The sequence below is a fragment of the Nelumbo lutea genome, chromosome 1 (assembly GCF_056320005.1).
Source record: "Nelumbo lutea isolate HS-2025 chromosome 1, American lotus-T2T, whole genome shotgun sequence".
NCBI classification, from domain to species: Eukaryota; Viridiplantae; Streptophyta; class Magnoliopsida; order Proteales; family Nelumbonaceae; genus Nelumbo; species Nelumbo lutea.
The window spans coordinates 199,656,181-199,800,359 of record NC_142684.1 but is presented as its reverse complement, the minus strand read 5'-3'; the positions used below and the strand labels follow the sequence as shown (position 1 = coordinate 199,800,359).

The following is a 144,179-nucleotide window of genomic DNA, read 5'->3' as shown; positions in this document are numbered from 1 at the left end:
TTCAGTATGTTGTTTTATAAAATGAGAGGCAAATTTGATAAATATTGGGGAAATCCGGAGAAGATGAATATAATGATTTTTTTTTTCAGTTGTGCTTGATCCATGGTACAAAATGGAGTAAGTGGAGTTTGTGGTTAAAGAAATGTATGAAGCTCCTTTGGCTTGGACGATTTGTAAGAAAGGTGAAAGAGGTGATTTACACTTTGTTTAATGAGTACAAGAATGATAATTCATCTACAAACAAGCAAACAAGTGACAAAATTCAATGTTCAAGTATGGTGGATGATGGAGAACCACCACAAAAGGTGAGAACACAAGATCGTTACAAGAGGATCAAGTCTACAAAGGATGGTGGGAATAGCAAATCAGAGTTGGATAAGTATTTGTTTGGAAGTGAAGAGGATGATAATGATTCTTTTGATATCTTAGGTTGGTGGAAATCAATGCCCCTAGGTTTCCTACACTTTCACAAATAGCATGTGATGTGTTAGCAATTTTTGTTTCTATGGTTGCTTCTGAATCGGCATTCAGCATGGTTGCGGAGGCTCTCATTTGTTCTCAAAATTACCTTTAAAATTCTTATTTGCCTAACTATGAAGAGAGTGTGGATGAACTTGAAGAGCTTGAGAAAGGTAAATGGATTTATTGCTTTTTTATTATTTTAATATTTATAATATTTAAAATGTGCATTGTGAACGTCGGGAAAATGCCTTCGCCGACTGTTCCGACTGTTCACTTCATGGCTCAAGTTATGGAGTCACCACCCATCAGACATAGCTAACTAGCAGTGATGGAGCTCTCGGATTTGCTTTCAATAAAAAAAAAAATCTCAAAATAAATAGTGACTCCACATCACTCCGCTAAGGCAACGCTCATCTGGGTAAGTTGAGAGGGAGGGAGGGAAGGGGTTAGGCATCCCTCTTTCCTGTTAATGTGAATACCGAAATCCCTTCTTTGTAATTAAATTTTTTATTTGATTTTGCTTCTAATACAAAGAAATACAACAGGTCAGTGGATTGGGAATCCGTATTTTCTAGCAAATTGGAAGAGTATGATTGAAAATGCATCTTCCCCTCCTTCAGACCAACCCCTTTTAGACATAGGAATTTGAGTAAAAGGGTAAGAATCCCGACCTCATTTCTATCAGAGTCCCCACCTTCGGACACGACTAGTAAGTCTAAGGAGCAGAAAGAGTGACATAACCTCCTCCAAATGCTAGATAAGACCCAAAACAACCAAAATCCAATTATAGCGAAACTAAGTCGACAGCAAGAAGGAGAGGTAGAGAAAACAAATGTTACACTATCAATCATTGTTAATCAACCAGCAAAAAACGACCCTAAAAAATACACAAATAAAAAAAAAGGGGGGGAGGTAGAAGATTTACCTCTTGTGGCCTTTACAAGTATCAACAACGTTGATATTCGCAGATGGGTTTGAAGTACTCGAGTGAACGATATGGAACTCTTTGGTCGGCATTTCAATAGATGACAGTAGCAGAGGGAGCAGGTCGATGATAGAGAAGTGGTAGGTTGAAGATTTAATGGCTGAGGTGTGATGGATCGACGACAAAGAAGTGGTAGGCTGAAGATTTAATGGCAAAGGTGTGATGGATCGATGGTAACGTAGGTTGAAGCTCACCAGACAATGGATGATAGCACAATTAAGGAGATGAGGATTGTGGGTGTTGCCTTGAGCCACCGCTCTTCTCACTCTCTCTCAGTTTTTCCTCCCTCTCTTTCATGGTTCTCTCTATCGCTTTTCTCTGTTTTCTTCTCTCACTCAAACTCCCTTTCATTGCCTCACCTACTCAACTCGAGGGTTTTCACATACCCTCGAGATGCTCTTCCCCTCCACCCCCCCTTTTCTTAGAACAATCGTCCCTTATTTATAGGGAGAGGGAAGGGTGGCTTTTGCAAAACCCTAAAAAAAAGGATTTGAAAGGTCGGGGTTTAGATGAATAGGGAGGTTTCGTAACTTGGGGTCTGAAGGGTAACTTTGGAATTTTGGTAAGAAGGGCAATTTGGTAATTCTAAGGGATTTTGGGGCTTCTTAGCAATTTGGGGCAAAAAGGGGTAATTAGGTAATCTTGAGGGGGTTCAGTGATTTAGGGGTTTGAAGGGAAATGTTTATAGGAGTATTTTGATAATTTGATGAGTGAAGGGCATTTTGGTAATTTTGGCTTTGAAGAGTATTTTGGGAATTTGGTATGAGGGGTATTTGGGAATTTGGAAAAAGGAGTAATTTGGGAATATATCCAAAGGATAATTTGGGGTAATCTGGTCAAGAGTATTTTGGTAATTTTGGGGATTTTGGAAGGAGGGGAATTTTGGTAATTTTGGTCTAGAGTAATTTGGGAATTGGTCAAATGAGTAGTTCGGGTAATTTTGGTTAAGGGTATTTTGGGAATTCTTGGGAATTTTGGAAGGAAATGTATTTTGGTAATTTTGGAAGGAAGGGTATTAAGTCAAAGGATATTCTGGGAATTGGTCAAAGAGGTTTTTGTATATTCTGGGTCGATTGGCGAGGTTTTTGTAGATTCTGGGAATTGGTCAAAGAGGTTTTTGTATATTCTAGAAAAGGTTTTATACTAATAATCTAGAGCCCATAACGGAATCTAGGTGTGATCAAGGGGCAAATAGGGTCTATTTTGGATGAAACCTCTCTAGGTAGGGATTTTGGGTAATTTGAGGTGATTAGTAAGGTTAGATTGAGCCAACTGGGCCCAGATTGGGCAGATTTGTAATCCGGTCAATCTTGGACCTTAAAATGGAATCTTGGTGCAATTGAAGGAAAAATGGAGGCATTTTGCGCTAAGATTTCACAGGTGGGTGTTTTGGTAGGTACTGAGTCTAATGGCTATGTTTGATCTAATGGTTGAGGTTTAAGTGGAAGTCGATCGAGGCCACTGGATAGGTATCAAGCAAGTTTGACAGTAAATCTAAGGGATCTCAAGGGAAAGTTGAGATTTTGGATGTTTCAAAGGGATCAAAAGGGTCTGTCGGGCGTTTGGGGCAAATTAGAGGTTTAGGCGGCAGACCGAGCAGAAATCGGGTGCTAATAGATGCCCCTCTTTGTTATGAGGTAGAAAACTACGAAACAACAAAGACCAAAAAAAGCACACAAAGTTTTTTGCGAAGGGTAAGTTTGGAAGAGGGGCAAGATGAGGATGGAAGATTAAGATGAAACGGAGTTTCCGTGCAGCATCGCTTCATCCTATTCATGCCAGTTTTATTATTGGCAAAGTAGCTTTTCCTAGGTATCAAGAATCTTCAGAATCTAGGTTCCTTTGCCATAAAAGAAGACAATAAAACAACTGATAATATGAAAACTATTCACTTTGGAAAAAAGAAACCCCCCCTAAGTATCAAAAACCTTGAAGAATCAGGGCAAGTTTGCTATATAGGAAGGCATTAAAAGCCAAACAAAACAAAATACTTAAGTTTATCGCAAAGCGCAATCACAAAATAAGCACATATATTATTCAGAAAGCATTTTAAAATACTTGGCAAAATAATTCGAAAACTTGACCGATGTCCTATGGTTGATATAGCATAACTGCTCTTTTGATAAGCGAAAAACACCCTTCCATGTAATAGCAGCCTACGCTCGAAAGCTCGACAAAACACTCGGAAAATCCGATGAGAGTGCAAAGTGTTGTGCTTTCAAGTGCGTGGTAGTGTCATGTATAATTAGTGCACGATTAATATGATATCTTCAATTATTACTTTCCTTTGCTCTCCTTAGCGGATGATGGGGAATTTCAACACAATAACAAAATCATCAAAGGTTATGAGATTGCTGGACATGCTACCATGTGCCTAGAAATGAAGGACCTTCGACCAAAGAGGGGTCCATAACTTCTATTCAAGTAGTTTATGTACCTGCGAACGATTTGACTGACCCTGCTCCTGCCACGACATTTGCACATTTAGATGCTACTACCGTACTATCAAGAGGATTAGCTGACAAAGGTATCTATCCAGCAGTAGATCCTTTAGATTCAACGTCAACTATGCTCCAACCTCAGATCGTTGGTGAGGAACATTATGAAACTGCGCAAAGAGTAAAGCAAACTTTACAACGTTACAAAGAACTTCAGGACATTATAGCTATCCTTGGGTGTCATCAAGATTATTTGAAAGAAATGATGATTGATCGTGAAATTCACATGATTATGAGACTTTATTTTTATTTTATTATCCTGGTCGAACCCAAGCACCACTACCTGGGCTGCCTACGTACCCCTCATTAGAGATCAAACCGAGCATAGTTCGGTTATTTACAACTTCAAATATAATAAGCAAGAGGGAAAAAGGAACACAAAAAAACAAATGATCAAAATTTGCGATATACCGCTAAGGCTAAAAGATTCTACTATCGATGAGATTTTGTATTGCAAGCCGGAGAGGAACACACTAGTCAGTAGGATGTCCAAGCATCTGATGATAATCACAGAATTTATTCAATTTGAACCCTTAAAGGAGCGGCTTTGGAACGTAGACTTCTCTTACATCTGGTTTTGGCTGAAGTGGAACCAAATATCATTCTTACACCATCTGAGGAAGTAACTGAGAAAGTGGCATCAGGAGTGGAGTAAATTTCCTCTTAACCCGTCTATCTTATTGGAAAGGAAAGACAGGACGCTTATGACTTGAAGGTCTGACCTGTTGACAAGCAACTTATACTTCATTCACTTCCTGAGATGGTGGAGGGCCTATAGTCAGACCATGGTTTATTGATCGAAAGTCATGCTCAATTCTCTTCCCGATAGTAACTATGCCCTTAAAATCCTAATATTTCATGAATGTAGAGAAAGGTGGCTCTAAGATTCTTAGAAACAATTTGATCTTCCAAAGGAATGGAAGTCTTCAACTGAGCAACAATGGATCTCCATCAATGCGCATATTCTGCAAAACCTTATTCGAGTGTCTTTCGCATGCCTTCTAATGTTTCTCTTGTTGGAGCCAAATCTATGCCATAATCAAACCTCTCCAGAAAAATTGTAGCCACCTTATTCAAAGTTTTCTTCTTATCTACCTCAAACGATGCGAACCATGCTAGTGCTTCACCCTCCAAACTCCATTGGAAAAGTTGAGCAAGGACTCTCTCATCTATCCCAAGCTGAAACGTCTCTCCATAGTATGTGCTCAAATGTACCCCTAAGATAATTGCTTCCATTATACTTCTCCAAGTTTAGGATTTTAACACCTTTTGGCAATTCTAACATCGGGTATAAGCACAACTCACTGAAATCCAATGCAGGAGAAGACTGAATGTGCCTTAACTCCTCTAAATCTTTCTTCAACTTGGCTACATCTTTACAGATGGGAACTCAATGCCAATGATGTGCTTGCTAAATGCTCATGTTGATCACCTATCTCAATGTATGATTCTTCGGGATTCTGTGATCTCAACCACATGATGTGCTTCGAATTCTTCTTGGTACTAGATGCCATGATCCTGAGGTAACTTCTCTGGTTCAAAAATGGCGGTTGGAATTTCCATCTTTAATTTTTTATTAGGTTTTTCTCTTTTTGCTTTATTTGCTTTTTCTGGTTTTTATTAAAACTGGATAACTAAAAGGAATGAGAAAATTGTTAAGGGCTATGTAGTGGGAGGTTTTACCTAAGGCAACTAAGATGGGATATGCATAATGCAAAATGTATGTGAAACCATGCAATGCCAATTAAACATCGAGAAAACAATGATAAAACTGGCCTACCCCTAGTTCAAAATCGAATGGGGTGAACACCCAGGCAGATGAAGAAATATGCATGTGGCTAGGAGTGGGTTGGCCACCTATGAGGAGGGCAGGCTGCTATGAGCTGGCTATCTACTCACTAAACTCAAGGGTAGTTATGGGAGGGTGAGAGCTAAGGAACCGAGTTGATAGGTGAACTTATTAGATTCTAATCAGGGGTATCTAGTGAGGGCAATTTAGGAAGATAACTTGAGCTTGCCAGATGGTTGGAAAAGCTGCTAAATGCTGCTATAGTTAACTAGGCTGAATCATTGCAAAATGCAATGGGATGCAAACAAAGTGGACCTTTGTCGTGAAAACATAAAAGAAGAAACCATTTTGAAATACACCGAAATTGAGGAAAAACTCGATTCAGATTTATTTGGGTTATCACAAGCTTAAGAAAAAGATTCTCACCCTAGGGAATTTAAGAGGGTAAACAAAAAGATTCTTTATTATTGTCGTTTACTTTTTATTGTTTTATTATTTTTCCCTTTTTATCATTTTTTTCTTCCTTTTTATTTTATTATTTTCTCATCTTTCTTGTTTTCTTTTGATATATATTTTTTTCCATATTTTTTATGATCCTTTCTCATGGTTTTTATCGACCATTATTTTATTTATTTTTAATTCCCACTAGTTTAAAAGACATTAGATTTCTCGAAGAATTTCTTCTATTTCTCTGCTCTCTTTTTTTTTTGTATTTTTCTTTTTTATTACTTTTTGAATTATGATTCCTCTTGCCTTATTTCTTACGTTAATTCCAATTTTTCCTTTCTGTTTTTTTATCTTTCCCTCTTGTATTTCATGCTTTTCTCTCGCTTTTTTCTTTTGAATCCCCCATTTTTTAAACTTTTCACTTGTTGGTATTTTGTATTTTCTCCTTTTTTTTGTTTTTTGGATTTTTTTCTTTTTCTTTTTTTACTTTTTCCTTTTTTATGGATTTTATATCCCTTTTTGGTTGTATTTTCTGGATTTTAATCTTTCCCATTTTAGTTTGGATTTTTTTTCTTATTTTTTTATTTATTTTTTTTGGATTTTCCTTATTTTTGTATTTTTGCATGCTTTTTATTTTGGTTTTTCTCCTTTTTTTTGAATTTTGGATTTTCTCTTTTTTTTAGATTTCTGGATTTCCCAATTTTATAATTTTCTATTTTTTGTAGTTTTCATCTTTTTTTGGCTTTTCTCTTTTCTCTTTTTTTTTTATTTTTGGATTTTCTCCTTTTTGTATTTTGTATTTTTTTCTTTTTTTTTATTTACGCTTTTTTTTAACTCCTAATAGGGCCCTTTAAGATTGAATATGCAACAAATGATGCACATGGGTTTGGGGTGTGATATCTAAATCATAGTTAAAAGGCCACCAGTCTTCAAACCTCCACCCATATGCGCCTCTTAGGTTAGTGACTAGCTGAGAGCTTTCCACCGGCCTCATCGGGTGCCTTGCTCCGATGGCTCAAAGTGTACCGGACTCTCTCCTAATAGGACAATAGGTTCTAAAATATCTACATATGTAATGCAATGTGCAAATGCTCAATGTTTTAATTTAGAAGATAAAAACGAAATAAGCAATCACACAAGAAGTATGATAGTGATAATATAAAGCTAAAGCACAGGCAGTATGATAGTGATAATTTGATCTCACATCAACTAAGAAATATAAAAGCCAATCTAAATATAATGCACGTGCTAATCAAAACAGAATTTTTAAGCTTTTTCCCTCCAAACTTCAGCAAGAACCCACTTATTCTTAAACAAGGACCCTATTTAACTACTACTTTTCTTCATTATTACATTTTTTATTTGTTTATTTATGAGAACCCAACAATTTTGCTATATTGACAAATCTACCCTTCTCAAAGATCCCCAAACTTGCATCAACAATCACTAACTTGCTAAACTCAGGAAGACATGTCCTTAAATGACTCGCTTGTCCCCAAGTGGGTTGAATCTCACAGAAATACATAGACTAACCACCATGCTTCAAGGTTTGGTCCACACCGCTCTGAGAAGGAAATATAACTCTTTTATTTCTAAAGGCATCCTAGGAGCTATCCCTGGCCCCCTACTACGTTACACGACAGTCAGTCCTGGTCTCCTTACGGTCCCAACCTGTACTGGCTTAAATTCCCAACTTCAAGCTTTCACCCTTCCTAAAGCAACGTCAACTAGACTGTTAAAACATTCATCTATCTACGCCTAAGCAGCTCTTGTGAAGATGGGCTTGACCAAAAATATGTTTTACACCGACCACCCTCGGTCACTCTTTCTTATTAACTAGCTGAATCCCTTAACAGTTAATGCCTTCGAATACAGGTTCAGCAGCAAAACGAGAGATCCAACTGAGACCTACAGACACCCGTTGAAATTTCAGCTTAACTTTGACTTAGAGCTCCTAAGCGGTGTTCTAAGACCCACCCAAGATAGCTGGTGATGCTGCTAAAACAAAACATTCGAATCTGGACACAAGAGCTCCTAAGAATTAAAAACCATTATTTTGAATAGGTGTTTAGTCCTGAGAACAGTGGGCGCTTAAAGGTTACAATTTATTCCAACATCTTTAAGAAAGGAACCAAGGGAGTGGGGGAGCAGAAAAATTAAAAGGAGAGAACAAAAGGTAAACACTTAAGGCATATATGCATGAACAAGGATATTTACAGGCAAGATCTACCACAAAAAGGCATATATAACAATTGCTCAAAGATTATCCTGCATATAGCATTCATCTACTGATATGGCAAACCAAATTTCTGGTCTCAATCAAAGATAACCCATAGACGATAAATTGAAACCAGATGGGAGGTCAGAATCAATATGGGCCTATTCCAAACATGTTGATTCAGAATATGAAAATGAATTCATTACCCAACATGAGATCTAAATGTGACAACACAAATTATTGAGAAATCCAAATCAAACTCTTCTTCTGTACCACTTGAAAACCAAGATTGGGCAATGGATTAAACTTCAAAATCAGAATTTTACTTTTGGAAAGCTAATTGCAAAGCAAGCAAAGTTTTGAAAGACTAAGATCATTCTTCTATAAACAAAAATTGCTTTAACTAACGAGAAGCTTCTAATCATATAGAGATTTCATTATTTGAAAAGATAAAGCAAGCTAAAAGGGAGATTTCGAAAAAAGAAGTATAAGCCACTTCCTCTTGTTTGGTCAAATCAAAAGGGCAAATAGGAAGGACCACATAACTTGCATACTCATTCAAAATATGACCAAGCGATCTATATCCACTGGCGGCAATATTGATCAGACACGGTCATGGTATTAAATGACCACTTGGCCTACACTTTGAATGGAAAACACAACCAAGACACACAGATTGACAACAATCACTGTGATCAGCAAGGCAAGTAACCACAGGGAGAACTCAAGAGATGGGCTCAAGCTAGCCTCTCGATCTAAAGTAGGAATGGATTTAAACAAATAGCTCTACCCCAATCAAGGCTCGATTCAAAAAGATTTATAGAAATGCACACTAAAGGTTGAATTCCAGTTAAGTCCAGATTTGATTTTGGAACCATTATCAAGAAATATGTGGATCTCAGTCTGAATTGAACCAAAAGATAGTCTTAACCTATGTCCTAACTTGAATATTGTAAAGGAGAATAAAAGGAAATTGATGGTGCATGATCTGGATGCTCCTAGCTGTAGGGCAGCTCAGATGCTTGTTGCTAAGTAGGTCGCTCGAACTATAAAGAAAGGGAGGTATCAAAGAACCCGAAGTGGCTAACCCGACGAGGTCGCTCCGATGCTTAAGTCAGTAATAGTATATGCAAGCAGAGAGTTTGAGAAAAAGGAGAGCTAGAATGCACTAAATTGCACGTACCTTTTCATGTCATTGGGGTTGGTGCATTTATATAAGCTTTGTTTGGTATGGGCTTCACGCACCACATCCGAGATTTCCAGGAGGTCGCCTAACCGGTCCGAGATCCCTGGAGGTAACCACCTCGCACGTTGGCCATCCTCTAGAACACTCAGTACGTGGGCCAACTTTTGAGAAACTTGAGAGGGTCGGGATGTGCATACCAAATTTGCTAGCGAGCACAACTCGTAGGTCGCCTCTTGGACCTCAGTCAGGTCCGTAAGCCCTCAAGGGAGGTCGCTACTCGCGTCAAGGTCACATCGGCCAGTGATGAGGTGCTACAGGTCAGCCCTAGACGAGGTACTCCTAGCCAGCCTAAGTTGTGGTTGAACTCGCTAGGTTAGCAGTAAAACCTGGTCGCCAGGTCGGGGTGAAGATGAACTACGATCTAGGACTCCAAATCATCTCCTAAGTGTCGTCCAGCTGTTTCAAGATGCCATGTGTCACAATGTCATTAGAGGGCCAAATCCTCCCTCATCAATTGCCCTCCACTCCCATACTGAAAGTAGCTCGGCGAAAGGAGTAGATTGCTCATTTTGCCCCGAAATGACTGATTCGATAAGCTTGTAGTCTAATCATTGCTCCAATTTGCTTCTCAGGTCGGAAGAGTCCAAGTGTTTGCAGCCTTACACAAGACCTCGCCGTCTTGATTATCGGGGCACGAGAGCGAATTTATCCGCTCGAGGAGAGGTGGAGCAGGTACCCCGAGGACATCTACCTTATTAGGGATGGAACCGTCAAGGGGTTCTATAATCCGACCATTACCTCAAGAGCGAAGTTTATCATGCCATCCTCAAGAGGGGATTCTATGTGACTGTTTTATCAGGTCGCTCCACCTAGGTAGACTTCGACGTAGCATCCTTCAAGCTGGTTCTCAAAAGAGTACCAACGAGTTCAATGTGGAGCCTGAAACCGAGGTGGAGGTCTATTGTGAAGAGATCAACTAAGTTTGTGTCTATCATGGTGCTGAAAGCGAACTAGTCTTTCCTTTGTTCTCTTTCTCATGCTAAATGCGAATAGTTTTTTATTTTGCCCATGCAAAAGAAACCACTAGGTCTTATATGTTGTTGAGGTCTTTTATCAGCTTGGCACCTTAGCCCTTAGGCTCTGTGAGCAATTCGTGGTCCACTCTCCTTATCCTTGATTTTTTCCATGCAAAAGAGTCGACTAGGTTGTAGCACATCTATGACGAAGAGGCGACTGGGACTTAGCACGCCTATGCTGAAGAGGTGACTAGGACTTATCTGCCCATGCCAAAAAAGCGACTACGTCTTGTATTGTGCTGAGGTCCTTTGTCAGCTCGACACCATAGTCCTTAGGCTCAAGGAGTGACTTATAGTCCTCTCTCCTTATCCTTGGTCTCACCCATGCCGAAAAAGCGACTGGGTCTCATGTGGTGCCAAGGTCTTTTATCAGCTCGACACTTTAGCCCTTAAGTTCTGGAAGTGACTCGCAGTCCACTCTCCTTATCCTTATTTAGCTTACGTGCGGCCTGACCTTTCCGCCTAAGCGAGTGGTCATTCTGTAGTAACTTCTCATATGGTTGCTTCTACGTCATCCCATGGGATTATCTTCTTGGATGAGTACTTGCAAGACCACAGCGTACATGTTCTGCCCCCCCCCCCTTGCAAGGGCATAATGTTGTTATCGGTGTGAGTCAGAAGTTTGGGGCCACGGCTACGCTGCATCAAGCTCGTAATGATGCCAGTCATCCACTCCTACGAGAAGCCATAGGGAGCTCGACATCCGGGGGCAGATCTACTAACTGTAAGTCACTGACTTGCTCGAGAACCTTGAGCGGCTCGAACCGCAAGGGTGTTCGCATAGTTCGTAGGCCGCTAACTCCCGCGGAAGCCACGAAGGGTTCAATCTGTAGGGGAGACCTCGCGAAGAGGACTGGTGAGTCTTATCCGGGCTAAAATAAAGTCGGCAGAGCTGCTTAGTCTGTTGGTTATCAACTTCCTATAGGAACCATGACTAGCTCGACCTGGGGGGACAACCTTACTCTGAGGTGCTTGTCACTAGACTGCTGGTTGTTAAGGTCGTTTTGTTCTTGCCTATTCTGCATCGACATGCATACATCAAGCTGCTCCCATGCTCACATCTAGAAATTCATGCTTCATCTCATGGAACTACCACGCTTTGATCCCGACGAGAACTGTTGATGGCTCTACTGTGGGGAGAAGGGCATTCACATGCAGTAGCGGGGCATTTATCTGGGGCAATGGGGATGTTGAGTTCGGCCTGAACTTGTTTGATTGTCACAAATAGACCTATTCATGAGCCGGGTGGCCCGACGGGCTGGCCCGACCCCCGGATGGGCATGAACAGGCTTTTTGGCCTGCAAGCTTAACCTTGAGCCAAAAAGCCCATCCCGCATAAAATTTGAGCCGGTCTCGAGCTTTGCCAAAATAGTCCGGCCCGAGGCCAACCCAGCCCGACCTATAGTTAAACCCAAGTAAAAACCCTATGTGATGTCCATTTGAATAATTTTTTTTATTTAAGAAGGTTGTTGATTCACTTGTAGGCCCATTGTTCATTTAAATAGGGGAAAAAACATCTGAATTAAAATAGGTAATGTCCATTTGAATAGAGAAAAATTCGAATTTCTTTTATTAGGTCGGGCTTCAGGCTCGGGCTCGGGCTTTAGGCTTTTTATCAGAGTCGGGCTCGAGCCCAAATTGTAGGCCTGTTGGTCGGGCCGACTCGGGCTCGGGCCTAACATTTTTCTATTAATAAAGAGTAAAAGTCCGATCCGAACCCAGCCCGGCCCATGAACAAACCTAGTCATAAGGGAGTTCTCTAGGTTCATCATAGATGTTTTTGCCCCCTAGTAATCGGTATTCGTGTTGGGTGTTGAAGCTCCTCAAAAGTTCCTTTGAGTTCATAAAAATGAAAATTAAAAAGTGAGAACCTTAATTTTTAAAAGGTGAGATCTTTAGTTTTTTAGAAGATGAGGACTTAGCTTTCAGAAGGAGAGAACTTAGCTTCTTGTAGTGTTTTCCACTGATGGCGCCAATTGATGGTGCACGATCTAGATGCTCCTACCTGTAGGGCAGCTCGGACACCTGTTGCCAAGTAGGTCACTCGAACTGCATAAAAAGGAAGTATCAAAGAACATGGAGTGGCTAACCCGGCGAGATCGCTCCGATGCTTAAGTCAATAATAGTATATGCGAGCTGAGAGTTTGAGAACAATGAGAGATAGAATGCACTAAATCGCGTGTACCTTTTCGTGTCATTGGGGTTGGTGACTTTATATAGGCTTTGTTCAGCGTGGGCTTCACGCACCGCATCCAAGATTTCTAGGAGGTTGCCTAACCGGTCCAAGATCCCTGGAGGTAACAGCCACGCACGTTGGCCATCCTCTGGAACACTCAGTACGTGGGAGGTTGCATACCAAATTTGTCAAAGAGCACAACTCGCAGGCCGCTTCCTGGACCTCAGTCAGGTCGACAAGCCCTAGAGGGAGGTCACTCCTTGCGTCAAGGTCACATCAGCCAGTGACGAGGTGCTACAAGTCAGCCCTAGATGAGGTGCTCCTAGCCGGCCTAAGTTGTGGTTGAAGTCACTAGGTTGGTGGTAAAGGCAAGTCGCTAGGTCAGGGCAAAGATGAACTACGATCTCGGACTCCAAATCATCGCCTAAGTGGCGTCTGAGTGTTGTCCAACTGTTTTGAGATGCCATGTGTCACAATGTCATTGGAGGGCCAAATCCGCCCTAATCAGAAATCATTCCCATGAATTCAAATTATTCATGTGCATGGTGTCACCAAGCTTTGCACAGATTCAACCTGGATATTCGATTTCATAGTCCATTGACCCAAGAAAAAGGGGTCTCCATTGAATATCGCAGTATGGAGATACCATTACCACAGATCCACCATTAGCCAAGCCATGGGCTCTTATTTGAACGTCATCAATGTGCTAGACAGGAGACCAAAAGTCGCTCCATTCAAAAACCAAACTCATAATACTAATGATGCGTCATTTAGCATCCAATACGAAAAAATTTTAACATGAAATCGAACTTTCTTCCAAAATTCAAACCTACCAAATGAAGTAGTACTACCAGTTGATTTGAATCTATACAAGAAGTGATTGACACAGGACATTAAGGAATGATTTCATGGAAATTCGTTCTCATTGCACAAGTGGGATGTTATTATTGTCTACTGTAAATCTAACACAGCAAACGACACCCAGTCTAGCACAAAATGTTGAGCAAATCCATCATAATTACCAGCATTTCAACCATGCAAACATGTAGCACCAGTGCTTATTTATTTATTTAATCATTCCTTTTTTTCTGAAACATACTCTCTACTGATCTAAACTAAGCACACCATTTAACACAATAAACAACATAGCTGCTCATTTAGATGCATGCTGTTTTCCTTAAAGAAACTCCATCAAAACTCAATCTAATAAAAGAAAACAATAATCCAATTGCATCAAAACTCAAACCCTACCTAGTTCAATCCAGAATTGATAGCCAAATGAAATTAAGAACTTAGAGGAAACAAACAAAGCTGCTACAATTTTTTTTATTTTGTAAAACCAGATAATAAGAAGCTACTAAAAGCTTAAAAACTTGCAAATACTAAAATGTTGCTTAAGAATCAAAACCGGTTGCTACAAGTGGAACTGATATGGGAAATGATGTTCACACTTGATGAAGGAAGATTTGCCCCGACCTCACAGTTATGCGACACGTGGCAAAAGCAACAGCTCGGCACAAAAGCAAGCCTAAGGCGCGAACACCAAGGGGAGAAACCAACGGACCGAATTCCCTACTAGGGGCCCGAACTCACCTTTGGCCCTAAACCAGAAAGTAATCCGAACTGGCCTGCCTTGCAACGGTTCGGGACATACCTCGCCGAACTGGCCTACCTTGTAACAGTTCGTGATACACCTCGCCGAACTGGCCTGCCTTGTAACAGTTCGGGATATATCTCGCCGAACTGGCCAGCCTTGTAACATCTCGGGATACCCCTCGCCGAACTGACATGCCCTATACATACCTCCAAACTCAAGACTTCGCCTCGCTCACCACTCCACATCACCTTCAGGGCACCAAAACCAAACAAACCGTACTATGCCTGACACTGAGGAAGTCCGTACCCGAGGGCGCCGCACCTGACTGACTTGGGATCTGACGCTTGACGGCCGCACTCTAAACGGCCACCTACCACCGCCACCTGACACCGCCATCTCCAGTTAGAGAGACGGTTAGGCAGTGACGGTTCTGTCCCAACAGAAAGGACGACGGCCGAGTTGACAGACGCAAGGGTAATCATACCCGACCTGACAAGGGCCTCGGAGCGAGTGCGCGAAGTGATTATAAGAGCCCCCTACCCCCAACAAACAAGGTATGTGAACTTTGCGCCATCTGGTCTACATTTTACCTTTGAGAGATTACTGACTTGAGCTTCGGAGTTATCACACCGGGTTCCCCTCGGAGTTCTCTCATCTTTCCCGTATCAGGCCCCCCGACGCTCCACTGGATTGCGCTCCATCAACACTGTTCTCAAATTCTCCGGTGGAGTCGCCATTCTGTAAACATCTGGAAAATGCCTTGTCAACTGTTCTGATTATTCACTTCACGGCTGAAGTTATAGAGTCGCCACCCATCAGACATAGCTAACTGGGAGTGATGGGGCTCCCGAATTTGCTTTCGGTAAAAAAAAAAATCTCAGAATAAATAGTGACTCCATACCACTCCGCTGAGGCAAGGCTCATCTGGGTAGTTGAGAGGGAGAGAGGGAAGGGATTAGGCACCCCTCTCTCCTGTTAATGTGAATACCGAAATCCCTTCTTTGTAATTAATTTTTTTATTTGATTTTGCTTCTAAAACAAAGAAATACAACAAGTCAGTGGATTGGGAATCCGTATTTCCTAGCAAATTGGAAGGGTATGATTGAAGTCGCATCTTTCCCTCCTTCAGACCAACCCCTTATGGATGCACGGACCTGAGTAAAAGGGTGAGAATCCCCACCCCTTTTCTATCAGAATCCCCACCTTCGAACTCGGTTGGTAAGTCTAAGGAGCGAAGAGAGTGAAATAACCTCCTTCTCCAAATGCTGGATAAGACCCAAAACAATCGAAATCCAACTACAACAAAACTGACTAAGTCGAAAGCAAGAAAGAGACATAGAGAAAACAAATGCTACACTACCAGTCTTTGTTATTCAACCAGTAGAAACGACCTTAAAATATACACAAATAAAAAGGGGGGGAGGTAGAAGATTTTCCTCTTGTGGCCTTTACAAGTATCAACGATGTTGATATTCGCAAATGGGTTTGAAGTACTTGAGTGAAGGATATGGAACTCTTTGGTCGGCAGTTCGATAGACGATAGTAGTAGTGGGAGCAGGTCGATGGTAGAGAAGTGGTAGGTTGAAGATTTAACGGCAGAGGTGTGATGGATCAACGGTAGAAAAGTGGCAAGTTGAAGATTTAATGGCAGAGATGTGATGGGTCGACGGTAGCGCAGGTTGAAGCTCATCGAACGATCGGTAATAGCACAGTTAAGGAGACGAGGACTGTGGGTGTTGCCCTGAGCCACCGCTCTTCGAACACTCTTTCTCGGTTCTCTCTCTCTGTCATTTTTCTCTCCGTTTTATTCTCTCACTTAAACTCCCTTTCACTGTCTCACATACTCAACTCGGGGGTTTTCCCATACACTCGAGGTGCTCTTCCCCTCCACCCCCTTTTCTTAGAACGAGTACCCCTTAATTATGGGAAGAGGAAATGATGGCTTTTGCAAAACCCTAAAAATAGGATTTGAAAGGTTGGGGTTTAGAGGAATAGGGAGGTTTCATAACTTGGGGTTCGAAGGGTAACTTTATAATTTTGGTAAGAAAGGGCAATTTGGTAATTTTGAGGGCTTTTGGGGTTTCCTAACAATTTGGGGCAAAAAGGGGTAATAGGGTAATTTTGAGGGGGTTTGGTGATTTAAGGGTTTGAAGGGGAAGGTTTATGGGGGTATTTGGATAATTCAAGGAATAAAGGGTATTTTGGTAATTTTGGATTTGAAGAGTATTTTGAGAATTTGGTATGAGGGGTATTTGGGAATTTGGGGAAAAAAGGGTATTTTTTGAATTTGGAAAAATGGGTAATTTGGTAATTGATCGAAAGGGGTTAATTTAGGGTAATCTGGTTAAGGATACTTTGGTAATTTTGGAAGGAGGAGCATGTTGGTAATTTTGGTCTAGAGTAATTTGGGAATTGGTCAAAGGAGTAGTTTGGGTAATTTTGGACAAGGGTATTTTGGGAATTTAGGGGAATTTTGTAAGAAAAGGTATTTTGGTAATTTTGAAATGAGGGGGTATTAAGTCAGAGGGTATTTTAGGAATTGGTCAAAGAGGTTTTTGTACATTCTTGGTCGATTGGTGGGGTCAAATTGGCTCAACTGAGCCTAGATGGGGCAGTTCTAGAAAAGGTTTGATACTACTAATGTAGACCTCAGAATGGAATCTAGGTGCGATCAATGGGCAAATAGGGTTTGTTTTGGATGAAACCTCTCTATGTAGGGCTTTTGGGTAGTTTGAGGTGATTAGTAAGGTTAGATTGAGCCAACTGGGCCTGGATCGGGCAGATTTGTAATTCGATCAATCTTGGGCCTTGAAATGAAATCTTGGTGAGATTGAAGGGTAAACGGAGATATTTTGGGCTGAGATTTCACAGGTGGGTGTTTTGGAAGGTAGAGGGTCTAATGGTTGTGTCTGATCTAATGGTTTAGGTGTAAGTGGAAGTCAATCGGGGCCATCGGATAGGTATCGAGTAGGTTTGATGATAGATCTAAGGGATCTCGAGGGAAAGTTGGGGTTTTAGGTGTTTCAGAGGGATCGAAAGGGTCTAATCGGGTGTTTGGTGCAAATTAGAGGTCTAAGCGGTGGAGCAAGCAAAAATCGAGTGCTAACATACATGTTGTTATAACTTTGCAATATTCTTTACAAATTTAGAGAGCATTCAATTGGAGACCTCTGTTAATGATGTTTAGGGGTAGGATTGACCATTAACAAGTTTGGTATGTTTTGTAATTACTATTTACTAGTTTAGTGAATATGTAATTGATATTTTTTTATTGTTTATTAATAAAATGCTGAGTATAGATATTATTTTGAATATTTCAGCTCTTTCCATTAAATATTTGGCTTTGGAGTTGGAGCATTCATTTATCATGTTCAGCTTGGTAGACTTGTTGATTGGGTGTTTTGCTTATCTTGATTTCAGTTTAGTGGATAGCACTATTTTTTTTCTTTTGATTTGAGAAAGGGATTGAATGGCTTTGAACTTTAAGATGTAAAGAACTTTACATTTGCAAGATTTAATTATTTTGACATAACATCTTCATTTCATAAATGAAAAGTTTGAATAGTGTTGGGTAGTAGGTTCAGATTGTTTTGAAGATTAAACATCAAATAGATTATTGGATATATTATGACTAGACCTGTTCATGGATCGGGTCGGGCTCGAGCGGGGCTTTCACTTGTCACTAATGAAAATATACTAGGCCCGAGCCCGAGCCCGAGCCCAGCCCGTCCAACGGGCCTATAACTTGGGCCCGAGCCCAGCTCTGCTAAAAGCCCGAAACCCGAGCCCGAACCCGAAGCCCGACCTAATTGAAAAAAAAAACAATTTTCCCTATTCAAATTAGAATTAAAAATTCAGATAGTATTTTAGGTGGAGATTGAACTGGCAATGGCGGTAGCAATAGGAAAAGGCAAGAGTAGAAGATGGCATCAGTCTAACTGTAGTTGTCTTCTCTCTTGTATTAGTAATCTGATTGGGTGAACTGGGGTTCGCCATTCTCCTCTATTTATAGCCTTAAAGAGAGGTTTTCCTAATCCCATTAGAAGTTTCCTAATCCAAACCATGTATTTGGATATGGACTCTGGATAATCCACTATCTTATCTGCATATAAAGATCAACCCTCCTAATCTGATTAGGAGTTTCCTGATTCAAATCTCTATTTGGATCTTTACACTCTGAGTGGATAGGGACAATCCCTTATCCTATCTACTAATCTAAATCCCAGAGCTGCCCCTCTTTATTTAATCATATTAAACTAGTTCGAATTGGGTATCCTTTTATGGTGTGGCGTGGGACCCAAATTGCTGCCCAATTGAGTATCCTTGTATGGCATGGGACCCAAACATTGATCTACACATTAGCCACATGGGTTTAGCCCAGCCTCTGTTACAAGGCCTAGCCGAATTCACTATAAATGACAGTGAACCCTAGATCCCATCACCATGGGCTCTTAATGGGCCCAACATTTACACTAAATGGTCCCTGGGTCAAGCACCTTATAAAAACCCAAGGACTGTGGGCAGATGCAAGATTAGCCCATCAGGTATTATCCTCAATGGCTTTACACTTAACCTCTCAGCCCATAATGATCAAACACTACCCGACAAGAGATGACATCTCCATTGGCTGCAAGGAACAGTGTTGCACTCTCTACTCACATGGATCCTGGGAATTAAAACATTTTGAAAACATATATATATATATATATATATATATATATATATATATATATATATATATATATATATATATATTTTTGCAAAACAAATTTCAACGATTGAAATTGGTTGCCAGCAGCTTTGGTTTCCATCAGAGAGAGTGCATCCCCGATCATTCACTTTTTTTGACAAAGGGGCTGATCCTGTTACTATGATCACCCACTCAGATGAATTCTTGGACTGTCCCAACATACCCAGGTTTTGACCCCCTATAAGGATCTCACTGATTGGCATATCAAAGACAACCCAATCCGATACCTAGTGTAGTATCATAATCGAGTCTAGGGGTCAGGAGTAACATTTCAGTTTTGCCCATCTATTTCCAAGGTCCAAGGCAATACTGGAATTCTGGTCTAATTCAGGGTTTCAAGAAAACCCACACTACATGTACCCCGGGTCTCACTCTGGCAGTTGAGACAAGCCACCCCTACCAACTTGGCGCCACATCAATGTCAGCCTTGGTAGGATAAATCTCCCCAGATCTATCCAACGACTGTGAAGATTCTAAATTAACACGAGTCTCATACATGTCCAGTTTAAGGGTATTACACAGAAACTCACCATAATAACATGAATCAAATATGTACTTTATTCATTTACATTAAATGCCATAAGGTACATTATTCTGATTGGAGCTAAGGGCATACACTGTCTAAAAACTCCCACTTGCACTTAGGTCCAATCTGGTATAAGCCGAAGTCCCATGCTTTCCACGTGTTTCTCAAACACTTTCTGTGCCAGTGGCTTAGTCAATGGGTCTGCTACATTCTCCGCTTTAGTCAAGCCCAAGTCATAGATGTCGAGCCCAGTTTGTCCATGAGAAATATATGTCGAGCCCAAGCCATTGCTTTAGTCAACAAATTTGCTAGTTGGAGCCCGAAGAAGACATGAGGAAGAGATATGATACCCTTAAGAAGAAGATCGTGGAAAAAGTGGCAATAAACTTCTGTGTTTGGTGCAATCATGGAAGACGGGGTTGGAAGAAATTTTAATTGCACTGACATTGTATGCATAGAAATGAACAACTTTAATGGATACATACTAGCTAGTAGTGGACGATCGAGTGTTAGGGCATCCGGCCCAATCAGCATCTGCATATGCCACAAGGTTAATAGAGGATGAGGAAGAGAAGAATATCCCATGTGATAGGGTGCCTTGCACATATCTAATGATTCGATGAACTGCAAATAAATGAGGTTGTCTTGGGGAAGACACAAATTGGATCACTATTTGAACTACATAAGATATATCTGGCCGAATCATGGTGAGATATATTAATCTACCCACTAGTTGATGATAGAGGGTAGGATCTTCAAGAAGAGAACCATCACCTTTGTTGAGTTCCACATTCAATTCTAGTGGGGTATCCATAATCTTAAAGTCACTAAGATTTGCTAGTTTAACGAGATCAGCCACATACTTTTGTTGGTCAATAAAGTAGCCTCAAGAGTTTTTGCTCACTTTAAGTCCCAAGAAATATGTCAAAGGCCCCAAGCCCTTCATCTTAAAGGATTCACCGAGTAACTGTTATAGCCTAGCAATTCCTTTTGTATCATCCCCTGTAATGAGAATATCATCGACATAGAGGAGTAATATCGTTACTCCCTGCTTCCGCCTTAAGATGAATAAAGAATAATAAGAAGAACTCAGTATTAAGCCAGCATCGATGATGATAGATCTGAACTTCTCAAACCAAGACCTAGGAGCTTGCTTCAAGCCATAAAATGACTCCTTCAAACGACAAGTTGCGAGTTTGTACAATATCTAAGAGGGGCTTCATATAGACTGCTTCTTTCAACTCCCCATGGAGAAAAGCATTATTGACATCCATCTCATGGATTGTCCATTGTTTGGTTGCAAATACAACCATCAGAAGTCGTACAGTGGTCATCTTAGCTACAAGAGCAAAGGTCTCCTCATAGTCTATCTCATATTCCTTTTTGTAGCCTTGTGCAACCAACGTAGCTTTGTATTTGTCTAGGCTTCCATCAGATTTTTGTTTCACAGAGCAGACCCATCAACTTCCTATGAGAGATGTCTCAGGTGCAGCTTTGACCAAGTCCCAGGTGTCATTCTCAAGAAGGGCTCGAATTTCAAAATCCATGGCATATTTTCAGTGTGGTTCTACTACAGTGTGCTAGTAAGATTTGGAAATGTCTATAGTAGATAAAACTAGGTGTGTTCACATTAAATGTCAAACTGACCAAACCAGCCCGACCCAACCCGAGTTGGTAAGTTTTTTAAAACCACCGATTGATTTCGGTTTATATGAGAAAATAAACCAACAACTCGATTCGGTTTTGTATGAAAACCAAAACCAAACTGAACCGATCCTATATGTTTGAGTAATTATTAATTAGTCCCTACCATATATGTTAAATGTTAATATATTTTATTTGTGCTTTGTTTGAACTTTGAAAAAAATGGTTATTTATGATAAAAAATAAAAGCGTAAAACAAATACAAATATAATACAATTGTACAATATTTAATTCAATTGTGTATATATTTAAATATATATTGACAAAAAATCAGTTTTGCATAAAAACTAATTGATTTAAATATATATTTTGATTTTCTATAAAAATTAAAAAGAAATAAACTTAAATATAAATAGATATTTTAGTTTAAAATATATATAAAAACTGAGTAAACCGATAAACCAACCCTTTATGTTTGGGTCGGTTTTGCTTTAGGGTCAGTTGGTTTAAATTTAGTCAATAAGTAAACCGACTAGGTCAAGTCGGTTAAAGAAAATGACTCAAACCAACCCAACCGACCCGTGATGCCTAGATAAAATAGTAGAAATGGAGTTATGGCTTGGTGAAAACCCATAACAGTTAGGTGGGCAAGAATTTCTAGAGAAATTGCGTAAAGTTGGAGTAGTAGGTTCAAGGGGAAGGTCAGGTACACTTATTGAGACAACTGGAGTGACCGGATCAACAATTGGTGACGGAGTAGAGAGGGGCATTGAGACTGAAGAAGGTTGTTGCTTCCTAAAGTAGGTTTGAAGTTGTTGCGGATATGACAAAGAAATATTTGCGGTACTTGTAAATTCAAAACTATGCAACAAAGAAATGGAAGGAGCCAAGAATTTTACAATATGTTAAAAAAAAACACATTTTCAAGAAAACCTACATTACGAGAGATTCTAATATGGCGAACTGAAGGATCATAGCAAAGGAACCCTTTATATTTAGAACTATACCCCATAAAGACACACAAAGTTGCTTGTGTAATTAATTTTATGCTTTCATGGGGTGGAAGGTGGACAAAACAAGCATAACCAAAAAACTTGAGCATGGATAGGTCTGGGGGTTTGTGAAAGAGAGATTGAAAATAATAAGAATTATTCAAAACAGATGATGGAAGACGATTTACGAGATACACAGTAGTGTTGGCTGCCTCCACCCAAAACCAAAAGGGTACATGGGAATCCTGTAGAAGTGTTCTGACTACACTCAAGATATACCCATTATTCCTTTCTGCTACTTCATTTTGTTAAGGAGTGTTTGGATATGATTTTTTTGGTTAAATTCCATGTTGTTTTAAATGATTTTAGAAATCCCCATCAATATACTCTCCCCTTGAATCCGATCTTAGCACACATATTTGAGCATCAAATTAGATAGTAATATAGGTGTGAAAGTGTATAAATACAGTGCACACTTCATATTTCTTTTGAAAAAAATAAACCCAAGTGAAACAGGTGCAATTATCAATAAAAGGTTACAAAGTAATTATATTCCAGCTGTGAGATGACCAAACATCACTATGTATTAAATAAAATGGAATTATTGCATGCTCAAAGTGAGAAGGAAATGGTAAAATATGACTCTTACATAAACCACAAGTGATGTAATATTTATTCATATTTTTAAAGGAAACAGTAGAAGCAGGTAAACTACCAGAAGCAAATAACTGATCAAGTTTCTTAGAAAATTGATGGCCTAGGTATTTATGCCACAAATGCCAATCATTATTATAATTAAAAAATTCAAAGGTAGAAGTAATAGAAAGAAAACATGAAGTAGAAGCAAGTGTAGTCTTATTTTTCTCAAATTCTAAAGCAAATAGTCTTCCCTACCTATGCCCCTTCCCCTTTACCTCCCTAGTTTGTCGGTCATGTATCAAACAACCATTAGAAGTGAATGAATCATTGTTACCTTCTTCTACAAGTTGGCCAACAGAAGTCAAATTGGTGGTAAGTTTAGGTACAAATAAACTTTTGGATAAATGAAACGAAGAAGACTTAGAAGTAGATAAATACAAATCATTACAGCCAAGTATATCCAGTTTTTCACCATTTGTAGTGATAATGTATTTATTGGGAAGATGGGGTTTGGGATACTGACCGAGAGTGGTCTTTGTCGTATGGTTAGAGGCTCCTAAGTCAATATACTAGAAATGGTTTGGTGAAGGGCAATAGGTTGGTGATTTACCAGACAGACCAATAGCAGAAAAGGCTGAAGAGATGACTGAGGAAATGAGCCATCGAATCCGTTCTTCATACATGCAGCCAGAGGTGTAGTTTTGGCCATCCATAGAAGCAATAGAGGAGGAGGCATATGAACCATCTACAACAGTCTGATAGGCCTTGTAGCTTTCTTTTTTCTGATTTGACCCATTACCTTTTTGAAGTCGGGTAGGACATTCAACAATAATATGGCCGACCTATTTGCAATATGTGCATATGTTATTTTTCTTACAACGGTAAACAACGTGCCCATACTCTTTACATTCATACCATTGTACCTTAGAGAAGTCCTTCTTCCCTTTTGGTTTAGTTGCTAGGTTGACAATATCAATGTTGGAATCTTTCGTTCCATCCAATATAGTCTGTGTAGTCAATCTGGTTTCTACTCTCAAAATCTCTCCAATGATGGTATCTAAGTAAAAAAGTGTTTTTCAACTCAGGATTTTAGATCTGACAACTTCAAACTCAGTACTTAGGTGTATTGGAAAATGCATAATTTTTCTCTTGTCAAAGTGTTCATTCATGTGCTTCACATAATAGTTAGAAGGATCATTTTCCATGTAAAATAACTCATATTTTGTCCAAAGATTGATAATTCTGATATAATATTTGTGGACCGTTTTATCCCCTTGATAATATGAGAAGATGTCAACCTCTATCTAATATTGTCTAGAGGTGTTTGATCGCTGATAAGCTTTCTCGAGATATTGGTCATAGGTTGTCATGTACCCTCTCATGGGAATAGCAATATCAATTTCGATTGAACCTAGAATCCATGACACAATTTTTGTGTTGTCAATCTTCGACTAATTTAGTCGCTTAACATTGGAGTCGTCGAGCTTAGATACAGAGCCATCCAAATATCCCTAAAGACCCTTAGTTTCAACATGGAATTGAAAGTTAAACTTCCATAATGCATAGTTCGTACCATTGAACTTAATAAGAAGAACCTCCATCCTTTCTAATGCCATTGGGAGACAAAAGAGCGGTTACACACACTTCCAAAAAATCAATAAGACTCAAACGAGAGGAAGAAAAGGAGAATACCTTTCAGTCGATGTCCAAAAAAGGTAACTATAATGTTATGCCGAACTAAAAGGAAGAAGATGGTAAGGGTAAAATTGGGTTTTAAAAAAGTATACATCACATGTATACGAGTTTTGATAGAATATTAACGAATACTAATGGTAAATGTAGAGTTAGTCAATTGTTAGAAATAGTAGGGGTAGAATTAATCAATTTCCTATACCTTAGGGGTAGTTTAAAAAATTTGCCCTATTTTATATATAAAAAAACATAGGCCCAATAGGGGGGTGCTCACGGTTCGGTTAACCAAAACATGGGGTTTTTTGTGTAACTGAATCGGTACTACCGGTTTTTGGAAAATCGGTAACCGAAACCGAATCGAAACCAATCGGTTAACTAGTTGATCACTTTGGATTATAAATATACATATAAAATATTATATTTTAAATAATAAATAATATATCATATATTATAATATTTATATATAATGCATATTTATTAATTTATAATATATAAAAAATATATATAATATACATAAATATGTAAAAATATATGTATACCGATCGGTTTGGTTAACCGTCGATTTTCTATATTAGTTAACCGAAATTGGACCGATACCTTTGGCTTTTTAAAAACACCGAACTGAAACTAAATTGACTAGTTTGGTTAACCGATTTTTCAATTCGGTTTTGGTCGATTTTTTTTTTTGCTCACTTCAATTTTGCTCACCCCTTGCTCAATTAAGCTTGGCCTACTCGATCCCGGGCTTAGGTTTTAGGCCTAAAACCTAGGCTAAGCTGAGCTTGGGGGCTTGGGGCCTAGGCTATCATTCTTACCATAAGTGCAAAAGCCCGGCTCGGGAGTGCAAATCAACCCCCCACAACATTTCACATACTTCCCTATCGTATATTGGGAATGCAAACGCAAATATGTACACTACGTATTTACCCATTTTTTTTATGAATACAAACATGGTTTACATTTTAAAATGTTTTTGCATTCATCGTGTTTGATTGATAGTTCAAAGGTGTGGGCCCATAAATGCTCCAATGCTTCAACTTTGATTAAATATTTAATTATCAAAAGAATACAAAATTGTATCTAAGAAATAGGTACAATAATACTCTTTTTTTAGAGTACAAAAGTGTCAAAAAATGTAATTTTACGTTGATAATCATTATATTTTTACATTTCAAACAAACGCTAGCAAACACAAATCGAAGTGGATAAATGCCTCGATTCGGCATTTGTATCGCAAACAAATGGAGCAGTTATTAGGTGCTGGTCTGTCACGCGGGTAGTTTTACATACGAAGAAACCGTGCGGCGTCAAGAGCAAGCAACATGCCTTCTGTGTCAGACCGTGACAGGTGGGTCCAGGCTACGTAGTGTTTTTATCTCTACTAACCTTTGCGCTTATATACGATCATTTCCCTCTCTGGCTAGGTAAGGTCGTGGTCGTGCAGTCGTGTGCCGCCAGTCTCGCGTCTCCATCTGACCATCACTGTAGCTTCTTTCCTTTGTTGCTTATACCTATAAAGAGGTGCTTCCAGCTTCCCCCGTTCCGGTTCGACATTTTATCTGAAACCCTAGCTCGTTATCGCGGAAAAACAAACATTTAAATCACCAGGTAATGCTATGAGCCCTAACAGTTTCAAAGGTTTAATACAAAGATTCTGCTAGATTTCTGTCTATCTTGATTACTTTAAGGGATCTCAAAAGCTCTTGTAGGACGTTCAATCATCACTAACCGAATAACCCTGAAATAAAAGTTCTAATATGCCTTATCTCATCCATTCTCCTGTCGCTAATCTTTTTTTTCTACTATTATTTCTCTTCTCTTGTGAATCAGTTCTTGTATTGCATTCTTACAAGCATAAAGAATTGGTTCATTCAATGGACGGAGTTTCAACTGCGCCGGCTGAATCAACATTATCTTGTGCTCGATGTGGCAAGCCTGCTCATCTTCAGTATGCAATTATTTGCCTCTTGAACGGCTGCAATTTTTTCCTTTGTTATGATCAACAATAGAATGGAAGAATAGTTAGCTTCCACCACCTGAATTAACTTAGGAGATGGGATTGTAATTCCTCGCCGAACTTGGAGTAGCACTGCGTTTTGTCTGATTTCCACATCATTTTTTTTTTTTTTTTTTTTTTTTGTGGTTTACTTCTATTACGCCTCCCATGTTATGGAGAAGTCCATATAGGTTTTTGTAATGTTAATGCAACAGCCAACCAGCTAACCAACCGACCGAACAAAATGTTGATATAGGATTACGTGATATATGTTTTCAGCAAATATCTTAATAAGTGTGGGAGGGGGGGGGATTAAATATGGATATTTTCTTGCGCTCCTGACTGGCTAAACTGGGGCATGTTGATATGTTAGTTGGTACTTGACTTCTTGCTAAATCTGTACCTCTAGATAACAGTTACACATAAGCCAGTTTCTATCACTTCAATCTGATTATGGTCTACTATTTCATAGCCATATTTTTTTTTCTTTTTTTGATAGGTTTCATAGCCATGATTATTGTATACATTGAAAGATAAAAGCTAGGGAAAAGGATTCCTTATGTAACTGGTTATTTGTAAAATTCAGATTATTTTACTCTAGTAACTGGTTATTCCAGTAACAGCATTCATGACTTTTTGTTGAAATGGAAAAGTCTCAGTGTGAACATGTATAGTAAACCGAATGAAGATCCTAACATAACTCTCATCATAAGTACATAAATTAATTAACCTTAAAAGCAAACAAGTCACCTATTGCCTATCTCAATCTGCTCCTGTTGCATGTTGCAAGCGAATTCCTCTATTGTGTTTACTGATCTTTTAACCCCTTTGAATGCGGTGTTTATTCTAAATGCCACAAGCTACCTTAAAATGAAGGAGCTTCAATGGGCTTGCATCCCTACCCCACATCAACTTAATCTAATCTCCCTCTCCAATTGGCCCTGAGTATATTACCAGCAAGGCACTGAGGCAGCAACATCTCCTATATGATCTCAGAAGGCCTTTCCTGATATTCTGGAGAACAATATTCTATAATAATGTTGTATGCTTTGTTTAAGTTTTTTCTCAATATTTCATCCCAAAGCTATGCTTCTTGGAGTAATTTATGGCATACACAATATGCTTCTTGGAATAAGTTATGACATTATTTTTTTAAGTATGCACTACAATGTGGTGCATACTATCACTTTAGATATGCCAGTGTCATTTAGATTGCTCCTTGTGTTTTCAAAAACTTCTGGATGAAGTTCCAGGTTGACTCACTGCTTCACCACTTGCTTGTCTTTATTTGTTAGTATATTGTAATTTTGATTTGCCATTTTCACAATTTTCATGTATGCAGGTGTCCCAAGTGTGTGGAGTTGAAGCTTCCTCGTGAAGGTGCTGCTTTCTGGTTTGTAACTAATTTTGGCTTTATCTATATTGAACCATTTTTGCCATTGTTTAAATTCTTATAATTTTGAATACATTAAAATGCATTGATTCCACAGAAATCATGGAAATTGCAAGAAAATATATTATGTATATATACTAAATATGCATATTTAGAGGCTAATTTTATGTCGCTGAATTGTGATGAACAAATTTCTGTAGCGAGACAATATGTTCAGAGCTGGGTGTCTCATGTTTCTTGCCTCCTCTTCCTTTTTGGCTAACACCCTCAGTCTGTGTCCATCCTGCATGCTTCTTTTTACGGCATATAAATATTTATGTATAAATGCATGCTGTGTTTGGATTTCTATTATTGATAAAAGTGATTAAAAAATCAAGGTATTTTTTAGCTTAGTAGGGGAAAAAGGTGGAAGAGGGTGCATTTTGAACATGGTAGGTTTGAGATACGATGTCATAGTCACTACCGTTATTGTAGTCATTGTCCAGACCTCATCTAATTGTGCGCAAATAATGATTTTTTCAAGTTCATAACAAATGATTATCTTAGAAGAGGCTGAAATACACAAAAATGGCTGGAAGAGAGAAAAAGTTAGGTTGAAGGATAAATTGACACCAGAAAATAAAACCTCAGTCTGGATAATCTCTCTGAACTCAGAATTGGCAAGATGTCTATTAGCTGGTTAATATCCCTAGGCACACAACAGATGAAACTGTCATCACTGATCCCAAAAAGTGACACTTTTCGAGTTGTTTTCATCTAAAATTCACAAACTCAAGAGTCTATTATAGCAAATATGCCACTGAAAGATGAAGACACTGTGTTGAGGTTGTGAATCACAGATCTCGTAAGGAGGCTTACACTTCCTTGTGCTTGGAAGGCTTGTGCCTCTTATGTTCTGAACTATGCCTCATGCCTCTGCATTATAAAACATTGGGTCAGACTTTCCCAATTCTTACACACTACAAGCACTCTAGACCTGCACCCAAACCTTTGTAACATTCAATGCAAAGCGATGGTTAACCCATTTATTATCAGCCACAATGCTAGCAATTCATTGTTGTTTGTTTAATAGATTATGTCACGGGATTGTGAATGCATATATGGAAATTGTGTGAACAAATCTCTTTCTCTTTTTCCATTTTTTCTTGTGCCCATATATGTATGTGTTTGGTGGTTCATATAAGATGGCTTCAATTTATTTGGGATGTAGGATCCAATTTTACTCCTCTACTGATTTCATGTCACTTGGCAGCACTCAGGATTGTTTCAAGGAGTCTTGGAGTTCTCATAAGTCTGTGCACTTGAAAGCAAAATTGTCTGCACTAGGGACAGGAACTCCAGATGAGCAAATTTCATCTGCACTTAGTGAGGGCTGGCTTTATTGCTTAAAGAAAGGACAGGCTCAAACATCAAAACTTCCTCATTTTGACTGGACAGGGTATTTCTCGAGGATTTCTTTGTCTTTTTTCCTACAAGGCTCCAAGTCTCCATACAGTGAGAAACTGTACAGACTAAACCCAAAACTCAGGCCATCAGAAACCACAGAATCCCTGTTTACCCCTGAAGCGCGTTCTCCTCTCAGATGAAAAGTTAGATGTTTTGGTTCTTGAACAAACTATTGGCCACAGCCCAACAACATATTATCCTCACCATTTTTCTTTTCGTATGATTCTGTAGCTATGGCCTATCGTAGAATTGTAGTTACAGGTGATTTGGATCTGAAAATGTATCTTGCTCTTGGTGATCCCTTTCTTAGTAATGTGACCCAAGAATCTACTTGACTTCAACAGCTTATCTAGGTCTGCTTCTTGTTTGTTACACATTCAAATGAGACTATTTTATTCTACTTCTCTCTGACCTTTTCTTTCTTTGATTATGATACTGTAGCTGAAGACATTCTCCTTTCATGGTGTTTTGGCAGTTAAAGTTGCATCTTTTTCATTCACAGGGCACTAAGGCCATATCCTATCTCAAGCAGACGTATTGTTCCTGAGCACATTGACAAGCCTGACTGGGCAACTGATGTAAGTTTGTGTGTGTAAGATACTATTTTTTTTTTTTGATTTCCTTTGAAGGGCTACACAACGGGGGGTGCAGATGGGATTCGATCCCAAGTCCCCCCTATGACCAGCAGGAGACCTTTCTAACCAGCTAGTTGGCACCTCGATTAAAGATACTGATTGTAGACCATGTTGATAAGTTTGTTTGACATGAATTTTATGTTATGGCTGTCAATGAATCTGATTGGCTTGTTAGCTCAATCTGTTAATCCTTTTTTTTTTGAGAAGTGAAATATCATTAAAGTAGAAAACATGTACAACAAGAAGATGTACACAGGGATTTACAGCACACTGCCAAAGCAACCCTGTACCCTCTGAGCCTGATTTACAAAAAGATTATCATAATCAAAAAGAGAACCGAAATTTATATCCCAGAAAGCCAACAAAAAAATTTGCCCATATTTTCTGGAAAATTGAATCTTAAGAGCTTCTTTTAAGCTTGAAGGTTTTTGCATTTCTCTCCTGTCAGATGCACTAAAAAACTGCTTCCCTAGCCCCTGGTCCACCTCTATCAATCCCTACTCTAGCCCTTGCTCCCTAAATCTAATCTGTCATTCCCTTTCCACGTCTGGGACTATTTTATAGGTTTGATGGTGTTGCCCTCGGCCATGTATTACTCATTTATTTCTTTTATGGTGTATGTGGTATTGTTTTTGTTCTTCTCTTTTCAGGTTTATATTTTACTTGATCATTTTAAGTAATTATTTCAGTTGATATAAACCTAAATGTCATTTTTTTTACAAAGAGTCTTCTTTTAAGTTGACATCCTTGGCTATTGAAGATTCTAGACCTCATATATCTCGTCCTCTTCCTTGTTCTGCAAACCTGTGCCTCATCTTAACAGAATCAATTCATTAGGGTTTGTTCCTCTTAGATCTACTTTTGATAGGATAAAACTATCTTTGATCCTTCTGTGATCCAACCCATTGACAGCCTACATATAGAGCAATACAGTTGCATTATCATGTTAAATTATGCCTTTTTGGATTGTTGTATTCAGTCATGAATATATAGATGCTAATGTTGGAAAGCAAGCAATTGATATCTGTCTATGTTGCTTGCTTTTTGCTTCTCTCTCTCTCTCTCTCTCCCTCTACTTATAACTTCCTATATGTTTACCTATTTCTTTTGGCAGGGAATCCCTAAAATTGAGCCCAATAGTGATCTTCAGATCCAACCCATTGACAGCCTACATATAGAGCAATACAGTTGCATTATCATGTTAAATTATGCCTTTTTGGATTGTTGTATTCAGTCATGAATATATAGATGCTAATGTTGGAAAGCAAGCAATTGATATCTGTCTATGTTGCTTGCTTTTTGCTTCTCTCTCTCTCTCTCTCTCCCTCTACTTATAACTTCCTATATGTTTACCTATTTCTTTTGGCAGGGAATCCCTAAAATTGAGCCCAATAGTGATCTTCAGCATGTTGTGGAGGTAAGTTCAGTCTGATTAATAAGATGTTTGGATATGATGAAGTTGGACATTTTCTGGAAGAAACATAACTTTTCTTTGTGTTGGCATGGTTTTTTGAAGGTCAAAACTCCAGAGCAGATTGAGAGAATGAGAGAAACTTGTCGAGTAAGTTCTTGGTGCATAGAACTTCTTTCATTCAGAACTTTTTTTCTCATCTTGACTATCCACTAAAAATGTATAATTATCTTTTTTGGGTGGTTCTGTGGGCATAACACATCTTTGATAAAAGGGGCACACTCCTCATTATAAGCCAAAGAGGACTTATTTTAAAAGACAAAGAATACACATGCATAAGCTTTTATCATTAGAAATGGGGGTCTCTCATCTTTTCAAGGGTATGTGCCAAATCATCCCCTCCCCCTCTGCTAGTGTAAATTGCAAATGCATATGGATACAGGCACTGTCCATCTATATGAGAGCATTTTAAAAGATCTGTTTAGAGCAGAGGTTATTTGGACCCATTCCTCTAGAAACTATAGACACCTTATAAACTAGACAACAATGACATTTCTAGTTAGCAATTAAAATAACCCCACCATGGAACAGCTGCATGAAAGAACAGCATGAATTGAGCAAGTGCACAACCCCTTCTGTATCTTCAGAAATATGACTATTTCTTACCAGCAGTATACTCAAAACGGATATAACCAGTGTTCTGAGAACCGGACCGGGCATAGAACCGGAGAGGGGAGAGGTTCATGGGTCAGAGGTTCAAGCAGGGTTGAACTGTGATGGCGTGGCATATACATATATATACTAGGGGTCATATAAATATTATATATATATATATTACATTATACAACTTCTAATATACTTTAATATGGTGTATTGATGGCAAGTTTCTTAATTTTTAAAGCAAATGATTAGAGTTCAAGTCTCTTAACTTACATGTTCTTTAAATACATGTGTAATAAAGTAATATGTACAATAAAGAGTCATTAATTGACACAAGTTAATAGGCGGATTAATGGTAATTAAGCAATACATGAAAATAAGAGGTCTGGATAAATGGTAATTAAGCAATATATGAAAATAAGAGGTCATAGGTTCAAATCTTGTTAAGCACATTTTAGACTTTCTATTAGTTAAGGACCTAGGCAGTTTCATGAAACCGGGACCGGTTCACCGGTTTTCCAGTTAAACTGGCTGGTCAGCTGGTTTTCATTGGTTTTTAACCAAAGCGGTTATTGGGGTATGACCGAACCGGCCAAGTTCCCGGGTCATTGTTCAACCTGTCCGATCCGGTTGTCTAAACACTGGATATAACAGATTGCAAGACAGCAAGAGGTAGCCATATATGCAAAGTTTCCCCTCCCATTGCTATTGCATCAAAGTGACTAGACATAATCCTCGAATGTGCCATAGAGCATATATTAAGATAGGTGATAGAAATGCCATTAGTTCTTGTCTGAGTTGTGATGGAGCTGATGTATCAACAGATATGCATATGTCATGCACGTATGTATGCAGAACTATGCTCAATAAAGCACTGCCCTCACTTAGTCACTCTGCAGCAATCCTGTTTTACTATTGAACTTTATAAAGGGCCCTTTACTGTTTGAACAGTTTTTCTCCTACTACTTAGCTAACTTAAAGAATTTTGTCAAGAGAAATATCCTTGTAGGAATGCTGGCTTTTGCTGGGATCCATGATCCCGGAATAAACTTATTTGAGAAAAGATTCTTTGGTTGACATAATTTAAAGGAAATAGAAAAAAACTGGATCAACCGATAATTAATCACCGGTCCTTTTTTTGAACAGGTAAAGTATAATTCATTGATAAAAGATGCTGTGCATGAGAGAATGTACCAAAAGAAACTTTATGCCCCCGAAAAAAGTCTATACAAAAAAGAAGAAGAAAGTATAACATTTTTAAATACAGGATGTAAAGAAAGCCAACTCCTCAAATCCTCGATAGCCCTGTTAATCACTACTGATTCTGGTGAAGAAGTCTGCTTGAAAATCCTCAAATTTCTTTTTGACCATATGGCCCACAGTACTGCCAGTGGGACTGCCGACCAGCAGACTTTCCCCTTCCTTGACAAGCCCGAAATGCCCCAGATCTTGCAATGGGTTCCTAGCTGAGAGGGGGCTACACCAATGCAGATTAATAGCCCTTAAAAGTGGCTCCACACTGTTGAGCTGAAACTACAGTTTAGGAACAAATGGCTAGCTGACTCATCCTCCCTGTTGCAGAGCACAAATAACCTGTCAGGGAGAAGTTATTATGTACTGATTCACTTCATTACCATTAGGGTTAGGTCTTTCAACAGAGCCCGAAAGTTTGATACCTGATCTGACATTTTATTCGATTATTTCAGATTCTGATGGTTAACTTAATTGGATTGGACACAGATTTGGCCTGATTTAATTTTATAATATACATATTATATAACCATAGGCACACACACCTACATATCTATATATATTTTTAGTATATATGATTATATAAAGTTTATAATTAATAAATTTGGTATTTTATACGTATATAGAGTAGGATGCAACAGAATATATCATCATGATCATCTAATCCTTATCCCAATCATATGGGGTTTGTTGGCTACATGAATCCTGTAAATTTAATAATAATAGGAGTGCAGATCAGGGTACATTTAATATTGAAGATTAAGAGATAATTTAATGCGATCTCTTCCATTACCTTGGTTGATTAATTCATAACAACGGAGAAATTTAGGAGGATGTTGTCCATATAATTAGTTGTGGGAAACGTGGAGGGACACATCCAGAGTCTTATGTGATAGGCAAATACCATATGGTTAAAAGGAGAGTTCCATAAAACAGTTGTATGGTCATTTATCAAAAATAAATAAATAAATAAATAAATAAAACAGTCGTATGGCCAGCTATGTTGTAAGACTGTAGAGTATGGTGTAGGGCAGTCAAGAAACAATATGCCCAAAAAAAATCAGTGGCAGAAATGTGTATTCTGCAATGGATAATGGGAAAGCTAGAAAGAATAGGGTCAGAAATGAAGTCATTTGAAGGAACTTAGCAGTAGCTCCAATAAGTGTTTTTTTGGTAATGAACCCAAAAATGCTTATCTGAGACTTTTAGGACATTTTAGAGATTCAAACTTGTCATGTATATGCTTGCCTTTTGATTTAGGGTGTTATCTTGACACCTGAACAGCTTGTATTTGTCTTTGTTTTATTAAAATTTTACTTTTACTCTTCAAAAAAGGTGCTCATTCCTAATAAGCAGCATTCATGAGTGTTTGGTGAAAAAGCACTTATTTCAAACAAGGGGTAGTGTAAATTATTCATAGAAAACAGGGGTGGTATAAATTTGAGCTTCTTGAATAAGTACTTATTTTCAGGAATAAGCACTTATTTGGGCTTATTAACTAAATGCTGCTTATTTGTGTGATCCTGACAGACTTGGCCCAAAATAAGTGCTTATAAGCACTTAAAAACAAGCACTCCCAAACATAGTCTAAGATGGTTTGGTCTTGTACATAGAAGACCGTCTACAACACTCGTAACTCTGTAAGGAGCGATCTCTTGCAACTTGCAAGTTGAAGGGACTAGAAGGGTATGGGTTGAAGTAGTAAGCAATGATTTTAACTACACCGGTATGAGCTATTCTTACACCATTGGTCCCAAGCCTGGACAAAAGTGGAGGGTTGTACCAGGTTGGCATCAGGCATTAAAACGTTTGCCAAACTCTTAGGGTCATGGTTCTTTAATTGTCTTTTTATGCTCATGGAACTAAATAAAGCAGAATGGTGAAACAGGATCCATGTAGCTGACCCTGGATAGCTGGGACTAGGCTTTAGATGATGATGCTAATGAGCACCAAAATACAATTCAAGATTTATGACCATAAGACAATTCAAGATTTATTTTATATGTATGAATTAAGAGTGGTTGACCCTTTAACATTTGAATTAGTTTCTTTATTTTAAAAATGATGAAGTAGGCTTGGATTAAATCCAAATTTCATCTGAAATTTGATAGCATTTAACTTCAATCTGGGGCCCCTAGATCTGATCAGATTGGATTCAAGTTGTGAATAATTGGATCAGATTTGGATATGACTGAATGTGATTCTAATCTGGCCAGATTACCACCCTAGTTAGAGTTGCACATTGTGATGTAGGACAGATAGGTGCTATGGGAGCTAGGTGGACTGAGAGCATAGAGGAATGACTCAAGGAAATAAGTTGCAGCTTTAGGAGAGTTTATCCAAAAAGTTTAACATGCTAAGTTTGGCAACCAATCAATTTCTTTGCTAACATTAATTTGTTAAAATAAAAAAAGTGGGTCTAAGAATGGAATTTGCCTATGAAATTCTCTATGCGGATTTGGAATGAAGGACTACCAAGAAAATACCCCTATAATAGTAAATTCAAGAAATATCAAATAAATTCTAAAAAGTTAAGAAATATTCTAGCATTCTGTGCTTTGCTGGACTTCCTTTGAACCAAAACCATCTTTCTCCTTGTCTTGACACTTCTAGTGATTTATCAGGCTTGTGGGAATTTACAGATTGATTATTGAAAGGGATTCGAAGGGATGGCTGGAAAAAGGAGAGGGGGTTGACTTGGCAACTAAGGAATGATTACTGAATATTTTTGTGGCTGTCAAAAGACATGAACATCCAAGTATATTGGGTTAGAAGATCTGCAAACGGCATGCCAGACAATTTGGCTAAGCAAGATGTTCAAAGACAGGTTATGTATTGGGCACAATTGTAATATGGGTTGGGTGGCTTGCCTTGTATTCGGCATGCTTGTGGTTCTCAACTTCTTGTGGTTGCTGAAATAAAAGGCTTGTGGGAATTATAATGTGTTTCATGAGGAAAATCTAATTTGTCCACAAACTGTTTTTATTCATCGGTAATTTGTCCATAAATTTTGCTAGTCACTTATTTGATCCTGTCCTCTTTCTCTGTTTTTCTTCTTTTGCTCTTCATGGTCCACATCAAATTTGAGGATGGTCTTATGTATTGAGATCATCTAGATGTTGGTGTATTATATTAGAGTTGAATACCTTCTCCCAAGTAGTGGTAAAGCTGAATTTTGATAGGTTTTCCTTCGGAAACCTGGGGCCATCAAACTTTCAGGGATCACAAAGTAGATTTTTCCCCCAATTAGCATATTGAAGTTGGTGAGGGTATAATTCATAATGACTACTGGACCAGCTAAGGCAGAGCTTCTGGGTGACTGACACATTTGTTTGATGGATAGTTTTTGCCTGGGGAAGGGTGTAGATCAGCAGAGAGGGCTGACTGAGTTGTATTGGGTACACCTGGTCATCTGCTTCATTTCTTGGTTTTCTCCTATGTGAGGCTTTGTGAGCTTGAATTGCTCATCCTAGGGAAGTTAGATGTTTCTACTTATCTACTCTTTTGCATTAGTAGAGTTTATATAATTCTATTATTGATCCCATAAATATTCTTGTGCTCCTGTACTGATCCAATAAGATGCATGTAGTTGGTCATGATTCTCTCATCCCTGACCTTTTTTTACAATTATTATTTTCAGATTGCTCGGGAAGTTTTAGATGCAGCTGCACGTGCTATTCGGCCTGGTATAACAACTGATGAAATTGACAAAGTGGTTCATGATGCAACAATTGCTGCAGGTAAGTCATCTTCATTTAATAGTGAGTATTATTTTGCTAAATGCATTTGGCCATGTCTCTATTTTTTTCTTATTTACCGAAAAAGCTACTATTTCTTTTTTTTTTATCAAGAACACCAGCTTCATTAAATTAAAAGGAAAAGAGGGAATATGGATACAAAAGGGGAGATAAAATATCTTAGCTCCCCAAAAACGGAAAACAAAGGGAGCGCAAAGAGAAAAGATTAAAAACTAGCCCAAAAAACAGACTCCCTATTCACTCCTTGCTTGGCCAACCCATCCGCAAATGAGTTGGCACTCCTCTTCTCCCAGCTGTACTGAATCTCAATGTCCCTACTCAGCCATAAGAACTGTTTTTTTTTTTCATTGTTAAAGTTCTACAAACCACTATCCTCTGTCTTCAACCAACTAACCACCACCTTCGAATCACCTTCCAGGATCAAACAACTGATATTTAATTCCTTTGCTCTTCGAATTCCTTCAAGCGTTGCAAGGATCTAAGCCCTAAGAGAGTCACATTCTCCAATAGGGCTAGAGAATAAAGCAATAACAATCCCTTCCTCATTCTTGAAGACTCCTCCTATCCCAGAGGGCCCTGGACTCTTTACACTGCTTTCATCAAAATTCAGCTTTATAAAGCCCGAGGGGGGAGGGGACCAAAACAGATAAAGAGTCCTCTTGCATCTAGCATTGGAAGCATTCTCTTTCCAGTTTCTTAGCAAGTCATCCACAGGAAAATTTGAAAACAACTCCAAAGATTTTAGCCAGTGGACAACCCTTAAAAGGATTCAATCTAACAATTATTCCAATGCTCTTTCCTTGTCGGAAAAAATGTGAGTTTCTTTCTTCCCACAATGACCAGTATACTGCTGCCCCAATACACCTCCACATAGTCTTCCCTCGCTTCCTAGGCCAATTGAAAAAAGGAAAAAACAAACCTTGGACAGTCTCCGGAGGATACCAAGAACACCCAAAACGGGAGAAAACCCACTCCCAAACAGTTTTAGCAGCCTTACAAGAGACCATGAGGTGGTAGCCAGATTCCCCATAAGCTTTACAAAGAGCACATCTATTAGGAAGTAGACAATGGTTGGGTCTCTTTTTCTGAAGTATGTCTAAAGTGTTGATTCTTTCTAAGAAAATTTCCCAACAATAAAAACCAACCCGAGGAGGAATACGCATGCTCCAAATTTCCTTAACCGGAAGGGACAACCCAAAGGGGATGGGAGGCCGAGTTAAGGTTTCAAAGAATGAAGCACAAGAAAAGGTACCAGAGCTAGAAGGGGTCCAAAATCTGGTGTCTTCCTTAGTAGGGTTTAGGAAGACAATCTCAAGGGAGGCTAGCAAAGTTACCAAGCTATCCATGTCTGTATCCCTAATTGCCATACGCAGGCCTAGGTTCCATCCAAAGCCAGAAGTGGAGGCTGAAGGGACCAAGAAAGAAGATATGGGTTCATTTTTCAAGTCTAATAGAGCATACGAGGAAGGAAACTGGTCCTTTCAGAGGAGAATCCTCGACCCAAAGTTGTTTTCAGAATTTTATTCGGTTATCAGAGTTTAGATCATACCTGATCCAAGAGGAGAAAATTGGAAGCAGATTGTGAATGGATTTCCAAGGAGAAGTAGCTGAAGCCCTTGCAAAGATTCCAGGATCCCAGCCATTGTCTTCCAGCCCATGAATGCTAGCCACAATCTTAGTCCACAATTTATTCCTTTCCAATGAAAACCTCCACAACCACTTCCCTAGTAGAGCCATATTCCTTTTCTTGAAATTACCAATCCCAAGACCTCCTATTTTTTTACACCTAGTGACCACCTCCCAACTCACCCTATGATCTCTATTCTCCTCTTCAGGCTCCCACAGAAAGTTCCTTATTAATTTTTCCAAAAGATTGGAAACCTTTGAGGGGATCTTAAACACTAACAAATAATAGACAGGTAGGTTAGCTAGGGTAGACCTAATGAGAGCGACTCTCCCACCTAAAGAAAGATAATTTCTCTCTCAGGCCGCCAATCTCTTCTCAAACCTCTCCACTACCGGAGCCCAAAAGCTAACACTCTTAGGATTATCTCCTAAAGGGAGGCCCAAGAGTGTATTGCACAACCTAGCTCACCTGCAAATTCTCTTAGGTCCCTTTTTCATTCACATTCACTCCCGCCACACAACTCTTATCAAAGTTCACCTTGAGGTTAGATATCTGCTCAAAGAGTTGTATTGTCAACTTTAGATTCCGGATCCAATTGAAGTTCCCTCCTTTACAGAATAGGATAGTATCATCTGCAAACTGTAGAAGTGTTAAGGGAACCTCCTTCCTTCCTATTCTCCACTCTCTTATCAAATTCCTCGAGTCTGCTCTATGGATCAATCTCCCAAGCACATCAACAATCAGGGTGAAAAGAAAAGGGGAAAGAGGATCTCCTTGTCTTAGACCTCTCAACGCAGGAAAGAAGTCAACCACAATCCCATTCACCAGGATAGAATAATGACAAGTCCTAACACAACCCTAAATCCACTTACACCACCTGTCTCCAAAACCAAAACTCCTCAACACCCCCATCAAGAAAGACCAATCAACAAAGTCATAAGCCTTCTCCAAATCCAATTTGCAAACCACTCCCTTCTTCTTTGACTTCCTAAAGCTCTCCAAGCTCTCATTTGCAATGAGAATCTGATCGATGATCTGTCTTCCCTCCACAAAAGCACCTTGGTTGGGTGCAATAATAGAGGGAAGCACCTTCTTTATTCTTAGAGACAACACCTTTGCAATGATTTTGTACAAGCTGGTCACTAGACTAATAGGTCTAAAATCCTTTGGTTGTGATGCATCTTTCTTCTTTGGGACTAAAGCAATGAAAGTTGAGTTCAAGCCCGGATTTATTAAATCCCTCCTGTGGAACTCTTCAAAATCTAATCTAAGATCATTCTCCAAAATATCCCAATAGTCCTGGTAAAAGGCCATTGTGAACCCATCTGGACTCGAAGCTTTTTTCTTATCCATTGAGAATACTGCTTCCTTTACCTCCTCCATATCAAAACTTTTTTTTAACCACTCTTTCTTCTCTGCACTTAGAGTCGGCCAATCCAATTCCTCCAACCACACTCTCCCATTCATAGGCCTTCTAAAAATAGATTTGAAGTGGTTTGCTAGAGCCTCTGCAATTTCTGCCGGGTGAGACAACACTGCTCCATCAACTTCCAAATTAGAGATGAAATTCTTCTTTCTCCCATTTTCCACTGAATGGAAAAACCTTGTGTTTCTGTCTCCCTCCTTTAGCCACTTACACCTGGATTTTTGCCTCCAACTGATTTCCTCCTTACCTCCATCTGCCTCCTCAAAACCCATCTCAACTTCCTTTCTTCTTCTCCAGAGGAACCTCTCTCTTCCTTCAGGTCCAAATCCTCGATTTGCTCCACCAGAACTTGTTTTCTCTCTTCTAATCTTCCAAACCCCAACCTATTCCACTCCTTTATCTGTGATTTTAAGTATTGATGTTTCTTGTGGAACCTCATTCCCTCCCAATCAACTACCGGATTAGCTTGCTCCCACCACTCTTTGATCTTCTCAATGAAACCCGAATGAGTCAACCACATGTTTTCAAACCTGAAAGGGGTAGGCCCAACTCCTCTTATTTCCTCATTGACCAACACTATAGGCCAATGGTCTGAAGTAAGTCTTGGGAGAGCCCTAGAAGTAATATTGCCCCAATGTTCCTCCCAATCTGTTGAGAACAAAAATCTGTCAAACTTAGAGCAAATTGACCTTGATTGAAGGTTGGACCAAGTGAAGGTATTATTTAGGAAATGAAGTTCTTTAAGTTCAAAAGAGTCCACAAATTGGTTGAACTTCCTCATACTTGTTGTCACTCTCTGTCTGGGGTTGTTGGTTTCCTTTGTAAATGTCACTACATTAAAATCCCCTCCCACACACCAAGGTCCATCCCAGAAGCCTCTAATGTCACTCAATTCTTCCCATAATTTCTCCCTCTGCCTATAGTCATTGGGGCCATACACATTTGTTAGTACCCATTCATACTCATCGTTCACTTGTCTGGACTTTAGGGAGGCGGAATGATTTCCAATTAGCTCCTCCACACCTATGAGTAAATTTTCTTTCGACAAGGTCACAATCCCTCCTGAGGAACCCTGCGAGGGAGCAGCCACCCACTTTATACCCCTAGAACTCCACACACTCCTTGCCCATCTGCAATCAAAATCCATTCTTTTGGGCTCTTGAAGCATTACCACATCTGGATTAAACTTCTTAATTACCTTTTTAATTGTCGCTCTCTTCCTAATGCTGCCCAACCCCCTCACATTCCAACTTAGGATTCTCATTGAAAACTCTTAGCCTTAACACTAACTCCTCCAAGATCTATTTAGACCCTTTTCTACTATCCCCTTTCACTTCAAACTTCTTGTCCCCCTCAATATCTCTTTTTAATCTCTCCACTTCACTCAACTTTCTATTCTTCATTTTGCTGTCCTCTTTTTTTTGCATGTAGGCTTTTAAATCATTCGGGTTCTTCAGCTTGCACCCCAACTTTTTCACAAACTCTGCAACTGATTCTTCCCCACTAGTTTCCTCTTTTTCTAAAGTTGCACTCTCCTCACTCCTAGGAAACTTCTCGTTCCTTCTCACATTACCTCCAACAACAACCCTTTCTGTCCCCTCCATGCTCCCTCTCTGCATTTCCTTCCTCTCCACTTCACCCAAAAGGCTGTCTATGATTTCCCATATTTTCTCTCTGCAAGTTTTCTCACCCACTTCCCCCCTTGTAGACGCACTGTGGCTTTCAGACCAAGGGCTTCCGACTCTTGGTTGGGAAGAGAATCTGGAACAAGGGACGTAGAGCGCTCATCAGTAGCCAAAACCGAATTGACAGAGTTGAGGGATTTACTCGAGGCAGAGATGTGAGGAGAGAGCATAGGCGAAGGAGTGGTAGTCACTTTCTTTTTTGAGAAATTAGAGCACTCTGTCTCCCCGAGTTGGGGGAAGAAAATCCCTGTCGCTGTATCAACACAAAGACCCCTTTCTGTACCCAAGTATGTAACTCTCTGTGAGGTACCCTTGTTCATCTCTGAGAAGACCCGAGCGACCTCCTTTTTGGCCTCTTGCAAGGCGCTAGAACTAGGGAAGGGCTCAACCAAATTTGGGTTAAGATCATTCACCCGCTCCTCCCCCTCCTCTTTTTCCTCCCCCACCGAATCCCCTACAAACAAACAATCTAGGCTGAAAGAATCCCTGTTCTGTTCTTTAGATAGAGCTTCGTCTGCGGCACTGCCTAAACTCCCACAGGATTCTGATCTTTCATCATAGTTAGAATCTGAGCCGTAGCTTATCCAACCTTGGTCAACCTCTTCCTTCTCTTCTGTTCTAACTCTCAAATAGCGCGGGTTAGGGCGATCAGGAACGTTGTGTTTTTGCGCGTCGCCGGCTGGCCGTTGGACCCAACACAGAGGACGGCATCCTTCTGCCTTTCTCGCCATCTGAGCCCCTCCACAGTTGAGAGGGTGGGACCTAGACGATGATAGATGAATGTTGCCATCTATCATTGCCCATGCTTGCCCCCACCCCACATGATGACTTAAGTTGTTACGTGGGCACGATGCCTGCCCCGCCCCACGTGAAGGATCACCCATTGACCCGTCCGGCCCAACCTTAAAGCCGGTTCAGACAATGACTTTGAGCACACCCGAACCTTACCCCTTTTAGCCACGTCAACATAGGACGGGCCACCCTCCTTAAACAACCCAACTTCAAAAAAATTTGAATTTGAAGCTTTAATAGGAAAGCTTCGAGACTTGGGGCACCCCTGCAACTGTTCCTCTTCCTCTGTAGTTTGCCCACATGCACCAGGCTTTCCCGCCAGCCCCTGAAGGCTACGTGTACACCAACCTGCAAACTCGTCAGCTCCTTCAACCTCTGTTCGTCTTCCCTAGAGCGAGGCTTCATCTTCTGAAGCTAACCAGACCTTGTACCAGGCATCTTCTGAGAGAACTTCGAAGGCACACGACAAGTACTCCGGCTTGATCCCAACAACCTTAAGTTCCACAACTCTGAAGTTTCTTAAGTTAACCTCCAACAGAACTCCACCCAACGCTTTGACAAATTTCCTTAGTATTTGATCATTCCAAAGGTTGAAAGGAATACCGAGAAGTTTGATCAAGAAGTTGCCGACTCTAGATTCAACTTCGTTGCAAAGTGGAGCCCTGTTCTGGACCTGAATCAAACTTCCCTCTACAAGGAATGTACTGAAATTCAGTTTCTTATCGCCGGTATCTAATAAAGCTTTCTTTTCAGCAAAAGGCAACAACACTACATCTTCATCTAAGCCCAACCTCTTTGCAACTACTTCTAAAACCTTCGTCCAATCTTCTATCACCTTATCTGCCACTAGGACCATCCTCTTCTCCCAGCTCCCACACTCCCTTCTTCCAATGCTACTCGTCGGAGGACAGTCGAGCTAGACACCAAAACTTCAGGGTAATGCTTAAAGTAGGGCACCTAATTACAAAGGACAGAAGGATTACAATCCTTCAAGCCAGGGACTTCTTCCACTCTCCCTTCGACCTCCAGAAGAAAAGCCTGAAGATTAAAAGCGAAGGAAGCCCACCCTCTCCGCTTTTGGCCTTCCGGAATACACAACACTTGCCTTTTGTTATTACCAAAGAGTTCGGTAACCATTATAAACCACCCGTTTCCATTCCTCTTTAGCACAGTTTCGAACCTCTTACTCTCACAGGTCAACAAGCTTCTCCAACCTTCCCGTAAAGAATTAACAGTTCCATCTACAAAACCTTTCAACCATACACATGCCTCCTCCGGTAGGAGAAGCGTCGCCCTGCTCCCTTCTCTGGTTTTCAAGTGAACCTTCCCCTTTGTCCTCTGCTCGAACAGGAAAGATATGGCTTCAATGATCAACTCCAGTCTCCATTTCCCTGCCAGCTTGAACTTCCTCTCCTCTCCCATGGTTTTTGGCAAAACCTCTTAGGTTGCACTTACATTGTCCTACAATAATCAGTAATCACTATATGTTAGTGGACTGATTGTGCCCATGGACCAAGAGCCACTCCCAAATCCATATCCTCAATTCTGAGAACCAAAAGCTACTATTTCTTTACATTATAATTTTTACTCAAGGAAGAGAAGCATCCCTCCATCCTTTCTTTAATATAGGGGTCAATTAGTGCCAAGGAGAGAATCCTCTTCATGATTATGTTTGGCATTGAGGTCTTTGATATAGTGTGCCTAGATTTGCTAAAGAGTTTTCTGCTCTATGATCCCTCAGGTTACAAAATGTTCTTTTTTTTTGGATAAGCAATAATACTTTATATATATATATTTATTTATTTATTGAGAGATAAAACTGTACAAGCAGACAGTTATAGCACAGCCTAAGCTGACAAAGTCATCTTTCTTCATTGACATGACAGGTTTACAGTGTTCCCCTTGGTCCTGGTTCATCCCACATTAAACTGTCCTAGATACCCGACCTTGCTAATCAGCTGTCTGCCATTCTGTTTGCACTTCTTGGGATCCACTTGAACAAGTAGTTCAAGTTGGAGGCCAAGGCCTTGGCATGTATTACCAAGAAACGCAAGGCCCAATTAACATTTTGCTTTACTTTTCAACCAGTTTATCACTGCTTGGTAAATCACCATCTACTTACATACTTGCCCACCCTGCTGAAGAATCAAACTTTGATCCTATTAAAGTTAATGTTGGCATCGATGCTGGAAAACGGTGCTGCTGATGTGTGGGTTGGAAGCACCGTTTTCTGAGAAACAGTGTCTTTTTTTTTTTCTGTTTGGAAGTGTTGCTGCCAGGTAGGACGTTTCCTGGTGCAAAAGCAACACTTTCTGTTTGGTACTAGTGCTCCATGTCTGTTTTCAGCACTGGTACCCATTATATGAAGTCTACATCACTGCCACATCATGTCCTCGTTGGCAGCAATAAGTTGCAGTCCGAGAAAATGCCAAATTCAGCATTGCTCCAAACCATGCCTTCTCAATTTTCAAGGTGTGGCTTGGAGCACTGTTTTTTATGGAAAAACAGTTCCAAACAAACAGGCATTTCCTGGAGCACCGCTTTTTCCGACGTGGCGCTGATGTGTCACCGTTTTCTGGAGCAGCCGCATTGATGCCAAACAGACGCTTAAAGTCTTTGATAGTTTCCAATTCCAGCTTGCCAGAAGTGGCTTAAAACGATATCCCCATGTTTCTAAGAATCGATGCCCATGATATGTAAAAAATTATGTATTGCAATTTTTCAACGGGAAAATACTCTTCTTCTTATTTGTTCAGCCTTGTATTCACAGTAACTGGATAAGTACATTTGGAGGGGGTTTAAAATAGTGTGTTGGTGGGTTTAAAAACTGATACATTGTGACATTTTGAACCTTGATATTCCCCTAATATCCCTAATCATTTCTATATTCGAAACTCCTGTGTTACCTACACAGAAACATCAAAGTTGTACCTTTCCTTGTTCAGGGGTAGTCCACTTGGCATTGACCTGCTGTCTAGTGGTATGAGTTATTTATAATAATGGGCTGGGCTTAGCACCTACGATAAGGGCTATAGCCTAGGTCCAGCTTTGGGCCTATGTCACTATATATATATATATATATATATATATGGCAGGGCAAAGATTCTAGGGTAAATAAGGTGGAAAGGCAAATGATGCATATTTCTCCAGAAAAGGTCTTCCCAAAAGTTCACCCTTACCCCAGAGGTAGAACAATATTTGATGTGCCGGTTGAAGTAGTCATTAGTCAAGTAGGAAGAACGTCCACGACAACATGCTAGCAACCAGTTTTGCCTCTCTTTCTAATCCCCTGTACATGCCCATCCATGAAAGAAATCTTCCACTGATGCTGAGCAGCAACCTTTCACCCTAAATATCCCCAGAAAACAGGCCTTTTAAAGATCTAGCCTCTTTGACCTATGGTATAATTTCTAGGACGATGATCTAGACCCATTCCATATCTATTCACAAGCTGAGTGTTTTTCAATAAATAACTCCAGTAAATTTCTAGGAATTGGTGACTTGATCGAGAGAAAGAAGTTCAATCATTGTTGCATTATACAATCATGTGAGAGGGGCTGTATCTGCTTGTTGTTGCACACTCTTGATTATTGGGTCTATATTAAATTGCTTGAATATCTCCAGTGCCAGGGCCCAGTGGGCCACTAGTACTCTGATTTTGCAATGTTTTGAAAGATTGTAGTAAAATTTTCTTCCTATTTGCCTCAACACATGGACCTTTATTTTTTGATGAGTCTGGGCTGGGGTTACTAGCTTTTAGGAACTCTATTATGTTCTACCTAACAGATAAGTACCAGAAAATGTAGAGAATTGGTCTTAGATACAGGAAAAGCTACAATAGATAAAGACGGAGAATATATTTCTCCTAGAGGAGTTTATTGGAGAATCTTGAAGGAAGATTGGAGTATGTGGTGCTGTATTATCAAGAGCAAGGGAGAGCTTCATATGAGCAGCTGGAACGCTGTCAACATCTATCTCCATCTGTTTTGATATCTTTATCTCTTTCCATTTTCCGATGAGATTTTGGCTTTAGAAAGGCTTTAGCACTTGCTTGTATAAGTTATACGGTAGGGAAAAATCAGAGCCTTTTATTGTAAAATTTTCCTTAAGTTGAGATTATTAATACTGGTGAGGTTCATAAACAAAGAATGGAAGGTTTGATGCTTGCATGCATGATGCATCCCATAATAAGATTGATGAGATTGCCAATCTTGTCTCTTTACCTTTTTTGTGATGATCCATGGAATATTCCCTTATTTGGTTCATGATGTGATCCTCATTCTGACATCATTGAGTTGTTTGAGATCATAGATATAACCCCTCAGAGTATATGGTGGTTCATACAAGTTGCAATATTATGATGTAGTCTAGAGGAGAGGAGCTGTAGATATTTTAATGAATAGAAGCACCAAGTTGAAATTATTGTTTATTTTCTTTCTCTTTTTTTTGACAATTGGAAGCTGACATCATTGTTGATTTTGTTACCAACAGAGTTGTCCATTTATGAAAAGAGAAGAGTTATTCCAATAAATTCAATTATTAGAGGATGATAAAGTGTTGCTAGGTACTTGCTCTGTAACAGTGCATGACCTTCTAGAGGGGGATAAGGTGAGTATCAGGGCCAATTGGGGTGGGGTGTGTAATAAGGAAGATCCATTAGCATTCCTGCAGGGACTGAAGGGAGGGTAGTCCTTAGGGTTATAGAGAATTCATATTAAGAGCAAGTACTAGGTGGTTTTAGATGGATGCTTTCTTCCTTGGATGGCCACTTGGTTCTTCAACATTTAATTAAAAACGCAAGATTTTTGGCATAAAAAATGAACCTGTTAGAAGAATCCTAAGGTCCATGGACATGGACACACCTGTAGATAGGCTAGCAAGAGGAATAGATGGAAGGAGTTTGTTGTATTTGGATAGTACAATTCACAGTAAGCTAGTCTTGATTGTATTATATCTTTTTGAGAAACAACCTACCTTTTTCCAACAAAAAGAAATATGTGTTCACATTATGGCAGTCTGAATTAGTGTTTACAAGTATGCTACTATATGCCCACAGGTGTGGATGTGGGCTTACGCCACATGATTGAAGATACATCACACTAAACATGGCTGTCATGTCACATGGAATTATCATGCAATTCAGCTGCCCCACACTCATCTGACAGTGTTAAACATTTCAGTTCTACACTGGTATGTAGCAAACCAATCCTTCCATGTGGAACAATGGTAGCCCATTTGTTTAGATAATATGGAAGGCTTGTTTCCTTATAGGTATTATACCCAGGATGTATAAATAGATGCTAATAATGCTGTCAGCAAGGATGTTTATATTGGAAGGAATTATTAAATAGTGCGAATGAATAAGTTGAGGAATGTGGTTGCTAATAAGACAAGGGTGCATTTATTGGAAACTTCACAACTCGCCTGTATCTAAAGGAATTTAAAAGTGGCATCCTATTTAAACATTTTATTCCTTTTAGTTGTCAACATTTTATTCTCTAGTACAACTGGGAAATGACTTCACAGATTTTCTTTATAAGCATGTGGTATTCAGATTGAATATGTATTAAGGCATGGAATATTTTACTGCCCTTTTTCTTCTTATATTGTTGCATTTTCTCTCTCTCTCTCTCTCTGTCACTCTCACTAATACAACTTTTTTGTACCAATTCCTCCCATCCCAAAGGCAAAGAAAAAGATGTCCCAACATTTTCTCTCAGAAGACATGGGTATAGACCTGGCAATTGAGTTTGCTGGGTCAGGTTCGGGTTGGGTCAAAGGCACTTTGGGTCGCTTTCGGGCTGGGTTGTCAGATGCTAGACCCAGAGGCACTTTGGGTTGATTTCGGGTTAGGTTGTCAGATGCTAGACTCTAACCCTAAATGTTCGGGTTAGGGTTGACCTATGGGTCAATTCGGGTCATCCCAAAAAATAACTGAAATTTTAAAAAATAAAGAGAAAATACATGAAAATGCCAAAATTAAAGGAGTTAACCGTAGAATTTCAAAAATAAAGTAAAGAATCTTGAAAATTAACAATTTAAAGAGTAAACAAAAACAATAAAGAGTAAAGACTAAATAATAAAAATTAAAGAGTGGAAACCTCTAACATTGCATAAAAAGTCCCAATAAAACCTGACAATCGGGTCAGTGGGTTGACCCATGACCCAATCCAACCCAACTCAGTTTTTTTCTGGGCGGGGTCGGGTTGGGTCATTCTCAAATTCAAGTAGCTAAATATTGGACCCTAACCCTGTTTTTTCAGGTTGGGTCGGGTCGGGTTCTCGGGTTGGGTCAACTTTTTCCCAGATCTACATGGGTATATATATTATTGATATGATAATTTGTGGGATTTCTCAACATTTTCCTGTTTTCTGTTATCTTTTACTATTGCCATAATTTGTTGTGATTAGAAATAATATTCATTTATTGTGATAGCTACTGTTCTATAATGTTTTTGGCTAATAAGTTCTGTTTTGTTGCCTTTTCAGGAGGATACCCATCTCCACTAAATTATCGTTTCTTCCCAAAATCTTGCTGCACGTAGGTATTTCTTTACTGTATGTCTCATTTAACCAAGCCTCAATTTTAAATTTTGTCCAAGAATATGTAAAAGCATTCACCTAAGGGATTTTCTTTTACTGTATTGTTCATCTTGTTGGTTGCAGGTCTGTTAATGAAGTCATCTGTCATGAATTCCAGATGCCAGGTATATATTCTTTTTTAAATAAATAACATTGAATTTCATTGATGTTAGAAGAGAAAAACAATACTACAATGCTCCCCAAATGCTTGGAGAAATAGTAGACACCACAGTCATGGTTTCTGATCTGGTTACGGATTAAATAACCACTCAGCCCTTGCTGATCAGAAAAAAAAAAGAACTGATCAGGCCTTTGCGCCTGATTTTGGGTGCTGCATGGTGTAATCCATGTAAGAATGACTGATGCGTTTTTATCTCTGCTTAACCATCAAAACACAAATAAGATTGAAAGAGAGTGAAAATAAGCACAAATATTTGAATCCTAAAGACAATGGGGTGATAATTCTCAAATATAAAAAAATAGTTTAATGTCTTTTCTTTTGATAGACATAAATGTATTTGTTGACGAGGATTGAGGGGGATGAACTGATGAACCAAAGTTGCATGTGTAATTATTCATCAAATAAAAAAGTTGCATGTATAATTGTATCTAGCAAGCAATCGGAAGGATAAAGGAAAAACATTCAAGAAAAGAATGATTGATTGAGATTTGTTTTTTCCAATCTGTGCTGGACATATCAAATTTGTTTTCCCTCTTAACCTCTACTGTAATGGAAAACCAGAAACATAGGAACTGAAAACATTGTCTTCAAGTATCTGCCTATTCTGTTCCTTGCAAATAGTCTGGGACAAAGCAAGGGGAAACAGGATACACAGAATGTTTCCCCAAGACTGCACCTTCTCTTGATCCAGATAATGATCAATCATAGTTGTCAAGGCGATGCCTAGTTAGGTGCCTAGGTGACAAGGTGCCCTTGGAGGCTCACCTCACCCAGTCGCCAAGCAGTTTTATATACTGTCTTATAAAATACTTTTATATTGTTATTTTTTTTTTGTGATTATAATTATAAAATAGACATTATTAAACAAAAATATTCATTTTGTTTTTATAAACTAATTTCTTTTTATTATTTTCTTGTTTGTTAGGGTTTAGTCAACACAAACATTGCTAACTGCTGTATTGAACCCTCAAAGTCTTCAAAATCTGAACCAATAAGGGAAGAACTTAAAATTTTGTCTAACCAACACATTTCTTCTTCTACGTCTTCTTCTTTCTCTTCTTCTTCCACCTTTTCTTTTCTTCTTTTCCTATAACAAAAACAGGGGTTCAGCCCCTATACTTTTTTGAATTTTCTTTTCTTTCTTCTTTTTCTTCTCATAAATATGTTGATTTTCTAGACTTAAACATGAAGTTTCTAATTTTCTTATGAAAATTATGGATAGTTGTTAAGGAAAGATGGTTATGGAACTACCCTGGATATGTGGTTTTTACTTAAAAAAAATCCATTGCCTAGGCAACAAGGCACTCCCCCACTGTCACCTAGCCTCGCCTTGGCGCCTTGAAAACTATGTGATCAATTCTACCTTTCTCATTTAACCAGACGCATCCATAAAATGGAGCCTCAGTTATACTTTGTTTGGTGCCTGCAATATTTTCTTTCTCATCTGGTGTGTTCACCCATTAGTCCTTTTCTTATAGGAGATTGGAGGATGGTGATATTGTAAATGTCGATGTGACTGTCTATTATAAAGGTGTCCATGGTAAGAAGCTTTATGCTGGTCATTAATTCATTTGGATAGCATGCTGATATGTTCTGAAAAGCTTTATATTTGACTATTTTTTGGACAACCATACAGGGGATCTTAATGAGACGTACTTTGTGGGAAATGTTGATGAAGCATCTAAGCAACTGGTTCAATGTACTTACGAGTGCCTGGAGAAAGCTATATCTATAGGTATGCATTTGATTCATGTGTTACATACGTGTTTGTTATTCATCTTAGTATTAAAACTAATGGTTTCCCATTTGATATTGCTGTTAGTATTCAGCACCATGACTTTTTTTTTTCAATTAGTAAATTCTATTAATCACATAATCTTAAGACTCCAAATTTAGCTACAATGCATAGAAAAATTAAGACTAAAGAATATATAACTTTGTACTGCATTGCATTGGACAAGGTTATGACTTGCAGGATATCAGAGCAAGCTGCATATGGAAATATAGGCACTTTCAGTTCCTATGGCTTCATAACTGAATATGATAAAAAGGTTACAAGTTGGACTTTCTCGTGGGGATATAAAGATGCATAGATCTTATCGATTAATACAATAAAATTTATTTCTCTTGGGTAATGTTGGTCTAAAGGTCTTGTGCTTCTTCAGTATAACATTCTATTTTTTACAAGCTTCTTACCCTATTTAAATTTGGTTTAATAGGTAATGGATTAAAATGCAGGTACTGGATCTAAGCTGATGGTGCTAAATCCATCTCTAGGTGTTTTTTTTTGACATACATCTCTAGGTGCTGTCACTTAGGCTTTGTTTGGTTTGAAGGAAAAGTTAGGGAAACCTATACAAGGTTTGCATCCTACCTTTTCCTTAAAAACAAACACAGCCTTAGAGAAATCTAGCAGTGCTGATTCCATTAGGATCTATTTTTACAACAGATACATTTCTTTGTTGAGTACTAGGTTATTGAATCTGTGTTATTATCTTAGATTTTCTTTTTTTATTGTTCATACTTTCTCTTTTCATTGTTGAATCATCAATAACCTTCTCCACTTGTTCTTTTCTCTTCTTACCTCATTGTTTTCCTTTTATTTCTGCTATTTTTCATTACAGACTGCTAAGTTATGCAATATTCTGATAGTAGTTCAACAGTCACCCCCATTGGTCATTTCCTAAACATTTCACTAGAAATTGCAGACCATTTTTACGCATGTTTCAGTAGTGTTTCCCCTTGTTTTCTTATTTTCTGGAAATCTTCCAGGTTCTGTCCACCCCCTTTTGTGGCAATACTTAAGCCAAGTATTAAAGGAAGATAGTTGGGGACCTCGTAGTGTCTAATTCCAGCTTGATCAAACCTTTTACTGCCACCTCAATTAGATGCTGTTAGGATCAGCCCTGCATTTGTAATGATGATGATATCATGATACTAAAATAATTAGGATAAGGCTTTTCTGAGTTTAGTTGTGTTGTGCCTTGGAATTTAAGAAATCATGCACTTATATTCAATTATATTCTCTGCAACTTTCTTTCCTCTTCAAATTAATATTTATTACTCATTGGAATTGTTCATTCTTGGAAGGAGTGATGCATCATAACTGAATCAATTCCCAACCCTCCTTTTCCTCCTTTTTGTTGAGGGGATTACCTGGCCTTATTGATTGAATGCATTATAACTTATTGTTTGTGTTGAAACTTTCATAATTAATACATTCTTGGTCTCTGAATCAGATTTCTGGAATTTATGCTTGGTTAGTTTTTATTATAAATTGTTAATCTATTAGTAGAAACTTAAATAATTGCATTCAATAAAACAGCACTCAACAGAGTGGAATGGTAGAACGAGTTTCACGTAGCCTATCTAGGACTTGGAAAAAGTTTTGTTAAGTTAGAAATTTAAACTGATCCTGAAACTTTGTACTTTCCTGATCTCAGTTAAACCTGGAGTACGTTTTCGTGAAGTGGGGGAAGTCATTAATCGACATTCTTCAATGTCAGGGTTCTCCGTGGTAATATGCCTACATTTTTTGCAATCATGACTTGATACCTTTCTCTTAAAGCAACCCAGCAAATATCTGGCACATTCTTATCTATGGGATCTTTTAAAACAGGGGAAATCATACTGTGGTCACGGTATTGGAGAACTGTTCCACTGTGCCCCTAATATTCCACATTATGGAAGTATCCTTACAAGTTACAAAGCAGCCTATTATTTTCCTTACATAGTCCTTTTGTTTTGTGGATCTTCTCAGAAAAATAACCTGTGTTGTTTAGTGCCAAATGCCAACTTAGGATTATGTATTGTGATTATGGTTCATTGCTCTCAGCGATATCTCCTTTAGTTTTATGTTTGCTAACCTTAACCCAGACAGGAAACAAAGCTGTTGGTGTGATGAAAGCAGGACAGACGTTTACCATTGAACCAATGATCAATGCAGGTACATTATGAAATTTATGGAAATAATGGACTCTTGTATTTAACACTTTTAGGTTTGATAATAGATGCTAAAATATTTTCCTTCATAGGAGTCTGGCGTGACCGAATGTGGCCTGATGGATGGACAGATGTTACTGCAGATGGAAAACGCAGTGCTCAATTTGAACACACACTTCTGGTAAAATTTTAATTTTTAATTGGGTTTAACTATATATCCAGAAAGACATGATACCAGAAAACTTACATCCAGTCAACCAGTTTCATAAAAGAAGTGAATGGTCATAGCTCTTCTGGTACCATGCCTTTCTGGTATCATTGATTTTTCCCTTTTGAATATTCCTATTTGACTGCAATGATGATTTTTTGTCTTCGAGTTTTGTTCTTGCTTACTTAGGTGGCATTTGGCGAGTCTTTCTGGATAGATCTTTCAACAGCCCTGTAGGCAAGAAGACACACTGAGATTTTGGGTCTTGTCTTTAAAGACCAAGATTGTTTGGTAATGTCTTTGTCTACCAGACTGTTAAAAACAGCTGAGAAGGCCATTTTCAGCATGGAAAGACCAAAAGCTTCATTTGAAGCATGGTAATGTCTTTGTCAACTGTGCTTGTCTTCGGGTCTTTTGGTTTACACGATACCGGACAGGCAAAGACCATTTTTGGTCTTTTGAGCTTCCTGCAGACCAAAAGACACATAAACACCACCTAAGTTTTTGAAATTAAGCTACTGTTTGAAATTGATACAAGTTGTTTTATCTTTTTGAGAAATAAATAAAATAAAACAAAAAGTCAAAAGGATAAAGGTATAGATGATCTCAAGTTTGTGGCTTATTGATCTTCTTATAGTGGAGCTTCTCAGGAGCTTCCTGCAAAGAGTTTGTATCATCCTTTGTTTTCTTTGGACAGATGATACTGTTTTATTAAAAAGAAGGGTAAATTCCAGATTAGTACCCTGTACCTTAGGGGTAGTCTCAGTTTAGTACCTGAACTTGAAAACGTGCTACTGCAGTACGAGAACTCCTAAACTGCCAGTTTAGTCCAAAATCATTAAGCAACATTAAGTGACATGTGAAATGACACAAATGCCCTTCAGGTGTCATCTAATTTTCTTATCAACCAACCAAATGCCCAAATCTCTTAAAAGATGACAGGGAAGCAAATAGATATCACTCATAAATCTCATTTCCCAAAACAAGCGTCAGTTACCACTCCCACATAAACCCACTTAAACAAAACTCATCCAGCTAAAAGTTTACTGTAGTAGAGTAAAGAAAGAAATACTGAATGCAAATAGAAACTCAGGCACCCAGAGAAGAAACAAAGAAATCAGAGAAGGAAAAAACATAAAATGGCAAGCATTAGAGAAAAAAATCTCCTGGAACAGTACACTCTTAATGTTCACGAAAAAGGAAAGAAAGGAAAAAAAATCCCAAAACCCACTTTAGAAACCAAGAGACGAGTGAGAAAAAGGAAAAACAAAAAGCCAGGGAAATGGGCAAATGTGAAACAGAAACCAAAATACCTCCTTTCAACACAACCAATTTCTAATAATAATCGTTTAAAAAATGAAATTTATAATTAGCTTTTAACTTCTAATTATAATAATTGTACCTCCTCGAAACAGCCCTTCATAAACAACTTAACAAAAATAACGGCAGTGATTGAAACCACATCCATCTCTGAAACTTTACCAACAATCCAGGCATGTCAATGCTTTCCCAGCACAACTCTGGTCTCTTTGTCCCTAGATTGTGATAACATAGTAATCAAGAACAATTAAATAAAAGACCTGCTCCACCTGATTGCATGAATCTGCTAGATTACTTTTGTACTTGGGTTTTACTTTTTCTTCACATTTGAGATAGAGGGAGAGGGAAGGGCACAATGTGTACGAATCTGTACATTACAGCTGGGGTTCCTCTGTTTTTGGCTTGTTATTTAATTGGGTAACTTGTTCAGAAAGGGGCAGAAACTGGATTTAATGGGTGGCTGAGTCTCTGCCTCCCTCACCCTCCTTATATATACTGAAGACTAACTAGTAACAACCAACTAGAGAAGGTTTCTGGATAGGCATAAGTGAGGTGATAAGGCTCTTCAGTTTCCACCAAAAGTTTTAGTTGGAATAGTTAATTAACTCAGAGAATATTATAATTGGACAATTGTTGATGGTTCAGAATGGGGATTATATCATTTTGCTTCTTATTTTAATCCTCCCAAACAAAAACTTTTCTCCTACCTTCATTCTCTTTGAAAGAAGATAGGGATAACATCATTCTACTTCCTATTTACTTGTCAAAAACAAACAAAACAAAGTTGAACTTGATTCTAAATCCGACCATAATTTGCTTTCATCTCATTTGCACTCCCACGTGTATATTACACCATTGCAAATTTCATTTCTACTGCAAACAAATTGAGCCTAAGGCTCTGTTTGGAAGGAGTACAAATACAAATATGTACAATACAAATACATACAAAATAATACAAAATACAAGGTTTCGAACTCTACATATTTGCATTTGTACTCCTTCCAAACTGAGCTTAAGGCTCAGTGTGGAAAGAGTGCAAATACAAATATGTACGGTGCAATTACAGGTTTAGAATAGAAATACACAATACAAGGCTTTGTACCGTACATATTTGTATTTGCACTCTTTCCAGTTTGGGAAGACTGAAGAGTGTAATTCAAATGCTGTCATTTTTGTGAAGCCCAAGGAGTTTTCCTTCTCTATTCAGACCCTTAACTGCCAACCTTATGGAGTTTGGGTCTCAAGAAACAATAATTGCACCTTGAAAGTCTCCAAGAGATGCCTCTCAACTGCAGCAGCCACTTTACAATGAATGAAAAAGCTGATAGGGTTCTTCTCTGCCTGGGAGCATAAAAGGCAAGTGGTTGTTGTATGGTCCATTCCTCCTTTATCGAGGTTGTCAACTGTGAGGCATCTACAACAAGCAGTCTGAACCCAGAAAGCTAACTTTAGAAGGTGCTGCTGATTGCCATACACTTTTACAAGGAAAGGGGCCATTTTTGTTGTTGTTTAGCCTGAGCTAGTTGTGAATGCTCCCTTAGGATCCCACAGCCTTGTTCTTGAATCTCTATGAGATGAGATGGGCTCTTGTCTACTAAGCAGTAACTATAGCATACTGTACCAGAATGATAATTCTTCAGCTTTAGGTGAGCATATTTTCTTCCAGTCCACCACAGGAAGCCCTAATTGATTTTTCCAAAATGTATGCTACATTGGCACTTCTAGAAAACAGAAGAGATACAGTATTTTGGTAAGCTTGAGAGTACATTTGCCAAGAGTGAGTTAGCAACCTTTTGATTGATACCTGTTTTCTCAAGATGCCAATATCTTATCAAGCCTGTCAATTATTGGGTCTCAGATGGTCTTGGAGTTGTATTTTGCCCCCAAAAGATGCTTAGATATTTGCATGGCAGGGTCCCCACATTTCAGCCTAAGCAAGAAGCCGAAAATTTTAAGTTTTGTTCCTGAAACTTGCATAATCTCACTCTTTGAATTCTAAGGTCTAAGTCAACGTCAAACCACCTTAGAATACAACAAGGTTTTCCACTCGAAATATCATTTGTACTTGAATTATCATTTTGCACAAAATGAATTAATGGCCTTATATTTTGTGGTTAGAATAGTGATTGTAAAAAACGAATTTATAGAAGTTGTACTCACTGTATATAGGCTATAAAAATCCAAGTGGTTATACTTTTGTTTTGCCTTTTATTTTACTCGTTTTTACAACCATAAATTCTTCTTTTGTTTTGAGATTCTGATTGTAAATATAGTTAATATGGCACTTTGCTAAATCTCGCAATAATGGATACTTATAATTAACAATTATAAATATGTGATTTGAAAAGATATACGCTGGTATCATGTTTTGAAACAAGATATCATGGATCTATGCTAGCTACCCTTGTATTTGTGATTTTTGATCAATGCTATGCCTAAAATTATTGCTATACAGTCCCTTTCGCCTTGATATAAGATGCATGAAGTGTCTTCATTGAACTGGTTTCAAAAATTTCCCTTGTACGTGAAAGCTCTCGACATGGGTTGAATGAGAGTCATGTCCGTTGAATCACTGATTTCTTTATTGTCTTCAAGACGCCAAGCAACTAAACTTTTACATGTCTCTTTGATTTGTAGATATACTATCTCAATTGTTTTGTTCAACAACTATGACTTTTTGCTAAAGAGATGGGGCACTTTGAATGTACTACTTACCCCGGATCTTGTTTTGCAGGTGACAGACACTGGAGTTGAAGTTCTTACAGGACGGTTGCCTAGTTCGCCCAAGATGTTCCCTTGGCTCAGTGCATGATCACCCCAAGCTCAGTAGCAGTTTGATGTAGGTTACAATCGGCGGATAAGACTGAAACCAGTTCTTAATGATACGGTCATGTCAGAGAATGGATTGGCACCATTTCAAATGAAGCAAGTAGTGATTAGAGATGGGTCCATTTCACATCATAGATCACCTGCTTGTAGGATTCAAGCGTTAACTCTTGGAGCAATTGGGATCAATGGGCTGTTAAGCTACATGTTCTTTTACGCCCAATTGGGTTTGAGTATGATATCCCATGATTTTGCGACTGCTGTTTTAACCATTGAGACGTGTATGCACCACTGTCGAAGAATGGCCAAGCTGTAATTTATCTTAAAATAAATTGGAGATGCGTGTTTTTCTCTTTCTTGAACTGTGACAAATGATGAAGTGACACTTTTCCTACCATCTTTTCTGCCCTGGGAATTGCACTATTCTGTACGGCAATGTGCGCTGGAAAGCTCAAGTTAATGGAGGTAACAGTGTTGGTCTTGCTATCGTTGGATATTTTTTTTTTTTTGATAAATTTCTTAAATTACCCGTTTAGCTAATTGATTCTGTATCTTTAGTGTTTGAAAATTGATTAATGCTACCTCTACTGTTTCTCACAATTGATTAATATTTCTTTTACTAATATTTCTTTTACAGTTAGCGTCCGTTAACAGAGACAAAAAAGATTATTTTACCCTTTATTCTTCTTCAAAGTTTCAAAGTAAAACAGGAAAAAGGGAAAGAAACGCTGAACTCAGTGGCTCTTGGGCGATCTCAGAACTTATATCCCCATCACTTTTGCACCTAAAAACCCCTTTGATTACATCAGCAACAATGAACACTGTCGAATTGATGGCAGAGAAAGCAAAGGGATGAAACGACAACAATGAAAACCCCTTTGTCTGTATGGATTTTATGGCGGATAAAGCAAAGGAGAGGCCTTGTGAGAGCTGAACGTTGTGAACCATGGGTGTGGATTTGATGAATGCCAAGTTAGTAACGAGAGTAAACTTAACCTAATGTAGCCTGAGATGGAGAATTAATGCCAACATGGGAACAAAGGATGATAGAGGAGTAGGGGAGAGATTTCAAACAGTTTCAATCATCGACTACTAGCTTCGAGTGGCAATGACCGGGGATATAACAGAGTTTAGTGAGAGGAAATAATTTGTTTTGCCTGCCGGAGAATCTATGATTTGTCGTCGCTATGACGTCTAGCTTAACTTCGGGAGTTTAAAGATGATGGTGAACAATGATCCAAAATGCAAAAATAAATGAGGGAAGGGGTGGGAAAAAATATCGGGAAGATGAGGGAGAGAGGGTAAGGAGGGAGAGAGGGAGAGAGAAGTCGGTATTGAGAGAGAGAGAGAGAGAGAAGGCATTATGTCGTGTTCAAATTCGCCGCTACAATGAGTTAAATCTGCGGCTGCGATGACCCCTCTTTGAACGAAAACAGAGAGTGTCGCTGCAATGAGTTACATTACTTTTCATCGCCGACCTCTGCTCGAACCAGAAGCGGCGATGGCAATCTTCTCTCACTTTCTCTTCTTTTTTTTTCTCCTTCTTTGGTTGGTGGAACCGGCATAGCCAAAACTAGTTGGCAGGCAGTCATCGACAAAGGTAAAGAGGTGGAATGAGATGAAGCAGAGGCGGTGCTACTGCAACTTCCGGCTGAAACCGGTTTCATGCCCCTGTTGTATAACTGACCTGCAACTTCCTCTGTCGTTGTATACCTGATCGGGAATTTTGTCGTTCAACTTGCAACTTCCGGTTTCATGTAGTTGGTAGTTTGAAAGGAGGCGTTGAGTTTCTTGAGCTGTGGATTTGAGAGAGAGAAGAGATCAAAGACTCTTTGTTCTCCAATACTCGGACTTGTACTGCAGGTGCTCAAATCTATGTTCTATGGAAGAAGAAAAAGAAGTGGAAGGAGAGAAAAAGAGGAAAAGAGAGAAGAGATCGGAGAGAGAACTTGCAGTTGCCACCCTGTTCTCGTTGCAAGATTAAAGAGATGAACAATGCGAACTTGTACTGTAACTGCTCAATGGTCGCTACCTTGTCTTTGGTCTCTGTGTCGGATTGAAAACCGCTATTCTCATTCTCGTGCACATGCTCGTCGACTCGATCGTCTGTCTCCATAAGGAAGGGGAGAGAGACCAGAGGCAGAGGGGGAGGTATGAGAAAGAGAGAGAGAGAGAGAGTGAGAGAGGGGGGGGGGGGAGTAGGTATGAGAATGGAGAGAGTGGGGGCTTAGGCCTCAGGGGATGAGAGTAATATTGGGTTTTGAAAAAATTTTATAGGTCACATGGGTCACATGTACATAGAGACCAAAGCATTAACGGATTCTAACACAAGGGTAGAGTTAGTGTATTGTCGGAAATAATAGTAGTGTTAGTCAATTTTCAAACGGTAAGAGTACATAGTCAATTAGCTAAACCATAAGAATAGTTTAAGAAATTTACCCTTATTTTTTCTACACTTTTGATAGCAGTTGAAGTGGCTGAACTGAGAAGTTTATAACTTTGATTTTTAGGCTATGTTTGGTTTGAAGGAAAATATAGGGAAAGGAAGGGAAAGATATCAAAACCTATATAAGGTTTGTAAAGGTTTCCTTGCCTTTTCTTTTCTTACCCTACTTTTTCCTTCAAACCAAACATAGCCTTAGTGAATAAGGTTTTAAAGTATGTTGTGTGCTCCTTAATGGTTGAAGCTGAAGTTGGGTAGGTTACTATATCCGAATATTTTATTATTTAAGTATTGCATTTACTAAAAGATGAAGCAAGTCATTCAGTCCAGCAGCTTCTGCTTCAACCGTTAATCAAACAGCCCTAGGTTTGGCATGTTTTGGGGGTGGGGGGGTGGGGGGGAGTAGGTATGAGTAGGACTGTCAATGGACAAGATATTGATCCAACCCAACTGGGCCCAATGAGTCCATTACAGATGGATCAGGTCCAATCCAAACCGTTGAATAATTCGGGCCATTCTGAGCTGCCTCAATTCAATGTCTTTACCATCCAATCCGTTCAAATTCCTGGCGTTCTAACTTATGCCTCACATGCCAACCACCATGTTCTGTATGTGAGAAACGTCTAATTAGATCCAGTCCAATATAAATCCATTACAAATGGATCAGGTCAATCAATCACCATTAAGTCTGGACTTGTTCAATGTAATATATCTTGTTGGACTGTCCAACCCATTCAATCTGATTTTGATTCGGACCGGTTTAATCCAAATCTGGTCTATTAAGTCTGGACTTAGGCCTCACACCCCTAGGTGAGGGAGTGGAGTGCTGTTTGAACTTTGAACATGTGTTCTTTTTTTTTTTTTTTCAAATTCCCACTTATATGACAAGTTTTGGATAATATCTTATTTGATGAGCAAGGTTACACCGGACGCTTTAGCTGTTCAGCCGGCTGTGGAACTAATGATAAGGTTTCACGTCAGTATTTAAATACATGGGCCTGCATCTTTTACATTGAGACCCGTGAATTTATTACTGACATGGAACATTATCATTGGTTTATAGCCCACTGAACGGCTAAAGCGTTTAACTAATCTGCATTCATATTTGATCCTAGAGATTGAAAAAAGAGATGTGCTCATGAAAGAGGCGGACAATCAAGACATAAAAGTTTTTAACCGTCTTTTTATAATCTCATTTTAGATGATCCTAAATATCCAAAGAAATTAAATTTGAGGTATGTATGAAAAATCTAAAGAGGTACATGCCCCAAATGCCTGGCTGCAAAGGAGCACTCAATTTGCATCGGTTACCTTCAGACTCAGTGGTATTGGCATCGTTTACCTGCTATTGAGAAAGAGTTAAATAATTAGGTAATGACCAGTTTGTCTAATTTGCACTTCGTAGTAGTTAGGGTTGCAAATTCATATATACTTAAAATTTATATTATATCTATCATTAGAATTGGTCTGAAGGTTGTATTTCCACTAAATTGTCATACGTTCAAGTTTTATAAAAGAAAATGTCAATTCATTTTATTTATAACATATAATATTAAAATTATTTTTAATTCATTTTATTTATAGTATATAATATTTTGATCGTTTTAATCTAACTTATTTATACTATTTACTATCCGATTATAATCTAAATTCGATTTGAATCCGCTAGATATCGTATGATATGGTTCGATTTCAATTCGAATATAAATTAATTAGATTTCGAATTGCCTATATCCATTGACAGCTCTATTCGTACTACTGATAAACTTTGGCATTTTGCGATTTACAATTTGCATTCTTAGGCCCAATCGGTCTTAAGATTGAATTTGCTACCTCTCTCTTGTCGCGACCAATTATTTAATTCATGTTTCCCATATTCACCCTCTTGCACCTAGTAAAGGCCAACAGTATGAAATGTGACCGTTAAACTCATCAAACTTGCTGGACTATCTATCGAACTTGCTGGACTCTTTCTCAATGGGAAAATAATAATTGTTTTAGTATTGAATTGAATATGCGTATTCAGTAGGGATGTCAATTGGACTGAATTTGGTCCAATTCGATCCATTCCAATGTGAGTTCATTACAAATTGATCAGGTCCAATCCAATCCAACGAATATTTTGAATCATTTTGGATTGGTCCAATTTAATGTCTGGATTGTTCAATCTGTTAAAATTTGTTTTAATTTAGATTAATTCTAATCCAAACCTGGTCCATTGATTCCTATGTTTTTATCTTCTATCAATGGATCAGAATTTGGCTCAGTTCAACCCAATCCATTATAAGTTCAATACGGATAGGCCAGGTCCAATCCAATCCAATAAATACTTAGGACCACTAAGTCTGGACTGGTCCAATTCAATATGTCTTGTTGGTCCGTCCAATCCGTCCAAATTGATTGTAGTTTGGATGGGATCCAATAGAAAACCAGTCCCTTGACACCCCTAGGTCTTCTCATATGGTCTCTAGGCATTTGATTTTCTCCTTGACACAATATTTCATTTTTCATGATGAGGATACAATTGATGCTAACATTGGTTCATTTGGGTTTCTTTGTTTTTCTAATCAAAATAAATAGGGCAAACTTCTTAAACTACACCTACTGTTTAGCCAATTGACAAACCCTACCTTTACTATTCATATATTGTCTTAAAATACCCCTATTGTTTCTAACAATTCTCATCATCGTTAAATGCTAATGGAAAAAATAAAATGTCAAATCTGCCCTTTATTTTGACTCAAATTTTCAAAATAAAATCCAAAGCCAAACCATTGTACAATTTTTTGCAGCCAGACAAAATGGCCTTTGGTACCGTTAGACATGGTGTCGAACTTAATGAACCTGCATTGCATTGCGAATTTCTCAAAGTCGGTCGGGAATGCCACACCGGGACTTGATTAACTATTTAATCGATCTCAGTACAACCTATTCCTGTGTTGGGGAATGGCAACATTATCGTGTTGAGATTATAGCCAATGATCAAGGAAATAGGACCACTCCATAATCGATCCTATGTTGCCTTTACAAACACTAAGGGCATGTTTATTTCTTCTTAACTCTTATATCTTAAGAGGAATCTTTTAACATTAAGAGAAAAATGGTTTTTGTATCCTCTTATCTCTTAAAGTGCAATCATACAATTTTTTGTTTTCCAATAATACCCCCAAAAGACAAACAAAAACTCTCATATATGGGGTCAAAATGGATATTTGATAAATTTCATAATTCAAAACGACATTCTTTGCATTTATAGTTTAGAGGAAAGAAAAGTTCATAATTATTGCACTTTCAGATGTCAGACTTCAGAGCAAACGAACTGGCCTTAAGCGATTGATTGTAGATGCAACGAAGAGTCAAATTGCCATGAACCCGACCAACACTGCTTTCCATGTAAAGCATAGGAAATTTGGTGATGTTTCTATTATCGTGGTAACCTATAAGGTGAGGAGAAATAGTTTGTGGCTGAAGAGATCTCATCTATGCCGAGGCCTATCTTGGTTTGACTTTTAAGAATGTCGTTGTCATAATACACACCTAGTTCTCTCAGTGTCAAGCCACAAAGGATGCCAACCGAAGTCAGAGAGAGAGAGAGAGAGGAAGAAATTGAAGAGCAAAACAGGGCCAGTCAGTGACATGGGAGAGAGATAAGTTGTAGTGGCAGATCTGTATCTCAATGGTTGTTTGAAGAGGGACATTGTTGGCGGTTAGAGCTACAACGAGCAGAGAGAGAGAGAGAGAGAGAGAGAGAGAGGAAGAAATGGAAGAGCAAAACAAGGACGGCCGGTGACATGGGGAGAAAGAGAGAGAAGTTGCAGTGGCATATCTGTATCTTGGTGCTTGTTTGCAGAGGGTCACCGTCATAGGTTAGAGCTGCGACGAATTGCTTCTCACTTTGTCTTTGAGTGGATTAGTAACCTGCTTCGTTTAGACGAAAGTTGCCATTTCTCTCACCGAATGAAGATATTGAGAAGAAGCATATATAGCTTTGCAAGCACAAGTTCCGGGGTGAATAAAAGAAAGCAAATCTTCCTGAGGTTCAGACGACAAAGCGTTGACACGCTCGCGTTTCCGATGAGCATCAGCATTGGGGTGAAGAGAAGGGTATTACTGACATTTTCTCAAAGTATAACAATCATGCAGTGTGGCATGTGAGCGGATTAGTCAATTGTCAGAAACAATAGGGGTACTTTAAGATAATGTATGAACAATAAGGGTAGAGTTTGTCAATTAGCTTAACAGTAAGGGTAATTTAAAAAATTTGCCCATTTTATTTGGGCACTTCTATAGTCAAAGCTCTTTTCAAATTTTGAAGCATTAAAAGAAGCCAAAAGAAAGAATTGGAATCATATGGGATGTCTCTTGGCAATCTTTGTTTTTATTAGAAACCATTAGTGTAAGTGCAGATACATGTATAAATAAAGGTAAAGGTCATAGTTGTCAAGGCGACTAGGCAATTTTTAGAAGTCTTCTTGCCCAACGTCCGGGTCTGCGCTCACCCATATATATGTTATATTATTTTTTTGAATGTGCATATGTATTATATCATTTTATTGGTTTGTTTTATCTTATTAGAATACACCCTGTTGTATGTTATCATTTTTTTATTAAAGTAATTCTCTTTTGCATTAAAACTAGGTAAGTTTCTTTGGGTTTGAGACTTTGAATTTTGAACCGAGAGCTGAGAAGAGAAAACGACGAGTGAGAAGTTTCCATTGTTCAGTCCAAGTAGTCCAAGACCTCCAAGTACATTTTTTTCTTCCTCCTCCTCCTTTTTCTTCTTGAAATATTTTTGGGATGAAACAGGGGCTTTGCCTTCTCCTCCTCCTTCCTAAAATTACACTAGCTTTCCTTCTTTCTTACTGTTAACAATCTTCCTCCATTTTTTTTAGCATGAAATAGGGTCTCCGCCCCCTTAAATACAATCCACATCGTCCTCTTGGACAACTTATGTTGAGAATGAAGCATGGGCTCCACCCCCTTATTTTTCACTCTTTTCTTATCTACAATCCCCCATTTTTGTTGGCCTAAATGCTAGCTATGGCATTCTATGTTTTATTTGAATGATTTTATTGCTAATAGCTAGCATATAGATATATTGATTAGTATAAAAACCAATAAAGTAGCTTAAGAGGGGTAGGGATATCTATTTTATATTTTCAAATTCGATCGCCTAGGCGACTAAGCACCCTGTGGTCGCCTAGGTGCCTTGACAACTATGGTAAAGATATGAGTTAGTATTATATAATAAAATTTAATTTTTATGATTTGCACCAAAACCATGTATTTTATATTATAAATTAGGAAGCTAAGGCTATAAAGACATTGGGTCTGTTAACTTCATATATGTCTCTAGAAGTTCAATTACCCTACCCATAAATTAGCATAATATGGTAAAGAACAACATTTTGATGGATGGTTTGATGAACCTTCTGAGTGGTTGGAAGACTGCTTGTACATATTTTTTATTTTTATTTTTTTGATAATTTGCTGTAATATATTTTGTTGATCTAGTCTTTAGAAAAACGGATAAATAACTGCTTTTCAATTTACTCAAAATTTTTTGACCAAAAAGTACTCAAAAAATTATGTAGAATTGAAGTTCAATCATAACTAAAATGGTTTAATTATCTATTGTTGAGGGATAAATTACCTACTAAAAAGAAATCTCCTGATTGCCAAATGAACATGAATCCTCTATGTCGGCCCCAGAATATGAGGTACATATATTTATATGAAATGATTAATAGCCGAATAAGTTTAGGCCTCTCATACGGTTTCATTGAAAAATGACAGGGTTATGCATGCTAGTACTTCGGAACACTGTTCCATTATAACGCTACAATGTCTCATTTCATGGGAGTTGAGGTTATAAAGTGGGACCCAATGTCATAATTACGGAGATTAATGATAGGGAAATAATTTGAAAAGACTTGCATTTGCAGGTGTAAAAGTATGGAGGAAAAATATAGATTTTTTTTTTATATAGATAAATTATTTATTTGGATAAATACATTTAATTTGAGAATATTTTTTTAAATTTATTTAAATAAATATATTTACCTGTATTCTTTTTTATTTGTTAGAATAAATCAATTATACAATCGAACCATCAACCCAAAAACTGGTGATCAGAACGTTCCATTTCTGAATCTTTCTTTTAAAATTATGTTTATACGTTTTCCTACCTTTACCAATGGCATTTCCTTCTTTTTCCTATCTTTGCTTTCAAATCAAAACTGAAATTGGTGACAGTCCGAAGGGTCCGACTTTCCGGTTCGACCCGATCCAATCGGAGTCCTAAAAACTGTGCCGATCCGGTCTCACTGACGGGTAACGGCCGTGCTCACTCGTGCTTAATTTCCCTTCCCACGCTAAATGCGAAATGGCGCAGCGGTTTCTCTTTTCTCCATTTGCGAGTTGCGACTTCCGAACCTTCCAGAATGTCAATAGATCCCTCCTAGTCCTAGAAAGCTCGAACTCCCCTCTACGACTCTCTCTCTCTCTCGTTCCACCCTTTTAATACCAACAAATAACAATCGTCTCTCTCCAGAAATAAAAAGACTCTCCGATTGCTCCCGCAATCCGATTTTCAGAAACATCTCAAATTTTGTAGTTCTTACACAGCTAGATTAGGGTTTTGGGCATGGCGGAAGAAGCCAAAGCCAAAGGAAACGCGGCCTTCTCCGCAGGTCGTTTCGAAGAAGCTATTCGTTTCTTCTCCGAAGCAATCAGTATCGCCCCGACAAATCATGTCCTATACTCCAACCGTTCTGCGGCTCACGCTTCTCTCCACCATTATTCAGAAGCCCTCGCCGATGCCAAGAAGACGGTTGAGCTTAAGCCCGATTGGTCAAAGGGTTACAGCCGTCTTGGTGCGGCTCACATTGGGCTTGGTAGTTTCGATGAGGCTATTTCTGCTTACAAGAAAGGTCTCGAGCTTGACCCAAACAACGAAGCTTTGAAATCGGGTCTCGCTGATGCACAGTCGGCTGCATCTCGATCGCGCGGGCCTCCCCCCTCGTCATCATCGCCGTTCGGGAATATATTCGGAGGGCCGGAGTTGTGGGCGAAATTAGCGGCTGATCCCACGACCAGGGGTTTTCTCCAGCAGCCTGATTTCGTGAAGATGGTTCAGGATGTTCAGAAAAACCCCAACAATCTGAATTTGTACTTGAAGGATCAGAGGATGATGCAAGCTTTGGGGGTTGCACTTAATATAAAAATGCAGACTCAAAATCCGGAGGATATGGAGGTGCCGGAGGCGGAGCCTGAGCCCAAGAGGCACCCGGAGCCTGAATCGGTGAAGCAGCCTGAACCGAAACATGAGCCTGAACCAATGGAACTTACGGAGGAGGAGGAGGCAAAGGAGAGGAAGGCGCAGGCTCTGAAGGAGAAGGAAGCAGGAAATGCAGCCTACAAGAAGAAAGATTTTGAGACGGCTATTCAGCATTACACCAAGGCAATGGAATTAGATGATGAAGATATTTCTTTCATCACTAACAGGGCAGCTGTTTACTTGGAAATGGGGAAGGTATGGTCTATTCTTGTTCACTATCCATCACCACTTGATGTTTTTCTTCGTACACTACAGTTATAGTGCTAACTTTTATTCTTTCTGTTTTTATAAGTCTTGCTTTTTCACTAGTTTAGTTCACGGAGAAGGATGCATTATTTATATGTTTGGGATGTAGCCTGTATATATAATGTCTAGGTATACTATCGTCAAAGAAAAAGTGTTGCATAGTTTATTCATATTCAGTTGTTTTATGTAAGAGAAAGTGGACTTGTGAGTGCTAGGATATTTAGGTTAGCTAAAGAAAATCGAATTCTGAATGAGGAAAATTTTAGATAATAAATTGTGGTTAACTATAAATTTGACTTTCTGGACATGGTTAAAGCTTGCAAGTTATTTTCTAGGAGATACTTGTGGAAGAATTAGTGCTCAAAAGATTTTCTGATTGGTACTTCGTTTCCTACTTGTCCCCCTTGCCTGGTTACTGACACTTTGTATGGACTTATGTAAATGTACTCAATTTGAGCATCTTGAATTCCTCAGGAATTATTATAATGCTTGTCGGAGCATGGTCCTCTTTTGCTCTTGGTGTTTTCTCAAACTTCGTTTAAATGATTTGGTGCCTTATTTGACATTTTTCATGCCTTTCTGTACAAAGTGGTAAAACCTATAGAAGTACCACTATTCATGCTGATAAAAAATATTGGAATATTGAAAGATAATATTTTGCTCTGGGACATATGTATCTATGGGTGACAGCAGGGGTGCAGTCAGGAATTCTCGTTGGGGGGGGGCAAGGTTTATAAGAAAATATTTGTGTATTTTTTATCATAAAAGTGATTTGATGTTAAATATTTAAGGAGTATTAACAAGTAAAATCATCTAAACAATAAAAGGAAATTAAAATTTGAGGTTAGGTTTTGTATCAGGTTTAGTGAATGTTCCACCTAAACAGACTTGCTACAATATAATATCATCAATTGCTATCCAGTGTTTTAAAAGTGCAAGGCGCATGGGCCAATTTGCGCTCAAGGTGAGGCACACACCTTTCTGAAGCAAGACACAAAAATACAAAAAACAGATAAAAGATCAAAAAAATGTCCAGAAAATAAAAAAAAGCAAAAATAAAAATATTAAACATAATATTGATAAAAATGTAAACTTAAATTTTAAAATAAATGTTTTAAAAAACCTATTATCTAAAATTAAAATACATAAACATAACATGTAAAGTGTATTCAAATGAAAATTTAAAAATAAAATCAAACATATAAAGCATTTTCAAGCATGCAAAACCCATAATCTCTTTTTTCCTCAATTGCATTACTTCAAGTGGCTAATGTGATGTAAAACATATTACATTCTTGATTCTACAAGCTGCCTTTGTGCCATGCCCCTTGAGGCAAGCCCAAACAAGTCCATGTTTTTTTTTTTTTTTTGATAAATGCCCAAACAAGTCCATGTTAGGGTCTTAAATTCTTAATTCTCACACAAAAAATAACAAATTTATAATTTTAATTGTTTTTTAAGAAGATATTTTATTAGGGTGAATCAATGAACAACATTAGCAAATAGGGGGTTCTCGGAGCTTTAGTGAGCGAGTGAACTGGATTGGGGGTCTGGGGGTTCTCGGTACCCCCTATTTCCTAATGTTGTTCATTCATTAATCCTAATAAATATCTTTTTAAATTGATAAAAAAAAGATCTTCTTAAAAAGCAATTAAAATTATAAAATCATTATTATTTTTTTTGTGTGAGAACTAAGAATTTAGGATCCTAACATGGACTTGTTTCGGTTTGCCTCGAGGGGCGTGGTATGGGGCCCCGAACCTAGCTGCTAATTTCAAAAAAGGAAAAAAACGTGAAATTTTCAATAGGCACACGTCTGGTCTGAGGTACAAGGCACATCAGGCGCACACCTAGGCGGACCAGGCGTGCACCTTTTGAAAGGGCTACGCCTAGGACCTAGGCGAGGCGCATACCCTAAAATGCACCTCGCCTGTGCCTAGGCCAACTTTTAAATCACTGTTGCTATCAAGAATTTTTAACTAAATACATAATTGAGGGCATGGAAAATAAACATCTTAAATACCAATAAGATGAAGAAATTAAGCAATCCAACTCACCCTTAATGCTAGTTGGGGTTGGCTACATGAACCTTGTCCTGCATGTGCTCTATCAAGAATCCTGTTTTCTATCTAATTATAAGTTATTGAATAATTTTTTTACCATGTTGGATAATATTTTCATTGATCTTCCCCTTGCTCAATTAGAGCCTCTAATTTGCACCAATTCATTCCTCACTAGTGCTTTAATTGGTAGTTATGCACATAAAATAAACTAGCTAAGTTGCTTTACTCTCATCTTTTTGCTAATCGGAGCTACTCTTAAGTCCCTTAAAATGTTCTTGATTCTGATTTTGTTCTTTCTAGTCCTGCCACACATCTCATCACAGCTATCATTTTAGAACTTACTGTTTCTTGATATTAAAGCACTCTGTCTGGCACAGCAATGATCCTATAACCGTTCTACATGATTTTTTTTTAGTCTCATTTGGTATATGCTGATCATGCAGCAAGCTAGATGCACTTCTTTTTTTTTTTTGATGATTGAAAGATAATTTCATTAACCAAAGAAGGTGAGCTGTTACATGCATCCCTTGGAGAGGTGCGAGGTGCAGCCTCTCCTAAATATTACAGATAAAAAAGACAGCGAAAGCATTTGTCGACCTACCCACCCATTGGACTCTAATTGTCACGTGTCTTGTTAACCATTTCACTTTTTTCAAAAGATCCCTATGGCTCCAAATAACTGAATCTGGGTTCATCAACCAACCCTCAATCACCTTAGAGTCCCCTTCAATCAGTAATTTCTCTACCCTAAGTTGGTTGGCAATTTGAATTCCTTATACAGCATCCAGCAACTTAGCTCTTGTAGAATCACCTACTCCCACCAGGCCCAAAAACAGTAATAAGATATACCGTTTCCAATAAAAAACAGTGATAAGATATTGCTCTCCTTAGTTCTCAAGACCCCTCCAATCCCTGACTCTCCTCGGTTCTCAAACTGGATGCACCTCTTAAGCTACCATGTTCTAATCCAATGGGCTACCACTACTGGTAGTTTGGGGCATCTCTTGATCATTATTACTAATTGCACTACCATGATCCAAAATATTTTTGCAGAAATTGGAATACACATATTCTTAGTCTGACTAATCTTGAAACATTTTGTTTCTAAACTCTAAAGCATTGTATTTTAGCTTTGCATTCCATTGTTAGTCTTTTCAATCAAAATCATATCATAAAAGAACAACATACACCATGGGGCCTCCTTTTAAATATATATTTAGTTTGCCTTTTATTGTTTTAAATGTCTAATTAGTCATCTATACCTGATGCAAAAAAGAAAGGGACTGCCATAATTAATGGTTTTTAATGAGAGAAATGTAGCAATCATAAGTGGTGTTTTAAAAGCGCAAGGCACAAAAATACCACAAGGGGCATTTTGTGCCCAAGGCACAAGGTGCAAGGTGCAAGGTGAGGCACACGCCTTTTTGAAGTAAGGCGCAAAAATACAAAAAATGTCAGAAGACTCAAAAAGTGCCAAAACATTCAATAAAATGCAAAAAAATAAAAATATGAAACATAATATTATTAAAAAATATAAACATAAATTTTAAAATAAATGTTTTAAAAGCCTATTATCTAAAGTTAGAATACATTAACATAATGTATAAAGCACATTCAAATGAAAATTTATAAATAAAACCAAACATATAAAACATTTTCAAGTATGTAAAACCCACAATCTCTTTTTTGTCCTCAATTGCATTACTTCAAATTGCTAATGTGATGTAAAACATCTTGCATTCCTAATTCTATGACCCGCCATTGTACTAAGGCCTTCGAGGCAAGTCCAAATAAATCCATGTTAGGGTCTTAAATTCTTAATCCTTATACAAAAATAAATGATTTTATAATGTTAATTGTCTTTTAAGAAGATATTTTACTAGGCTGAATCACAAGGTGCACCAGGCGCACGCCTTTGGGAAGTGCTGCGCCTAGGACCTAGGCGAGGCACATACCTTAAAATGCACCTCGCATGAGTGCTTTGATATGAAGAGACAAATTGATCTGGTAAATGTCTTTGTGAAGTACCATTTACATGCATTCTTTCCCTTGTAAATTAATTCATGAAGTCATTTATTTACTAGAAAGTATCTCCCAAGGCATAGGGAACGACAGAATAAGAATTATGTAGCTGATCATATTTGGTTAAGGCTTTATCCAGTGAGATGCTTTATATAATTCTTGAAGTTATTTGAAGGTAAAAGGTTGTTAGGAATTCTTACACTGCTTCTATAGGTAGAAGCTTGGTATTTGATGGTTCTTTCAGTTTTTTTTTTTTTAAATCTTCATGCATTAAGGCATGATGTTTCCTGATATTTGGCCAGTATATTCATGTTTGTTGTGTTGTACTTGTTTACCAGTCATCTTTATTCGGAGAAAACATCTCTGTTCTCTACCTTAATTTGAATGTTTTATATATTAAAATGAATTCTTTGGATTTTTTTGTCATTGCTTTGTTTAGGTTAGTGTATTTTACACACCCTGTGAATGTTTGTCAGTGGTTGATGTCTATGCTACTATCATTTCAACAATTTAGATTGTTTCCCCATTTAGTGGTAGGCTTCCGAGGTTGCTACTGGTTGAGAATTTGTTTAAGTTTTTTTCTTAGAACTCATTTAATAGATGTCTTTTTCTTTGTTCTGGTTGATGATGTGATTTCTTTCTGACTGAATGCATCACTAACCACAATGGGAAATTTCTGGAGTTTTTCCCCCTTCTTCATCAAGACCATATTTTGTAAACCTTGCTATCTCTGTGATGAATCATGACTGTTAAGGGAAGGTTGAGCCACACATAGACATTTAGTCTCTGATTTCTCTTATAGCTACTCTACTTAATATTTTCGTTTAGACTTTCTATCAGAACTTAACTGTTGATGTTGGTGCTTTCTGTCTCTGTTATCTTTCTAACCCAAGTTGTATTTTTTCCAGTATGAAGAATGTATCAAGGATTGTGACAAAGCAGTTGAGAGGGGAAGAGAGCTGCGTTCAGACTTTAAGATGATTGCGAGGGCATTGACAAGGAAGGGAACTGCCTTAGTGAAAATGGCTAAGTGCTCAAAGGATTATGAACCTGCAATTGAGACTTTCCAGAAAGCTCTTACTGAGCATCGCAATCCAGATACATTGAAAAAGCTTAACGATGCTGAGAAAGCAAAGAAAGACCTAGAGCAGCAAGAGTATTTTGACCCAAAATTAGCAGATGAGGAGCGTGAAAAAGGTATGCCCTTACAATTGGTATATGGTGATACTTATGTAATACTTGATTTTTTTTGGCTCTTCTATGCATAAATACGGTGTTAACCAAAGTGGGGGTATCTATATGCATGTTTGTTATAAGGTGTCTTCTCTAGGGAGGGGTATCTATATGCATGTTTGTTTTAAGGTGTCTTCTCTAGGGAGAGGTATCCATATGCATGTGTGAGTGCATTTTAGCTGTCATGATGATCTTTCTGGTATATGCTTCAGAAAACTAAAAAGAACTTTAGTTTTCCAATTTCTAATTGCAATATGGATAATTACTTGTATATATACCCAGTGATTTAAAAGGTGTGCCTAGGTGCACAGACGAGACACATTTTAGGGTAGGTGCCTCGCCCAAGTCCTAGGCACAGCACTTTCAAAAGGTGCACGCTTGATGCGCCTAGGCATGTGCCAGATGCGCCTTGTGTCGTGGCCTAGGCGTGCACCTTTTGAAAATTATACACTTTTTTTCTTTCTATTGAACCTAGTGGCTGGGGTTAATGCTAATGTTGTTCATTCATTCATCTTAATAAAATATCTTCATAAAAGGCAATTAAAATTATAAAATTATTATTTTCTTTTGTGTAAGAATTAAGAATTTAAGACCCAAACATGGACTTGTTTGGGCCTGCCTCAAGGGGCGTGGCACAAAGGCGACTCGCAGAATCAGGAATGTAATATGTTTTACAACACATTAGCTACTTGAAGTAATGCAATTGGATTTTTTTGCATTTTTTTGAGTTTTTTGGCATGTTTTTTTTTTGAATTTTCTGACATCTTTATTTATTTTTAGCATTTTTTTCTTAATTTTTACTCCTGGCTTCAAAAAAGCATGCACATCGTCTTGTGCCTTATGCCTCGGCGCAAATTGGCCCTTGCGCCTTGCACTTTTAAAACACTATATTTGCCCTAAGGTTTGAGGAAACTACTTATGTAGACCATTAGTTCAAAACCTACATATATATACCTTGTAAGATGGCCTCACATAACACATAGGACATCTGTTAAAATGTTTATGGCTGTTTCATATGCCCATTAATTTTTTTTCACAATCTCATTTTTACCCTCTTCTTCTTTTCCTATTTTTCCCTGTTGGTCCAACTAGGCACTCCATTTTCCCCACCTGCTGTTTCCCTTCCTCCCTCTCTCTCTCTCTCTCTCTCTCTCTCCTTTTTCTCTCCTTTTGTTCCTCATTTGTTCAACAGTTTGTAGGTGTAAAGGAAATGGGGAGATATTAATTTTGATTAATTTCTACAAGGGGCACACCTTGCAAACTAGATAATGGAAAAATGTAGGAATTTTACAAGGGGCAAACAGGGAAAACAAAGAGTGCTTTGATCGAGTGGCGTTTACAGCGACAGAGAAGGAGAAGGCGGTGGTGGATAGAGCAGCGGCAGTAACTTTAACCTTTGCTCCCTTTTTTCTCGAAAGTCTATTAAAAGCTTTTATTAACCACATGATTCTACTCTGAAGTCAAAATCTGTTAGTGCTTAATTTTTCCCTTTTTCTTCTCTTTATTTATAAAGACCTCCATGAGAAGGGTTGCAAAACTAGCTCCATAGGATTGAAGGTGGTTAAAAAGAAAACATATTTTGGAATCATCCTCTTTGTGATGTGCTGACGTATTGGGAAAGCAAAGAACACACATTTTTGAAGATTATGGTCGAGAAATAAGCTAGTGGCTTATATTGGTTCATTAAATTTTTTTTGGAGCTCTCCCTTATATCAAACTTTCCCAAACAGAGCAAGCCAACAATTACAAGGCCCCTGGCCTACCCACCCAGAAGTGGGATGCATATATACTTGTTTGGTGTTGTATTGTTCGCTATGCTGACAGGGAAGTCCATAGAATTCTATTGATAAAAAAAGTCCATATAATTCTCATCTCCAACCACATCAACAGCAATCAGTGTGTGACCTTGGATCTGGTGAGATGGGTGGGGAAGGGATTTGAAGAGGAGGAGAACCCGTTGTTGGAGGTGGTGGATTCTATGCTGCTCAAGGAAGTGCATGCAAAGAAGGGGGTGCTTACGGTGTTCCATGGGGCTCTTGCATGCATGGAACCAGATCTTGATGTGAGACCCAAGGATGAAAACAGTGTTGGAGAATCTTGATAGGATTGGCATGTAAAGAAATGAATTATTAATTCTTGTCACTTCCAACCAGCGGCAGATTCCTCATTCCCGATCAGATTGTTTGAAAGGTGAAAATATGTAATGATCTTGCTATGTAGGTATATTTTTTCCGTCTTTTATGGGGCAAGTTTTTTATATGATTCATCAAAAGTGGGTTTTTTTTTTTGTTCTTGTTTTCCTCCTAATTCAAGAGAAGAAATAAAATTAAAAAAAAAAAGAGGCATTACAGAAGTAGACCGCATATCATTTAAATTAAAGGAAAAGAAGAAAGAGCTTGTTCAAAACGTTCTTTGTTCTACTTTCTCAAGAACCCAGTACTTTGATCTCAATCAATCTTTGTTGAACAATATTTTCTTCTGCAATCATTGTTTAAAGCTTGAGCGAAAATAGTGAAGGAACCCCAAGTTTTAATGGTTTTGAAGAAAGGGTAAAATGGTCTCGAAAATAATTAGAAGGATAGGTGTGTCATGTTAAAAGTTTTAAGTCGCACATGTCGTGACATGAAACACGGATAACGGATGGAATGCTAACGACAGGGATGAATGGCAGTTTTTAGGAGTTTAGGTACTGCAGTGAAGTTCAGGTACTAAAATGAGGCTACCCCCTAAGTACAGGGTACTAAGCTGGAATTTGCCCAAATTAAATTAATTATGGATACTTTGGTCCTTCAAGTTTTTTCTGTTAGACTTAACATTTGAAAGGTCAACATGGTTTATGTAAGTAGTTTTTGAAACTACAGGGTATATAAGCAGTTTCTTCAAACCTCAAGGTATAAGGCTTTGTTTTATTAAAATATTGGTGAAAAGTGATTGGCTGGTTTTTTAGATTCAAACATCCATCACTGAATTTTGTTTTCTTCAATGTGAATTGGATTTCTGGTTTTAATAAAGCATAGCTTTCTTATAGACACTCTGATCATATTATCTCATCCATTTAAATGTGAGTTGGTATGATCTATAGAGGTTTCAAACGAGCACTTGTGAGGCAGAGTGGCATATTTTGCTGTGTGCCATGATAAATTGTTTTTTTTTTTTTAAATCAGACTTAAAATGTTCACTTTGTTTTGAAAAAATCCATCGATAAATGTTTTTTGTTTTTGTTTTTTCTGATGTGGAATACTTTAGAAACAAGAAAAGAAAATCATTCATGTTGGAGAACAACTCTCCAAATTAGCCAAGTGCTTCCTCTTACCGAATTAATGCCTTCTGTGTCTTAGTAGTAGTAAATAAACGTGGTGGTATAGATTCTCATTTGTTGTTGTACTGTTAACTGTCTAGGTAATGAGTGTTTCAAGGAGCAGAAGTATCCTGAAGCTGTGAAACATTACACAGAAGCTTTGAAACGGAACCCCAATGATCCAAGGGTAATATCATATTTCTCTTTGCTCATGTTAATTTCTGTTAATCAAATGTTGTAATACGATTTGCTTGTTGTTTTGCAGGTGTACAGCAATAGAGCAGCTTGTTATACAAAGTTGGGGGCACTGCCTGAGGGGTTGAAGGATGCAGAAAAGTGCATTGAGCTTGATCCAACTTTTTCCAAAGGGTACACAAGGAAAGGTGCAATCCAATTTTTTATGAAAGAATATGACAAAGCTTTGGAGACCTACCAGGAAGGGCTGAAACATGATGCCAATAACCAAGAGTTGATGGATGGTGTCCGTAGGTATGGCGTGGAGTCTTAATTCAGTAGAGGGGATCTTTTATTCAAATCTTTAGTTGCTTTTTTATTGATGTTTCCTCCATTTATTTACAGATGTGTAGAGCAGATCAACAAGACCAATCGTGGAGAGATTAGCCCTGAAGAATTGAAAGAGAGACAGGTATATTTGTTTGCCATCCTTTAGCAAATGGTATCTCTATGCTTTTTAATTCATCATTGCTTACTATGATGGTAAAAGCTTAGGCTAGCAAGGGTGAGGACATGGTTTGAGTCTGAGAGCAACCGCACCGGATAATTAGGATCAACATTGAATAATGGACCTTATGACCTGATCAAGGCCAGTCCAAATTCAACCATAGTTGGATCGAATATGGGTTAACCCTAATCCACTCAGCTCTAATCCAAATGTGAATATTTCAACCATGGTTCTAGTGTTGTATTTGTTCTATTAGAGATATGGATTATTTTGAAGTAAAATCATTCTAGTTTATTTTATTAATAATACAAAAGTATTCCGATTGTTTTTAGTAAATTTATTAGGTACATATACTATTTGAACCTGATCGAGTATGGTGTTAACCTGATGGGCAAGATTGAATTCCAATCTGATATTAGATTGATTTTTTTTTTTTTTGGGGGGGGGTGGTCATTAACCCATCTCCTACCCCATAAGCCTTGTTTTTTAACCGTAATGTCCAGACCTCTGCTGCTTGAGCATTGTTTAATATCTTTATCAATGTTGTTTCTGGTTGTCATTTGCGCAGGCTAAGGCAATGCAGGATCCAGAAATCCAGAATATCCTTTCTGATCCAATAATGAGACAGGTAACTTGATGGTGTTGTTTTTTGTTTGTGCTGTGCATGGTTTAAGCGATACATTTGCTATTGTACAGGTGTTGATCGACTTCCAGGAGAACCCGAAGGCTGCACAGGAGCATCTGAGGAACCCTCAGGTGATGCACAAGATACAGAAGCTGGTTAGTTCAGGAATTGTTCAAATGAGATAAAGAAACCTTGAAAGCAAGAACATGGAAGGTGACAAGAACAAGCATCAAGCTTTAATTGAGTGTGGTGTTATATTGTGTATTTCTCCCCATGTTCATTTGTGTGGACGTAGTGGTGATACTGATCTTTGGAAATTTTGAATTGCGGTGGTTCAGTTTCATTTTGTGGGGATCTTTGCCAAGTTCAATTTAATCAGTGATTCAGTGTGATGGTGATTTTTTTAGTACTCTCTCTCTCTCTGGGTATGCGGGTTTTTCAGTGGGTAATGGAGTCTGTATTTATCGCTATTCGTTGGAGTCAGGCATATTTGCCGGATTGGCATGGGGTCCGATCTTGAGCAGTTGTGGGCCTTGTGGCTTGTAGTCGAGAACAGACAGACAGCATTGTTTGTACCATTTCTGTTGCCTGTTCATACGTGAAGCGTTGCGAGTTCAGTACAAATTGGGGGAGACGTTATCAGTTTATCACATCACATATGATCGTTTCAGCTATAATAATTAAACATTACCCCTGGAGTAAGAAATATCAAATTGTACAAACAACCTCCGGACGTACATTCTTAAGGTATGCCTATTTCTATACCCTGGAGTCAGAAATACCTGCTTCTCATATTGTAGGGTTCAACTGTGATGTAAAAGATATGATATCTGAAAAATCGATCAGTTAATCAGGATTGTAAACGTGGTGGCCAATCAGGTGTTATTTATCAAAATTCATGGATGGGTTTTGATTGGTCAATCAGGTGTTATAAAGGTTCAAACTATTGATATATATTGGTCGATACATATTGTGCTGGTGGTTTTTTGATACGTCTCTACAGGGGTTGTATTGGATCAGCTACTGGTTTAGAGGGTAGTTGGGCCTTAAATTGACCTTTCTAAATCAATTTTGAAAAAAAACACCCACACAGGCTGGTAAACTGGCCTGTATCAACATGTAGAACCTTGGGTGTTATATGTATATTCTTTTATTTTATGCGTAAGTATATCGTTATTACATTATCTAGTTCGGCAAAAGTGCAAAGCACTCTAGTAATTGCATTTGGTGGGATTTTCATTTCCAAAAAAACACATGATAGAAGACAAGAATTTCATGCATGCCAACATTATTTCAGCCAAACGGGCTGATGATTTGCTTGAATGTTATGATGGCAAAAGAGGGTTCTGGGCTCGGCCTATGTCGGGCTTGGTTGGTAGTCACTAACCGAGGCAGACCTATTTGGAGGAGTTCGGCTTCTATCAGGGCAAATCGTGCTGACACTGTTCGAACAGTCCCTTTCAGGGCAAGTCTGAGTTGGCACCGTTCGATCAGTCCCTTACAACTTTGCATTGGAAATATATCCCAGATAAGTACAGCAACGCAAGGCTGTAAAGGCTGTTGGAAACGGTCTTTGCCCTGACCGAAGCCAGCCTCTGAAGTTGGAGTTGGAGATTAAGTACGAATGAGTGCATTCCTGATTGTGATTCATCATCCCCCCGTTTTATCCGCGGGGCCCAATTACTCCTCTTTGAATTGAGGTTGAGGTGTCGTGTGGTTGATTGGGATTCAAGGTGTTTGTTTTTTTGTACGGGGGATCCTTTGCATCCGTAATACACATATAGCGTTTTAATTAGTTTACGTCCTTCGTCGACTACTTTTCGTCATCTTCACTCGTCGTTAATTTATGCAGCCAAAGTGTGCGTGTGTGTTTCTCTAATTCTATCATATTCATTTCATACTCCATCTTGTGGGCAAAAAGGTTAAACGTATGTAATGTAAGCTAGAGAAACGATTGGAGTTGGACTGCATTTGCGTGCGTAGCTTGCTGCGCAATGAAACGCACCAACCATTAAAATTGTAAAACGGTTGGTCAAGACTCAAGACTCAAATTGGAGATTGTTATACGGCTCTTAAGTCTTAACTTGGTTAATCAAATTCAAAGGTTTTTTCATATCATAATGGAGCGCATTTATGCATTGTATCTCGCTGTGTCTGCGGCGGTAGATTGGAATTGGTTCAATTCAATTCCCTTGGTTTCTTCTTCTCTGTTTCTCAAACAAATTAAGACAGTGCTTGTGCTATTTCTTTCTAACTTCTTCTTCACGGATCGTTTGTTTCGAAAGGATCCCCTTCTACGGTTCCACCTCCCCTCCGATAATTTTTAATATGGGACTTAATTGATACCCCTGGCCTTACAATGAATGTACAAATATGCATACCCAAGAGATGTAACATGCAAAGAGTAGTACATCTGTTACGTGTGATGGAAGGAGGAATTTTAATGAATTTGGTTAACACCTGATTACAATACAAGGAGTAATCAACCTCATCTTTTGCTTCGTTTGTTTGTAATATAATTTACTTGCACCAGTACAATTGCATTAGAAGATTACAAACTTTGATTCACTTTTTCTAATTAATTCAGGAATTAATTTACTTTAATTGCATTGCAAACAAACAAAACATAACAACACCTAACACGAATAATATAAGCAACCCAATTCATTCACACTCTCATACTTCTGAACCTAGTGCTACAAACTACACCAACCTCATTCTCATTTGGAGATAAAATTTTTCTACTTTTTTCATTACGTACGGGCAACGTTCAACCTCTCACCTCACGACTCTTTTCAAACAGCTCTTGAAACCATTTGGTTTTCTTAATAAAGGAAGGGTATATAGGTTGGAGCTGACTTAGACTCAAACGTCAAAACCCAAATTTGCTAACACATTAATGAATGTGTGAGAAACAAGGCAACAAACAAGTACGTGTAAGCATTAAGGTGAGATGCTTCTTGGCGTCCTTCATTCCTTTAGATACTAGTAGTTTTAAGCGAAAACTAAATAATAAAAAATTTAAATTTAATTTTTTAAGTTTAGATCTTTTGATTAATCGATGGAATTGAAAACCGATTCAAACCGGTATAACTCGAGTTTGTCAATTTTTATTGATGGTCAGCTGGTTTCACGTGACCAGTTCCCCAATCTGACCGGGTCGATTTGATTGGCCAAGTAGCCTGTAATCAAATCGAACAGACCTGTGAACACTCCTAATTTTAGCTAAAATAATAGTCTAAATTTCTAATAAATAACAATAGTTTAACCTCCAATAATTATTGAAAATTTATAGTGAAAATACACATTTATTGAAAATAAATTTATAATGAAAGTACAATAAATAAATAATAAAAATTTAATAAATACAATAATTACAAAATACAATAAATACTGAAAATATATTAAATTAGTCAATAAATAGTGTAATCTCAAATAATAGTTTAAACTCTAATAAATATTAATCAACAAAATACATAATTACTAAAAATAAATTTATAACAAAAATACAATAAATACAAGAAGTACAACAAATTAAATTTAAAAAGTTAAGAAATAGTAGTTTAATCTCCAATGATTATGAAAAAATTTCAATTAAATAAAAAAAATATATTTATACATAATTATTGAGAATATATTTTTCAAAAAATGCAATAAATAATTACTGAAAGAGAATAAATTTAATTTTAGCATATATAAATATATAATAAATATTGATTAAGATTTTAAAATTATTATTAGTAAATATCTTTTTTTCAAAAGTTATTTTTCTAGAATTATTAATCAATATAAGTGAAAATAGTTATTTACAATATTATTTATTTATTTAAATAATATCATTATTTAAAATTTTAAAATATTAATTATTTACTGAATTTAATAGTCCATAAAAATTATTATAAATTTGTATATCATGAAGTCTATTATAATTAGTTTTCTACGTTTAAGAAAATTTTTGAACTTATTACATAATTTTGTTATTTTAACTATTTAAAATTTAGTTATGTTAAATATTTTTTATTTAAAATATTTAGTTATTTAAGTATTTAAATAATATGTATAATATTTAAAAAATTTATTTATTTTAAAGTTATAATGTAATAAATATTTTTATATAATTATTTAGATATTTTTAATCTTTTGTTATTTAAGATATTTTGTTATTGAAATATTTAAATAATATTTTATTATTTGAATAACATTTAAATTGAATAATCCATAACATTATAATTTATATTGTTTGTACATAATTTCGTGATGAATTTTATAAAAAAATATACAAATATTAATAATGTGAACATTATGAAATCCATGAAAATTAGTTTTTTATGTTTTTAGTAAATGTTTTAAAGTTATTATATAATTTCATTATAATATTTAACTAATTCTTAAAATTTTTAATTCAAACTTTCTTTACATAGATATAGATAAAAAGTGGGGGAGAAGATAAATAGGAATTAGAATTTAGGAGAAAGTGGGGATAGTGGTGCCACTTGCCTAGACATTAAAAAAAACAAATCCCTCTCTCTTTACCTACCGGTTGTTAGAGATAATTTAGCCTATGATGTTTCCTTATTGGTTTAATGGGTAATTATGTGAAATTAAAAAAATAAAAAAATGAAGAAAATAGGAAATTAGGAAGGGGGGTTTGGAGCAACTGGATTGGACAATGTGAAATAAACTCTTCTGTCATCTTACAAGGTGCCTCAGGGTAGGGGTGTCAATTGGATTGGATTTGTTCCAATCTGATCCAGTCCAATATGAGTCTATTACAAATGGACTAGGTCCAATCCATTTCAATGAATACTTTGGACTGGTCAATTCAATATCTGGACCACCCAATCTATTCAAATTGGTTTTGATTTAGATTGATTCCAATCCAAGCCTGGACTATTGACACTTGTATTCTTAATGGACTAGATATTGGTTTAGTCTGACCCAATCCAATAGAAATCTATTATGGATGGACTAGGTCCAATACAATCCAATAAATACTTTGGACCATTAAGTCCAGACTGTTGCTCCAATTCAATATATCTTATTGGTTCGTCCAATCCATCCAAATTGATTTTGATTTGGACGGGTGCAACCCAAAACCGGTCCATTGACACCCCTACCTCAGGGTACGTATTAGGGTATACAATGAAATAAGATTGAAGATCATGGTTTTTAAAACCGACTTGGAAATCGAACTGTTCAGGGGTCCGGTTATCGGATCGAATGGCCTGACAGTTTGAACCGAATGATCAACCCGTTCTGGCAAAAAAATAAAGAATTAAAAAAATAAAAAAAACAATCAAAACCATTCGAATGGTTAACTGCCTGGGTCAGCGGTTTTCTAACCAAAATCAACGGTTTTGGGCAAATATCCGGTTTTGGGGAAAACCAAAACCGGTCGCCTAACCGGTTCTCGATTTTTCTGGTTCGACCATCCGGTCCGGTCCGGTTTTGAAAACCATGTTGAAGATGATTATGACATGGTTGCTATTAGACTTGTTCATGGGCCGGGTGGCCCGGCCTGGCCTGACCCCTGAACGGGCTTGAACAGGCTTTTTGGCCCGTGGGCTTAACCTCGGGGCAAAAAGCTCGACCCGCATAAAATTCGAGCTAGGCTCGGGCTTTGCCAAAATAGCCTGGCCCGACCTATAGTTAAACCTAAGTAAACCTGACCCGACCTATAGTTAAGCCTAAGTAAAAACCCTATGTGATGTCAATTTGAATAAATTTTTTGATTTGAGAAGGTTGTTGATTCACTTGTAGGCCCATTGTTCATTTAAATAGGGGAAAAAAACGTCTGAATTAAAATAGATAATGTCTATTTGAATAGGGAAAAATTTGAATTTCTTTTATTAGGTCGGGCTTCAGGCTCGGGCTCGGGCTTTGGGCCCAAGTTGTAGGCTCGTTGGTTGGGCCGGGCTCGGGCTCGGGCTCGGACCTAACATTTTTCTGTTAATAAAGAGTCAAAGCCCGACCCGAGCCCGACCCGACCCGGCCCATGAAGAGGTCTAATTGCTATGATAGATAGATAGAGTTTGATATGGCTTAGTATAGAGATTGAGTCAGTTTGGGTTTATCTCATATCTCTTCTAACGTGTAATTCTCACAATTAAGCAATGCATTTTATTTAGCTGTACTTCTGATATTTGATACAGGGATGCGTGCCCGAGTTATGTGTGACTCACTTGTGAAGATAATTTTCTTTCCAGGATTACAATAACTATAAAGTCTATCAATCTCCTTATCTTCTCAAGTAAAGAGAAGAGATGCATCATCTTCTTAGTTCTTACTCTTACGCTTCTATAGATAGGATAGGATACGACATTGATAGGTCAATTGACAGAAACATTGATTTTCTGGAAATAAGATAATTTGAGAGATGGGTCGATCATCTATTCGCCTAGCGTTGTTTTTCGTTGCATCTATGATCACGGTGCTGGGAGTGCAGGCTTCACACGATTATGGCGATGCTTTGTCTAAGAGTATTTTGTTCTTTGAAGGCCAGCGGTCTGGGAAATTACCCGTTTCTCAGAGGATGAAATGGAGGAAAAATTCTGCTCTTCACGATGGTGATCAGATTGGTGTAAGTGTTTTCTCTCTCTCTCTCTCTCTCTCTCTCTCTCTCTCTCTCTCTCTCCCTCTCTCTTTTTCCCAGGAGGGAAAAATCGATCTTCACAAACAAATCATGGTTTGAACTATACTGGGTTGTTGGCTTCATGCACCATACTGGCTTGTTGAACATCAATTGTCAATTGCTTTCTTACCAGCAAAACATTAGAATTAATGTGATTCAACACCCCTATGTTTTCTTGCTCATGTTTTCATTTTCTTTATAGTGATTCAGTGCCCATGAAAATGTTGATGCAAGAAAATCCCTGTTTCTGAAACCAACAAAAAATGTTTTCAACTTTTCATATCTGGAAGACAGGTTATGGGTTATCCGTTATCATCCCACATTATTCAAATGGGCTTGTGTTCAAAATATAAAGTGAATTAATTGGTATCCATCTGATTAGAATTAATCTCTATCCAAGATGCTCTGTGCTTAATTTATCAAACATAAATTCAAAGTTCAAACTACGCGAGTAAAGAACGAATGAATAAAGAAAAGGTGAATTAATTGGTATCCATCTTGATTCCTGTTTTCAGTTTGGAATTAAAAAAAAAAAAAAGAGAAAATACCAGGAGATTTGGAATTAGGAAACATAAAAATGTTTCAAATTTCAATTTTTTTTTTGTGGGGCTCAGTTTTAGAAAACACCCTTCATATTAAAATCAATAATCTTTATTCACTGGGGCGTGAACGAATGAATAAAGAAATCAAAACTGCACATGGCAAAGAGACCGGTCGTAAAACAATTTGCTTTGTCACTACTTAACAGATCATTATGTCAAGCTTAATTAATCAGATGACTAAGTTCAAATATTATCTACTCATGTTAAAATTTTGTTGTTGGACTGGTTGTGTGTTGATATATAGTTCCTGGTCGTAAGTTTTGGTCCCTAAGCGGAGCCTGCCCCATTTCAGGTCCTGTGACCCTGAGGCCCGGTCATTAATTCCACACCAATCACCATGTGTGATGTGTCTGTCATGGGTCGGGTCGGATGTATAATACCCACCACAAGTAACTTGTGAAGGAGAATTGGTTCTTATAATTTGCGAAATGGATCATGAAATCAGGTAGATTTGGTGGGAGGGTACTATGATGCTGGAGACAACGTCAAATTTAGCTTTCCCATGGCTTTCTCGACTACAGTGTTGGCATGGAGCGTGTTAGAGTTTGGCAAGCTCATGGGTCCGGATCTGCAATACGCCATGGAAGCGGTTCGCTGGGCTACAGATTACTTTCTCAAGGCCACTAGCGTTCCAGGCTTTGTAATTGCTCAGGTTGGTGATCCCTACGGTGACCACAACTGTTGGGAGAGGCCGGAGGACATGGACACCCCTCGAACTCCCTACGCAGTTAGCAGGAAGTACCCTGGCTCAGAGGTCTCCGCTGAGATTGCCGCAGCACTCGCAGCCTCCTCCTTGCTCTTCAAGACCTCTAATCCTCGCTACTCCGCCAGGCTCCTCAACAGAGCAACCATGGTAATTAATTATTGTTTTACTAACTACTAACCTGCAGGTTTTATTTATTTATATTTCTCTCTCGATCGATCCCCTCTTATTAACTACTCTTTGATTCAGACCGATGATTTTCTGAATCAGCAAGCAATTTCTCTTTTGCATTAATATTAGGTTTTCGATTTCGCTGATAAGTACCGGGGTTCATACAACGACAGTCTTGGGCCGTGGGTTTGCCCTTTCTATTGCGACTTCAGTGGCTACTATGTAAGTTTCAGAAGATTAATTCCTGTTAATGCATGAGTCAATAAGCAGTTTTCGATCGTTTTTCATTCCATCTTGTCTGTCTGTCTCTCAGGACGAACTGTTATGGGGAGCTACGTGGTTATACAAAGCTACCACTTCACCCTACTACCTCAACTATGTTACAAATAATGCACCGGCTCTTGCAACCAATGCAGTTGCAGCTGCTGGCTTTCATAAATATAGTAACTTCGCTGAATTTGGGTGGGATACAAAGGATGCCGGCGTTAATGTACTTGTCTCCAACGTAAGCACATCAGGACCTCACTCTAACTACTGTAATTATATTTCTCTACCACACACCAGTCCCTCTGCTAATTAGTTCAGTCGAATTGAATGATGATTTTCTTCCTGTTGTTGTTTTTAACAGTTGCTGATGTCTGCAAAGGCAAATTCTAATCCTTTCCACTCGAACGCCGATAAATTTGTTTGCTCCATACTGCCTGAATCGCCCACAAAAAGCGTTACCTACTCACCAGGTTTTTCTTCTATTTCCTGCAATTCAAATTGATCTACTGCTCTTGGAAGAACTCTCATGCATCATTGAATTTTTTCCTCGTAGGTGGGCTACTGTTCAAGACAGGAGGAAGCAACATGCAGCACCCAGTATCTCTTTCATTTCTTCTTCTTGTTTATTCTCGCTATTTGAGCAATGCCAATTCAGTCGTCCATTGTGGTAACATTGTTGCTCCTCCATCTAGGCTTATTCAAGTGGCAAAAGGTCAGGTGAGCAAATGTTTGTTTTCCTGCTCCCTGTCTCATTCTTTCAATTCTTGCTCACTTGGGGCAAGAGTGGCAAGAACGAATGACATTAGAGCTTTTGGTTACAAAATTCTTGCAATGAGTCCCATTCTTTTCAAAATGAAAAATCAGCGTGTAGCACAAAAATTGAAGTAGCCTCATGAAAAATAATCCAGCTCCATCTTGCTCATTTTCATTCTATAAAGAAACTCTTTGCCAACGGTCATAAACCGTCAACCTAGCTAGGTCTACAAAACCACTATCATTTATGTTTATTAGTGGATTGGAGACTTGGATTAGCCGTTTATGACCACTGACACACAACTTGTTTTTTTTCTTAAGAATGCAAATGATCAACATAAGGCACTTCTGGCCTGAAAAGAATACATTTAATTCATAATAATATTTTCTCATTTTACCCATTTTAAATATTCATCTTAGGTAAGAATGAAAAAGAATGAGAATTTAATCAAACATGACCTAAACCGGTCCAAACATTAATCTTAAACATCCATTAAACGAACAAATAATCTATTGAATAGAATAATGTAACTGAAAAAAAGATTTAATTTGGAAATTAAAATGGTGCAGGTAGACTATATACTCGGAAACAACCCACTGAATATGTCATACATGGTGGGATATGGGAAGAAATTTCCTCAGAGAATACATCATCGAGCGTCTTCAATACCATCCGTTGATAAACATCCAGCACAAATCAGCTGCAAAGATGGGACTCAGTATTACTTAAGCAATGATCCCAATCCTAACCTGTTAACCGGGGCAGTTGTTGGAGGACCAGACAGCAATGACGAGTATAGTGATTCTAGAGCGCTGTTTGTGCAATCGGAACCCACAACATACATAAACGCACCTCTTGTTGGCCTATTGGCATACTTCAAATCAAGCCCTGTTTGATTGTGATCATGTAAATATATAGTTATAGTCATAGTTATATATGTTTTATGAAAACCATTGATCCAATTTGGGTCTAGGTTTGTTGGAAATTAGAATCTCCTTTCAACTCATAATTTGCCATACCAAGTACTGATAATCCAGCATTACTCTTCTATATTCTCTACATGTCAAAAATTTTGAAGGAAAAATCTAACTGTTTCGTCGGGAAATACATGTTTCCTGGAAAACTAATGTTTAGTTGTGGGAATTTTTTTATTTCTTTTAAGGACGGAACTTCACAAAATGCCTTGAGGACTTTCCCATTACCTTGTTTCTTTCAAACCAAACACAGCCTTCAGATTACAAAGGAAACTTGACGGTGAACAAGAAAAAGTCCAATCCAATCTCACTTTATATGCATGCATGGCTGACATGGGACGTTATTATTGGTTAGACATCTCCTAACACATCAACTGAATCTCCCTATGTGTAAATGTAATACCTCAAAAAAAATAGTTAAAATACAAAAGTCTATATTTATACTACAATTAAAAGTGTAAATATGAATGTAGAACTTTTATTTAATTAAAATGGTGTAATTGTTTAAAAATGTAATTTGAATAACCACTTTTAACTTCATTCAAATCTTTCTCATTAAATCTTATATTTAAGATATTAACTCTCATTAATATTTATTGAATGCTGTTCTAGAATACCCCTATAAGCTTATGGGTTATATATCCCTCGTGATTTTAAATCGCAAAACAAATGATGGCAAAAGTGATCATATTTTACTTCTCATTGAATGCACCTCTAGAAACGATAAAACAGCGCTGTTTAATTATGTTTGTGTACAAATTTTGTAAGGCATTTTCTGTCATAATTTATATTGATAGGGCTACACAACGGGGTAGCCATAGCCCATACCCAATACCCTTAGCCTCTCCCGCCCCCCCCCCCCCCCCCCCCCCCTTTGTCTTCTTTTATGGAGAGACCGAATAGGGCTACAGGCCATACACACTTTTTTAGAAATGAGAATATTGTATTCTCTTTTTACAATTTTACTCAAACAAAAAATAAAGGTATGTCATATCACCTTAACCGGCTCTAAAAAATAGGGTAAAATATAAAAACCATTTGAAAATCATAAAAACCTCTCTTGAGGTTTCACTTTCATAAAAACTTTCCCGGCATGTGTAGTTTATCAAAAACCTGCAGTTACCTCCTTTCCATCTTTGTTCCTGTAAGAGGAAAGCTTCAGAGTTATGAAATTACCCTTACAACTTATTAGGGAATCTTTCAATATAATTTGAAATATCATATTTGCCCTTTTGAATTTCACTAGTCTTTTTTATATAGAGTAAAATTACTTTATTCTTTTCAATCTAATCTGGAGATCTTTTTATATTAAAAGTGAAAAATTCTTTTGGAGGTATTTTAGTACATTTCCATGTAAATTGACAGATGTTGGGGTTAAAATGGATATTTTTGAAAAACTAATGTATTAGACCAACATTTTCTGTCCATGACAATATAAAAAGGGAGGTAACTGTAGGTTTTTTCAATACTACAAGGGAGGTTTTTGTGAAAATGAAACCATGAGGAGGCTTTTATGATTGTCCAAAACCTTAGGGGAGGTTTTTATGTTTTACCCCTAAAAATAAAATACCGGAAAAATTTACAACCAACCAATTGGCATCACAAAAGTAGGAACCAATTAGGTGGATTTTCACCAAAATTCACAGGGTGTTGTGATTGGTCAAAGCCTTTTCAATATGATGTCTTTCCGGCATCAATGATTTTCCCTTTTTTAATTCGACCCCTCTAATGTTAAAGTAGAAAATGTTATTTGAACAAGCACATTTTAGTCTATCCTATTCTCTTTCATTACTCATTAACTCCTATATTTAAGGCATTTTTAGTCCTCACAATTAAATCTACTAATTAATTTTGATGGTACAAAAGTCAATGTTTATAAAACCAACTTAAAATGGAAACCATTTTCCATTTGGGTGATAGGCTAGTGATTCAACCATTTGGGTCAAATAAATCAATCATTGACATCATAATTAATAAAAGTTAAAAAAATAAATATAAAAAATTTAAAAATTTGATAGAAGAATTGGGGACATCTTTTCATCGTAGTAAATAAAAACAAATGTGATTAATATAAGCACTGTTTTAAATAAGATGGAAATGAGATACATAAAAAGAATTAATATCTTAACTTCTAAAGTACCTTGCTGACCAAGTCAAATAGTTCAGTGGTTGGGGAACTAGGTCATTGACCAGTCAACAATTTCTTTCAAGCAAACAAATTGGTAAGGGAATGGACATAGAATCCTATAGTTTTGGATGACAAATGGACTAATTCAAGCTACTGATTCAACTGTGAGAGTTAAAAACACTAGTAGAAACCAAAATTGATTGGAAATTATATTTCCCTCTAGATGACCAATCAACAGTTCAATCATTTGGTTCAAAAAGTCAACCTTATAATGTTATATAAATGAATTAATAAGATATAAAACATAAAACATTTTATAAAATTTATAAAAATTATTAGGCATGTTTGAAATATCATATATTTATCGTATTAAACAAAATATGTTCGATAAATGAGAATTATTATTATTAATGATGAAAATATCTAAAAATAAAAAAAAAACTGAAAAAGTAGTCTAATTTGTGACTTATTGATCAAGTCAAATGGATTGATGGTTTAACTGGTAAAGTTATTTGGTTGTAGGCCACATCAGTTGCCTTTTTTTGTAAAATAAATAAATGGGAAATTGTCTAAAACTCACCACGAGTTTTCAGCATTTCTCTTAAACTCACTACAACTTTTCAAAATGTCTAAAACTCACCATGTCAGTAAGTTTTTATTTTCCAAAACTCACCTTCCATTAGTGCACCATTAATGTTTCTTAACAGAGGTGTCCATATCAGCATAAATAACAATTTTTATGACCAAATCACCCTTGAATGGCAAGTTAGAGGAAAAAGGAACGTGTTAAAATTTTAATTTTCTTTCTTTTTTTTTTTTACATTTTAGTGTTTTGTTAAAATTTCTAATTTTTTTATAATTTCTGTTTTTTTTACATTTTTCTATTTTCCACTATCTATAAAATATCCTTTATTTTTTGTTATTTATTTGCAATTTTCTGTGTTTTTATTTAATTTTTGGTGTTTTTTTTCTATAATTTTTATTTTCTGATATTGTTTTTCAATTTCTGTAGTTTCTATAATTTGAAAAAATATATATTTTTTATTTTGTGTGCAATTTCTATAATTTTTTTGTATATTTTTTTGCAATTTATTTTTTTTTTTTGTATTTTATATTTGAAAATATTTTTTGAACTTTTTCCTTTTTTTTCATAAATATTAAAATATATGTATGTATTTTATATTTTTCTATGAAGGTTAAAATAGTAATATATTAACAGCCATTAGTCTCTTTAACGTCAAGTTAGTGATGTGGTAAGTTTTAGACATTTTGAAAAGTTGCGATGAGTTTAAGAGAAATGCTGAAAACTCATGGTGAGTTTTTGAAAATTTCTCTAAATAAATAAATAAGTGATAGGTTGAAAGGCAATGAACATTCACATTTACTAGTAAACAAAAAAGTCAAAATAAAATTTAATAAATAATCTTGACATATAAAAATGTGAAGATATTGAAAAATGTAAGAAAATATTAAAAAAAATGAGATATAATAAGATATATCTATTAAATAAATGAAGATTTAATGAATTAATTAATTGTATGAGCAATAAATATGAAGTAAAAACAAATTTAGGAATATGATTAACTGGCAACATGGACATATCGTGATGATAAGATTAATTCTGACATTCTTGTTCCGATAATTTCTACATGAATTTCAGACAATTAGAAGCGGGGGCGGGGAACTGATGGGCTATTGGGCTATAGCCACAACAATTAAATTTGCCAAGAATTAACATATAATACCAGATCATTACAACCGTGTGATTTCATTTAAAATTTATTTGGACAGTGAGAGAAACCCCAGTGATCATCAAATCCTTCAAATCAGGTGGTTAGCAATAACAACTATTTGATTGTTCAGATTCTCAATGGTGCCGTTGTTTAATAAGTTGGGACCCATTTAATGGTGGGTTCTGATCCTTTAGACGCATGGAAAGCGTGGCGACTTGTGGGGCCCAAAACCATATACGTTTCCTGTTTCAGTGTTTCCTCAGACTGGAGGATTTTTCCCGTCCACAGAAATCCTCAAATCCCGGCCACCGGCTTTACAGAGAATAAACAGTAACAATTATTGAAAGGTTTAAACGTCTGATACAAGTCCTGAGACAGTTTAGACTATTATTACGGGTTAATTTGTATTCCTTAATTTCCCAATGGGTTAAATTAATATTGTTTATGATCATCCAACTGAGCTGCCAATATTTTATCTTATCCATTCAATCTTCTCATCAACGGCTTAACCTTGGGTTGAAATGATCAAGAGGCCAGTGCTATCGGAGTTATGGTGGTAATGGGTGTACCCAAGCTTTGCCTTCATTAATATCCCATTACTAAATTTTTAACTAGCAGAGAACTACTTAATGAAGAAAGAGACAAAACCCGTAATTATTCTGCGTTGTAATGTCTCTCTACCTCAACCTGCTTCACGTAACCTGAGAAGAGAAGCTAAGTAAACTCAGTTTACATATGTTTCACCACATTATTTATACCAGCATGCAACTACTGATGGAGACCATCTGAGCTTTTCTTCAAAGAGAAAGAGAGATGGGTTGGTTGATTTCCTTGGTCCTTGTATTGTTGTTATATGTGTCAAACGAGATGACGTTGAGGGTGGCTTCACAAAGGCCGCAGCATAACTATGCAGACGCACTGGCTAAGAGTATCTTGTTCTACGAGGGCCAGAGGTCAGGTAAGTTACCGGCTTCACAGCGAATGAAGTGGAGGAAAGACTCCGGTCTACAGGACGGCCATGACCTTAATGTGAGTTTCTTTTATATAAAATATTAATTCTTCCCAATTTCGTATATCAAACCAACCAACGTTTGTATAGCTATCATCTTTAATTTGTCGGAATGTTGTTTCTCAGGTGGATCTGGTGGGAGGTTACTATGATGCTGGTGACAACGTGAAATATAACTTCCCGATGGCATTCTCGACGACAATGTTGTCATGGGGCGTATTGGAGTTCGGAGGCTTTATGGGTTCAGAACTAAAACATGCAGAGGAAGCAATTCGATGGGCAACGGATTACTTGCTGAAATCCACGCAAACTCCCGACGTGATTTATGTTCAAGTGGGGAACCCTTACGACGACCATGATTGTTGGGAGAGGCCTGAGGACATGGACACGCCTCGAACCGTTTATTCTATTACTAAACACCGTCCTGGTTCAGAGGTTGCAGGAGAGACGGCAGCGGCGCTTGCTGCTTCTTCCATTGTTTTTAGATCGTCAGATCCTTCTTACTCACTCAGGCTTCTGAACAGGGCGAAGGAGGTAAATATATATATCCACGAAGTTGAATGGCATGATTCATTTTTCTGCTGCTGCATCTTCTGCTTGTAGTTCTGTTAGTGCTTAATTGGTCTAAGAACCAAATCTCATATAAAAAAAATTTCGAGAGAAATCGCATTTTTTTGATGATCATGGCCCGGTCCGGTCTCAGCAGGGTTATAGTAGGGGTGATCATTTCAGCCCGGCCCGCATATATTTAAATTTACACATTTTGTGTATAATATATACATATGTATACATGTTATTTTACATTATATTATATATTTTATATATAAATATTATAACATGACATGTATAATTTATATTATATGTAATAATTTATATTATATAATATATAAAATAAAAGTTTATATGTATGTTATGTCATTTAATATAAAATATTATAGATATATAATATTTTATATATGAAAGACATTGGCCCATAATCAGGTCCAGCCTGGCCCGGACCCATGTAGACCTGGGCTAGGGCTTATGTTATAGGCCCGGAACCCTGGGTCGGGCCGAGCCCGGGCCTAAGCTTTAGCACTTATAATAAGTGCAAAGCTCAGCCCGGGCCCGTGTAGACCTGGGTTAGGGCTTATGTTACAGGCCCGAAACCCCGGGTCGGGCCAGGCCCGGGCCTAAGCTTTAGCACTTATCATAAGTGCAAAGCTCGACCCGACCCAGCCCATGATCACCTCTAGGTTATAGCCTGGTCAGAATCCTGAGCCCAGGTTATATATATATACCCACCCAAAAAGGAAAGTAGTTTGATTTCTAGATTGACATTAAATTTTGTATTACATTTTCATCATTGATAAAATTATTTCTTATGTATAATAATTATTTTTGTTCAATATAATGAATGTATAATATTAGAGATGTACCTAATATTTTATTTTTGTATAAATATATAACATTAGAGATGTTCCCAAAATTTTCTCTATTTTTTTTTTATTTCGTGGTTCTCTATATTTTCTATTTTTAAATTTTTTTTATTTGACTATGACATCATTTCATTTCTACGTTGATTTTAAATTTGGCATTTCATTTTCATCATTAATGAAATATTTCTTATATTTCATACTTATTTTTGTATAATATAATGATTATACATTATTAGATATATGCCCAATTAATTTAATTTTTTGTATTATATGTTTTATTTAATTTAATCTTTTATTATTTAATTATGACATTATTTATTAGCCCATTTAACCCCAAATGGTTGAATTGCCTACCCACCATCGGTTGGGAAAAATGATTTTGTTTTCAAATTACTTATCAAAATATTTATTTTTATACTAGTAAAATTAATGTTGTGGATTTAATTAGTAGAATTTAATGTTGAGAAAAATATATCTTAAATATAGGATTTAATGAGAAAATATACCTTAGATATGAGATTTAGTGAGAGAGAAGAGAAAATAGTTTTATTTCCAATTGGTTTTAAATTTTAATTCTATTGCCATAATTAATAAAGATATTTCTTATTTATCATACTTATTATCATTTAGTATATTGAATATATGATGTTAAAAATATTCCCAATTTTTTTTTAATTTGTATATTTTTTTTTGCATTTTATGTATTTTTGAAATTTATTATTTAATTATCGCAACATGGATTGACTCATTTGACCCAAAATGGTTTAATTTGTTACTACTACTTAGATGAAAACACTATTTTTTTTAGATAGATTTTAAAAGTATAAGTTTTTATATTATTGGAATTATTAATTTATAATGTATAAGCTTAATTAATATAGTTTAATGATGAGAATAAACAAAAATTCCTTAAATATATGATTCAATGAAGGTGAATGCAAATTAATACGTTAAATGCAATGAGAGAGAATTGTATGCATTGAATATCTTAAAAGTACCTATTTTCAATTCATTTAATATCAAAACCAATTGCCCTATTTGCCATCATTTTTTATCAATAAATTTAAATATTGAGGGATAAATTTTGTCTTCAAAAATTTATTGAGACTATTTATGCTTTTTAAAATAGTGTAGATATATAAAAGATCTATAACTAACTGTGAGTGTATGTGTATTAGGTTTTCCGTTTTGCAAACATGTACCAGGGATCATATAACGATAGCCTTGGCAAATGGGTTTGCCCTTTTTATTGTAATTGGAGTGGATACAAGGTATCATCATCATCATTCAAGCCTTATCCCAATTATATGGGGTTGGTTACACGAATCCTGTTTTGTCACTTTGTTATGTTTAATGCTATATCTATTGTCAAATTATGAGCACTTAAAAATAATTTCTTACTATTTTGATTGTTGTATGCCAAATGTTAATGAGAGATTTGAGACTTTTAACTCTTCAATTGGCAAATTTTCCATGGCTTACATTCTTTTACAAGTCTAATTATATGTTATTGGTTGTGCTGAAGCAGCATATAATTCTCTGTTGGGTTTCTTGTAGGATGAGTTGGTCTGGGCAGCTGCATGGTTACAAAGGGCTACCAACCATAGATATTACTGGAAATATATAAAGAAGAGCCTAGCTTATTTTGAACCGGGTTATCAAGCTAAAGGCAATTCTTACGTTCAGATGGCTGATAACACTGGAGAATTTGGTTGGGACAATAAGCATGCTGGTATCATTGTTCTCGTGGCAGATGTACGTCCTGATTGAACAACATTAGTCACCACAAGGTTTTTAAAATCAGGGGTCCGGTTCCTGGGTCAAACAGCCGATTTTTTGAATTGAACAGTCAGTTCATTTTGATAAAAAAAATAAAAATAAAAAACGGTTAAAACTGTTGAACGGTTTGAACGATTCAACAACTCAGATCAACGGTTTACTAACCAAATTAACGTTTTTTACAAATATCCGATTTTGGAAAAAAATGAAATCGGTGACTGGTTCCCGGTTTTCCGGTCCAACCGTCCGGTCCGATCCGGTTTTAAAAACCATGAATCACCATATATTTATCTCCATAAATAACCGATGAAGAAATTTCTTCAACAGGCTCTCTGTTATCTTGACATTTCTCGTTTTTTCATGGTAGACATTTCCATCAAGGATCGAAGCCAATGATGTCGAACTGTTCCATTTCAGTGCTGATAAATTTGTTTGCACTGTTCTTCCCGAATCACCAACGAAAGGCGTCCAATACTCACCAGGTATATTTCTAATTAATAACAAACAGATCATGGTGGATGTTCGTTAATTATGTCAATTAATGTTCTGATCGACAATGTTTATTGATACTGATGAATGGGATCAAACTCGCTCGCACCAATGCAACTTCTGAAATTAAAATAAACGCATGGCGCAGGTGGGCTTCTATTCAAACCAGGAGGAAGCAACATGCAGCACGTAACAGCTCTGTCATTCCTTATCCTTGTTTATGCTCAGAAACTCAGTGCCAACAAGAGAGTTGTTCGATGTCAAGACAAGGTTGCCGATCCAAACAGGCTCATAGAGCTGGCCAAAAGCCAGGTAACATATAACAAGAGTAATGAACAAATTAATAATATAATTGAAAAGCTGTTTTATATTACGTACATATATATGCTTTGTGATTACTGATTGATATATATTTGGTTTAATTAGGTGGATTACATACTGGGACACAATCCTTTGAATATGTCCTACATGGTGGGATATGGGAATAAGTTTCCACAGAGGATTCATCATCGAGGTTCTTCATTGCCGTCGGTTGATGCACACCCAGGACACATCGGATGCAAGGATGGGACTTCATATTTTGCAAGCAGGGATTCCAATCCTAATGTGTTGATAGGGGCTGTAGTTGGAGGACCTCAACCTGATGATTCATACCCTGACGATAGAGCCCAATTTCAAGGATCAGAGCCCACTACATATATTAATGGGCCTCTTGTGGGTCTCTTAGCCTACTTCAGTTCTCATCCTATGAATTAATTAGCTTCTCTACTGACCTACTGACCTGCATCTTCAAGTTTCACAATTTGGGATACATGTGTCTTGGTTTTAGGGGTGGGGGGATTCTCATGTATATGATGTATTCATGTATCATGACTCTGTTCAGGCTCCAAGGCTCCAACCTTATTGGACTGATTAAGAAACATGTTCATAGTTTCAACGGCTCAAATAAAATCTGCTCTAATTAATCATTTTTACATTTACTTTTTTACAAAAACCATTTTAATCCAATTGTTTAGTTCAACTGAGTCTGATTCCCCTCCAAGTGCAAGAAGATTAAACATATTGCTTTATCAAAAAAATATGTCTGGAATGTCTATATATTTCCCCATCTAAAATTATACTTTGATTCTTAAACAAAGCAGAACATTCCTTCTTGGACACCAAAATGACCAAAAGAAAAAAGACAAGGATTTTGGACTGTACTTTGCTTTCTACCCACCTCAAGATTTTTAAATCAATGAAACTAATCAGCGAAAGGCTCTTGAGGATTCTGGATGTGCTGTGCGTCGACACAACATCAAACTTAGCTAAGTGCATGGTGTAGGACGCGGGAACAGATCTAGTAGGCACAATATAAGTAAGTTGCAATCCTTAACATTTCTGCTTGTTGGGGATTTAATCATCACCCTCTAATCCTTGATATATCCCCAAAAAGAGATCAACATCCTAAACCCTTTAAATTCTTTGAAATGTGGCTCTCAAATGAATCCTGTAAATCTGAGATAATGAATGGTTGGAATTAAGATCTCTATACAAAAAATATGATGAATCACTTTTTTTCAAATTGAAAGTTTTTGGAGACAAAAGTCCAAACAATTCTAACTAAATGTGGAGATAGAAATATTAATTACTTTCATAAAAGTACAATATGTCACCAGAGAAGAAATGAAATACAAGGAATTCGAAATGATCATGGGACATGGGTGACTGATCATAAGGATATAGCTGGTACCTTTATTGACTATTTCCAGATCTGTTTAATCATCGTTCTTTCCCTGACCTAGACTCTGTCACCGATCTTTAACCCCATCATAACTGAGGAAGATAATTAGATGTTAATTGCTGTCTCTTTTGAAGAAGAGGTCAAATCAGCTCTATTTAGTATAGGGAGTCTAAAATCTCCTAGACTAGATGGCATGCTTGCTCTGATATACAAAGAATTTTGAGATTTGATGGGCGATGATATCATAGCTTTTCTTAATGAATGTTTCTAAAATAAGAATCTTCTGAAATGTCTCAATCATACCTTTATTTGTCTAATTCCAAAAAAGGAAAATTGTACCACAATTCAGGATTATCTTCTAATTAGTTTTTGTAATGTGTTGTACAAATCCTTTAAAAAATTCTAGCTAATAGACTTCGTACTATTTTGGATAAATGTGAGTACCTCTCCTAATCAATCAGCTCTTATTCCAAGCTGTCAAATGATGGATAATACCATTATTGCCCATGAGATGTTCCATTACCTGAAACATCATAGGTAAGGTACAAGCTATGTAGCTATTAAATTAGACATGGCAAAAGCTTATGATTGTCTCAAGTGGTTTTTTCTCTTTGAAATTCTCAAAGCTTTAGGTTTTGCCCCAAAATTCTGCCAAATCATTCATGAATGTATTTCTTTAGTATCTTATTATATTCTCATCAATGATTCTATAGAGAGTCAGAGATTACTCGCTAGAGGTATCAGGAAAGGAGACCCTTTATCTCCTTACCTCTTCATTATTGCCATGGAATACTTCAATCGTATGATTTCTAAAGCTGAAAATAACAATCAAATCCAAGGTTTAAAAATTTCACCTCGAGCCCCTACCATCAATCACCTTTTATTTGTTGATGACATTCTTCTTTTCTTAAGAAGTCATAGAGATGAATTGGACTTCGTTAAGAACCTTCTCCACCAATTTCAAAATCTTTCAGGTTAGCTCATTAATTTGGACAAATCCGGTATTTATTTTAGCAAGAATACTCATTCAAAACATCAATGTATGATTCGGAGATAGCTCCAAATGAAAGTTCTGCTTGAAAATTCAAAATATTTAGGTCTCACTCTAATCTGGGGACGCAACAAGCATTCCCAATTCTCCTTCATTTTGGATACTCTTAAGAATAAACTCAATAAATGAAAAGCTTTCACCATTAGTCAAGCAGGTAAACGAGTTCTGATAGAATTGGTCCTTCAATCCATTCCTTCTCATTCCATGTTTATGGCTCAATTACCTTAGAAAACAATCACTGAAATTGATTAAATCATTAAGAATTTTTGGTGGAATAAATCTGAAAAAAAAATCCCCATCCTTACCATTGGACTCCTTGGAATAAACTCATTTTTCCTAAATCAGCTAGTGGATTAGGTTTTGGAAAAACAAAATTAATCAACTATGTCCTTCTTAATAAACTTGCTTGGAGATTTCTTAATAGTCAGCAAGATTGGTGGGCCTAATTATGGAAATCCAAGTATCTTCCTCGTAATACAATTTTTCCTTACAAAATTTCTCATTCTAGCTCTTATTTTTGGAAATATTTAGCACCCAAATTGTGAAATCTTTTTTCAGAGGTAGAATTTCTAGTTTCGATCTCTTCCATAGATAATATCACTAAAGTCCCTTGGATTCAAGTGAATAACAACTTTCAACCAATTAATCAACCTATCCTGATCATTTAACATATACTAATTTCTCTAATCTCATAGTAAATGGTCATTGGAACACTTCTTTAACCCAAAGTCTCATTGACTCTCATCAGATGTCTCAAATTCTAAATACTCCCATATTACCTGCAAATACTCACTTCCACAGGATTTGGAATAAACACTCATCTGGAAAATTTAAAACTGCAGGTGCTTACACTGCCTTAATTCAAGAATCTCTTTTTTTTTTTTTTTTTTTTTATTCTGATCAAATCAATTTTTGTGCCAAATGGATCTGGAAACTTTCTTGTCCCCCTTGTTATCAGCTTCTTTTTTGGAGAATTATCTATAACTACATCCTGTAAAGGCTAAAATCCTTCTTGACACTCAAGATTTATCATGTGCTTTCTGTCAAAATCAACTTGAAACTCTAAATCATCTCTTCATTGAGTGCCCTTTTACAAAATATGTGCTTTTCGCCTCTCCCTGGAATATTAATATTATGGAGACAACTCCTTCATCTTGGATTGACTGTATCATTCATATTGAACACAAGAGTCCAAATAAAGATATCTTTTGATTAATACTTTCTTGGTATGCTATTGCTTTATATTATATTTGGTATGATAGAGATGAGAAAATTTTCAAAGATTCAAATACTTCTAATATTTGGGTTATTAGGAAAACTATTTCTATCTTTCAGGCAATTTCGAACTCTCATCTACACTCAGACTCATATATAAATTTATCACCACAACTTTGTTTACAAATTAAGCCACATACTAATTGTCTCATTTTCATTGATGTAGGGAAAGTTAACCAATCATTATTTTCCTATGGGATTATTATACTGAATATTCAATTACAATGTATTCAAATTGTAGGAGGAATGAATAAATTACATTCTATTGATGAAGCTGAACTTTTTGCGATCTATCAAGGATGTATCTTAACCCAACAACTTGGAAAATCTCATCCAATGTTTTGTTCAGACTCTCAAGTTGCGATTCAGGCTCTTCAAAATCAATCATCACTCCATTGGTCGTCAATTAGAAAAATGGAGTAAACATATTCTATAGGAACATTTTTTGTTACCTACTTATCCTCTTACTGTAGACAATATCCAAAACTTTGTAATCTGCTCTTTTTGTTAATATATATTTTGATTTACTTGTAAAAAAAAGGCACAACATAAGTAAGCACGTTAAATGAACACTTGATAAGTATTTTGACAACTGTCAAAAGTGGGTTTTCATCTCTTTCAAGGGTGGGGTGAGGGTATTTTTAAGGGATAGGTGTCATAAAAATTTTAAAGTGTTCATTGAACATGCTTACAACTTCGTGCCTACCTCATCCAAACCCTTAGGATACACGACCCTTTTTAATTCCCCTGAGTGTGCTCATGTGCTCATAGGATGAAACATCTCAACCAATGGTACGGGGGCTTCAACAACCTACATTATCACCAAAAAGCAATGCCTTTTTTATGTTTAAGACTAATTATAGTTCATAGATGACATCACCTCAAGAATAAATAGGCGCATGATTTGTGGAACTCAAACTCTAGAAATCAAATCAACTGAGGCATATGAACACAAGTGTTCCTTTGGATTGCATTGAAAACTATGGCTTGTTTCATGGACGATGGGTAGTAAATGCAGCTTGGGCTGGTTTAGCCTAATCTTGTAACAATTATATTTCTCAAACCAAACTTTAAAGAGAACACTTCATCAGAGGAATATATAGAAACATGATACACACCATGAGACCACCAAGCTACCACCAAAGCTGTGAGTAGCTTTTTTTCATTCCCTCCATGAAAGCTCCTCGAGTTGCTTGTTGGAATGCCAAGACACACCAGAGTCAACATCATGGTGAGAGACATCAACTAAACTAATACAACATGAAACATCGATCCACAACAGGATAACCTATTGCAAGAATGCCATTGCTCTTGCTGATGCATTTCTCCAAGCCTTTCACCACACCTGGGATATATTCTTTTCATCTTTTGGCATTGCACCTCCCTTTATTTCACTCTTGAACTTGTATCAGTTTCCTGCTTCCATGGGTTTAGGAATGGCAATGGGGCGGGATCATATTCCCCGTCCCCAACCCAATTCTGAAATTAACCTCCATTCCCATCCCCAATCTCTGTCAGGGATAAAATTTGTCCTCCATCCCTGATCTTCAATGGGGATGGGTTTCCCGTGGGGACCCGAATCCTCAATTTTTTTAAATAATAGTATTTTTTTTTGAAAAATAAGTTTACTTAAAATAAATACAAATTTTAAATTATAAATAATGTTTTAAATATCTTTCGATATATATATATATATATATATATATATATATATATATATATATATATATATATATATATATATAAGTAATATAAATAATATATATTTAATAAAAATAACATTTAAGTATATATAAATATATAATTGGGGGTGGGGTGGGGCGGCAGCCTCAATCCCCATCCCCAACCCCGACCCTGATCGGGGATTCCTATTAATCCCCATCCCCATCCCCATCCCCACCCCACCAAAACAATCCCTATCCCCGACCCCATTGGGTCAGGTCCCCATCGGGGATGGGGAAAATTGACATCCCTACATGGGTTTTCTTTTGAACTCATACCATACAAAATAAAAACCCAAAGAGTTCGACCAATCAAGTGGAAGAAGAAGAACAATCCAAGGACAAATAAGAAAGAGGGAATGAAGGAAGAAGAAGAATGGATAAAACAATATTTCTAAGTAGGTTTACCTTAGGTTGTGTTTGGTTTGAATGAAAAAGTAGGAAAAACCTTTAGGCTTTCTTTGGTTTGAAGAAAAAAGTAGGGAAAAGGGTGGGAAAGATAGGAAGACCTATACAAGGTTTGTAAAGGTTTCCCTACCTTTCCCTTCCTATCCCTACTTTTTCCTTCAAACCAAACACATGCTTACAAATCTTGTATAGGTTTCCCTACATTTCCCTACTTTTTCTTCAAACCAAACATAGCCTTAGGGTTTTGGAGTGGAGAGAGTAGTCGAGAGAATGTTTAGTGTTGATGTCCTGTCAAGGGTTAGAAAGCTCTTTTGCCCCAAAAGTCCAAAGCTGAAAGAGTCATCTTTTTAGACATTTAGATTTTGGGCTTTAATGGGATTTGGCTTTCTGAAGTAGGAGCATCCAAGCAAACAAAGTTAATAGTAATATCTAAGATACCAGCCCCACAAATAAAAATGAACACTCCCAAACCCCTCTCTTAGAAAGCTGTTTAAAAGAGATTTAGTAGGAATGGAAATTGAATTTGGTTGGTATTACCAATTTATTTTGAACAAATAAAGACTTCTTTGATCTGTGTATTAGTTGGTCATAAATCAAATGGCTGCCAAATTCATGTATATTGCATGTTTTCATCGGAGGTGCTTTGAAGATGTTGCCTTTAATGCAACTCATTTGAGATTTGAGAGGGTTCAGTTGTATTGTTGCCTATGATCTATTGACATGGATTTATTTAGGCTTGCAAGCAGAGAAATAATTCATGGATGGGGTTAATCATTTTAGAAGGTGGAATTAATTTCCACATTTTTATCAAAGAGTTTTCAAAACCGATCGATAAAGCTGGTTGTAGGGTAAGTTTGGTCTCTTTGCTTTTATTTCTCTCTTAACTCTTGTAGATATTGGGCCTTTGGTTTCATGGGTAATGATGTAATTACAACATTAGTATAATAGCAGAAATTGGGGTGGCAATTAAAGATTGAGATATAGTGTTCTTCGATCTCAATGAGCTTCTGACCATATTTTCCAAATTTTCTTCTTGTTCTTCTACCCTAATCCAAATGAATCTTTCTAATTATTTAGGTCAATATTGGAGTTAATTTTTTTTCTTTTATTTGCTTAGTTGTGGAAGGATTAACAAAATGTTATTGGAGTTATTTTATGAATTAGAATGGAAGACATCATTTTTGTGTGGTCCTTTTTCTATTACTATTAGAACTTGAAACAATGCTTTGATTGTGTATGGATTTGAAAAACTAATCTTAACATTCAATAGCGTATTCAAACATTGTTCCTTTTTCTTTAGAACAGAAACTTGCTCGTGAGGAACAAACTACCAAACACTATTGTTATTCCCTAGGAACCAGATATTCCATTCTTGTTATGGGACAGGAATTTCTCCAAGAATAGATACAGTCAGGAACAATGCCTAACAGGACCTATGATACCAAGGATTAAAGTATCGATACGATACCTCTAATATAAAGTGTATCGTATCTATATCCATGTTCACTAGAATAGGATAAGCTACAACTTTATGTGTATCTTGAAAGTCATACTTATCGTCACGACACACCAATGTATCAGTGTATGTCGCTTTGTATCGGTGGATATGGCCTGAGACTCACTGATATGAGGGCATATTGGACCCTAATTTGAGGGCATATTCAAACCTTAATTTAAGATTTAATTTTCCCAAAAAAATTAATAAGAATTGAAAATTATAAAATTAATTTATCTTAAATGATTCATATTATTTTACATATAAATTATATGTTAAAAATGAAAACATGTTTATTATTTGAAAAATATAGTTATTATTTATCTAAAAACACTGAATAAATAAACTTTCCCTAAAAAATTAATAAAATTTGATAATTATAAAAATAATTTATTTTATATACCTTAAATGATTTATATGTTTTATTTTAAAATTATATATAAAATAAACAATTGTATATAAAAAATAAAAATATTTATTATTTTGAAAAATAGATTGGAAATTATAATTATAAAAACTGAAATATCGTGATAATTATTTTATGATATGTGCATCTTCTAGGGATTCGATATTGTTGATTCTTGATTGTAACCTTTCTCTTCATATAACCTATTAAACTGTGCATTTATCATGTATTTATACCTCATTCATGGTTAATTTAGCTTTAGATTTAGTGATATTAACATATTTATATAATTCGTATGCATTTCTGTAGTGTATCCAAACATTTTCAAATCTTTCATCTATTCAAATGTTTCCAAAACATATCTATATCCGAGCTATCCGGTATGATACTCGATACCAATACTTTAATTCTTGTATTATACTACTTGTTGATTGGTTATAAGTCTTTCTAGTATTATGCCTTTCCCTTGTCATAGTCGAACCCTTTCAACTTTAATTTGTTAGATTAAAAATCTATTAATCAAAAGAGGAAAAAGATTTGTCTCATGCCAGTAGGAGGGCAGTTCCATAAGAACCTATCTACATAACAAGCTTTGGCCGACTGAGCCCTTTCAGCTTTGACTAAAATTACCGCAAACTCAATTGCAATTATTCACTTTACAACTTGGGCAGGCCCAACCTGAGGTTTTGTATACTTGGGCTTGGACTTTTTGGGCTATGATATGCTAGGATTAGGCTTGTATATGCATGATTAAGCTTAATTTGAGTTGGGCTTGTGTTGAGTTCATGGATAGTTTGAGTCAGCATTCAACCCCTATCCTAATCTGGGGTTGAGGTAGTACCTACAATGGAGACAGTGAATATCGGTTTCAGTCAAACTAAAATTGGATATTTTACTCATGGGACTCGACGATATTAGAAAGACATGATACCCTAGAAGTGGTAACCAAGGATATAGGTCGGTTTGGTAAGTTTGACCTGCACACTTTGAGCCCAAATTGATTGAAAAACTGAATCCTTTGGATGACAATGAGCACCAAACCGAATCAGCCTTTCAACAAAGACTGATATCAAGAACCTTTCTTGATCTTTTCCTGACAGAGAAAATGAACTACAATTAATAGTGGCGGCTGCAACATGAGGGAGCTGGAGAAGAAGATGGCAAACTGCTTTTTCTTCTCTAGGGTTTCTGAGATCCTATCTCACAAAATTGCAGGGTGTGTTCTGAGTTAATCCGCTAGGGTTCAAATTCTTGTTAATCGAATAGGGTTTCCTCCAGTTGCTTAATGATTAAAAAAAGATCTCCTGATCATATCAGGAGTTGCCTTTATCCAAATCTGTATTTGGATTAGGACTCTTCTTAATCCTATCTGTAGATTAGATAAGCTTTTGGGCTCATCCTAATCTCAGATCCGCCCCTTGTTAATGACTGATCAAATCAGCCCAGTTCGAAATGGGCTTTAGGTCCAATAAGGTTATGTGGTCAAATGTCTTCCAAATTGCTGCTTATTTGGGCTTCTTTGTATGGCGTGGGACCCAAGCATTGATCTATACACCAGCCACATGGGTTCGGCCCTGCCTCTGTTACAAGGCCTGACCGAATTCATTGGAGAGCCCAATGAACCCCCTGAGCCCATCATATGGATCCTATGGGCCCAACACTTACACTAAGTGGTCCTTGGGCCAAGCCATCTTATAAAAACCCAGGGACTGGGGGCAGGTGCAAGATTAGCCCATCAAGTGTTATCCCAAATGGCCTTACACTTAACCTCTCAACCCATAATGATCAAGCACTGCCCGACAAGAGAGTACCTCTCCCTCGGCTGCAAGGAACAGTGCTGCACTCTCTACTTATATGGATCCTGGGAATTAAAACCATTTGCAAATATTTTGAAACCATACTTAAATATATATCATATATATAAATTTTTCAAAACAAAATTCCAATGATTGAAATCAACTGCCGGCAGTTTGGTTTCCATTAGAGAGAGTGCATCCCCGATCATTACCTTTGTTCGACAAAGGGGCTGATCCCGTCACTATGATCACCCACTCAGATGAATTCTTAGACTATCCCAACATACCCAGGTTTTGACCCCTGCTAAGGATCTCACTGATTGGCATATCAAAGATAACCCAATCCGACACCTAGTGTAGTACCATAATTGGGTCTAGGGGTCAGGTGTAACTTTCCAGTTTTGCCCATCAATCTCCAAGGTCTAGGGCAATGTTGGAAATCTGGTATGGTTCAAGGGTTCAAGTAATCCTACACTGCATGTGCCTTGGGTCTCACCCTGGCGGCTAAGACAAGCCACCCCAACAGTTGGCAACACACCAATGTCAACCTTGGTAGGATAAATCTCCCTAGACTTATCCAACGACTATGAACATTTAAAACCAACACAAGTCTCATTAAGTGTCTAGTTTCAGGGTCTTACACACAAAAGTATACCACACAACATGAATCAAACATGTACTTCATTTATTTACATTAAATATCAAAAGTACATCAAAACTGATTGAAGCTAAGGGCATACAAAAACTGTCCAACAAGAATACTTATGTATGATTTCCGGTTGCTTAACACATTCTCATCCTAGAATTCATGCGATAGATAGGAGTAATTTGGGGGAATGGCCAGTTTATGATTATTATCTTTGCTTGAGGACAAGCAAAAACTTAAGTATGGGGGTATTTGATGTATGTGCATGCTACACATTGTTTTTATTTTCTCATACATGTTTTTTTGATAAATCTTAATGGTTCTTGCCCTAATTGAGCTGAATTTCAGGAAAACAAGAGTTTGGAATAGTTTGGGGTTAATAGAGCATGAAGACATGGTGATATTGTTGCAAAGGAGACAGCTTGTTGGGAGGTCTAGGAGGTGGCTGACTTTAGCAGAGTTCAAAGGGGAGTAGGACTCTCACCCTAAAGCTGCAAGAAAGAGTATAAAAGGAAAAGAAAAAGAAATTCTAGGGTTCGACCCCTTGACATAAGAACCAAATGAGAAGTGCTGGGAGAAGGATCACAAGGCTGTTGAAGGAGAATTGGAGAGGAGATCGAAAATTCATGCAGAGGTTTTAGGTTGTCTTCTTTCTTTCAGCGAATTCGGTAACCCAGGTTCAACTTGGGTTTTCTTTTGTTCAAATCTTTCATTCTTTCTACCATGCGAAGCATGATTGATGTTATTTCAGATCTATGATTAGTCTTTTAAGCTAATCCAATTGATAGTGATTCAGTGTTGGAATTTCTTGATTAGGGTTTTCGATAGTAAGAGTAGATTTGGCCAATCTGCTCTTGTTTCTTGGATTACTTATATTGCTTGAAAAAGGGTTTAGGTAATCGGATCAACTGATCAAGAAAACATATTGAATGCATCTTAGAGATAATTTGCATGATTCGTTTGGCATCCTTTCAGCAAGAATTGATTTCTTTCGATTTTATTATCTTTAATGCATCTACAATAATTAAATTCTTGATAGAGATATAAGGGTTGTTACTCGTAGATAGAATGGCATGTGCTCGAAAGAGGTTGTTCATAACAATTAGGAAGTCGCCAACCCATAATTGAAATCAACTTCGATTGGATAGCTTAATAATATAATTGCTGAACTGATTCTGCTAGCATTTTTGTGAAGCATTTTCTCTAATTAATTAAGGTGGTTTAATTTGAGAATACCTAGGATAGTTCGTTAATTAGGAAGTAAGTCTTCAATTTTTGGAAAGTCAGATAACATAAGGCAGATTTAATACTAGTAGTTGTTGGATTAATCCTCATGGGAACGATACTCTACTCATCGGTATATTACTTGGTCGGCTAGTGCACTTGCTAGTGTAGTCTTAACGCATCAATTCCTTTCAACTATTATATATTAATAGGAGGTATAATGTTCTTACTCATCAATTAGCAAAATGGAGTAAACATATTATACATGAACATTTTTTGTTACCTACTTATCCTCCTACTGTAGACTATGTCCAAAACTTTGTAATCTGCTCTTTTTGTTAATATATATTTTGATTTACTTGTGAAGAAAAGGCACAACATAAGTAAACACGTTAAATGAACACTTGGTAAGTATTTTGACAACTGTCAAAAGTGGGTTTTAATGTTTTTCAAGGGTGGGGTGAGGGTATTTTTAAAGGATAGGTGTCACAAAAATTTTCAAGTGCTCATTGAACATGCTTACAACTTCATGCCTACCTCATCCAAAACCATAGGACACACGACCTTTTTTAATTCCCCTGAGTGTGCTCATGTGCTCAAAGGTTGAAACATCTCAACCAATGGTACATGGGCTTCAACAACTTGCATTATCACCAAAAAGCAATGCCTTTTTTATGCGTTAAGACTAATTATAGTTCATGGAAGACATCACCTCAAGAATAAATAGGCCCGGGATTTGTGGAACTCAAACTCTAGAAATCAAATCAATTAAGGCATATGAACACAAGTGTTCCTTTGGATTGTATTGAAAACTATGGATTGTTTCCTGGACGATGGGTAGTACATGTAGCTTGGGCTGGTTCAGCCTAATCTTAACAGTTATATTTCTCAAACCAAACTTTAAAAAGAACACTTCATTAGAGGATTATATAGAAACATGATACCATGAGACCACCAAGCTACCACCAAAGCTATGAGTAGTTTTTTTTTTTCATTTCCTCCCTGAAAGCTCCTCGAGTTGCTTGTTGGAATGCCAAGACACACTAGAGTCAACATCATGGTAAGAGACATCAATGAAACATCGATCCACAATAGGATAGCCTACTGCAAGAATGCCATTGCTCTTGCTCATGCATTCTTCCAAGCCTTTCACCACTCCTGGGATATATTCTTTTCATCTTTTGGCACTACACCTCCCTTTATTTACTCATGAACTCGTATCTGCTTCCTGTTTCCATGGGTTTAGGAATGGCAATGGGGTGGGATCATATTCCCCGTCCCCGCTCCGATTCTGAAATTAAACTCCATCCCCATCCCCGATCCCCGATCCCCATCAGGGATAAATTTTGTCCTCCATCCCTGATCCCCAATGGGGATGGGTTCCCCGCGGGGACCCGGATCCTCAATTTTTTTTTAAATAATAGTATTTTTTATGAAAAATAAGTTTACTTAAAATAAATACAAAATTTAAATTATAACTAATGTTTTAAATATGTTTCGATATATATATATATATATATATATTTATATATATATAAATAATATTATTTAATATAAATAACATTTAAGTATATATAAATATATAACTGTGGGGGTGGGGTGGGGACCTCAATCCCCATCCCCGATCCTGACCCTGATCGGGGATTCCTATTAATCCCCATCCCCATCCTCGCCGCACCAAAACAATCCCCATCCCGACTCAATGGGGTTGGGGAAAATTGCCATCCCTACATGGGTTTTCTCTTGAACTCATATCATACAAAATAAAAAACCAAAGAGTTCGGCCAATCAAGAGGAAGAAGAAGAAGAATCCAAGGGGACATATAAGAAAGAGGGAATGAAGGAAGAAGAGGAATGAATAAAACAATATTTCTAAGTGGGTTTACCTTAGGTTGTGTTTGGTTTGAATGAAAAAGTAGGGAAAAGTAGGAAAAACCTTTAGGCTTTCTTTGGTTTGAAGGAAAAAGTAGGGAAACCTATACCTTGTATAGATTTCCCTACTTTTCCCATCCTTTTCCCTACTTTTTCTTTCAAACCAAACACATGCTTACAAATCTTGTATATGTTTCTCTACCTTTCCCTACCTTTTTCTTAAAACCAAACAAAGCCTTAGTGTTTTGGAGAGGAGAGAGTAGCCGAGAGAATGTCTAGTGTTGATGTCCTGTCAAGGGTTGGAAAGCTCTTTTGCCCCAAAAGTCCAAAGCCAAAAGAGTCATCTTTTTAGACATTTGGATTTTGGGCTTTAATGGGATTTGGCTTTCGGAAGTAGGTGCATGCAAGCAAACAGAGCCGATAGTAATATCTAAGATACCAGCCCCACAAATAAAAATGAATACTCCCAAACCCCTCTCTTAGAAAGCTGTTTAAAAGAGAATTGGTAGGAATGAAAATTGAATTTGGTTGGCATTAGCAATTTATTTTGAACAAATAAAGACTTCTTTGACCTGTGTATTAGGTGGTCATAAATCAACTGGCTGCCAAATTCATGTATATTGCATGTTTTCATTGAAGGTGCTTTGAAGATGTTGCCTTTAATGTAACTCATTTGAGATTTGAGATGGTTCAGTTGTATTGTTGCCTATGATCTATTGACATGGATTTATTTGGGCTTGTAAGCAGAGAAATAATTCATGGATGGGGTTAATCATTTTAGAGGGTGGAATTAATTTCCACATTTTTATCAAAGAGTTTTCAAAACTGATCGATAAAGCTGGTTGTAGGGTAAGTTTGGTCTCTTTGCTTTTATTTCTCTGTTAACTCTAGCAGATATTTGGCCTTTGGTCTCATGGGTAATGTAATTACAACATTACAACATTGACATATAGTGTTCTTCGATCTCAATGAGCTTCTGACCATATTTTCCAAATTTTCTTCTCGTTCTTCTACCCTAATCCAAATGAATCTTTCTAATTATTTAGGTCAATATTGGAGTTGCTTTTGTTTTTCTTTTATTTGCTTAGTTGTGAATGGATTAACAAAATGTTATTGGAGTTATTTTATGAATTAGAATGGAAGACATCATTTTTGTGTGGTCCTTTTTCTATTACTTTTATGTTTGAGAACTTAAACAGGCAGGAACAATGCCTAACAGGACCTATGATAATGAGGATTAAAAGTATCGATATGATACATCTGATATAGAGTGTATCGTATCTATATCCATGTTCACTAGAACAGGATGCACTACAACTTTATGTGTATCTTGAAAGTCATACTTATCGTCACAATACACCATTGTATCAGTGTATGTCGCTTTGTATCAGTGGATGTGGCCTGAGACTCACTGATATGAAGGCATATTGGACCCTAATTTGACGACAAATTCAAACCTTAATTTAAGATTTAATTTTCCCAAAAAAATTAATAAGAATTGAAAATTATAAAATTAATTTATTTTATTTATCTTAAATGATTCATATTATTTTACATATAAATTATATGTTAAAAATGAAAACATATTTATTATTTTAAAAATATAGTTATTATTTATATAAAAATACTGAATAAATAAACTTTCCCTAAAAATGTTATAGAATTTGATAATTATAAAAATATTTTATTTTATATACCTTAAATGATTTATATGCTTTATTTTAAAATTATATGTAAAATAAGCAACTGTATGTAAAAAATAAAAATATTTATTATTTTGAAAAATAGATTGAAAAATATAATTATAAAAACTGAAATAGAGTGATAATTATTGTATGATTTGTGCATCTTCCAGAGTCCCGATATTGTTGATTACTTGATTGTAACCTTTCTCTTCATATAACCTATTAAAGTGTGCATTTCTCATGTATTTATACCTCATTCATGATTAATTTAGCTTTAGATTTAGTGATATTAACATATATAATTTGTATGCATTTCTGTAGTGTATTCAAATATTTTCAAATCTTTCATCTATTCAAATGTTTTCAAAACATATCTATATCCGAGCTATCCGGTATGATACTCGATACTGATACTTTAATTCTTGTATTATACTACTTGTTGATCGGTTATAAGTCTTTCTAGTATTATGCCTTTCCCTTGTCATAGTCGAACCCTTTTAACTTTATTTTGTTAGATTAAAAATCTATTAATCAAAAGAGGAAAAAGATTTGTCCCATGCCAGTAGGAGGGCAGTTCCATAAGAACCTATCTACATTACAAGCTTTGGCCGACTGAGCCCTTTCAGCTTTGACTAAAATTACCGCAAACTCAATTGCAATTGTTCACTTTGCAACTTGGGCAGGCCCAACCTGAGGTTTTGTATACTTGGGCTTGGACTTTTTGGGCTATAATATGCTAGGATTAGGCTTGAATATGCATGCTTAAGCTCAATTTGAGTTGGGCTTGGGTTGAGTTTATGGATAGTTTGAGTCAGCATCCAACTCCTATTCTGATCTGGGGTTGAGGAAGTACCTGCAATGGAGACAGTGGATATCGGTTTCAATCAAACTAAAATTGGATATTTTACCCATGGGGCTCGGCGATATCAGAAAGACATGATACTCTAGAAGTGGTAACGAAGGATATAGGTCGGTTTGGTAAGTCTGGCCTGCACACTCTGAGCCCAAATTGATTGGAAAATTGAAGCACTCTCAGCATACCTGAATTTCGAGATAGACAAAAAAAGGAATCTGTATATTTGGTTTAGTATTTCTCAAGTGATATTTACAGCTGAAGTGATTCTCATACGTGATGTGATAATACATATTTAATCAATCCATATATTTCAGATGAAGCAGCAATGATACCAGATACAACATGAGAGGTGGTGCCAAAGCAAATGTACTTGTCAGGCCTAATATATATTATCTTTCTTGACAATGTTAGGCCCAAATGCAGATAATTCGTAACATATATAGCACGTTCGGCTTGAGCTTCAGGCCCAACACAAGCACACGAGCTTCTAAAAGTATCCCAGTTAATATTTGAAATTCCCTCTCAATTACCAACTTATTCATGTTCATGGGCTGACATTTTGTGAATTGTCATATCAGTTAAGGGTGTCAATTGGACTGGATTTGGTCCAATCCGATCCAGTCCAATGTGAGTCTCTCATAGATGGACCAGATCCAATCCAATTCAATGAATGTTTTGGATCAATTTGGACTGGTCCAGTTCAATGTCTAGACCGTTTAATTTGTTCAAGTTCATTTTGATTTAGATTGGTTTCAACCTAAATCTAGTCCATCGAGACATATATTCCTATCTTATATTAATGGACCAGATATTGGCTTAATCCAATTTTTTTTTCAGACGGACCAGGTCCAATTCAATTTAATAAATATTTTAGACCAGATTAGTCCAATCCAATATATCTTATTGATCCATCCAATCTGTTTAAATTGATTTTGGACTGGATGAGGTCCAACCCAAAACTGATTCACTGACACCCTTAAGTTCAGTGCAGGATGAAGCCGTTCGTCGTAAGCCAAAGATTACATAAATGCAGAAATCTGAGGCATCTCGAATATTCTGCTCTCTACTCTTTTGCTCATAGCACATTCTGCATTTGTTATTTTCCTCTGAGGAACTTATCCAATCAATATCGTCTTCGATTTGTATTTGATTCTGATTGGAGTGGTGGATTACAGACTTGAGAAAACCAATTAATACATTTCGTTTTATTAGTTTTATTTGTGTTTACTTTTTCTCCATATCAGAGCTTTAACAAGTTTGCCGAGGTCATCAATCAAATACTTAGGATTTGTCTTTAGCTTCGTTTTGTTTGGTATCTTATATCGCCCAACCCCAACAACTGATGTCGAAATCCATTGAGTTTTGAGTAATGTTTGACGTTCAAACAACAGAAGGAATTATACTTCTTTAACGTTTTTCTCGGAACCATTTTTCTGTTTTTATCTTGCCCACATGCATGTGGTGTGGTCCTGTAAAAGTGATATGAAAGATCAGAAATGTTGTCTCTATTATTTTATTTGAAGCAGTATTTGTACTTATAGGGCTGTAAAAATGCAGTATAAATTCGTCCAATAATGGTTTCTGATTATTTTTATTTTATTTATTTATTTTTTTAAAATCAGAACAAACTATTCATTGGAACCAAATGATTGAACCGTTTGACTCAAGAACCAGTCCCCAGTGTCCGATCTGATTTTTAAAACAGAGAAAAACATAACCCGCCTTACCTGAAAACCCAAAATATAAAGCATACAACCTCACATCTCAACACAACCCATAAATATAAAAACAGTACCATACAGTGAGAAAAGAAAGTTGATAGTCTTGACAATCCTAATAGGCAATAGCAATGCCATTAGGAAGTTGTTGGCATGTTGCATCCATACCCCCTATAAATGAAGCTGTCCTGCTACAGGGTTTCGGTCCCCTCTCTTACTCTTAGGAGGTGAGAAACAGACAACATTAATTTGACATTGAGTCATCATCAGTTTATCAATATTGTCGGCCAACCGGTAATGGGCTGGGCACTTCCAGCATGGCAGAAACCTCGACTTGGACGGGGTTTCAGCAGCCCACGACTAAAGGCTCTGACAAGCCAGGCTGGACCTGAATTTACAAGTCTGAGAAAGAATCAGGTCGGGCTATGTTATATCTACATTAAGTTTGGTCTTTTCTAATCTATTTACGCGAGGTGTGAAGACAGGAGGAAAGAGAAAAAAAAAAAAAATATATATATATATATATATATATATATATATATATATATATATATTTATTTATTGCCATTATTCTTAAACAGCTAATACCAACTTTGGCTGTTAATGGACTCACAAAACTTTGATAATCTGAAACCCCATAAATCGGCTGGGATTTCGGATTTACGTTTTCAGTCACGCTTGAGTGTGGTTGGTTTCCTAGTGAGATGCAACAACACGCAACTTGTAACTTGTCCGAAGACCTAGACCAACATAGACTGAATATATACAAGAGATAGACGAGGTTAGTTGATTACTTCATACATAGTCCTCCACAGAAGATGAGACACTTCTAATAATCAGGGAGGGATGATGTTTGCAAGATATTTTGTGGGGGTGATATAAGATATTTTGTTTTAGATCACTACAACTTTGTCTCCATAATATCTTTTCTATTAATATATAGTGTTAATGGAAATTCATTATTTTGAATTTTATTGAAAATAGTAATATATGGGCCCCATAATGCCCCAAAAAAATTTAGATTTATTTATCTTCCAATAGAGAATATATTTCATTCTTGGTTTCCCCTGGATTTTCCTCCAGATTCTACTTTATGACCTTAGCTCCCATGCATGAAATAAAAAAAAAAAAAGAGCTGATGTGATGATAAAAAGACCGCTGTATTTAAATGCTGTTAATGTGATCAATTCAAATTTGAGTTGACTCCGTGGGTTATATTGGGAGACGGGATAGGCGCTCTCCTCACGTAGCACGCTTTACAGGCGCCCCACAGCCCATCTCTTTTGTGCAAAGGGAACATCTCCTCAACAGGGCACGTTCTATGAGGAGCCCATCCGAATTTCATTTTTGCCATCACCCATTTGTTAAGTTTGCCACTTTGTCAGGGGGTAGTTTTATAGCGGAATAAACCTGTGTGGCGTCCAGGCTAAGGTAGGTCAGGATAAGCCTTTGTATGCTTGGAGGCTAGGAGTTGCCCGATAAGATGGTTCCACCAAGGTTAGTAGCATTTGATCATGACCTTAAGTCGCATGGTCGGGGCACTCGGCTGGCTCTGGCCGGTCCATGGGAGGTGCCACTTGCGTGCTAAAGGGGGAAGGCCATGAAGTGAGGCGATTGTGCGTCGAAGAGGTGACTTGGCACCGATGTGAAGGGTCTCCTGTATGCCGATGATGTGGGCACCTGTGTGCCATGATGATAGGAAACCATTGGGCCGGAACACACCCGTGCGTTAGGGGCAACAGGATAGCTCATTCAGCTTGGGCAAGGGGCTGGCGTGCTGAAGGGTCATGCTTGAGCCAGGCCCGCATGCCAAGCCTCCCTTGAGTGTCGGTAGCGCAGTGCCGACCCATACACTGCCCACATGAGCAAGTGTGCGCCCATGAGGAACCCTGGTAGCCATGCATGCCATTAACCAAGGCCGCTCCGTAAGGGAAGTTGGTCTAGGAGTGCCAAGGTTAGGCACCCAAGGAGGTCGACCACCCCTCTTCAAAGAGTGCATTAAGGTTTTGGTGGTCTACCTGAAGATAACATCAATTCTCCCAAAAATCTTACAGGCAAAAATGACGGTGATGTCCCTTAATGTAAGCCTGCCAAGCGTAGGCAAGGCTAAGCTTGTGTCAGACCGTAACAAACTACCCCACTCAATCCATTGTCATCATCGATAATGGTCTTCTCGTGAATGGGCGTATGTATCCCGCGCCATCCACTTCTGTGCTAGTTCCAGGGCTCGCCTGGCCAACCCGGGTCTCGCCTATGTTGGTGTCCATTTATGTGGACGGAACCATTTCACCATGCCGGCCTGCTTGGACTTCACCCCCTGTGTTGAGGTTACTCAAACCGCACAATGGCTATGCAGTTAAATTGTGTGAGAATGGCCCTCGAAGAAATTGGATGTTTGCTTCGCGCAGGTCCGCCCCATGTATCATCTTTACCTCAAGGCTCAACCGTCTTCTTGGTAGATTTTCGGTGGTGCTACCAAACACGATGTGATAGGTCTACTCCTGTTGTTGGCGATGTGTGTTGGGTGTACTCTTTCACCATGCTGGCATGCGGTCTTCACCTCGCCGTGTGCAGGTTACTCAAACCTAGTCATGGCTTATGCTCTGTTGGCCCTCGAAACTACACTTCACCATGCCGGTTCGGACTACATCTTTGCTCCTAGGGGGCCCCATTGTGCTACTGCCTCAAGGATATCTGACCGCTTTGTGTGCGAGTAGTGGCAAATTTTACCCATGATGTTGTCGAACATGCACTCGCCTTGTGATGTGCGCTGTTGCTGCGATGTTCTGCCTGTTGTTGAACTGAGCATGTCCTCCGAATACCTTGCCGATGCAGGGCCGCCATGCTCCAATGGCCAGTGTACCCACATTCCTATCATTCCAATATCGTGGCTTCAACCAAGGACCCATGCTGTGCAAAACTGCCACTTCAGTGATTTTCCTTGACCAATCGTTGACACCAACCAATTTCGGACTGTTGTCCCCGCCTTAGTAGTGTCTCAGACAAAGCTATGGAACAATGGCTCATCCGTCATGAAACCAAGATGTAGGCGCACCGCCCAACACCTCACCAAAATGAACAACAACTGAAGTCCGTGAGGAAGCATGGCACTCCCCCACTCAAACTGCCACAATATGCCTTCTAGAAAAGGCTCACGCATCTGCCCCCGCATGAGCACAACAACCAATGTGTCTACCCCCACAAGGGTGTTGTTTTGGGGTCATTGGAATGGGGACATGAATGAATGGCCTCTTACCAGGCTTGATATGATTTGCTGCTTGAACTCGAGTGGAAGTGCCTAGGGACCGCACCCCACGATGTGTTGTTTATCGAGATGATCGCTTCAACTGGCTCTGGGCTAATTTGCTTGACACTAGCTGTGACAACAATTACCTAGCTCGCTCTGATACCAACTGCCATGGGGGTAGTTCTACAGCGGAAGAAACCCATGCGGTGTCAAGGCCAAGGTGGGCCAAGACAAGCCTTTGTATGCTTGGAGGCTAGGAGTTGCCCAATGAGATGGTTCCACCAAGGTCAGTAGCATTGGATCATGACTTCAAGTCGCATGGTCGGGGCACTTGGCTGGCTCTGGCTAGTCCACGGGAGGTGGCACTTACGTGCTAAAGGGGGAAGGCCATGATGTGAGGTGATTGTGCGCCAAAGAGGTGTTGGCACCGATGTGAAAGGTCTCCTGTATGCCGATGATGTGGGCACTTGTGTGCCATGATGATAGGCAACCGCTGGGCCGGAACACACCCATGCACTAGGGGCAATGGAATAGCTCATTCAGCTTGGGCAAGGGGTTGGCGTGGTGAAGGGTCATGCTTGAGCGAGGCCCACATGCCAAGCCCCCCTTGAGTGTCGGTAGCGTAGTGCCGATCCATGCACTATCCCCATGAGTAAATGTGCGCCCATGAGGAATCCTAGTAGTCATGCAGGCCATTAACTAGGGCAGCCCCACAAGTGAAGTTGGTCTAGGAGTGCCAAGGTTAAGCACCCAAGGAGGTCGACCACCCCTCTTCAAAGAGTACATTAAGGTTTTGGTGGTCTACCTGAAGATAAATCAATTCTCCCAAAAATCTTATAGACGAAAATAACGACGATATCTCTTAAGGTAAGCCTACCAAGCGTAGACAAGACTAAGCCTGTGTCAGACCGTAACAACTTGCCATCCCTCCAAAACTAAAAGCATAGGATCAAATCCATAGACAGAGCTGCATGTTCTCTCATTGGTATGGCCAGTGGGTCTCACGTGCATCCTTCTCTCTGCTCCACCCCCTGTATCGTTATGGTATGTAATATCAGAATAAATAAAGAAATATGCTAAATAAGAAAAAGATATATAAAGACTTCGCAACGTATTTCATGGATGTCTCACATGTGATGTAGGGCTTGTTTTTGCAATTTTGCCAAGTTTAAAACGAGATAACGTACTTCAAGTTGTCAACTTGGAGCCATGAATTTGAACTTTTTAAAATGGATTAAGAGGAGAGAAGAGAATGCGATAGATATCCTTATCAAGGGCCCTCCTTTCATTTCCACTCATGTGTCATGAGTTGATGACTCATGGATCCCCTTCCTGTCCTGAGGTTGGCCCACATTTCTTAATCATCAAATAAAGCGTCCGCCCAATGTTTATATTTTTATTGTGAAAAACCTTAGCCGTTCATTTGATCATCGCCCCATCGTTCATTGAATTGGAAAAACATTTTCCGCGCATCACCATCATTTTCCATTTGTAGCGTATAATGCCACCTGAAGCGGTATAGTTATTAATAGAAAAATAACTTGGACATTGCTTAATATCTCTCATACATGCAAAATCATTGAATTCCTAATCCTGGAACAGTAATTGCCACCCTAGTTTTGCTTTGGATCACAAGATAGATCCAAACCAAAATTGAGTATTGTGTATTCTCAAGATTTAAAATATCTATCAATAGAGTTTTATATTTTTTAAACTAAAAATAATGTAGTTTATTCTTTTTAATTTTCTTAAACAAACATGTTTAGGGGTTCAGTGTAAGACCCGACTAACCCCTGAAACATGTACCTGAAGCTCGTTATATTTTAGATATTGATATAATACATATCGATTGATATAGACTGATATATTGCGAAATTTTGATCTTTAAATATATTAATACAGATTAATATTCAATTTTATTTAATTTATTATTTTAATAAATTGAGAGGGACCAGGGCAATTTTCCCGAATTTGAAAACTTCCATACCCCTGATCTGTATCGGTGTGGATAGTGGATGCATATACATACGTATTGTATCGATCCTTGATGACAAGATTGCTTGCTTTTCACCCAGACATGGTGGGCTTCCTCTCCAGGCTAGAGTCCAGGTGATGTATACACATCGATTGATATAGACTGATATATTGATATAATACATATCAATTGATATAGACTAATGTATACACCTCAATTATCGACTCTCTCTTTCTCTCTCTCTCCATATCTGTCTATCTATCCATGGGTTCAATAAATTATACTCTGTTTTTGTTTTAACTTTTAAACGAGACAATGAAAAGATACCAAGGGAATTCAATGGGCAAGTTCCGAAGTGGAATGTATAAAGCATTACCTCCATTAATTATTAGGGGCGACGACAGGCATGTAATGTAAAATTCCATATTTCCATTGTCCGGAAACTCTGCTATAACCAAGAGTTAAAGCATTAATTCTATTAGTTATTCGTGATTTCAGATTAAATTTCAGCAACTCTTACCAAACGCTGCTCAATTTTGTTTGCCCAAATTTCGAAAGCAAAAGAAAAGTAGAAATAATATCCGTCTTCTTTGTTTACAAGTATAAATATAACAAAGGGTTTACAGTTGATAAAAGCAAGAAGAGTAGCAAATTAATTAAAAGGATACTTGAAATTGAGTACACTTAACCACTATATATATCCAATCCAACTAAATGTGGAGTAAGTATAAGGGCAGAGTGGAGGGAGGGAGGGAGGGAGGATTAGGGTGAGGTGTTGACAAGTTTGTTGATGAGGGATAAGGCATTGCTCGTTAGTTGGGCGAGGTTGAGAATACGGCCCCTAATGCTGGTCTTGATGTTGCTATCCATGGCCTTGCCAGCGAAGCCATCCATACATGTGTCCTCATTCGTCAGAGCCGCGCTTACCCATGTCTGGATGTTGCTCATTTGGAATCCCAAATCGGGCCCTCCCAGATGACTCATCTCTGCCATAGATTTCTGCAACTCGTCCACTGAGTCTCCTACCATCTCCACACAGTCACGCATTGCCGCTGCTTCCCTTGGTTTCATCGTTGCCAGCTGGCTTTTTGATAGCTCGGATATCATGGCTGAGGAGGAGCGAGCGTTTGTGAGCGACACGGATAGGGCGGTGTCGGCCAGTAACTTGGGGTCTGTCTGAATTGCGCTCGCATAGCCCGATAGGGTGCTGAAGCACAACTTGGGATACATTGTGGTGCCGCAGGACGTCTTTATGAAATCTGTGCTTGCTTTCACTGCATCCAGCACTCTCCCCGCGGAGCACAACTTCCCGCTGGGACTGAACACTAAAAGAATGAGCAAACCTGCAACAACACAATGAGAAGAGCTAGAGCTATTGGATTTGGACCTTTCCATCTCTCTCTCTCTCTGGTCTCTGGCAAATTAACTAAATGATGGGCAACCAGGAATTGAGGTGATGAGGCGATGAATGGAGAGAAGGGAGAAGGTCCCTTTTATAGGAAAAATTGGGTGTGGTTCCCACAGAAAACCAATAATTGCAAGGGCCGTTGCTGAGCTGAACTGAACGGTTTACTTTTTTTGTCTTTCAATGGGTAAATAGTCACTTAATAAACTATTTTAAGGGCAGGATGCAATTCAGCCACTTTAGGAGCTCCCAAACTGCTTCATGGTTTAGGGTAAATAGTCATTTGCTTTCAAAGTTTAATTTTCATGTCAATTGTGGAATCAATTTCCGCAACCAACACTTTGAAAAAAAAAAAAAAAACGGAGAATGGCCGATTAGCCCATGATCAGAATTTATAGGCCCAAATTACAGTTGGGATAGGTGCCAACTCGGAATTAATGCTAATTTACGGGCAAGTATGGGTGTAGAGTGTGGGTTTTTGATGTTTTGGATATTTATAGGGAAATTTATTACGGAGAAGCACGGACAGGTACATTGCAGAATTCTGATTTCCACTTCCAATCTACAACATTTCAAAAGGTCCATTACTCCCACTCTATACATCAATGCCCGTTTGTGAGTTGGCATCAATTCCGAGCTGGCACCTACCCCAATTGTACTTTGTTCCTATGAATTCTGACCCCGGGTTAAACCCGTCATTCTCCCAATTTATTAATGGTATTAATGGGCTAATACCAAAAAAAAAATCCATGTCAACAAATACAACCACACGTTCTTCAACTTAGTTTTTATTTTGAGAACTGAAAAAAAAGATTTATTTCTAAAAACCAATTATGTTTTATAAACTATCAAAATTATGTTATTAAATAAAAGAACATTTTTAGGATCAATTTGAAAAGAGTACAAATACAAATATGCACACTGCAAATATATTATACATATAAATTAATACAAAAATACAAGGTTTTACACTTTACAAAATTCCTTCGAAATTGAGTCTTAGTCCAAGGTTTTTCTAATTGGATCAGACCGATAACCGATCTGGGGACTGGTTCCTGGGTCGAACATTCTGACTATCTGGTCCGAACAAATGACCCATTTTGCCAAAGAAAAAAATAAAAAAAAGGCCAAAACCATTGTCCGAATCAACAGTTTGACCGCCCAATCCAATTATGAAACGGAACCATCAAGTAACCCATTTCTGGTCCAGTCCGATTTGAAAACATTGCCTTAGTCTCAAACTTTTTTGGATATGGTTGTGGCTGAATAACCTTTTTCTCTTCATCTCTCCTCCTCTGTAACTCATCAGAATTCGGATGGATAGAATAAAGTTCATTAGATCTGGTATGTGTAACAGCAATACAAGGGCTTAAAACTAGTGAAAAAACCATTTATCTGAATACACTTAAATTCAACCGATCGGACAGAGAGTTTAGATTTTTTATGAGACAGGCGAAGCTCATATATAGATCTGGTTCAGAGATAATGTTTGACAATGAAGGAACTCAAATCAAGTGACATTCAACACTGCTTCATTGATTAAAGGCATTATGATCGCCATCAAACTAATTTGAACTTTGAGATGCGTTTCAGTAAGCTGATCTCTCATCATATTTGTCTTTGTAAATTAGAATTTATGTACATATGATTTATGAAACATAATAGAAAATCAGCAAGGCAAAACATATATTTGAAATTAGGAATTTAAGAACATGTTTTTTGTTGCAATAGTGAAAATAAAAAATAAATATGTTTTTTTATGTTTTTGTTTTGAGAAATTATTTATTTCAACTCATGTTTTTTGATTGATTTTTTTTGGGATTGGTAATAAGAAAAAATAATTCATGTTGGAAAGTGCCCCCTTTTCATTTAAACACGAAACAATAAGGGGTTATTCGGTTGTATGATTATCTTGTGGAAGGGACCATTGGCTTGATTCTACTAGATAATCATGTGTTCATATGGTATGCATTCATCTACAAAATATTGTGGACAAGAACGATCCACCTAACAAAATATTGTGGTAAGGGCTGATTTATGATGTGGACAACCCATTGATACAGTTTAGTGCAACACATCAGTATTACATTGCTTCAACATGCTTTCTTTTATATCGTATGAAACCTTAAAACCCTTCCATTACAACTTCTCACCCTTGCACAAATCTGTTGCCATACAAAGCTCCGCCGTTATGACATATTCCATCGGTGAAATCACACAAAGCTCCTTTAATATTTGACATATATGATAAATATAAATTATCGGTAATTATGTATTGATATTTTAATTTTAATTATAATTATTTGTATTATTATTTAAAATTATTTTGGATTTAAAAAATAAGAATTTTTTATTTATGATTGATTCTATAAATTATCTCAAGCTGTATGTGATATATATGAAATCAATAGGTACACCACTTCACATCCACTAATTTTTCATTTACATCATAAATAGTGATGCAAAAGGATAGTTGGAGCGAGCGAATAAAAATACATTTTATTTTTCTCGTAAATTACCCCCCAATCAACGAGTCTGAATTGACTAGAGACATAATAAGTTGGGGGATCCCATAAGGTGTGGATCCTATATGGGCCCCACATGCACAGAAGACCGGGGGTTGTAAATAACTTGGAACAGCTTATTCAATGCATGTATGGGAGCGCTGCGACCTGCGACCACGGTCGGCAAGTGGATTACGCAACACGGGTATCCTCCAAAACTTGGCTACAAACGACCAAGTACATTGGCAATAAGCTAGCGGTTGGCAGTTCCACTTCAAAGCCAAAGCTAATGGTACTAACTAACAATCATATGTAAGAGAATACCAACTCAACTTGGATACTAGCCTACCGCTTTGTCATGTTAGTTACTTCTCTGGAATTCATTTATCAAGCAAAGAGAAACACTGAAACATACATTACACAAGGTTTGGCAGATCAACCGATGCCAAATTACAAATCCAATCCATCCGGACATGAACAGTCATGGTACCCCCTGATCCCATAAGCTACAACAACAAAGCAGTTCTCTTTCTTTTTTGGGTGGTAAGCTTATCGGATGAGGGTTTTGTGGGGTCCAGGAAAGGGGTCCGAAAGTGACGTTGCTCCACCATTATAGGATGGGCCACAACTTTTTAATTGGTAGAGATGATCATCAATTCATGATTCATGAAGAATCCAAAACAATCAGTTTAGTTAGGGTAGGCCCCCAACTGACCCGACCCTCTTCCGGGGGAGGCTCAACCGCTCGCTCTTGTTCTTTTGTCAAGTTCGAGTCGGCGACCGTGTTATGGTATCATTTATCTTTGATTTTGCCAAGAAATGAACCCACACTATTTGTCGATATCCCGTGAAAATTATGACTCAGATAAGAAAATTATTCTCAATGTTCGGACTTAGGATTCAGTACGGGTTTGTTGCAATCCATACCCGACCCGGTTGAATCCACCCCACACTTCCCTTTCTATGGATATTGCAAATCTACAATGTCAACAGAATAGACGGGTCGGATCAATGCGGATTTACCATCTAACCTGATCCATTAACATCCCTAGTCCTGAATTAAATCATCCGATTCCATTATTCCATCTGCAAAATGTTGACAAATCGCAAGAGAATCTAGTGGGCTATTATTGTTTTAGAACTGTTTTTTGGCATGGTTCCGGAATGCACGTAATATACATATAAAAAGTACTGTGGGGTGTGGGTGGGGGCACCCGTAAATATATTTTGTATTCCGCCACCTCTTTTACCCCGGAAATCTGACAAGAAGTTTGCTGCGCACGTACAAGCCCGAGATGCTTATCTGATTCAAAGAATAGGTGTTAAAAAAATTGAAAGTATTTATTTAACGTATTTACAATAACGTGCTCACCTGATTCAGATTTATGTAAGAAATGATTTTACCATTCGTAACCTTACAATGGATGGTTATTGAACAAAGTGGAATGATAAAACCGGATTCATGTACGTAGCTAACCCATATAGTTCGGATAGGGCTTAGATGATGATTATGATTGACAATTACCCCGTTAGTATACATTGTTCAGATTTACATTACAATTATATCATGTTATAAAAGACTGATTCTTGTCTTATTCACTCTAAATTATATAGTCTTTTCTAACATGATATAATTGTCATATCGATGGTAAATTTGAAGAATGTTTCATTAAGGGAGCATTCAAGGTAGAAGAAGTTTTATTACATTTATAATTAGGTCAAGTCAAATCAAATTTACCCCAAGTTTCTTTCTTTTTTTTTTTTTTTTTCTAACATGAACATTGGGTAAAGCAACCCCAAAGATCAAGGTTAGAGCCAGGGTGACCTAGGGGAACCCTAACCCCCACTTTTACTACCCCTCTCCATGTAAATTTCCCCTCTCCCCCACCCCCATCCAATGATTAGTATTCCAAAGCCCCATCCATGTTTATTCTCTTGACCCCATCCACTTAATTAGGTTTTGGCACCCATAAAAAAATTGTGGCTCCTCCCCTGCCAAAGATCATTGAGCTTAGCCCTTTCAATGAAAAATTGGTCACATTTTTAGTTTAATTACCACTTAGCATATTATTTTGTAAAATATAGTTGATTTTGGTCAATGGACTTTTGATCTAGATTGTATAATCATTGAAGTGTGAAATGGACTGAAGGGATGAGAGATCCATCATATGGACGGCTGAATCCTATAGGTAGGTTGGGCAAAATTTCAAAAATTTCTCTCTCTCTCATCTAGGAATCACATTCCCTATTTTAGAAAATCTGTATTTTTAATGATCAATCTTGAACCAAGAACCAGACTAGATCTGAAACCAAAAGGTAGGAGAGGGATATGCCTAATACAGAGTAGCAGTAGCTCCCAATGAAGGTGTTCATGCCCAAAGAAATATCCAAAGACTGCTCCTATTGAAGATGACACAGTGTAGGGTGGAGTTGAATCAATAGTGTTCTTCCCAAGAACCAAACCCTTCAGCAAGAATTCGATGGAGGCTATGAGCACGACTTCAGATCAGCCTTTCTCCAAAGACCGATATCAAGAACTATTCTTGATGGCTCCTACAAGAATGGAGATCGAACTGGCAATTGGCGGCAACTGGAGGAGAACACAGGGAGAAGATGGTGCAAGCACACTGTTGCTGTCTTCTCTCTGTGTGATCTAGGATCTGATGTCTGGGGTTTTTTGAGATATACTGAATGGTTTGCACCCTCCTCCTTTTATAGATTTAAAGAGATCAACTCTTAATTCCATTAGGAGTTTCCTGATTCAAATCCTTATTTGAATTTGGATTCTCTTTAAGTGTTAAGGATAAATCCTTATCTTATCTACAAATTAGATCAGTTCTCCTAATCTCATTAGGAGGTTTCCAGATCTAAATCTCTATTTGGATCTAGACTCTCTAAGTGGATAGGGATAACTCCCTATCATATCCACTGATCCAAATCCTAGATCCGCCCTTGCTTTAACTAATCAAATTAGACCACTTCAAAATAGGCTTTAAGCTCAATAAGTCCATGTGCTCAGTAACCCTCCAAGCTGCTGCTTAGTTGGGATTCTTTGTATGGCGTGGGACCCAAACATTGATCTACACATCAGCCACATGGGTTCAGCCCAACCTTTGTTACAAGGCCTGGCCGAATACACTGTTATGGACGGTGAACCCTTGAGCCCATCACCATGGGCTCTTAACAGGCCCAACACTTACACTAAGTGGTCCATGGGCCAAGCCACCTCATAAAACCCCAGGGACTGTAGGCAGATGCAAGATTATCCCATCAGGTATTACCCTCAATGGTCTTACACTTAACCTCTTAGCCCATAACGATTAAACATTGCCCGACAAGAGAGGACCTTTCCCTCGGCTGCAAGGAACAGTGTTGCACTCTCTACTCACATGGATCCCGGGAATTAAAACCTTATGCAAACATTTTGAAACCCTAATATATATGTATATCTTTATATAAATATGTTTTGCAAAAACAAATTTCAACGATTGAAATCGGCTGCCGACAGCTTTGGTTACCATCAGAGAGAGTGCATCCCCGATTATTACCTTTGTCTGACAAAGGGGCTGATCCTATCACTATGATCACCCACTCATATGAATTCTCGGACTATCCCAACATACCCAGGTTTTGATCCCCTCTAAGGATGTCACTGATTGGCATATCAAAGACAGCTCAATCTGACACCTAATGCAGTATCATAATCGAGTCTAGGGGTCAGGTGTAACATTCCAGTTTTCCCCACTAATCACCAAGGTCTAGGGCAATACTAGAATTCTGGTCCGGTTCAGGGTTTCAAGTAAACCTACACTGCATGCACCTCAGGTCTCACCTTGGCAGTTGAGACAGGCTACCCAACCAACTTGGCGCCACATTAGTGACAACCTTAGCAGGATAAATCTCACCAGATCTATCCAACGGCTGTAAATATTCTAAACTAACACGAGTCTCATATGTGTCAGTTTAAGGGTATTACACAGAAACACACCACAATAACATGAATCAACTATGTACTTTATTCATTTACAATAAATGTCATAATGTACATCATTCTGATTGGAGCTAAGGGCGTACACTGTCTAATAGCTCCCACTTGCACTTAGGTCCAATCTGGTATAAGCCGGAGTTCCATACTTTCCACGTGTTTCTCAAACATTTTCCGTGTTAGTGGCTTAGTCAATGGGTTTGCTACATTTTCCGCTGATGCTACCTTCTAAATTAGGACGTCCCCTCTTCCAACTATCTCCCGCAGTACATGGTACTTTCTCTCGATGTGCTTCGACTTTGAGTGGGCTCGTGGCTCCTTAGCTTGAGGAATAGCTCCATTGTTGTCACACAACAACAGAATGGGTGATGTTCTAGATGGAACTACTCCCAATTCATGAATGAACTTCTTCATCCATATGGCTTCTTTGGCAGCCTCACTTGCGGCAATGTATTCGGCTTCAGTTGTGGAATCTACAGTGAACCCCTGTTTGCTGCTTTTCTTGCAAACAACACACGATTTTATCATGACAACATACCCAGATGTAGACTTTCTATCATCTGGATCCGATTAGATATCGGCATCAGTATACCCTTGGATCTGTAGTGAGCTACCATTGAAACCAGACAAAACTCTTTTGTCCTTCGAAGGTACTTAAGTATATTTTTCACAGCGGTCCAGTGCTCCTGCCCTAGGTTGGCTTGGAATCTACTTACCACACTCACTGCCTGAGCAATGTTAGGACGAGTGCACAACATGGCATACATGATGCTCCCTACGACTGAGGCATAGGGGACGTCCTTCGTGCCCTCAATCTCCTCGGGAGTCTTAGGAGACATCCCCTTGGAGAGAGTGACTCCGTGCCTGAAAGGAACATTTCCCTTCTTGGAGTTCTCCATGCTGTATCTCTTGACAATTTTGTCAATGAAAGCAGATTGGGATAATCCTATTATCCGCTATGATCTATCTCTATAGAGTCGAAGACCCAGTATATAGGAGGCTTCTCCAAGATCTTTCATGGAGAATTGCTGTGAAAGCCATACTTTCACCATAGTCAACATTCCTACATCATGCCCAATGAGTAGAATGCCGTCCACATACAGAACCAAGAACGTAACCTTATCCCCACTGGATTTCCTGTAAACACAGGGTTCATCCGGGTTCTAGTCAAAATCAAACTTTTAGACAGTAGAGTCAAACCGAATGTTCCAACTCCAAGAAGCTTTTTTAAGTCCATATATGGATCTATTTAATTTACATACCATGCGTTCCTGACCCGCAGCTATGAAACCTTGCGGTTGCTACATATAGATATCTTCAACAAGATCTCCATTCAGGAACGCAGTTTTGACATCCATTTGTGAAATCTCGTAGTCATGGTATGCTACTACAACTAGCAGGATCCTAATGGATTTAAGCATGGCCACCGGTGAAAAAGTTTCCTCATAATCGATGCCCTCTTTCTGAGTATACCCTTTCGCCACTAGATGAGCCTTGTAGGTCTCAACCTTACCATCGGGGCCCTTCTTCCTCTTATAGGTCCATTTGCAACTAATTGCTTTTACCCCGGGGTCGGATCTACCAGAGTCCAGACTCCATTGGTCTCCATTGAGTCCATCTCATCTCTCATGGCATCTACCCACTTCAAGGAATCTATGTTCAATATAAGTTCCATATAAGTCACGGGATCCTCCTCACTGGTCGTAGCTTCCACCAGGTAACTATCCTGGTCATTGCCGAGACGAACCGGAGGCCTGGAAACCTGGATAGATCTTCTAGGTTGGTCACTACCTAGAACTTGTGGGACATCTCCCACTAACCCTGAGCTCTCTTCATCAAGAACAACTTCCTGATGATGATTGTTTAGGATATAGTCTTCCTCCAAGAAATGGGCATTTTGGCTACAGAACACCTCTATTCTCCTGGATCAGAGAATAGGTAACCCACAGAGCCTTTGGAGTATCATATTAATAGGCAACGACTGATTTTGGATTCCAATTTGTCCGCACTCGTTCTTTTAGCATGTGCTGGACAACCCCAAATCTTCAAGTGTCTAACACTTGGTTTCTTTCTGGTCCAAAGTTCATATGGAGTATTTGGAACCAATTTAGTTGGAACCCGATTCAGCACGTATATCGCAGTCTCTAATGCGAAATCCAAAAGGAAGTGGGCAACTCTGAGTGCACGAGAAGTGACCGGACCATATCCAATAAGGTCCTATTCCTCCTCTCTGAAATACCGTTTAACTATGGTGTAGCAGGAGGAGCTAACTGTGATACTATCCCATTGTCCTTTAAGTAGTCTCTGAATTCGTCAGAGAGATACTCACTATCTCGATCCGATCGAAGGGTCTTAATTTCTCTCCCTAACCGTTTCTCGACTTCTTGTCTGAACTCTTTGAACTTTTTAAATGATTTAGATTTGTGTCTCATTAGGTACACGTAACCATATCAAGAGTAATCATCGGTGAATGTAATGAAATACACGTGCTGGTTACGAGTCCTAATACTCAGGGGACCACATACATCTGTATGTATAAGGTCAAGCATGCCTGTACCTCTTTCAGGCTTACCGTTAAATGGCCATTTCATCATCTTACCCTGAAGGCAAGGCTCACAAGTGGGAAGATCTTCTACAGTTAGAAAATCCAAAGGACCATCCTTTACCAACCTTGTGGTACGATCAATGCTGATATGGCCAAGTCAGTAATGCCACAGGCACATGGGATTAACTGTATCACAGATTCTTTTCTTGGGGATATCAATCGACGTAGTTTCAGCTATGTTAGTTTCTAGAGAAGGATGAAGAACATAGAGACCATTCTCAAGTTCTCTGTATGCGATGAATTTGTTATTTCTTTTAATAGTAATCGTATTACAAAAAAGAATAGAATATCCATCCGCACACAATTTTGAAACAGAAATTAAAATTCTTCTCAAATTTTGTACATAAAAACAATCTTTCAGTACAATTATTCATTCTCTGAAAATTAATTCTACGGTTCCTATAGCCGTAGCTGCAACACTTGCAGAAGTACCCAAGTAAAGAGTTACTTTTCCGTCACTCAGACTTTTGCTTATCCTGAACCCCTGCAGTGAGTTACACGCATGAGTCAATGCCCCAGAGTCAATACACCAGGAAGCAGAAGTTACCAACAAATTGGTTTCTATGACACAGGATTTGAAATTACTTTTCTTGGATTCCAGGTACTGAGGACAGTTCCTTTTTCAATGGCCGGTCTGTTTGTAGAAGTGACAAGCATATGATGCTTTGTCCTTCTTTTGCTTCTTGGACTTGGTGGCTTTTTCTTTGCCTTCCTCTTTTTCTTGCCTGACTTGCTAGCTTCAATAAGCATAGCAATAGGCTCATCCTTCTTATTCATGATGAACAGATTGAAGGAAGGAGACAAAGAATTCAGGATGATATCTATTTGGGTCGCATGATCTAACCCGGATCCAAGAGCCTCAAGCTCATTGATATAACCCATCATCCGAAGACAATGGTCATGAACTTGCTGGCTCTAGGACATCTGTGCTGTCATGAACTGCTTCAAAACCTTCTATCGAGTAGAACGGTTCTGCTCTTCGTACATTGTCTTTAAACTATCCAATATGTCATTGGCAAGTTCGATCTGATCAAATTGCCTCTATATCGGATTGTCCAGGGAGGCAATGATATAACACCGGGCCATGGTGTTTTTTTCCTCCCATTCCTAATAGTCCCTCCTACGGGCCTCAGAAGCCCTATCACTCGGACACTCCAGGGCAGGGTTTTTAGCCACATTGTCCAACTTCTCAAAAGTCCATACCAGCATAAGGTTATGGTACTAGTCAACAGAGTTTGGTCCTTTCAGTTTGTTGTCATCCAACAACTTTGCAAATTGTTCGTTTTCCATTTCTGATAAAAAGCAAATATCAGTCCACAACCTAATTTGATTCATGTTATTTACATAGATATGGATTTTAATCTATGTTCCGTTCCCATTTATTCATCTCTGAGATTTCCCTCCTATCTCAGTGACGAAGACTACGAATTGTCTTTGGAAATGTGGAAAATCACATAGGGTGCATGGAGCCAACTGTTTCAGCTGCATAACACCACCACCTTTCTGTGAAGGATCATATCCACTCATCATATGAGCTTTCCCTTTGGCCTCTGTCAGACAAGGTTCATTGCCATTTCAGGTTAAACCTTTCTGTCCAGTGAGTGCTCACCCATCATATTCGTGAACACCAAGGTACTGTGAGAGAGTCTTCCATTTTCTGGTAAGCCCCTCTCACATCGGTCTATGACACCTCTATCATCTTATGAAACATTTCGACAAATCCAGCAGCAAATGGATAGCCCAATTTTATGGTGTGTTTCCTCATTACTGAAGGACCCATCTTCATGCTAATGATGGAAGGCCTTTAGAGAGTTCATCATATGAATCTCCCTATCACATGCACTCATATTTCAGGAGGGAACAAAAGTTACGCCCTAGTTTAATTTAGGTCAAACCAGAGTGGCACCCACTGACTTTCATAAAGCCAAATTTCTGGTGGGCCCTAAACAACTAGGGTTCCGCACATGTCCTTTTCAGGGGTGTGGGGCCCACCATTGAGGGAGGTCATCCAATGAACCATAGGGACACCATGGAAATGATGTGCGTTCAGCCATGGTGTGCGCAAGAGCCACTATCGTATCTGCATGGGCCAAGTACTTATGGCCCATGTACGTTGCACATCACACATTTATACATCACATGCAAGGATAGAATTGATCCAATCAATTAATATCTGTAAAGCCCATTATTAAAGCCCATTTTAATCCATAATATTATTGATTTATATTATCTAGGTATATGGGCTAAATAGCTGTTAGCAGTTCGACACATATAGCTTTTCTGCAATTTGTGGGCTTTAGTAGTTTTAACTCTTTAAAACTGGGCCATACAGGTGTGGGCCGAATTAAATCTCATAATTAACCATGAATCCCTTGAGCCAAAAGTGGAAAATTCGGGCTGACATCAGCCTCCATCGAACCACATGTTCGGTCCAACCAGTTTGGACCAATCTGGTTTGAATGGGTCTAGGGTTTGATTTTTAATTAAAGAATTAATTCAATAAAACAATCTGAAAATAAATTTACTGATTAAAGAATAAACAAGAATCAGTAATAGGGCTGTTCGCACATCTCAAACTTGCAAAACAATTGTTAGATCACTGGTTGCAGTTTCATAAGCTACAAATCGCAGATTGTGATTTCTCCTTCTACGAATTCTCCTTCTCCAACGCATCCAACTTCGATCTTAGAATAAAATAAATAGAAAAAACCCTAATTTTTCTATTAATATTACATCATATCGAATACCTATACATTCAGTCTAAAAAAAAAAAAAGTAATTACAGACCAAAATTAATAGAACTACAAAATTGCAGATATCCTGCGCCAATAAAGAATTTGATCTCCTTTGTACGAACAACCCATAAATCAAGAAAATTATAAAGAACAATTCTAAATAAATTTTAGATTTATAAAGAATTAATTTCAGATCATTCAACCTTGATCTGGGAAACAATTTCCCAGAAAAACCATAATCTGCGTAAATCGGGTAGAACGCCTTCTACCCATTTGCGCATGTTCAGATTTGATATATTTCGGTTCAAGATTTGAACCATGGCTTTGATACCATTGAAGGGATGAGAGATCCATCATATGGATGGCCAAACCCTGCAAGTAGGTTGGGCAAAATTTCAATAATTTCTCTCTCTCCCATCTGGGAATGACATTCCCTATTTTAGAAAATCTACATTTTCAAGGATCAATGTTGAACCAAGAACCAGAGCAGATTTGAAACCAAAAGGTAGGAGAGGGATATACCTGATACAGAGTAGCAGTAACTCCCAATGAAGGTGTTCACACCCAAAGAAATCTCCAAAGACTGCTCCCATTGAAGATGACACAGTGTAGGGTGGAGTAGAATTAGTAGTGTTCTTCCCAAGAACCGAACCCTTCAGCAAGAATTCAATGGAGGCTGTGAGCACGACTTTAGATCAGCCTTTTTCCAAAGACTGATATCAAGAACTATTCTTGATCGCTCCTATAAGAACGGAGATCGAACTGGCAATTGGCGACAACTGGAGGAGAATGCAGGGAGAAGATGGCGCAAGCACATTGTTGTTGTCTTCTCTCTATGTGATATAGGATCTGATGTCTAGGGTTTTTTGAGATATACTGAATGGTTCGCCCCCTCCTCCTTTTATAGATTTAAAGAGATCAACTCTTAATTCCATTAGGAGTTTCCTGATTCAAATCCTTATTTGAATCTGGACTCTCTTTAAGTGATAAGGATAGATCCTTATCTTATCTGTAGATTAGATCAGCTCTCCTAATCTCATTAGGAGATTTTCGGATCCAAATCCCTATTTGGATCTAGACTCTTTGAGTGGATAGAGATAACCCCTTATCCTATCCACTGATCCAAATCCTAGATCTGCCCTTGCTTTAACTAATCAAATTAGACCAGTTCGGAATAGGCTTTAGGCCCAATATATCTATGTGCTCAGTAACCCTCCAAACTATTGCCCAATTGGGCTTCTTTGTATGGCATGGGTCCTAAGCATTGATCTACACATCAGCCACATGGGTTCAGCCCAGCCTTTGTTACAAGGCTTGGCCGAATACCCTGTTATGAACAGTGAACACCTGAGCCCATCACCATGTGCTCTTAACGGGCCCAAAACTTACACTAAGTGGTCCCTGGGCCAAGCCACCTTATAAAAACCTAGGGACTGTGGATAGATGCAAGATTATACCATCAGGTATTACCCATAATGGTCTTACACTTAACATCTCTGCCCATAATGATACAACACTACCCGACAAGAGAGAACCTCTCCTTCGGCTGCAAGGAACAGTGTTGCACTCTTTACTCACATGGATCCCGAGAATTAAAACCTTTTGCAAACATTCTGAAACCATAATATATATATGTATATATTTTGCAAAAACAAATTTCAACGATTGAAATTGGCTGCCGGTAGCTTTGGTTTCTGATGGAGGGTGATTTGGCCCAACCTCGTAGCACGGGGACACATGGGTGTGACCTTGCTTAAGCGATGACTTAGCGTGACAGCACAGCAAGCGTAGCCGCAACTTGGTGGGAAGGGCTCATCGAGTTTAATCTGGCAACTCGGCGGGTTAGGCTATTCATCGAGAGTCATCTGGCTTGCACCTTCTTCCTGAGGCTGAGGCGCTCCATGCTACCTCCGAGCTCGGGGCCCCCTGACTTTTCCTAATGCCCGAGCTCTTCCTAGTGGGTTCTAGGCCATTCCCAAGAAGGAACACCCCGATATGCCTCTAGACACCCCAAGGTAGAGACACCTCAGGTCAGCGCCAGCGCCGCTGGTGTAGCTCGCTATAGATAGCTCGAAAGAACTTGCCACAGGTAGCTCGCCGCTTGCAGGGTAGCTCGGTACAGGGTAGCTCGGAGAAGAGCAGCTCAGCCTATCATAGGAAGATCTCCTGCCTGACAATTGTATCTGGCGAACCTGGAGACTGCGACCACACCTTTTGTTAGACGGTGTCATGCTCGCCACCTCTGGAAGATGTCCTACATCTGACAAGTACATACCCTGCAGTGACGACCCCACACATTCCACCTCAGCCATGGTTGTAACGGCTGCGGCAAAACGATAGTGGTAGTTATACCTGCCTTGACAAAGGCAGGTGAGCCTGATTTGGCAGAGTTCTGTTATAAGTAGTCCCAATTCCAAAGGGCAAGTGATCTCTTAACACCCGCACTATCTGCACTCTTAGCCCCTTTACTCTTCTTGCATTTTTCACAGAGCTCTAACTTAAGCATCGAAGTGTTCTCGCCGGGCAAGTCCCTCGGGAATTCCTCATCTTCTCCATCTCAGATACCACCTAGAAGCCATGCAACTGCCAACTAGGAGTGACCGGATCGCGCACCATCATTTGGCACCGTCTATGGGATCTGCTTCAAAAGCCTCCCCTTAGTTTCTACAACTCCCTTTTTAAGACTTAGCACCCATGGCTTCTTCAAGCAACGCCGGACGCGGCATGGAGATGGGCATCACTGGGGAACAACTTCAGGTTCTCTTGGTCTGCATTGGGCAGTTCACTATTCCCCTCTCCACGGATGGAGTCCCTAGCCTGAACGTGCCATAAGTAACGACACCCTTGAGCGTCCCCCTACCTTTCTCAGTCGGGACAACCTTCACTGAACCTTCTATCGTCCCCCCGACGATAGGCCAGAGCCAGCTCGACAACTTGGTGCAGTCCATGCGGGCCATGCAAGCCCAGATGCAGCAGTTCAGCAATTTCAGCTCTACCAGCAGTAGGTGCTGCACCAAGTCTCTCAATATCACTATCAGCAGTAGTCCCCTCAGTTGCCTCAGTCTCAACCTCAAATCCCTCCTCGACACCCGGCATCATCGCTAGAATGAGCACCCTTCTCACCAAGAAGAGGCTTCCAAAAACCCCCCTAAGAGCCAAGCCTCCTCTCGCTATAGGAAGGAAAGACTAGCCACTTCGGTCTCGCCACGGGCAGTCAGGTCAGGAGGATCCCAACTTCCCAGGCCTACGTTACCCCAGCAATCGAAGTTCGAAGCCCCACTTCTAGAGAACCGATTCGAGATCCTGGCTACAGACTCTAAGCAGGACCCCTCCATCCGCAGCTATCACCAGCAGCCCGAGTCGCTTCCTGCGAAAACTATCCCTGACAGTACGAAAGCGAGCAACACCAACGTGGATCTCGCCAAGAAGCAACACCAACCTACCCGAGCTCAAAGGTAGGGAAGAGGTAAGCTCGGGTGAAATAAAAGCTCATCTCCTTTCTATTCCATCCCCCCTTGTCTCTCGAGCTCCTGGCTGTTCCAATGCCCAAGGACTTCAAGCTCCCCCCCTCTCGATAAGTATGACGGGTCGATCGACCCAAATGATCATGTCGACGCTTTCCTGTCACAGGTGCACCTAGCAAGGGCCTGTGAGTCTTGCATGTGCGTGGCCTTCACCACTTTCAGAGGAGTGGCCCGCACATAGTATTGAAACCTTGCACCCAGATCGATAAGAATCTGGGCACAGTTCGCGCAAGCCTTCACATCCCACTTCGTCACCAGCAAGTGGTGCCCGCGAATTGAGGAAAGCCTTCTCAGTATAGTTCAGAGAGAGGGAGAGTCCATCCAGGGCTACATCAAGCAGTTCAACGATGCATGCATGTAAATACCGCGCCTAAACCCCGTAGTGTACCTTGTAGCAGCCAAGAAGGGCGTGACGCACAAGGAATTCAAATGGCACATGGTTGTCAACCAGCCGGTGACCATAAATGAATTCATCAAGCTCGCAGATAGGTTCATAGCCATGGAAGAGGAGATCAACCAGAAGGGCGAGAGCACGCTCGAAAAGAGAAAGAGAGAAGGGGAACTTTCCCGCCAAGGAGACAGCCGAAAGAAGGACTTAGCTCGGGGGGCAAAGCCGAGTCAACCATTCCGAGACCCTGTAGCGGACCGAACTGACTACACCCCACTGAATGCTAAGCGAGACGAAATCCTGATGGCAATCAAGGATGTCCCATACGTGAAGTAGCCACCCCGCCTGAGAGGGAATCCTAATGAAAGGAATAAAAATTTATATTATAGCTTTCATAGAGACCACAATCATAGTACCGAGAACTGTAAGAATCTCCGTGACGAGATAGATGAACTCATTCGTCATGGATATCTAAGGAATTTTGTACAGAATAATAGTAATAATAACAATAATAATAGTAAAACAAATTGGCAAGGGGAGCACGGTAAGGATGCTCCCAAGTCCAGTAGCAGGCCGGCAGAGCAGTTACAGAGGTAGCCCCCGGAAGAAAGGCCAGTTTGGGGCATCATCCACATGATAGTTGGAGGCTCGATCGTTGCGGGTTGTACCTCAGTGGTAGCTCGGACATCAGTTCACAAAGCTGCCAGAGAAGAACATAATCCTCCGAAGCAGCCGAAGACAGAGGAACCAATCTTCTTCACGGAGGACGATACACGCGGGGTCCACTACCCCCATGACGATGCGCTCATCATAAAAGTAAGGATCAATGATTTCGAGGTCAAACGCGTCCTCGTTGACTCAGGTAGCTCGGCGGATATCCTCTTCAAAGCCGCGTTCGACCAACTTCAGCTATAGGGAAGTGACTTGAGGCCCGCGAATACTCCCTTGGTAGGCTTCAGCGGAGAAGAAGTCAGGCCCCTGGGGAAAATAACAGTACATGTGGAAGTCGGCACATGGCACAACATAGTAAGGCTCAACCATGACTTCTTAGTGGTCACGACCCCCTCCCCGTACATCGCCATAATAGGCCGACCGGTCACCCATGCCCTACGGGTGGTGGTCTCCACTTATTATTTGGCGATGAAGTTCCCTACAGACTTCAGAGTGGGGATAGTGCAGGGTGGCCAGCTTGAGTCTCGCAAGTGCTATGTCGCCATCCTCAAGAAAGTGGCCGACAACTTCGAACTAGAGTGACCTACAGAGCAAGGCGAGGGACGAGCTACACCCACAGAAGAAACAGTTGCTACTCCGTCTTCAACAGAAGATCCAGCTCGAACACTTTAGATCGGTGTTTCAGTCCAGGAACCCCTGCGATCCGAACTAGTAAGTTTCCTACTTCAAAACTTAGATGTTTTTGCATGGTCTACGGCAGAGATGCCCGGCATAGACCCTAATATCATAACTCACAAACTCGATACTGATCCTGTAGTTAGGTCCGTTAGACAGAAGAAACGCAACCTAGCCTCAGAGTGACGGAAAGCAGTCGACGAGGAAGTCAAGAAGCTCCTCGTAGCCGACTTCATAAGGGAAGTCCATTACTCGAGTTGGGTAGCCAACCCCGTTCTGGTAAAGAAGGCTAATGGCAAGTGGCGCATGTGCGTCGACTACATCGACCTGAACCGAGCTTGCCCAAAAGACTGCTTCCCCCTCCCCAGAATCGACCGTCTAGTAGATGCCACCTCGGGGCACGAGTTGCTGAGTTTCTTAGACACCTATTCGGGATACAACCAGATCAGGATGGACCTGGTGAATGAAGAAAATACTGCCTTCATAACAGAGTTTGGTCTGTATTGTTACAAGGTTATGCCCTTCAGATTGAAAAATGCTGGGACAACTTTTCAAAGGCTTGTAAATAAACTATTTGAGCCATTAATTGGTAGAAAAATAGAGTGTTATGTAGACGACATGGTCGTCAAAACCTAATTCTCACATGAATTAATACAAGACTTACTTTCTATCTTTCAAGTTCTGCGACAATTTAACATGAAGTTAAATCCAAACAAGTGTGTCTTCGGTGTTACCTCGGGCAAATTCCAAGGGTACATCGTCAACCGGTGCGGCATTGAGGCCAACTCGGATAAAATTAAGGCCATCATAGATATGAGACCACCCCAGAAATTGAAGGAGGTTCAGAGGTTGAATGGCCGCATAGCCGCCCTGAGCCGCTTTATGTCCAAGTCGATAGACCGCTGCTTGCCTTTCTTTAAGGCAATTAAAAGCAAAGGGTTTGAGTGGACCCAAGACTGCCAGCTCGCGTTTGACAAGCTCAAGAAATACCTCGCTAGTGTACCAATCTTAACTTGGCCCAAAGAGGGCGATGTTTTAGAGCTGTACCTCTCGACAAGTGATGAAGTGGTCAGCTCGGTATTGATAAAAGAAGTAGATTGGGTCCAACGATCCATCTACTATGTTAGTAAAGTATTGCAGGGAGCAGAGATGAGATACCCAGAGATAGAGAAGCTAGCCTACACACTAGTCATCGCAGCTCGAAAACTTCGCCCGTACTTCCAAGCTCATACTGTTATTGTCCTCACCAACAAATCTCTGAGGCAAGTCTTACTTAAGCCCGAGGTCTCTGGTCGACTGACGAAGTGGGCCATTGAGCTCAGTGAGTACAACCTCCAATACAAGCCGCGAACTGCTATTAAGGCCCAAGCCTTAGCAGATTTCATTGCGGAGTGCACTTTCAGCTCTGAAGTCGTCAAGCCAGTTGAACATGAGGCCCCTAGTTCGGGCAAGCCCGGAGCTCCCAGGCCAATTGAGTCCGAGCCCCGTGAGGTAACAGCCAATGCAGCACCTCTCCTAGTTAGGCCAAGTGCAAACTGGGATGAGGAGCCCTGGATCTTTCACGTAGATGGCTCCTCGAACCAGCAGGGCACGACCCAAGTGGCACAAAACTAGAGTACGCACTATGCTTCGAGTTTGCAACATCCAACAATGAAGCAGAGTACGAAGCGTTGATAGCCGGGCTAGCTTTAGCCAAAGAAGTAAAAGCCAAACATTTCATCATCTGTAGCAATTCCCAGCTCGTAGTCAGCCAAGTCACAGGAGATTATGAAGCTCGCGAACCAACCATGATTGCCTACTTAGCCAAAGTAATAGAGGCTTTGTTCAACTTCTAATCACACTTCATCAAGCAAATCCCGAGGTTGGAGAACGTTGAGGCCGACGCTTTGTTCCTGGTTAGCCAACATCAGCAATATCACCATGAGAACCGTGTACATAGAGGACCTGCCTCAGCCTAGCATTCTCGGGGGGGGGGGGCAGAGGAGGTCACTCCTATCGTTCAAGCAAAGCCGAGCTGGATTGACCCACTCGCGAGCTTCTTGCTGCACGGGACCCTCCTTGCAAATCGTAATGCAGCTAGAAGGGTAAAGTGCCAGGCAACCAAATACGTCATAATAGACGGACGGCTATACCGAACATCCTACACGCTCCCCTACCTACGCTGCTTGTGGCCTTCTGAAGTCTAGCTTATACTCCGTGACGTTCATGAGGGTCTGTGCGACGGACACTTGGGGGGCAGGGCCCTTGCCCAAAAAGCACTACTACAGGGGTACTACTGGCCAAGGATGAAAGTGGACGCTATTGAGTTCGTCAGAAAGTGTGACAAATGCCAGAAGCACGCCAATATTTACCATCAGCCCGCTGCCGACCTCAAGTATCTCACTAACCTGTGGCCTTTCGCGCAATGGGGCATTGACATACTTGGACCGTTCCTGCCAGCGACAGGCTAGAGGAAGTTCTTAGTAGTAGCAGTGGATTACTTCACCAAGTGGGTAGAAGCTGAACCTCTTGTAACAATCACAACCCGGAACGTCCTAAACTTCTTTTGGAAGAACATTGTTTGCCACTTCGGGTTATCTCGGGTACTAATTTCTGATAATGGCAAACAGTTCAAGGACATCAAATTCTAGAACTAGTGCTAAGACATGAGGATTCGGCAGAGTTTCACTTCAGTCGCACACCCTCAAGCAAACGGTCAAGCATAAGTCACGAACAGAGCCATCCTCCGTGGATTGAAGGCACGTTTGGACTGATCTAAAGGATTGTGGGCAGACGAGCTACCTAGTGTTCTATGGGCTTACCGAACCACGGAGAAAACTGCCACAGGAGAGACTCCCTTCAACCTCACCTACGACACCAAAGCAGTATTACCTGAGCTCGGCGTTGGCAAGCTCAGGCCTAATTGGGAAGGACCTTACCGAGTGAAATGAGTGCTCGGGGAGGGAATGTACGAGCTTGAAACCCTTGAAGGGAAACAAGTACCTCGGGCATGGAATATTATCAATCTGAGGTAGTATTACCTGTAGCTGCTGAGCAGACCATGGGTCACTTAGAGCCCAAGGACTGAAATGCCGAATTGACATGAACCTCGGCAACACATGAAAACCAGCCGCTCCTTCGGCTTGGGTGGATAGATTGTAAGTCGCCCCCACTTGGCTTAAGAGACAAGAAGCCGAGCTGGTAAGAGACCTCGGTGCCACGCATGACTTAACCACCTCACTTTGGCTGAACGTGCACCGAGCGATACATAGCCCACCTCAGCATATGCCAAGGGCGAATATCAACTGAGTAGACAGGTCAGGCACATGCCTTACTGTGTCCACCCCGATGTATGAAGTCTACTTGTAAAATATATATACATATAATAAACAGTCCAGAGAACAGTAAAAGAAAACTGTACGAAACATGTACCTTCATTAATTCTACAAAATTCTTTACAAGGATTGAGGAAGAAAACAAAAACCGAGCTCGTAGGCTCGGGGTATAGGGACTAAACTACTTTGGAGGCTCATCGCCTTTGCTCGGAACCTCCCAGAGGCATTAGCCAGATCGGTGGCCTCTGCATCATCATCGACGCCTTCATCCTCAGAGTCCAGATCATCCGCTGACTGACGCACCATGTCATCAGTGATCCGCGAAGTGGTGATGGCACTCGTATCAAGACTGGGGTAGGTGTGCCTAATTAACCACCGACTGAGCTTGAAGCCCTTACGGTAGGCCTCGGTCATCACGTCATCAAACTTTGGAGACTTGACGTAGTCGAGGACAGCTTGGACCTTTGTCTCCTTAAGGGCATCTTCGAAGATCATGGTCTTCTCTTTGATGTTGTCTCTGAGGTACTCCACCTCGTGCTCCAACTTCCCCTTTGCTTCCTTGAGGCCCTGCACCTCGAGCTTCAGAGCATCCCGATATGCCTTGAGGCTGTCCACCTCGAGCCTCAAAGGCTCTTGGCCAACCTTGAACCCGTTCACCTCGGACCTCAATCTGTCCTTGTCTCGGGCCAGCTCACTCTTCTCTGCCAACAGTACCTCGATGAAGCTCTTCTGAGCTGAAGCATCACTCTACAAGTGATGGATTTGACCACGAGCTGCCCTCAGCTCGGTATGGGTTGTGCGGGATGACTCCTTAGCTGCCAGAGTCCATTTCAAGTGCCGATCAGATTGAAGGGTCAAGGCGCGCATGGCTGAGTTCACCTACAAAAAGGAGACCAGTCAAAAAAAAAAAAAGGAAGGGAGAAAGAAAGAGAATCTTTTGTAAGGAACTCACCACCATAGTATGAGTAGCAGCTCAGGCCCCGAGCTGACCAGGAGTGAGATCAGCCCAGTCTATGACCTCCTCCGGATATGCAGCCTCCTTACTCTTTTGGAGGCTGCATTGGGGGGTCAGAATGCTTGGACTCTCCTCCTGACTCCCCGAGTTGGATACCACCATCTATGCTACGTGGGTGGACTCCTCGGAAGCTTCAGCGGCAACATTAGCAGGACGAGCTTTGGCTGTAGCCTCTGTAGGGAAAGTCTCAGGGGCAAATTCAGTGGCACCCCCGGCGGCAGCCTCGACGGGCTTAGTAGTGGGCTCTGCCCCCACCCGGGCTCCTGAGGCGCCATGTCTCCCTCCAAGTTGATCACAGGGGGAGCGTCGGGGAGCTCTTGCTCCAAAGTCGGGACCTGTGGAGGCTGGGCCTCAGTAGGAGTCTACGGAGATTCGATGCGCACCTTCTTGGCTACGTGTTTCTTCCTCTTCATCTGGTGGAAGAGCCTCTGACTTTCTATCTTCTCCGCCTCCATGGGACCTGCAACGAAGCTTGACTTTAGTAAATCTGAAGTGAGTATTTAAACGAAAAAGCCGAAGTAAAGACAAACCTACCCGGGCTCAAGCTGGCTTGGATGAGCTTTTCCTCGGCTGTGAAATCCTTGTAGTTCATCCCGAGCTGAGCCCACGACTATAGTGACTTCTTGGTCTTCCTATCAAGGATAACATCGGGGTCTTGAATGGCTACCCTCCAGTCAGTAGGGAAAGGCCACCCCATGCTGCTCCGAACTACGAAGTAGTCCCACTTCCAGGCCGGGACTTTACTCAGGAGCTCGTGCATTAATTTAAAGCCCGGGCGGGGAGACAGGTAGTAGGTCCACCTATGCCTGGGGAGAACGCCCAAAGCGTTCTTCTTTATTGACAGGATGGTACAAAGAATGTTGAAGCGCCCCAGCACCTCAACGATCAGGGGGTGAAGAGGGAGACGGAGTCCGGCGATCAGTTGCTCCCTGAAGATCACGATCTCATCAGGACCGTGCTCCCATGGGAAATCGCCGATAGGAAGGCTGTAAAAATACTCCCTAAGAAGGTGAAACCTCTGGATGAGATCCTGAAGTCTCTCTAGAGTCATAGTGGAAGGGACAAACTGATCTAGTACCCGACCACGGTGGGAGGTGGATGTCAGATGGCCCTAAGCCACCTGTACCTCGGACAGAAGAGGTACCCTGAGCCAAGGTACCACCTTGGGCTTGTCTATGAGACTGTCTACACTAGACATGAAAGCTCAAAAAAGAAAAAAAGTTTGGAACAGGAAGCTTGAGGACACACCGCAAAAGACACAACTGAACTGAGGAAACGACTGAACTGGAAGACCCGAGCTGGGAACCTCAGACACGATCTCAATACAGACGCTGAAGACTTTGTGACAAAGAAAATGACTAGGATCCCCCACTCTTTATAGCTTTTGTATCCGGGCGTTGACGGTTGAGATTGAGACGATCCTACGGCTCTCAAAGAAATCGGCTACGGGCTCCTCGAGGTGAAATTAGTTTAGCGTGTTTTTTGGCATCCGCGAAGCCCAAATCGCGTGACATCTACGTGTAAGCCGAACGCAGCCTGGGTTTCTTTTGATTGAGCTAGGCACTGGACCGGTTTGATAAGGCGAATCGCCTGACAGAGTGGCATGAGTACCGAAGCCAAATCCACCCGACACGTCGTGAACTCCCCGCACTGGGTCAGCACCTCCAGCACAGGGAGTGGGGGGCAATTGATGGAGGGTGATTTGGCCTGACCTCATAGCACGGGGACACGTGGGTGCGACCTTGCTTAAGCGATGACTCAGCATGACAGCACAATCTGGCAACTCGGCGGGTTAGGCTACTCGCCGAGAGTCATCTGGCTTGCACCTTCTTCC

General features: G+C 38.6%; 3 protein-coding genes and 2 pseudogenes across 4 annotated transcripts; 4 read left to right on the top strand and 1 right to left on the bottom strand.

The window, feature by feature from the left end:
* Nucleotides 1-25,912: 25,912 nt before the first annotated feature.
* LOC148880311 (methionine aminopeptidase 1A-like) lies at nt 25,913-58,441 on the top strand (annotated as a pseudogene). The gene is made up of 18 exons (XR_016104519.1): nt 25,913-26,025; nt 26,107-26,285; nt 26,508-26,625; nt 28,016-28,066; nt 29,319-29,504; nt 30,015-30,090; nt 31,517-31,564; nt 31,664-31,708; nt 37,110-37,209; nt 49,247-49,298; nt 49,424-49,464; nt 50,999-51,060; nt 51,157-51,255; nt 52,964-53,037; nt 53,140-53,209; nt 53,401-53,466; nt 53,555-53,643; nt 57,725-58,441. The product of XR_016104519.1 is annotated as a methionine aminopeptidase 1A-like (transcript).
* An 8,200-nt stretch (nt 58,442-66,641) lies between these two features.
* LOC148880310 (hsp70-Hsp90 organizing protein 3-like) lies at nt 66,642-78,173 on the top strand. The gene is made up of 7 exons (XM_088962173.1): nt 66,642-67,793; nt 72,838-73,126; nt 76,562-76,647; nt 76,726-76,949; nt 77,040-77,106; nt 77,711-77,770; nt 77,839-78,173. The coding sequence occupies exons 1-7, from the start codon at nt 66,906-66,908 to the stop codon at nt 77,950-77,952; spliced, it is 1,728 nt and encodes a 575-aa protein (XP_088818299.1). The 5' UTR covers nt 66,642-66,905; the 3' UTR covers nt 77,953-78,173.
* Nucleotides 78,174-84,015: 5,842 nt separating this feature from the next.
* On the top strand, nt 84,016-87,927 carry LOC148880309 (endoglucanase 8-like). The gene is made up of 7 exons (XM_088966922.1): nt 84,016-84,347; nt 85,446-85,853; nt 86,004-86,096; nt 86,188-86,379; nt 86,503-86,611; nt 86,695-86,858; nt 87,465-87,927. The coding sequence occupies exons 1-7, from the start codon at nt 84,144-84,146 to the stop codon at nt 87,789-87,791; spliced, it is 1,497 nt and encodes a 498-aa protein (XP_088823048.1). The 5' UTR covers nt 84,016-84,143; the 3' UTR covers nt 87,792-87,927.
* Nucleotides 87,928-92,489: 4,562 nt separating this feature from the next.
* LOC148880308 (endoglucanase 8-like) lies at nt 92,490-97,401 on the top strand. The gene is made up of 7 exons (XM_088966921.1): nt 92,490-92,759; nt 92,866-93,273; nt 95,336-95,428; nt 95,715-95,912; nt 96,304-96,418; nt 96,574-96,737; nt 96,852-97,401. Exons 1-7 carry the CDS (start codon nt 92,544-92,546, stop codon nt 97,179-97,181), a joined length of 1,524 nt encoding a protein of 507 aa, XP_088823047.1. The 5' UTR covers nt 92,490-92,543; the 3' UTR covers nt 97,182-97,401.
* A 22,691-nt stretch (nt 97,402-120,092) lies between these two features.
* On the bottom strand, nt 120,093-121,006 carry LOC148880307 (21 kDa protein pseudogene; annotated as a pseudogene).
* Between the last annotated feature and the right edge of the window lie 23,173 nt (nt 121,007-144,179).

What these genes read in the sequence shown, in the direction of transcription:
- LOC148880310 (XM_088962173.1), top strand. Translation starts at nt 66,906, where the DNA reads ATGGCGGAAGAAGCCAAAGCCAAAGGAAACGCGGCCTTCTCCGCAGGT. An exon ending in GGAACCCCAATGATCCAAGG is followed by an intron (nt 76,648 to 76,725) that starts GTAATATCATAT and finishes GTTGTTTTGCAG; the next exon opens with GTGTACAGCAATAGAGCAGC. An exon ending in CTGATCCAATAATGAGACAG is followed by an intron (nt 77,771 to 77,838) that starts GTAACTTGATGG and finishes GCTATTGTACAG; the next exon opens with GTGTTGATCGACTTCCAGGA.
- LOC148880308 (XM_088966921.1), top strand. Translation starts at nt 92,544, where the DNA reads ATGGGTTGGTTGATTTCCTTGGTCCTTGTATTGTTGTTATATGTGTCA. An exon ending in TCATTGTTCTCGTGGCAGAT is followed by an intron (nt 95,913 to 96,303) that starts GTACGTCCTGAT and finishes TTTTCATGGTAG; the next exon opens with ACATTTCCATCAAGGATCGA. An exon ending in TAGAGCTGGCCAAAAGCCAG is followed by an intron (nt 96,738 to 96,851) that starts GTAACATATAAC and finishes TGGTTTAATTAG; the next exon opens with GTGGATTACATACTGGGACA.
- LOC148880309 (XM_088966922.1), top strand. Translation starts at nt 84,144, where the DNA reads ATGGGTCGATCATCTATTCGCCTAGCGTTGTTTTTCGTTGCATCTATG. An exon ending in ACGATGGTGATCAGATTGGT is followed by an intron (nt 84,348 to 85,445) that starts GTAAGTGTTTTC and finishes TCATGAAATCAG; the next exon opens with GTAGATTTGGTGGGAGGGTA. An exon ending in GCGACTTCAGTGGCTACTAT is followed by an intron (nt 86,097 to 86,187) that starts GTAAGTTTCAGA and finishes TCTGTCTCTCAG; the next exon opens with GACGAACTGTTATGGGGAGC.